Source organism: Aplidium turbinatum, chromosome 3, assembly GCF_918807975.1.
Source record: "Aplidium turbinatum chromosome 3, kaAplTurb1.1, whole genome shotgun sequence".
Lineage (NCBI taxonomy): Eukaryota > Metazoa > Chordata > Ascidiacea > Aplousobranchia > Polyclinidae > Aplidium > Aplidium turbinatum.
In genome coordinates, this window is record NC_137474.1 from 13044584 (window position 1) to 13188762 (window position 144179).

Below are 144179 nucleotides of genomic sequence, written 5' to 3' on the forward strand. Positions count from 1 at the left end.
AGGATTGTTTTCACAAAAATAGCAAGAAAACTCTTTTGTTAAATGAAAATTAAAACCAAGATTTTGAGTGCTTTAAGTTTGTCAATCCTGTTCTGCTTCTATTAATAGCATTGTAGTTGTAAAACGGATGCCATGTCAAGTGGATTGTTTGCAAAACAAAGGGTCACCAAACACTTCTTTCATTCAGCACTGGTTTTATGCAACAAGCAAATTTCGTCGTAAAATATAAATCAGACTTGTTCGACTGATAGGGCCTATACCTTACATTTTTAAAGTTTGCAGAAACCGTTGTGTCTCATGTTTTTCTTTGAAGCTTTGGCGTTGGAAGGCTTAATTCAGAATTCAGGCATCCCTTTTTGTTTTTCAACCTGCAAATCTTGAGGCTTGTGTAGAGCAGCGACATTTCTTTAGCTTTTATCGGAAATAGAAGAAGTCATATTTACCATATGGCTGTTACAAAATTGTGAGGTAAAAGCGTAATTTTACTCAACTACCAAGATATTCGTATCAGCCAAAGTTCACATGCCAGCAAATTATTCCCTTTCACCTGTGAGTTGTGTTACGAACAAAGCCAGATCTTGCTATGCAATGCTTAGAAACGGCTGAAATAACCGTAATAACTACAGTTTACCCACAATCAAACCCTTTGTTAATTTTTTTGCCCACCGAACCGAAACCACTGATTGCCCTTACTTCATCCTCAAGGAATGGTGGAAGAATGGTTTCTAACAAAACAAGTATACTGTGCTTATTTTGAAAAGAAAAACAAAATAAGTCGACTGGAAATAGTTCTTTTTTTATTTGTTTGTAAACTTCTGGCCGTGACTCTTTTGATATTTTTCAAATTAAAGTTACTGGAGAGAATTTCTTTTGCATAAATCATTATGGTGTGGGCAGACGCTCTCCATTTAACTACTTTTACCCATCTGGAGGCTGAGTTTAACTTTTTACTTCTACAGGTAATATAAGGGTGTGCTGCGATTGTGTTGTTTAGCTGACGTTTATAGTTGTCATATGTCTGGATTAAGCATGATATTTGAAGCGGATTTCATGGACCCGTTACGCTAAACAACGCCTTTTTATTGACGTTTAGTAGCCACTCCCGAATTGTCTAGATGTTCGATTATTATTACATCAACAAGATAAAGTTTGGGGGTAAAATTCTTCCAAGTTTTGTTTTTAGAAAGCACAAAACTGTAAGCGGAATTTTTACTTTGGAACAATTTCTATTATAAGATCAATGAGAAATAGGTTACTAACGCAAAGAATGACTCTTTGTGTTAGTAAGCTCTCGCTGATATGGCAAAATGTACACAATTTTCTTTCCAAACAGTCTGACGTCTGTGACAAACAAGGTCTAAATAAAACTTTCCTGTAGGTTTTAGTTGATTCAAAGTTTTTTTCAAAGGGAATTCATGTTTTTAAGAAATAGGAAATTTCGGCTCAAATTGCATTTAATACCGACGAATGTTGTTTGGTTTTTAAATACACGTGCTTCAAACAGCTTTGCTGCTGGTTTATATAGGCTACACTCAGTAGCGTTAAAAAGGGGTCCAGGAGGTATCTTTGGACCCGGTCAAGAATAATGAAGTGTCTTAATTTGGGCCCTCGAGGTTCTCATTGGTACTCAACGTTCCCGGCTACACTTATGTTTCGAAGTGTATAAATTTGTGAAGCGTTGTGTTGTCTGTAGAATCAAAAAAATTACGAAAAAGGGAGGCACCTCTATTTTAAAGTGTGACTCGAAAGCGTATTAAAGTCACAAAAGTAATTTAGCTTTTAAGTAAAGTTATTAATGAAAAAAAAAGCATCTGTGCTGTAAAATGTAGGCTAGTAAGGCTATTTGACACCGAGTTTCATAATGGTAAAAGTTCTAGTAGACTTTTCTGAAAGAAATGCTCTTTGGTATCTGTCAGAGAAGTTTTTTTCATAGCTTACATTATGTATTTTGTATGCATTTAACCAAAACTTTTTCTCCATATTCAATATCTGCCCACGTTGAATAAACTTTGATTACCGGTTTCAATCGGCGTGACGTCACATGTGCGTACGTTCAATACCACAGGAGTAAATCAGAAGCCCGATATAGACTAGGTTGCTTCTTTTTTTATCCAAGTGTGATATTTTTCAAACAAATATATATAGACACAACGTTTAAAACAATTATATTTTCGGCTTATGTCATTACAAGGGAGAAACATGTCGATTTTCGAAGAAAGTATGACTTTGTTTCAGATCAATTTGAAAGCCTGTTCTTCTTAATCGTGATAATACTTTCTGTTATCGCCGGATTTAGGGTAAAATAAATCTTTCATCCATGACTATGAAATAACCTTAACGCAAAATGATCACACTTGAAAGTTGTTACAACATTTTTTTATGATGTTTATTTTCATAACTACCTCACAGATGTACTCACAATTTGTCTATCATCAAGATATTGTATAACTATATACATCTAATTTATCGTTACATTTTATTCCAGTCAATCCAGTGTAAAAACAAAACTTAAGCCTACAGGTAAAATCAGTCTTAAAACCAACAGCACAGATTCGCAAAATCTATGTCTTCACTAAGCGAAGTTAGTCAAATTGTGGTTTTTCTTACGGTGTCGATAATCCTTATTAATATTATGAAAAGGAAGATTGCTGTTGATCAAAATTATCTTTGACTTTGAACTGGTGTTTATTTACAGCGGAAGTTGATATCAATGTGGTTTAATTCGTCATTGAACAACCGTATTTCGACAACACTGTAGTTTATTTTACGCAATGACACATTGGCAATTACGGCGCAAGATTAGTTTACGATTACATACAGTTATTAGTCTTGCCCTGCAGATGCTGCACAATAAGTCATCGTTTCATTGGAAATAAGATCAAACCAACTTGTATCTTTAAAATTTGTATCCCATTGAGTGATTAGCCTACTGATGACAAACTTATGTTGTTCAAGCTTTTTTTTAAATGTAAATTTGTAAAGCAAAATCACTCTAATCACTCCAGATACGTGCTCATAAGCAGACGTTCTGTCTGATGTAGCAGGGTGTTTTATTCTTTTCTTGCTTGTCAATATCTGAACTTAATACTTAATCAATCATGAAATGTTACATGGTTAATTAAGCAAAAAAACAAGCTTCTTCATGTAAACTGTCAATGTGCGTTTTTGACATATGAATTTTACGTCAGAAAATGTCAAAACTAAAAAAGAATGCTCCCATGTGTATCAGTGAAAGTCGCTAAGGTAATAATTTAATTAAATAAGCAGCCGTATTTTTGATGTTGTTTTGTGCAGGAATTTGTGGCTTGCTTCTCTAACCGCACGCTTCAACAAAAGCGTCGAGTTCTGCTGGGCTGCGAAATTACCTTTTTGATTAATATCTTAATCAGAAAATGAGCTTGCTTCTTGAGGAGGCTGAGGTCACGAACTGTCCTTGTCAATTTAGTCAGGCAATCATTCAATAAACCTCTTCAACTATCAATCAACAGCAGTTTTTGAAGAGCTGACTGTCCCCTGTGACCTGAAGCGTAACACAAATCAACTCGGAGCAAAGAGTTGCCATTGTCATAAACTGGTTTGAGTTGAGTAGGCTATGCCAAAGATATGCATTTCAAAGCGCCGTTTAACTAACGGTTTAACCCCTCAATATTTTGTTGTTATGTAACTGGTGAAACGATGCAGCATGAAATCACAAATATGTCTGCTTTAAAATGTTACTATTTTTACTTGCTTATTCTTCAATATAATTATAGGAAATGAGTTTATTGGAGGGTAATGCGCTTGTCATTTAAACTGAAGGTGTAGGGTGTATCAAAATCAAATTAATATAAATTGGCCATTCTGCTTGGTTTTCTATTGACGTGACGTGGGTGCAAATTACACCATGCAAAAATTAACATGTTATCTTTTGTTTGTCTTAAACTTGTTTTGCAATGAGAGTGTGACAAAGTGTCTGGTCAAAGGCAACTATGCTAATTTTTCATTTAATTTTCGTGGTTTTGAAGAATGCATAAGTTTTCCAAACCAGTCCGCAAAGCTTTTCATACGCTTTTTAACACAGGCGTAGAGAGCACAATTTTTTTGTGAGAAGGGCAAATAAGTATTTTTGCCGGTATATGTGAGTCCGACGACGAGTAATCGAAGGCGAAGCACCCACAGGGAGGGTCTGGGGGCCTCACTCAGAAAGTTGAAAAAAAAAACGCTAAAAATTGCGCATTTTGAGATTAATTTCAGCCTAAATCAATAATAAAACTTTGTCAAACGATGCTGTCAAAGAGTGTGAAAATTTTATTTAAAATATTTTGGAGAAAGGGCAATTTCCCCTCTTTGCTCCCCTGGATACACCCCTGTTTGTGACTATATTGGTCCTACAAGGCAAGAATCGTTATTGTTGAAAGCAACCTTGGCTTACAACTCGCCGCTTACAACTTGCAGACGAGCTGGTCTAAAAAAGCAACATGTCACGTTGAATAAGGAGTGAGCTGTGTTTTGATGTGCTTGACAATGTTTATCTTTTTAACGGCGCTCACTTTATTTTGTCAACACGTAATTTAAGCAAGTCCATCTGTGCTGCTTCAATGTTGCAGCCATCACCCAAACAAAAAAAATGAAGAGGAGCTGATATTTTCTACGTAAAAATCGGCTAGATCAAAAAAACACGTGCAATTTTGAAGATTTCTTCAACCAGGCTAAGTTTAATCAGTAATCGCCTCAAATCTATTTCTGAAAAGTGGTTCTTGGCTGTGAATCATTGCATGCATTTTGACGAAATGTTTTGATATACTTGATCATTAATGTAAGTTACACTTTACAGTGGATACGAAAATAGATTTTCTGTTTAATTAGTTTTTGTAGTCGTCATAGCCGCTATGTTGTTGCACTTCAAACTTAAACTGTCTTTACTTGAAGTCGCCTGCATATTAGAGCAGTTGGAAACCTATGTTCTGATCTTCAATCAAAAGGTTCTTTTAAAAATGGAAATGTACGTCAAAATATTTTTGTGTTAACTACCCGTAACCTCGATCACTGAAAAATTATCAAACCAATTTGTGGGGAATTCACAACCAAGCAAAATAACATTTTTACAAATAAGACAATACAAAGACAAACAATTTGGCATCGTAACAAAAGACAGTATTTCGACAAAGTCGTGTTTCCCTCCGTATCCCTGCTTCGAGCAAGCCTGCTCATCATGAATTCATAGCTGCAACCCAGTAAGCAAAATTGGTTATTTTTACATTGATTCAACGTCTGCAACTGCAACAATGTATGCTGATGTAGGCTACGTTTTTCGCAAAAATAACTACAAATCCGGAATGATTTAGTTTGTTGGGCTAGTTTGTTTCGGCATCAAAGGCAGAGAACTATTTTTTCTCGTTCTCTGAATGGAAAAAAAAATTTTTCGTTGCAACACAAAACATTTGGTCTTACGGAAAAAAAGTTTCACATTTCTTTATGACGTATCGATCAACATATACTAGCGCATACAACTCCACAATGTAGGCTACTTCGTTTGGAGTAGTTCATACGGTTGGCTGCACTTACAACGTCATGGTCTATCAAATCATATTTTATAACACTATCGTGGATTTTGTTTACGTATCTTACACAATTTCAAAACGTTAGGTACCACCAGAAAACCGCAGTTATGAAGAACAAAAGAGAAACCTCGTTGCAGCTGCTTTCAAACTTGTTACGTCATAGGTATTGACCCGTGCTCTGGAGAAATGATTAGAGCTGAAATCCGGTTTAATTAGTTTGGTCTTCATGGTTCATTGGCAAAGTCCATTTTTTGCTTTTACATAAACTATTGGATTGTTTAAGATTGTTGCTATGGGTTTATATCTCTTCTTATAGGATAACTCATTTGCTTCTGTACAATGAAATGAACAGAATTAGTTGTTAAGTATTCCTCTTCTTTCAAAATGGAAGCTATTTTTCTGTTGAATTGTGTACATTTACAAATGAGGGGCAAGGTAACCTAAACAATTAATTGTTATTTTACGACTTGACGTCTTGCTGTGTCAGTGCATAGAAACTACTTGAACTATGTTTAATGGAATTTTCGGACTTTAATGTGAAGTAGGCTACAAAGTAGTATCCGTTGACCAGCACATTCTGTGTCTCCGTTGGTTCTTAGGGCAATATTGCCATTTCCGTCGTTTATTGAGCTTTTGCTTTAACCATAATCGCACCACTTTTGTATTGAAGCAATGGGAGCTGATTTTGCGTAATTGATCGTTATTTAAAAAAAATTGAAATAAATTAGTGAGTGTTCAGCAGAAATTGATTTTGAAACTAAACTAATTTTGCTTCGAGTAAGAGATCGCTCGTTAGCTTGATCATCTTGATGAATAGACAAACCTTTTGATGTGCCTTTCGTTTCGAGATTCCAACGAAACCTAAACAAAAATTTGCGTGAAAACAAAGTAATTTTGATTTGAATAGTTTTCCACATGGGATCATGAAGTCCATTTATTTTTCTTTGAAGTGACAAAGGGAACCCAAGTAGACGTTTGAAGTTTAGGTGAATGAAAGCTTCAAGGTGAGTAGTAGCATTATGCCAAAACTGTTACGTGATTAACTGTCTAATACTCTCATGATTAAATATCAGTGATGAATTACTGCCGTAATGATTAAATGCCACCAACTACCGTCTACACCTGTTCGGCAGGGGCGCCGTAAGCGGGGGGGGGGGGGGCAATGGTGCCCCCTTATAAGGTCATGTAAGACTGCAGCTTTCTTTAACTTATGTTAACTGGCCAAATAAATGTGACACAAGCAACAGTGTTGCTTGAACAGCCAGATACAAGCAAGATCAGTCAATTCACATAAATACCGCAAGCCAAAATTGTCCTTTTGTTATCTATTGGTATTACCCTGCAACACGTGTTTCTAATTTACGCTGAGAGATTTAGTACGGACCTCTTTAGTGGAAATCTGAAACTTATTCGTTTGAACATCAGAGGTCGAGAATTTATCCTTTCCTTTTATCGATCCATGTTAATGATGTTTCTTGGACTCAAGGGCAGATTCAGCCTTAGGAGGGAGGGCACGATTTCAACAAAATACAATAGGCTAATATGTATGTTTGTAGCCTACATTAATCCGACCTTGTAAATACACCCCAAATAAAGTTATTTCTCTGTGTTTTAGGTGGGGGGCGATCGACCTACATAAATCTGCCACTCCTTGGACTTTGCTTAAGGTTACCAGAGAGCTGCCAGTCTTTGGTTCCATTGTCCAAGACCTTCCGCTCTGTTGGTGGGTTGAAGATTATGCTTCTGAAACTTTTCGTTTTTGCATCAGTCTGTTTGTAGGCTATATTGTAACCTACTTTGTGTTATTGTAGATTTCTCCTAAATGTTTGTTATCACCATTCATTGAAGAACTTCGACCTAAGATATGATTTAACCAATCCTTCTTACACATTGGTCTGACTCACAAAATGATCAAGCCTAGTCATTGTAGATCATCTTTGTACTTTGCATGAGTTAGATTGGAGTTCAGCCTCCGAAAACAACAGGACATCACGGATTTACAAAAAAAGTGCTTGTCTGATAACCCTGAAAGTCATCAGTCTCAAAATTTCCCTCAGTTCGGTCAGGGTTACTCTGTCTGGACCATTTTTTTTCTTCGCTACGCATGATTGCATTTTACGTCATTTGGATGGTCACCGGCCGGATCGCCGCTTGTGCAATAATAATAGCACATTACGTAATGGTTTGATAAGGGTAACACAAAAGCTAAGTTGCTCACTATTTCTTTGATAAAACAGATAAAGCCGTGTAAATAAATAAACAAGACTTTGCCTATGGAAGAATTGTTGTTTTCATGTGAATCATAGCCATGTATTTTGCAATTGGCTGTTAAAGTAAGTCAATTGTTCTTTGAGTTATACCAAACTAGTCATTATTAAACAAAAGAAATGACTAATGTCCGTGACACCTGTTAAAATAACATTAGAATCATTTTCTAACCGTTTGATTAGAAGATGCCAAATGTCAACAATGTTCAGGTGATATAAGTATGACTGTCAAGCTCGGTCAACGGGTGACGGACCTAATAAAAATAGCTAACTTAGACTACATGGTTTTGCATTTTAAAAAAACGGTGCGTTAATCTGATCAAACGCAACGACAGCTATTAACAATGCCCGCAGCAAACCGTCACCTCCGAGATAACAAGCAAACTTACTTTTTATCAAACGGCTACCGAGTAGGCTACGGCATGAACATTGAACAAGCCTGCAACAACCACCAATTGAATAAAATACTGAAGAAGCTGTCTTTACGGTGGTGAAAACTTCATCAATAAATCATGCAAATTTCCAAACCTGGCTGATTTTATTTACTTGATATGTTTCATCATTCGGTTGCATCCTGAATGTAGAATCCTTATGTACAGTGGCGCCGTCAGACCTTCAACAATGGGGGGGGGGAAAATATTGACAGTGCAAGGCAGTAGCGTAGCCAGGAATGTTGAAAGGGGGGGTGTTGACGGCCGGCGGGCGAAGCCCGATGGCGTGTTTGCCGAAAGCGACACTTAGCGGCGGGGGGTCTGGGGGGCCTCCCTCAGAAAATTTTGAAAAATTACTTTCAGTTTGGTGCATTCGGAGAGTATTTTCAATAAAATTATGGGTATGAATATTCCTGTAAAATGGTGCTGTCCGGTGGCATAGCAAAAGGATAAGATCATGTTTTCTTCGGCATTTTTCGGAAATAAAGTCTCTATGTTTTCTTGTTGCTAATTCCAGGCTGAGATATTTGAATGTTTGGTATTGGCAAAACTCGCTCTTTTAATGCAATTTCGTTTAAAATTAGGCAAAGTTTGTTTTAGAGACATAGTTTGATTGCTTTTTTTTGCGAGATTATTACAGTTTTATTATCTATCAATTTTCTCCTTGGTTGATCCAAAAAGCGATCTTATTCCGGTAAGTCACTAACTTTTATGCTTTAAAGTCAACCCAAAGTTTAGAAAATGTAACGTCATAGACGTCATACATCTTGATGAGTGTCAAACAAAAAGCTTTGAGACAAAGAAGTTACTTTATTTCTGATATAGGCTATTCAAGTTTTGTATAACGAATAGCTGTTTAGACGTTAATCTATTCTAGATCGAACAAGCGATCTCAGCAGTTACAGATGGCTTGCATCCTTGCACAGTTTGACGTGAAATTACATCATAGGCTAAAGCTTTTCTTGCAAACAATGTATTAACATTCGCAAATTTAATTTGAAAGGTTGTAACCCCCAAACCCCCTCCCTTGGCTACGCCACTGGTGCAAGACAGTGATATATTATTTAATTTATCTTGTTTTCTACTGCTATTGTCTACTCTACTGCAATATAGCCTACCAAAAGTCCCACATTTTTTACATGTCTGATCTGTTGAAAAAAATAGAATTCAAAATAAATCACAGTTTGATTCCGTATGGGACTCGCAACTGCCATGGCTAGCGAAATTCTGCGTAGCTTTTTTCCAGATTGAAAAACCATTTTTTACAAATGCACTTTCTGATTATCCAACAGTCTGTTAGTTAAATATGCCTCATGATTTTGACTAGTCTGTTAGTTGACAGAGAAATTATCAAATACTGTACTGAAACGTTGTGAAAACGTTTTTCCATATTTGGAAAATACAGATGTCAAAACATAGTAGATGTATCAAACGTAGAGCCGGTCACATGCGTATTGCGTAGCCTATGACATTGTGAGAATTGAGGCTAATAAAAGTTAATGGAATAAATATACTGTGACGGCCACCGGGCGTAGTTCAACCGCAATAAATACTCAGCCGGTGTTAAATGATTTTTTATTCTTAATATTTCTTCTTCCTATCCACGAAGATTTCATCCGAAAAATGTACAATATCAAATGATAAGTTTAAAACACCACAATAGAGAACAGTTTTCATATATTTTACTAAGATGCCAAAAATGCAGTATGACGGAACTATACAGTTAAAGTCAACATGTTTCTACGTTTATTAGACGTAAAAACAAGCTTCACTGAAAGTAAAAATTTTTCAATCAATTAAAACGCCAACCCCAGCCAGCTAACTCTGCTAATTTTACATCGATTCAACGTTACAGGGCGTTGAATCGATGTATAAACTGCATAATCTTGCTCGCGGGGGCGCAAGTCTTCCAATTTAAAGGCAATAAGCAACGCAATATCCTCAGAAATAAAGGAATGAGAAAAGAATTTTACTACAAGTGAAACGTATTTTAACGTCTAATAAACGTAGGAACATGTTGACTTTAGTTGCATTATTTCGTCATACTGCAGTTTTTGCATCTTAATATGTATATAATATAATTGTTCGCTCATTTTGTGTTTTAAACTTTATCGTCATTATATTGCGCATGAAATCTTCATGGATAGGAAGAAGAAACATTAAGAATAAAAAATCAGTTAACACCGGTGGAGCATAATTGCGGTTTAATAGAATAAACTTTAACTAATATTAACAGGACTATAACATACCAAGCTGTTGAAAACTCGACAGGGAAAGCAAAATGCGGCATCCTTAGCTTCTGAATACTACAGCCAGAGATAGTCATCAAACCACTGGTTAGTTATTGTATTACTTTAGTAGACTTCGTTGAGTTAACTTTACATTCCCTTGAAACATTGAATGACCCACTGCAGTACGCACTGCCACCACTCAAGAACCAAGCAAGAGCCAATCTGCTGAACAGCCGGTAACAATTGTTACGTGACAGGCAGCACAGGGGCGGATCCAGAGGGGGGCGATTGGGGCGATCGCCCCCCCTAAAACCAAGGAAAGTAACTTTATTCTTCATTTATATGCGTACGATTAGAATCTTGTCACCTAACATCACTGCTACCACGAAATTGCTCAAGTATCGATCCGATAGCATTGACAAAAGTCATTTGCAATGCCTACAACGGTTTGTTACGTCATATAGATAGTGTGGAATCAGTGGAATCTGCTCTATGTTCAGAGATCCAACAATGGAAGGAGAAGTCGTCGTCGTCGTCTGAGCTTCTGGGGCCGAGGGTCTATCCTTTTACCACCCCAGATTCACGATGTTCCCGGACTACACTGGAAGGCTGCTAGAGAGCAGCCAGTCTTTAGTTTCATCATCCATGACGCGCAGACCTTCCACTCCGTTAGGTGGCTTGAAGATGGTACAGTCATTGATGATGTGGTCTGCGGTCTGTTTCTCGGCATCACATTCACAGGAGGAGGAAGAAGCCATTCCCCATTGGTGCATGGTTGAGCGGAAAACCCCGACGCCCGTACGGAGACGGTTGAGGCGCACCCATGCCTGTCTCTGTAGTGTCAGGCCGATGGGGCGTGTGTCGGCGTCAGGGATGAATGAATGGAGTCTGGTGGTGCTTGACCTCCATTCAGAATTCCATTTATGGTCCGCCCAAGCAGCCGCAAAGATGTCTTGTTCATCAGCTTCGTTGATCAGAAGCCGAGCGGCTGGCACGAATGGGTGTCTTGATTTTAGTCGGCGGGGGTGCCCGTTTGGGAAGGCAGAGATCTTGTGGTGGAGAAGATGGTTAGGCTCCAGTGCCCGTCGACCGAGGGACAGAGTGGCTTCTTCGCGACGAAGCTCAGCAGGTTGGATGCCAGCGAGAATGGGAAGATTGTCCAATGGTGTGGGACGCAGGCATCCGGTTACTTTGCGCAGGGCGCTGTTTATGGCAGTGTCGATGTTGTGGCAGTGAGCACTGCGGCACCAGACAGCTGCACAGTACTCTGCAGAAGAGTAGACAAGGGCTAAGGCTGCTATTCGCAAAGTGTCAGTCCTCGCCCCCCAGCTAGAGCCTGCCAGGCGCTTCAGTAGTGCAGCGCGGGATGTCAGTTTCTTGCGCAGTGACACCAAATAGTGGCGGTATGTGAGCGATCTGTCTAGTGTCACCCCAAGATACCTTGGCTCGGGGCAGAAGGACAGAGGTTTTCCGTTGTTCTGGACATGTAGCTCACGATCAGCTTCCCGATTGTGTAGGTGGAAAGCTGCCGCCACAGTTTTGGTTTCGCTGAGTTTCAGTCGCCAGTTCTGGAGATAAGCTGAGATGGTTTGCATGTCCTGGCTCAAGGTGTCTTCTAGATTTTCCCACGACTTTGTGGAGTGGAGAATTGCCAGATCGTCCGCATAAGCGTATTTTGCGGAGACCGTGGTTGGCAGGTCGTGGGTGTAGATGTTGAAAAAAAGTGGAGCCAGGACCGATCCCTGTGGGGCGCCGTTTTTTAGGCGTCTCAGTCTGCTTCGCCGTGGATTGCCGGTGGTGAGGATGAAGCTTCGATTCCTGACAAGTTCCATAATCATTTGGACCATATGTCGGTCAGGAAGCAGGCGAAGCAGCTTGTAAGTTAGGCCGCGATGCCATACAGTATCGTAGGCAGCTGTGAGATCTAGAAAGACAGCGCCGGCCTTCTTTTTTGCCTCAAAGCAGTCCTCGCTGTCTTGGGTCAACAGTGGGCAAATATAACTGTTCCGGCGACTGCTGCAGTCTTACCGATGACTGCGGAAGAAGCTTTACAACAGTGTGATGAAGATGTGTACACAATTATCGTACACTCTCTTCTAAAAATACTATTAACCTTGCCAGTCAGCGTAGCATCAGCCGAAAGAAGCTTTTCATCTCTTCGGTCGCTGAAAACCTGGCTGAAGAACAACATCGGCGAGGAAAGACTGAATGGATTGGCCTTACCAGCATCGGGACATTTTAATTGACAGACTTCGTGATAAATCGATTTGCCAACAGTAGAAATCGCAAACTTGACTTTGTGTTGTAGTCAAAGGTACGACACCTGATAGTATTACCCGTACCGGCAAAGTAGTTTTTTTATTTTCGTTTTATTTGTGAAGTCCACAGAAATAATTGTTTCTGTTAGTTTCTTTCTTTGTCTGGTGCAGCATAGTTAATAAATATACCTTCTGTAACTTATATTTATTAACTGTGGGTGCAGCGACCGTACATGTCATGCACTGCATGACACGTTTCAAGGAAGACTATATCCTTTGGTCGTCATTTAACTATGTTTAACTGCCATTCTACAGTTTTAATGTACAAATTGTAGTGTTTCGCTGGTCCAAAATAAAAATTCACAATCGAAAGCTAGCCTATAGTGGCGATTCTACGGGGAGTGGAGCATGACCCAGTGTTTTGACCTGGCCCCCACTTTTGTTGCTCATTATGTTGAATGTATTCATAACCTTTCCTCATTGCTCTTTACAGTATAACAATTCAAAACTTGTCAGAGGAATAAAACCTCGAAGTTATACAGTAAGTCTATAAAAACCTCAATGTCTGTATCAATATTATGCTGTGACATTGGGAAAACAGAATTAGGCTACGCGTTATTATCTTTCCGTGGTCAATTTTTAAATTGCTTTGAAACAATCAAGAGTGAAATCTTCAGTCTCAACTATAAATGCGGCTAGGTTGTTCAGGCTTCAACTTGACATGGCAAGGGCACATCAGCTCTTCATCCCTCCCTTTGTTAAACAACAGCATTGTTGAGGGTTTTTCAAGTACGCACCAAATTCAATCTAATTGTTCTAGGGAAGACCCCCCGTCGTAGTTTGTGCCAGGCTGCTCACTTGCCTGAATGTCAATGGCATCCCCCCCCCCTAACGTTAATACCTGGATCCGCCCCTGAGGCAGCAGGCGAAGTACGTGAATAGAATCACAAAATCGTAATAATAACAGCAGCAAAAAGAGCAAGTTTAAAAGAAAAGAGAAAGCTTTTACCTCTCCCCCCCCCCTGCAACTTGAGTTGACTTCAGGTTGGGATCCAAATACTAAAAAAATAATCACAATATGTAATAATATAAAAAATTAAAAAGATGATGCCCAAAACATTGGGGGGGGGGCAGCTGCCCCGCCTGCCCCCCCTCTGCCGGCGCCACTGCTTGTGTAGCGTTTAGTTCTCAATGGAAACACCATCAACGTCTAATTTATTACTTAGTCTACTCAAAGTAGCCTACCTGCACGCTTGTATTTTTTAAGAGATCACTGAGAATATTAAAGTAGGATTTACTATCTCAAAGGTCAAATTTTCAAAATACTTAAGAAATTGAAGATTGAGACGCGTCACTCACTCAACAGCTTCAAAGAGTGTGTGTGTGCAACTGTGCATTGTTAGATTGTTAGCTGCAGCGAATTCAAAAAGTTCGGAGGACTTAGTCCAGAGCTATAAAAATTGAGAAAAAATGTAACAATAAGAGTAAATGGTCTATCGCTGTCAATTCTTGCGACAAATCGGCTGCCGAGAAACAACTTTGATTAAATTGTAACATTAAAAAAAACACGCCCGATAAGGGACTTGAACCCTTGACCGTTGGATTAAAAGTCCAACGCTCTACCGTCTGAGCTAACCGGGCTGACAACAACGCGATGTATAACTAAGTACTTATCATGTGTAGAGAGCTAAATTATAAGTCTATTTATGATGTCACATGTCAATTCACGTTTTTACATTGTTTCGACATTGCAGTATGCTGACCGTTTTGCTAACTGAGAGTCAAATTATCTCTAGGCTTGTTTTTGATTTATTTTCCAAGCTGAAAATTAAAAAAAAGTGTTCTTTTCATACATATTATAGCCTATTACGGTGAAAGATTTCAATAATAAAGTCATTTTTCAAAGTGAACAAGTTGTAAGTATCAAAATAGTCAGCCACCCAGCAAACATTGATTGCTGGGCCAGCGTCGGCTATATGCTGGGTATGTTGGCACAAGGCTGGCAATTTTGTCCAACATTTTGCCAACATTGCCAACATTACGCCAACAATTTCAATACTTCTTATTATGCGTTCAAAAAGGTCTTAAAGATTTTGTTTCAGGTTTATTTGTTTTAAACTGTAAAAATACTAACACAAACCTCTTTTCATGTGGTATTGCTTCAAAACACAGTTGTGTGATTGGCTGACATCGGTCAGAAGCATTGCCAGCGTTGTGCCAATTCATAACAATTTCGGGGTTTTCTTCAAAATTATGCAAATGTATACCATCATTTTGCTACAATTTTACATTTTAATAATAGGCTATCAATGCTGTTATTATTTTCTGATACCGTACAAGTATACTATGAATATTTAAGACCAGCGTTGGTCAGAAGGGTAGCCAACAGTTTGCCAACAAAGTAGTTTCATTTTAGTTTGTTTATGCCAAATTGAGCAGAGGTCTAGAAAAAGGCTGGAGCAACAAAACGCGAACGCGATAACGTGCTTGATACCCAAACAGTTTAAACTTTCCATTAGCCCTACACGTTTCCACAAAATAAACAATTGCAACGTCGGCTATATGCTGGATGTGAGGGCACAAGATTGGCAATTATGTCCAACATGTTGCCAACAATACGCCATCAATTTCAATAACTTATTTCTTATCATGCGTTCAAAAAGGTCTCAAAGATTTTATTTCAGGTTTATTTGTTTTAATCTTTAAAATTACTAACACAAACCTCTTTTCATGTGGTATTGCTTCAAAACACAGTTGTGTGGTTGGCTAACATCGGTCAGAAGCATTGCCAGCGTTGTGCCAATTCATAACAATTTCGGTGTTTTCTTTAAAATTATGCAAATGTATACCATGATTTTGCTACAATTTTACATTATAATAATAGGCTATCAATGCTGTTATTATTTTCTGATACCGTACAAGTATACTATGAATATTTAAGACCAGCGTTGGTCAGAAGTGTAGCCAACAGTTTGCCAAGTTTGTTTATGCCAAATTGAGCAGAGGTCTAGAAAAAGGTAGGAGCAACAGAAACGCGAACGTGATTCCGTGCTTGATACTGAAACAGTTTAAGTTTCCATTTGCCCTACACGTTTCCACAAAATAAACAATTGCAATGTCGGCTATATGCTGGATGTGAGGGCACAAGATTGGCAATTATGTCCAACATGTTGCCAACAATACGCCATCAATTTCAATAACTTATTTCTTATCATGCGTTCAAAAAGGTCTCAAAGATTTTATTTCAGGTTTATTTGTTTTAATCTTTAAAATTACTAACACAAACCTCTTTTCATGTGGTATTGCTTCAAAACACAGTTGTGTGGTTGGCTAACATCGGTCAGAAGCATTGCCAGCGTTGTGCCAATTCATAACAATTTCGGTGTTTTCTTTAAAATTATGCAAATGTATACCATGATTTTGCTACAATTTTACATTTTTATAATATGCTATCAATGCTGTTATTATTTTTTGATACCGTACAAGTATACTATGAATATTTAAGACCAGCGTTGGTCAGAAGGGTAGCCAACAGTTTGCCAAGTTTGTTTATGCCAAACGGAGCAGAGGTCTAGAAAAAGGCTGGAGCAACAAAACGCGAACGCGATAACGTGCTTGATACCGAACCAGTTTAAAGTTTCCATTCGCCCTACGCGTTTCTACAAAATAAACAATTGCAACGTTGGCTACTTTATTTCAGCTTCACTGGATTTATTCTTTGAAAATATTAATAGCCAACAATAAAATGACTCTTTAACTAAATGACTCATGTGGTTTAGTGGAAAAACACAGTTTCTTTCGCATACCGTATTCTTGTACCAACAACGCCATGATAAAAATCGTTTGTTCATATTCAATTGCTTCAGATAATTTAGTGCAATAAATGTATTGTGATTCAGAGAACACTTCCAGAAAGTTTAGGCTTTGGCGCCTGCAATACCCAACTAGCATAATCCGTTCTTTTTACATTGATTCAACGTCTGCAGACGTTGGTAAGGTAACTAACAAGCGATAAACTTAAAAACGTGGTTGCTAATTCAAGTTGCCAGGTCTTCATTTTTTTCTTGTGTTTAACAAAAGCTTTTTTAATTTTCAAGTTTAACTATACTAAAATGTTTTGTAATATTTTTGAAAACATTTTTTCAGGACTAACCTCAAAATTTGCGTGCAGTTCAAGAAAATTTAAAACAACTTGTAAGCTTAATCGAATTCACTTGTTGATGTTTAGTAGCGCTCGACACAGCAGCATGATTGTGGTGATCATGTAATCATTGAGTTGCGGCTGCACTGCCGCCGCGCTGCTGACCTGTCTGCAGACGCTGAATCAATGTAATAAAATCGATTGATGCAGTATCACTTGTTGATTTTGTTCTGCGAGCAGTCTCGCTCACTGTCTGATTTTGACCACGTGGGTGAGATTCTCGTGTCGCCAACAAAGGGGCGTCTTTACTTTAAATGTAGCAAAGCTTGCACAATAGGCCTGCTTCAGGAGCAGTCATGTTGCGTCGAAATCTCTCCTCAATTTCTTGAAGCGAGATTTCACAAAACGATCGCTACTTTTACTTTCAACGATGCGGCGAATCGTTTTTTCTCCTCTCGCGGTGCATAAAACAATACTACAGGCACAATAATTGTTGTGAAAACTCCATTATGACGTCACTACTTAAACTTTGACTGGGCAAGATGACGCGTTGAAGTGAAATAGGCAACAAAGCTTTAGAATGCGGCGATGTGTTATATCAACGTGAGGAGATGCAATTTAGCAGAAGAACTTGGTTTTTTTATGAAGGAAGACAAAGGCCATGACGTAATCCTTTGCTAAAGGGATTATGACGTCACTCGATTCACTTCGACTGTTCAATCATGGCGGTTGTGCTCAATACACAATTACGTGGAGAGCCGAAAGCACAATGCTTATGTGAACAGCGCTAAGAGGAATTTTCGCTTCTTGCATCGAAAATATAAAAAATCGAATTCAATTGAGATAGGCCTATTACGGCCGAAAGAAGTTTTAGAAATGATCAAAATGAAACTATAGGAATGACTTACGACAATGTTTATGAAAACCTGGTAAGTGAATGTCTTTTATTCATTGAACCTGAAATAATTGTGTAAAGTCGTTTTTGTCACTAGGCTACGTTTACACAATTTAGAGAAAGTTATAAAACTCAATGACCAATGGAAAACTTTCATATGAAATATTCTCGTGACAAATTTAGTGCCAGTGCTTCTAGATGAGTGCTAAGAAGATATCAGCAAAGTAGCAGAGCTTGTGATGTCCCACAACATGTGTAGGGTTCTGCTCAATCTTTGATTTTGCTGCTCCGGCAGTGTTTGCCTGACTGCTTGAATGTGTTTGTATTTTTATGTCGTGTGGATAGGTCTGTGATGGTTGTAGAGTATTTGCAAATGTAGCTTTCATTGCCGTCAACTGAATAATAATAATAATAACATGTTTTATTTTGCGCCCATTTCGACAACATAGCCTACAGTAGCCTACACTGCGACCTACATACGCAACAAAACAGACGACTGGAATCCCGAAATAAACTTTAAACGTTGGCTGTCATTTGTAACAGTCGAAAATGTCTGTAACAAGTGCTGAAGCTTTTTAATATGATGGATGAAACCCCTGTCATTACATTCGATTTACATTTTTCAGATAGCAAATTTAAGTCAAGCTGTTGGCAAAAATGCAAGCGATTGTATCAGTGGACTTATTACCAACTATTATTATCGAACACAACACAGTTCAAAGCATGTCGAGAAAAAAGAAAGGAAAAAAAAAACGTCGTGAAGTCTAAGCACTCGTTTGATTGTTTAAAAAAGAATCTGAAAAAGATTGTTCTTGGTGAGTACGGATAAATGTTTTTACTACGACTAAATGATTATGTCATAACTATGCCATTTTGTTCTTTTGATTAATGTATGATGTAATTGTGAAGAGTATTGAGTAATGTATGAAAATGTTTTAGTGGTGTATTCGCATTGATATGAACAACGAACATGGTGGTTAGTAGGCTATGTCGGCATTTATATACTGATTTAACACTTCTTTTTTTACTTTCATGATTAGACATGGTGATGGCGCACGACAAAGCTGCTGCCGTGCAGCAAATTGATGAAGAGTTTCAGAGTGATTTCGAAATTGGAAGGACAGGCAAGGTGGCTGAAAACGGCAAAAACTAACTTTTGGTGAGCTTGTTATATGTTTGAAAGACAACAGCGCATGTGTTGCTTTAGTTGTTGAATAACTACTGTACACGCAATTAGAATGTATTGGAACTTGATTATTGCTCTGCGTGGCGCAGAATCGAATGATAAGTTTTTTGTCACGCACGTTGGAGAGAGGGATATTACATTGATATTGCAGATTGTCAATTAACTTTGTAGTATCCTGAACGACAACTGATCAAAATCCTACACAGTGGCGTAGCCAGAAAAATGTTTTGGGGGGGACCAAATATTTGATGAATTGAAGAGAACAACAAAGTGTTTGATTTAAAGCCATCGCCACTTGATGTGCAGTGGCGTATCCTGGTGGGTTGAAGCAATAAAACTGGTAGCGGGGTTAGAGCGTGCCGAAGGCACGCGTATTCTAAGGGGGTCCGGGGGCATGCTCCCCCGAACAATTTTTGAAAAATTACACTCAAATAATGGATTATAGCGCTTTCTGAAAACACTTTTAGGGTAATATTTGTATGGAATTTATTAGCAGATAAACAGCTATTAACTTATTAAAGATAGCTCTTACACACGAACTGGCAAAAACTGCGGCTAAATTAGAGAACACCAAAAACACAGCTAAACAAAAACTCAATAACTACACAAAAGCCGAACAGAGTAAGCCATTCTGAAATTGCTTCCACAAATTAGTTCAAAGAAATGTAAATCGCGTAAATTTTGGGCGATTTACGATTTGGAAAATTTATTGGTGTCTTTCTGTGTGTCTTTCTGTAATTTCTGTTTCTTGTGTTTTTCTGTCTTTCTGTAAAACAAGTCCTTGGGGGTGTTAATAGCCAGATGTCTTGGAAAACGATATAAATTTCTACAAACTTTATTGCATTTTCAACAAAGGGCTCAACTTCGGAATCCAAAGTTTGAAAATTTGGGGGGGCATGGCCCCTTTTGCCCCCCTGGCTACGCCTATGATTCCTACACTGTTGCCAAACAGCCCTCTTGAATTAAATATTTTTGTTTCATTCGCAGGAATTCACAATGATAAAGATACACAAGAAAAAGCTGCTGATGTGCAATGAATCTCCATCTATCAATACGATTTGATGTGGCTTGTTTCTAATAAATGTGAAAATATACGAAGCTCGGCTGTTACTTTGCTTTGTCACAAAGGGAGAAGTGTTGCTTATAAATTCGTGTTGCTGCTGTTCTTTCGCCCAAGGATTAGCTAGGTTCAACAATAAACTTTTGGTGATGAGCGAGGTTTAAGTACAGAAACGTTTGGCAAATGTAGATGCCAATGCTGTTCAGATGTTTTATGCACCAGCTTGCTTCGCATGGCCAACCTTGGTCAAAGCGCGGGCATCACAATAGTCAATAGATCAGATGAAGCAGCATCATGGTGCATAAAAGTCAACCAGAATTTAGGCGCCAGATGAAGCAAAATGGTGCACAAGCCATCTTGCCAACGTTGGCCAGATACAGATGCCAACGTTGGCAAGATGAAGCAAAATGGTGCATAAAACATTTTGCCAACGTTGGCAAGATACAGAAGCCAACGTTGGCTAGATGCAGAAGTCGTCGTTGGTTAGATGCAAACGCCAACGGTGGCAAGATACATACGCCAACGCTGGCCAGATGCATCCAAATGGTGCATAAAACATTTTGCCAACGTTGGTAAGATGCAGAAGCCAATGTTGGCTAGATGCAGAAGCCAACGTTGGCAAGATGCAGAAGCCAGCGTTGGCAAGATGCAGACGCCAACGCTGGCCAGATGCATCCAAATGGTGCATAAAACATTTTGCCACCGTTGGCAAGATGCAGAAGCCAATGTTGGCAAGATGCAGAAGCCAGCGTTGGCAAGATGCATAATCTAATGTTGGCAAGATGCAGAAGCCAACGGTGGCAAGATGCAGACGCCAACGCTGGCCAGATGCATCCAAATGGTGCATAAAACATCTTGCCAATGTTGGCGTCTGCATCTTGCCAATGTTGCGGCCAACTTCTTGCCAATGTTGCCCCAACAATCAATGTTTACTGGGCACCACCCCTTAATAGTAATTAGTAAATCTAATCACTGGTTCATGAACACAAGCAGGGCCGTGTTCACCCCCACCCCGTAGGCTACCCCGCGGAGCTCCACGGCGGTTTGGGGGCCAATTTAATATTTCAGTTTGTTTATCTTCATGCTTTTTGTCTATTTGAAAAAAAAAAAAAATGATGTAGCCTAAATACTGCTACGTATGTAGCCTACTACTGGATACTACTGGATATCAAACCTCAATCGTCTTAGGCTACTGTGTGATGTGCAGTCTAACCATAGAAAGAGCTCAACACCTGCTCTCCTGGGCCACATTGAAACGGGCTTTTGCCTGAGGATGGGTTTCTTTTATGTCCGGTTTTCTTTCTCCATCCTATTATTATTATTATTATGACTGCTCATCCACATCAATATTGGAACTGGCAAATTCAATCCACAACACTTTTCATTAGGCTGTCATTCGTTACTACATGTGTGCTTCTCTCTGTTTTTGTTTTATTTTTTGCTATTTATTTTTTGGGTTTTGTGGCCGTGCTAACTACTGATATATAGCCTACTACATAATTTTTCATTCAGGCACGTTTTAACCTTTCAAGGTTTTGCCACCTTTTCCCGTTCGTTAACGTGCTGGTAGGTTTATATCGATTTTTGTAGTTAGTATCTTTTTCGTCCCGGACGCGTTAATGACGAAAAATAAAATGATTGATTGATTGATTGTATTCAATAGCTTAAATTGCGCAAAGCCGTATTTTCCGCTTAAAACCCGGTTTGAATGCCCACTCATATTTTGTTGATCTAGCGTTCTTTGAGAAAATTTTATTCGCCCCCCCAAAATGTTTTAGCCTACTCTCCTACGGCTATGAAAAGGCAAGTTGGGGAGAAAAGCAGAAAGGTGGGCTTGACAAGAGAAGACGCAACGCGTTGGGCAGATCGATGTGGACTGTGGAGGCAGGGTGTGAAGGCGATTGCTGCACTTAGAGGTGGATCCGGCCACCTTCGGTAACATTACCGGATTAAAACGGGACTACTGCTACTTGGCAAACGCTGTATTTTAGCAGTAGCCTACACAATTACATATTGATTATTGGGCTTGGTCGCTGCATGGTTTGAATATTTATCTTAGGCTTTCTCAGCTTGAGGAGATTCAAACCAACACCAGTTGTTTCTCAATGTCAGCAGCTGCACCCTTTTTATTCATTGAAGTAATATGCCTGCTTCTGCACACCTGCTGTCAGGGGCGGATCCAGGTATTCACGTTAGGGGGGGCGATGTCATTGACTTTCAGGCAAGTGATCAGCCAGGCACAAATAACGACGGGGGTCTCCCCTAGAAAATTTAGATCGAGTTTGATGCGTTGAGAGCATTTCGAACACAATATAATGAGAAATTGACATTCTATAACTTAAAAAACCTTCAACAATGCTGTTGTTTAACAAAGGGAGGGAAGAAGAGCTGATATGCCCTTGCCATGTCAAGTTGAAGCCTGAGCAACCTAGCCGCATTTATAGTTGAGACTGAAGGTTTCACTCTTGATTGTTTCACGGCAATTTAAAAATTGACCTCGGAAAGATAATAACAGGTAATTTTGTCTTCCCAATATTGATGCAAACATTGAGGTTATAGACTTTCTGTATAACTTCGAGGTTTTATTCCTCTGACAAGTTTTGAATTGTTACAAAGAGCAATGAGGAAAGGTTATGCATACATTCAACATAATGAGCAACAAAAGTGGAAGCCAGGTCAAAACATTGGGTTATGCTCCACCCCCCGTAAAATCGCCACTATAGGCTAAGTATAGATTGTAAATTTTTATTTTGGACGAGCGAAACACTACAATTTGTGCAATAGAATGGCAGTTAAACATAATTAAATGACGACCAAAAGATATAGTCCTCCTTAAAACGTGTCATGCACTGTCGCTGCACCAGACAAAAAAAGAAACTAACAATAACAGAAACAACTATTTCTGTGGACTTCACAAATAAAACGAAAATAAAAAGCTACTTTGCCGGTAGGCCTACGGGTAATACTAACAGGTGTCGTACCTTTGACTACAACACTAAGTTAAGTTTACGGTTTCTACTGTTGGCAAATCGATTTATCACGGAGTCTGTGTCAATTAAAATGTCCCGATGCTGGTATCGTAAGGCCAATCCATTCAGTCTTTCCTCGCCGATGCTGTTCCTCAGCCAGGTTTTCAACGACCGAAGAAATGAAAAGCTTCTTTCGACTGATGCTACGCTGACTGGCAAGGTTAATAGTGTTTTTAGAAGAGAGTCTACGATCGTGTACACATTTTCATCACACGGTTGTAAAGCTTCTTCGGTAAGACTGCAGCAGTCGTCATCGGTAAGACTGCAGCAGTCGCCGGAACAGTTTTATTTTCCTACTTCTCCTTCCATAGTTGGATCTCTGAACGTAGAGCAGATTCCACACTATATACATGACGTAACAAGCCGTTGTAGGCATTGCAAATGACTTTTGTCAATGCTATCGGGTCGGTACTTGAGCAATTTCGTGGTAGCAATGATGTTAGGTGTCAAGATGTTAAAGTCTCATTGAAAAAAATTGAGCTTTGCTGTTTCTAGATGCAATTTCAAGGTAGAATTTCAATGGTTTCAGTTCCACGTCTGACCGTCAAAGTTGCCAATAACCTGCTCTGTCCAACCAACTTGTCTAGGCTAAGGGATTTATCGCCGGCAAAAAGTTTAGAAACTTTTTAAATTTTAGTAATTTTGTTCGGTAATTAGACTCTGCGACAAAATAATAGCCTTATAGGCCTACTATGTTATTGTTATAGCCTAGCCTAACCTAATCTTTAAACATGGCGAAAGACTTATTCAGCATTGCTTTCGATATGTTGTTTTCCAAATCGTATACATATAAATGAAGAATAAAGCTACTTTCTTGGGTTTTAGGGGGGGCGATCGCCCCAATCGCCCCCCTCTGGATCCGCCCCTGCCTGCTGTAGGCTATAAGATGGCTTCTAGAAATAATATTTACAGAAACTCGGAAACTCTGATTGGGGTGCCCTCCCTGATAGCATACAATACGGTCAACTGCTTTAGCCTTACCTATGCTATTCGGTTGCAGAATATGCTTGCCCAATGCCCATTGCCCAGTGTGGGAACGCTCAGCACATGCCAAAAAAATTGATCCCATATTGAACCAAATCTGCCGTTTGATTACAGGTTGTCTCAAACCAACCAACATAACGTCGCTGCACATTCTGTATGGAATTTCCCCACTAACATTAGAAGAAGCGTGACCAGCAGAAAAGAAAGATCTTGCCAGGATATAGATTTGAGACACCCACTGTATGGCCATACTCCAGCACACAGTCGTCTGAAGTCAAGAAAAAGTTTCCTTGCCTCAGTTGTCCCACTAGGACTAGGTCAAGACGATGTCGCCGCCAATGTGCGGGTTCAACTATGGCAAGTGGGACTGGCAGCCGGACCGATATTGGCCAATATGGAGCTCTCACCCGTAGAGGACCTTCCTCCCGGAAAGCGTGAACCGTGGAAGTATTGGCGATGCCTCAAACGCTTAAGAACTGGCATTGGCAGCCGGCAGGGGTAAAACTTTGATGAGACACTGGAGGTATTCCATGGGGGAGCACAAGTTGCAAATGCGGACAGGAGCAAACGATGCAACACCTACTCGAATGCCCTGACCTAAAAGCAAGGTGCTCTGCACAGGATTTGGCCGAGTTCAACGATAGAGCAAGAGCTTGTGTGATGCTCTGGGCTATACGACCGTGTGACACACGATGAAGAAGATGTAAGTTTAGGCTATGAATATATAGAATATAGATACAATAGATCTATTGTTGAGGTGGTGACTGACTTCTAGTCACTAGACGACCGCTTGGTAGTCTTTCGCTACCATCCTGACTGCGCCATAAGCTAAACAACAGTTGAACAATGCATAGTTTTGACAATTCCATTTACTCTGTTTGTTTGTTCTTGACTTGACTGGTTCTTATCTTGCCATATCCGAAAGAAAACTGGCAAATTGTAGTTTGATATCATTAAAATTTTGTATTTTTATTTCAGTTAAATTTACTGCTACTGTGTCTATCCACATACATGTACAAAATTGCATCTGGAATAACGCCTGGTGGCTGCAGATTTAGATTAAGTGGACTGGAGAGCAATCTTTATGCATTATGGCCACTTTGAAGTAATCTACTACATTGTAAAAGTTTACAATAAACAAAAAACAGAAATATATCTTTTTTTTTAATTGTAATTCGTATCTGACTTTTTTTTGGATTTGATTGCAACTCGATTCCTGGCAAGTATAAACTTTCACTCACACATGCAAACTTTTATTGTTGCTTGGTATATACAAACATAGGCTAGTATGCATAGAAAAGATAGCACAAGGCATCTTTGATGTCTACCCTGCTATGCATTGTTACGGACACAATCGGATACTTTTGAGATCACTGATTCTTTAATTTACCGAAATCAAATATAAGAGCTAACATGCGCACGATGTTAACGTCACTTTAAGGTTATTAGTAACGTTAAATTGACGCAAACAAGATGTTTATTTAATCTAAAACTACCTCTAAGAGGCACCAACCATATGACGAAGCAAAAAATCCAACATCATTGAGAAAAATAAAACACAGTACGAAAAGTCAAAGAGAGGAGCACAAAAACGTCATCAAAACAATTCGATTAATAATAATATGATGATGACCAGCTTTAAAATTCCGCCATTTTGATCACAGCATTGAATTGCGATCAATCGTAGGAAATTTCAAAGCTGGAAAGAGAGAGACCGAGCACGACTGACGCTGAAGCACGCAAGACTTGTTGAAGATGGAACGACAATGACGTCACAACAACGTCATACGACGTGACGTCATAAAAAAGTACCTGATCGAGAAATATCGACAGAATCGTAAAAATGAACATAAAAAGTTATGATATATTTGTAGAGACGTCGAAAAAGCGTTTTTTTTACATTAGTTATGCGTTAAATCGGCTGTTTCTTAACTGAAGTAAATGCCAAAAAAGTTTGTTTAAACGTGAAAACGCGACATACAAAACCTTTGCATAAATTTAAATAAATACAGGGAGTTATAATTGAGATAATTGAAAAAACGGGGCAAGAAATTAACAGAATTAGTAAAATACTCACAGTATAAAGTATATTATGCTGCAATCCTGAGTATATAATATACTTTTAAACTTTTCAAATTTAAATGATTAAATTGCTGAAAGGGTACAGAGAAATTCTCACAAATATGCATTTAGAAGATCAACTTTTCTTAAGAAAAGATAAAATCCTGCAAACGGTAAGAGGTGTGGTAGTACGTAACCGTGGTGACAACTTATTAAAAACTTTGAAAACTACAAGAGACATCAAGTACGTTTAACATAATAAATAAGTGAGTAAAAATGTATGTTCGTTTCTATCTTTCAAATAACACCGTATCTAAAATGATACGATTTACGCAAACCCAGCTGTATAATCAGTTCTTTTTTACATCAATTCATCGTCTGCAGACGTAAAATTGATGTAAAAAAGTACTTTGCTGGGTGGTAAGATGTTTGAGGCTTTCAGTTAATATTTAATTCAGTTTGTCTTCATTTCTGACAAGAAAAAACAAACACGCCAGAATTCGTTAATTCAGCTGATATTTCTTCAAGAACGTTGCATTTCTGCAAGTTATTAATGGTTTTAACGATGTAGAAAATTATTACGAAGCAATACACAGTTCCAACGTTGACGATTACAGACAATTCAATTACAGAAAGAAAAAATTACAGAAAATTTTTTCAGGTTTTTGGGACTCGCTCCAGAAAAATGAAACAAGGCTACTTCAGCAATCGCGCAAACATACAAAGATTACAGGATTATGGAGAAAAATTATCTAATAAAATAGAAAAAAGCAAAGAAACTGTTTATGAACGCATGGCTCAATCAAAAACAAAAAGTATAGCATTAGTACCAAAGACGAAAATCAAATAACTTCACACAAAAAAAGCTAACAAACACCACTATAACTGACGTCATCAAGTAAAGCATAAACCACAAGGGGCTGTCAGCTACTAACGTCATTCTCACGTTAATACAACGCGTTTTGCGGTCTATGTTCAGCTTAAATTTTAAACTAAAACTTGAATGAAGAACAGTAATTCTCACACAACAAAAGCAAACAGCTGCTTATGTATAAATAAAACAAAGTATTATTTTGAATCTTACACAATTTCATGTATTTCAATCTTTTTACGCTCAGTCAGCCAATAGTTTAGCTGTCATCTCATCCAACAAGTGAGAACAAGATAGAGATATACAACTTCCAAAAACTTCCTTTCAGCAGTTTCCTCCAAAAACAATGGCAACCTCTCAACCACAACTGATGAAGACCGATTCATGATCACTTCCTGCCAAAGTTTACCACCAGAACAAGCCTTGAGATATTGTACTTTGATTCAAAGTAATATAAGGACTCAGTGTTTGTGAAAAGCGTTTTTTTTCGTCGCTAATTATAAAGTCTGTCAGATGTCTGGGATCTTCGTTCTTTTCATAAGTTCAACGTTGACCGTGGATTATTCCATCGGAAATTTGGCGAGCTGCTAGGTGTGGAGTTAGGAGCTAACCCCAGCTTGTAAGCCTGTCAAACCCGAGACAGAGAGATCGTGATTAACTGATAGGTCCCTCGGGCTGGTTAGGTCCATCGACGTTTGTTGTTGTTTGTTCTGGATTAAACCGGAATCCACAAATTGCGAATTTACAATTGATGTGGTAAAGGAAGGAGACGCGCTTGATTCTGCAACTGGACTCAAAGCTTCGCTACAGCGAACAGAACCAGCTGTGGTGCTTGCAAGAGCACTGATAGGGACATGATATGGACCAATGGACACGCTTGGCCGCTCGTCCGTGATTGGACTCAAAGCTTCGCTACAGCGGACGGAACCAGCTGTTGTGCTTGCAAGAGCAGTGAATGGAACGCTATACGGACCAATGGAAACGTTTGGCCGGTCATCCGTGACAGGACTCAAAGCTTCGCTACAGCGAATAGAACCCGCTGCGGTGCTTGCAATAGCGGTGATGGGGACGCTATACGGACCAATTGATACGCTTGGTCGCTCATCCATGACCGGACTCGGACCTTCGCTAGAGCGAACAGAAGCAGCTGGAGTGCTTGTGAGAGCGCTGAAAGGGACGCTATATGGACCAATATGTGCTGAGTTGTTCAAAGACAAATCAGTAAAATTAGTCGTAGATGAGTCAGCTTGGCTGATTAATTTCTTGGCAAAAATGCTGAAGTTGACTTGGGCGCTGCAATAACAAAATTTCAATGTTAATTTCAGTCAAGATTTCAACCAATTGTTTCATTTTATTTTTGAAATTGCTTTAAATGTTTTCTCGCTCAAAATGCTGCTAGCCCACAACGAAATTGGTCCTTAGTTCGGAGAACAAGAGAAGTTAAATCCAACATGCACAATACGATCACAGCTAATAAATGCAAAATGGCCGTGTTTTTTTTTTTTTTTGTAGGAGACAATCAATGATAAGTTGAGAAATAAGAAACGTGAAAACTGAATATGCAAAATTGCAAAAAAATAGAGAAAACACGATGAATTCGCTGAAGACAACTTGTCCCAGGTGATTCGTGGGGAAGGTCCAGGCTTCTTGGAAGTAAAATATGGAAAAGGCAGTAACTTCACCTATTAACTTATAACATTTGACTTACTTTTGCTGACCATTGGTATTATTCTGATGCTTCTTGTAATGTTGCTCTATGCTCGACAGCCCAACTACGGCGTAGGAGCAGCCCCCTTGTAGGCAGTGGAAGTGAGACGTGTTGCGGTCTCTGAAATTGAAAGTGGGTGAGTGAAACGAACGAGAAGAGTTTTCGGAAACTTGTTTTTTGTGTTGAAAAATATATTGGATTTCTGGTAGAGAATTTTGTTTTCTATTTCGCTCTAGATTTTGTCGAACTAAGACGCATTTACATTAGTTTTTTGGACACAACTGCGGTGGACTTTTAGAGTTGAGCATTGAGAAAGTACCATACCAAAAAGCTTTGTGATAATAGAGAATGAATTAAGATGAAGATTCACTACAAAGTTGCTTTTTAAAGAAAAATTATAACATCAGCTGTTCAGAGAAAGTGAAATCGTTTTGCAAACCATTTGCTGCAAAACTAGGACAATCGCTAGGACTATTGCGATCTCAGACATTTGAAGCAATGCATTCTTTAAGCCAATATATTGTAAAAAGTAAACTTGGTATAATCTTCAACAACGAAACTAACCTATACTTGCAGTTCTCCCTGCGACAATCTTCCTTGCCGCGAAATCTCTCGAAGCCTGATTGCTCAAGCGTGTCGGCTTTGATGTGCTGTCTTCTGTGGACGCCAACTTTCGCGCTGTCTGTACACCTGAGGTGAACAAAATAGCTCCTTAATTCAGGGGTGGCCACTCGTATTTGGTTATTATTCCAAGGACAGCCATTAGTACATATTATAAATCAATAGTTGGCCAATCATGGTCATTACGTGCACCAGTTTAAATTCAGACAGTGAAGTTAGGCTACTAAAAATTGCAAGCAGATTTTGCAAGTAATTGTCTCATCTTACATTCAAATGAGCCAACCACAGCGCGATTTAACTTCGCTTTAGAACGTGAGAAAACATTGAAGAATTTATTCTCAAAGAAAAGAATGTCAAAAGCATTGAGCACAAAAGCTCCGGTCGGTGGGGGTAACTTTCAAATGAGCATCTAATCTAACAACACCCAAACTAATTCGATGAAGTGACCAATCGGACGCTGTTACGCTTCAGTGAATCACAAAAAAAAATTCTTACTTGAAGTCGCATCGGAGGCAGTGAAAGTGGGTGGCACTCCCATTGTAAGTGCAGGCTGGTTGCTCACAGTCCTGAGTCGGTTTAAAGCGCTTGAAGTCGTCTCTGACCAGCCCAGCTACTCTCTCATGGTGTTGCTGGTGCTTGAACATATGGGTGCGTCCGGTGAAGCGGTAGCTGCAGTTATCTTGCAGGCAGTGGTAGTGGGTCACCTGAGAACGAGCACAGTTTTAATTTATGTTTTAACTACGTTTCTTGTGATTAAAATCAATCACCGTTTTAAAAGATATTTTCAAATATGGTATATTTTGACTGGTGATAGTTTCGTGAAAGGGTATTCAGGTTCTTCAAAACGCTAAAAATGGAGAACACAGCTTGTATACAATAGTTTTCTTGTACCCTTGTGCTAAGAATCGGCGGCCAAGACAGCAAATCAATCTTTTTTACATCGATTTAACGTCTGCACACTGAGGAAGTGGTATTGCTTCGAGTATGTTTCAATGAAGTATGAACCTTCGCATTCATCTTCTCCAACCAATCGTCGCAAGAGTTTTTTTTCAAACCGTTTTTGCAATTCATCAGTCTCCTCATGCAATGCCTTTACAATATGCGATATACCAGCGCGTGAACGATCGGAAAAAGCAGCAAAACCTTGAACGGCTTAACAACGAGCATAACTGCTTGTTCAGTTGGGCAATATGTCTGTAGCTTGCACGAGCACATAATCCAAACTAACCTTGAAGGCGAAGTTGCATTGCATGTCGCCGCAATTCTCAGATATCTCGAACCTCTTGAAGCCAGCCATGACGTCATTATTCAGACGGAACTTGCTGAACATGGCCCCATTCTCGGGAAGACGCTCGCTCGATTTTGAAGAATTGTATCTGATTGGAGGAAGAAAACTTATTTTCAAAATCCAGCAACCAATGTTAAATTTAGATTTTCATCACTGAAGCATGTTAACTACGTTGCTAAGACGTTTCTTTAACTGTATTCCAACCAGCCAATCATTCCTTTTTTAACATCAATTCAACGACTGCAGACGTTGAATCAATGTATAAAAGCAATGATTTATGACTGAAAAAAGCTTTTTCTTGCTTACCCGGACATGTCAGCTTCTTCTGGCACTATAGCTTGGGACACGTCATCACTTTCCATCTTCCCGTTATCCAACGTCATCAAGTGTTGTGTGGTGGTGGGTTCTGTACAAGAACACTGAATGAAACCTCTTAGTTAGAGTTATGACCTGGGGGTGTATAACCCTGATTTCTACATAATCTTCATCCGGAGCAGTAAACCGAACAGGAGTACATGGCAGTCAAGTCGTCGATCAGGCAGCAAGCCTTCTGGTTATTCGAATCACATAGTTAGTTAAGGACAGACAATAGTTGGAAAAGGCATTAACAAAGCTTATATTTTACTGAAATATACTCAAGTCTCGAAGAAAACGCAGCAGAGCATTAGTCAGACTATATCGTATATCGACGTAGATTGAGAAGATGAAAACATGTATAAAGAACAAATAAAAGTGACCAAACCTACCCATGACACTGGAGCTGGCACTGGAGTCGGAATCTTGTGGGTTTCCTGCCCGCAAATCCAATATCTCATCATGCGATGTGTCATCTGAGAAGGAAAACAACTTGGAGTAAAATAGAAATATAATACTTCAAACAACATTTTCATCTATTGCAGGTTCACTAACCCTAACAGGTTGTTTTAACAGCAATATCCTTCTAAACCTACCTCCAATGTCATCCACGATATCCTCCTGCATCAATTCATTTTCCGACAAGGAACGATTCATGTCCTCAGCTCTGGTCATTTGCTCTCTAGGTGTAGTAGATAGTTTCCCTACAGAAACACATGCATGAAGACGTTGTAGTGAAAGCATTGCTGCAGGGGTAGGCTTATGTGGGGTAGAAGTTGTCAGGCAACATTGGTTTGTTTCGGCAGATTTTAAGAAAAGTTGCTTTTGTGAATCAGCAAAAAAAACTTAAAACAGAGAAGTACTGGCAGTTTTCTTGTTGGTGCATTCCGTTTTTGACCTATAAATTTTGTTTTTGACAAAAACATACGCATGCAAGTTTTTGGAGATGATTACCCATAACAGAAATAATATGCTAAGTTACTGGCAAAGTCCTTTTTGCTCCTCAGAGTTTGCGTCGCTATTTGTCATATGTCAATTTTCTTCTAAATATCAAGTAACACTCAGAAGTATCAAAAATCAATATAACGTATAAATTGTTGAGCACTCGAAAGCGTTAATCTAATAACTGCTCTCCATCAAGCAATTATCATCAGAACAAAGCCAAGCATCGGGCACAAGTACCTCGAGATATTTGCTCAAGCACCGCCAGTTGCTGCCGACTCAGTCCGTTGGTAAGATTGCTGCCTGGCTGAGGTTGAAACCGAGATGGCTGAAATACATGGAGCTGTTAAAATGGTGAACTTTGATCAGTCTTCTTGCGGAAAAGCAAGAAAAGAAAAACCCTGGTAGCCATTGAAAAAACGAAGAAGTTCTGCATCAATGTAGGATACAACTACCGTCATGATAACGGCTCGTTTATCACTAATCTGTCGGCTTCATATTCGAGTAGTGAGAGCCTTAGTGTGACATCACTTCCCTAGTAATGTTCGTTTGAACTCAATGATACGACCATCCAGTCAGGATCAAAAGTTGTTTCTCTGCGACATGCAAAGAACACTCACCAGCATGGTTTCCATGGAAGCGCCGGGGCGCTGTTCCAATTCATCAGCTTCGTCCACTATGAGCGGCAAAGAGTCGTCTCCCGAATCGACATTGGAATGATCAATGCCACCACCGGGCTCTGCAGCCATATCTATGTAAACACAATGTAATCAGAGTGGAATACAAAGCTTGTTCCACAATGAAAAAACTTTTTGTTTGATGTGTACAAACATCGGGTTACTTTGGGCAAACGTAGTTTATCCTAAACCTAAAATTTACCAATTCTAAAGTAAAACAACACCAGTTTTATGCTTAAACTCACTTTGTAAACATGGTTTTGGATAATAATGCATGCAGCTGCGCGTTTATACGGCTAAGCTGAAACTGTCTGTTTTGCAAAGCGCTGACAGCAACGTACCTTTACGATGGATACAGGGCTTACCGGTGTATAAAACACACACATTATTATTATTATATAAAATCACATGCACATAATAATTACTACCATCATTTGGCAAACCAAGTATTTCCAAAACTAGTAACTTACAACAGTATTATGTAAAAAGTGTTTTAAATTAAAATATGAGGAGCTTGTATGTACCTGGTCCACTGTATGACCGACCAAGCATGCGGCGTAGGTGCTTACGAACGTGAGTGGACATTTGGTGTTTGTATTGAAAGGCAAATGCGCAACCGGCCCTTATGCAATGGTAATGACTGAATCTGTCGCTGTACTTGCAATCTAGGAAACAAAAATATAATGATAAAACCTTCTTTTAACGCGCTTACAATCATTTTAACTAATAAACTACAGTGACTGCACTATGAGTGTGATGGCGTGGGTACTTTAAAAAATACACATTGTGGATGATAGAATTTGAAAAAAGTAGCTTAACCGAGTGTCGAACCCCCAAACTTTGACACTTACCCGGCTTCCCACACTGTTCCTTTTTCGTGTAATATTTGAAGCCTTTGGCCTCTCTTCTGGCTATTTTCTCATGCTTTTTCATGTGCCAAGGAAGCTTTGAAGTTCCAATAGTCACAAACTGACAGCCTGGTTTCAAGCAGTGGTAGTGACCACGAAGACGAAACTCGCAGTTCTAAAAGAAAAGAAATTACGTTGATTTTAAATTGCACAGCAATGTCGTTTTCTTTCGCGATGGCTTCGTTAAAGGAACGCGTTTTTTGCAAAATTTGCTTCAGCCACTCACCGGGTTGGGGCAATTCTTCTTCACCGTGTAGCTTCGAAAGCATTCCTTGGCTGCTCTGGCATAGGCTTCAAGGCTGTCATGAGCTTCACGGTGGGACTGCGCCTTTGCCAGGGACTTGCAAACATAGCGACATCTGTTGAGGGTGCAGTGCCAATGATTCTGAAGTACGTATTTGCAGTCCGCTCGCAGGCAGGCCATGCTGTGGGAGACATAAAACAATAAGGAGCAAAAAAAACTATAAGTTTTTTGGATGCATTTAGTCTACAAGGCGAGCAATAACAGTTCATGACGCAAAGCTTTTGACGGATCAGTTTGGAAATCTTACCCAGCTCGCACATGGATGTAGCCGTCGACCGCTTGAGTTCCTCCGCTGCTGTTGTATCTCTTCATCGAGGGATTTTGCTCGCTGGTGATGCTGCTTTGAGGTTGAGGTGAATTTTCACGATGGTTTCCGACAATTGAAGCAATGATCGATGGATTTTGAAGCATCACGTAAGCACTGTTGCTGATTGGAGTGGTGGGATGTTGGCTAGGGTACGTTGTTGCAGTCCTGTTCTCTGCAACCTTCCGGGAGATATAATCATAAATTGAGGTGTTTCTTGCGTCTTGGAAGTCAATTGCTAGTTTCTCTTTTAGCTTTTCTGGATTAAAGATGTTTTTTGGCTCTGCTTGACTGGTTTCGCGAGCTTCTTGGCGAAAGTTATCTCGGCCTTCGGACATCGGCTCGCCATCGATATTTGGCCGGCTGAAGAACGCGTTTCGCCGGTCCAATTCGTAAGTGCGCTCGAGGTAGCCATCCTTGGGTCGGTTTGACACTGGAAGGGCTATATATCCTGGAGGAGGAGAATTGGGGTCACGTGAAGAATCACTCTTGGGTGCAGGAAGCATATGAAGAGGAAATTGTTTGGAATTATTCTGGGGAAACCCCATTTTTTCTAGCTTGTCATGGAAACTGCAAAAAAAATGGAAGTTGAAAAACAGATTCAAATCGAAAAGTATAAACAAATATTTGCTAAAATTTATGTAAAAATTAAGACAAATTTTAGAATTTCGTAAACAGATCATAAAACACATTTTTACGCTTAAACGATCACTTTCTGTTGAAAGATCATCTTTTCTGCTAACTTACGCAGTATGGTTGAGAACCAGCATTTTGTCATCGAACACAGCACAACAATTCTGCACCACACAATGGAAGTGGTGACGGGAGAGAAAGATACAGTTTGCCACCACGCACTCATCCGGAACAAACCTGTAACAAAACACAAAAACGCAATCGTTCAGGAGTGCGAAGATGCTACCAGCTGAAAGCAACACAAACATAAAATTAAACGTTTTCCCGACCTCTCTATGAACTGTGTTAACAAGAATGATAAAAGTGACATTTACAAGCAAAAAGTGAATACCGTGACGGCTCGAGTGCATTTCTAAAGCATAAAAATGTGTAAAATATTTTATTGGATAACGTCACATAAAAAAATAATGAGCCCAAAATGTAGATACTAAACTCGTGTTCAGCAAACGTTTCGAAAGCAAAACTGTTTTTATCTTCAGTGCTACTGCATATAATATTCAGTGCCATTGATTAGCACTGAAGATGAATACCGCTTAGTTTTCGAAACGATTGCTGAGCATGAGTAATATCTATAGTTTGGGCTTTTTATTTTTAATTAGGTGGATCAGACGTTCCAAAGATTTTGCTTCGATGTCGTCTTAGTTCTTAAGCTGAGCACCAAAACAAAGGCAAGAAAACAAGAAAACTCGACTCACCCGCGGAAAAACCTGCGGACAGATGAAGACGGATTTGCGTCAGATTCAGGCGCCTGGAAATGAAAGTGTTTTGAAAAGGAAGTCGGTTAAAAACTATCGGTTGTGCAATGTTGAAGAACATTTCAGATTCAATTCACAACTTACTGAGGTTGACCTATTCAGCGCGCTCAGTTCTGTCTTTGTGTTCTTTCCCGAGAGATTAAGAGCTTGTGACTCTCCTGAAAGGTTTGAACAAGATTATAAGAAATTCAAAAATAACGAGAACGTTTAATATCTCTTCTTATGCGAACATGACGAAGCGTTAACAACCATTGTACAACAGAAACTCTTTATCATGCCAAACTAAACAAAAAACATTACATGAAACTACACGAAATTTAATCATTGACAAATATTGAGCCACGCATTGATGCACAGTACCAGCTAACAGCTCAGCCCTTTTCAGATTGATTCAAGGTCTGTTGCAGACGTTGTCAATGCAAAAAGAGCTGATTTTGCTAACTGAGGAAGATCTACAGTAGTAACACTAACCTGCATTGCTGTCGTCTCGTCGGTCATTGTAGACCTGCATGCTCTCTGTAATACCAAGCAATGTAATTGAGAACTCACACGGAAATTATGCAAAGAACTTTCTCAGTATTCGGTTGTAGCAGACCTCGTGGGGCAATGTAAACGAATGCAGAGTAGTTTAAGCTTAAAACGTTACATTATAATATAAGCATAACTTCTCTTTGCTTACTTGCATCTGGAGAAACACGTGACTGTTGACTCGTCACGCCCCATCGCTCTGGTTCTGACGCACCACCATCACCATGGTAACGCTCGTTTTCGAAACGGGGTGAATTTCGATTGGACTGCATCAAACACAGGAAATTTAGCAGTTTGTAGAAGTGGTTTAAATTCAAAAACATTTCAATGTAAAACAGGTTAACAATTGGATAAAATGTTTTATAAGAAAAAAAACAAAAACAGTTTTTAAAGTTAAACAATCGCCTATTGGTGTCAAGTAGGCTACAATGAATGAAGCCCACTTCAACAGTCGTGTTGAATGACGTTTACAGCCAGGTACCTTACAGTTTTCTGTGATGTAGCCAGGCTATTAGTCTAGTTGACCTGGTCTACATGAGTTGTTCAAGAATTAAGCCTCTGAAGAAATGTTCTTACTGCGAGAATAAGCACTCCCTTAAATTATAATCAACAAAAATTGATTCAAAATTCCTTCTTACCATGTTTTCTGGGACTTCCATGTACGGTGGGGGCGGGCGTTCGTACTCACTGGAAACGTCCGCAGGGTTTTCGCCACTAAGCGCAAATAAAACATTATATTACAGCAAGACAGTGTTTTTGTTTAACTTTCTGTACACACATTCAAAAACACACAACAACATGGTTACAGGTAACTTAAATCAATGCATGTTTAGCAATTAGGATGAAATTATATGTTGCAAATACGTTAACAAATTACCGAGAGCGATAGCTGGTGTCAGCACCACCAGTCGTCGTCAGAGATGACGTAGAAACCGGATTGAATGCGGCTGCTTGGAGGCTAGAATGCTCAAAGTTCGGAGAGTAGTTACTCATGGATCGTGGGAGGGCAGCTGAAAGAACATCACTTTTGAATTGACGAAGAATGTGTTTTATTAACAATTTAAGTTCATGTTGACATTACAACGTTAAGATTTCCTGCGTTTTATTGCTTCCATTAATTAGCTTGTTAACTTTGCTAAGAAATGTTCGACACGACACAATCGTCTCGGGTGGAAGTTTAACTTTAGGAAGCAGAATAAGTTTCACGGAGCTATTACGTGATTATACTATTTCTTCATCGACCATCAATATGTATTTTGATAGTGTGAAAAGTACTGTACATTACTAGCGGACTATACCCTATTGGCCTATTCCCAAAGTACAAATGTGCGGCTCTACCCACTGGTGTTGAAGCGTACAAAACAAATAATCTTAAAATTTAAGTAAATGGAATCACTGTTATCAATGAAACGTAGATATCCTGTGGAACCTTTAGTATGTTTCTATTCAACAAAAACGTCTCAAAGCACTCTGTGCTCTGGTCAAGCACCTACAACAAACTTCATACATATCTCGTTGCCTTACCTGCTGCAACAGTTGCTGGGATACCAGCCAAGACTTTCTTGGCCGCTTCATTGAATACAAAGGAGTCATACTTTCCAGGACCAGCCGACCTGGGTTCGGAACCACTGCTGGTCACTGGACCTAGATAACAAGGTAAAAAAACAAGTTTTTTCTTTACTGTGAAGTGTTTGATAACGAAGTATCAAAATTCTTTCAAAACTTGAAGATGGTGCTTTATTAAAGTGACACTAGAGAAGATGACAACAGAAACAACAATTTTTGCTGTACTGGGATGATTTTTTACGGATGAATTTAAAAGAAAACACAAGAAGAAGTATCTTACGTCTAAGTAAGTTAGCAGTGACAAAAGGAGAGAAGAAGGAAAGCGACGGCACAAGAGGAGGATGCTGCCCTCTTATGCCCATATATGGAGCTATGGGGGGACGGACAAAGGGAGCGGCCAGTTGCCGTGGTAACCCAGTCAAAGTGGGAACAGAAGGAATCGTCTGAGGCAACGCAGTCTTGCTGGAAGATGGCTGTACGCTTTGAGGAAGAGTTGGAGGAGCTACAGAAAAAAAGAAGAAAAGATTGAGAGCAACAAAATATAAAAAGACGAGAAATGAAGAAGAAAACCAATTCAAAAAGTCTTGCACAAAACACATACTGAGGTTTGTACGTTCAGCGCCAATCAAGTCTTGTCTATCGTGTTTGCGCTTGTGCGACACCATCTGGCTGGTTGAAGTGAAGGAAAAATCACAGTTTCTTCGCAGACAGTGAAAATGGTTGGCAGTTCTGTTCCAGGCGCAAGAGTGGAATCTGTGAATTGTGTTCGCGCAAATTTTTAAATTACAAAATCTTGATGTCTTTGCAAATAACATGTTAAGAAAATCGAAAATTTTACGCGTAAAAACGTTGAAACATTTATAGCAAATTTCAAATATCGAAAATTTGTTCAAAATTTCCATGATTTTACTGCTTCTTGCAAATAGCTTCAAATTAATTGTCACTACTTTCTCAATGGCTACTAATTTTTAGTCTGTTTTTTATTAAACATTATTCCTATAACAGATAACTGTCCTTTAACATCGTCCATACTTTCGAATCACAACGAAAGAATGATGTTCAACGTTTCAGCTAAGACTTAACTATAAACAATTATCTAAATACAGAACATGTTACCCACTGGCAAGGTTCGTTCTTGTAAAACTTCTTGAACCCCTGTCTGGCGTAGGCGTCGTCGCGCATGTGGTATGACTTGTGCTTCTCAATGTCGCACTTGTTCTTGAAGGTGAAATTGCAGTCATTTCGCCTGGGGTAAGACGGTACACTTTGAAACAAAGGATATCGGTTTTGCTTTGCAGAACGTTGTTTGAGCAGCTTGGGTGACCCGAGCAAAAGGGGTAGAGTCGACGATTTTGGTCGAAATCACTATCCAGAAAATATTTTGAAAACTAAACAAGTTTCAACTTTAGTGGTAAAATATATTTCACAGCCAGTAAATCGGTTTGTTTTTACATTTTCAACGTCTGCAGACGTTGAGTCAATATATGCAAAAATGTTTTCTAGGCTGCAGTAAAAACAAAACAATGATAGCTATTATCATTGATATTACTATTACTGACGTGCAGTGGAAATGAGTTGTCCGTTGATCTTTGAAAGGGCAATGGTCAGTCGCGCACGTCTCAGTGGCCTTGTAGCGCTGGAACCCATTTGTGACAAAACGTTGGTTCTTTTTGTGAAAGTTCTCGTGGGTCATCACATCAGATGTGCTGGTGTACACTTTTGTACAGTTAGGCTGAAGGATATAGAAGTTTGTCTTGAATATTTAAGAATACCGACGATTAAGACATTATGTAAAAAAAGTGGAGGCTGAGGTCATGCAGAGAAAGGCGTGGAAAATAAAATTTTCTAACTGTTCGGGGAATTTTGCAACTTGACAAGCTTATGTTATTTTGTAAAACTTTTACGAAGTATTTTTTTACATGTTAGTCAGTTAATCACTTCCTGTTAATATGATGCCATAAAAGGCTGTTAATAATGGTGACGACCTCTAGTACCAAACAAAACGGTAAAAAAGAAACTACTTTCTGTTCAACTCAACATTAAATGTGTAATGTGAAAGTGCTTTTAGTGAGAAAACAAAAGGGTAAACGCAACAGCAAGAATGTCAGCTACTTACAAGTGAAACAACAGCAAGCACACCAGAACACAACAATCAAACTTACATGCAAACAATGATAGTGGGTGCTTTTTCCGTTCAAATGACAAGCCCCAAACTGATTGACGCAGCTATCCGTGGGCGCAAAACGCATGAAACCATGAGCCAGGGAATTGTCTCTTTTCTTATGCATGTTGTAATGGCGAATGACGTCCGATTTGTTTGTGAAGCGCTAAAAATAAAAACATCTTAATTCAAGCTGTTCTTAGAAGAAGAAAAAAAATAAGGGGAGCGACTTCAAGTTATTTGACTTGAAAAACTTACTTGAAAATTGCAATCGCTATCGGTGCAGTGAAAATGATCTCTGTTGATATGCGGGCAAGAAGGTTGCATGCAGGAGTTCTTTGAGCTGAATCTAAAATGATATTCACAATGTCAGCGGCTTTTTTTTTAACGAGAAAAAAAACAAAAAAGTTCTAAGTGTCGGCTTAATGGCTTACTTGGAAATGTACTTGTCAAAAACATCCTCATCAAAATTGGTTGGATCTAAAGTGCCTTTTTTAATCGAGCTGCAAGAAAAACAGAAAAAAAAACACAATTTAACAAAGTTTAACGATAACTACAGTAAGCAGTGCCAAACAAAGTTGAAGAAACAGATTCTTTTAAAATATCTAACTCATGAATCAAACGTAAACACAATCATCGTTTTTCTTGTTACAGACAAGCTTACGCCCTGTGGTTGAAAAGTGAACATAATTGGAAGCAAAGGCAAATAAGCCAACCTTCGTGTCCACCTTCAAACATGTATTTCAAGTGACCTGCCTAACACACACACATGCTCTTGAGCGGTGTCGAACCGGCACCCCCTTGAGCGTCATACCAAGGCTCTCACTATTCGGCTATGTAGCCGACATCTGTTTTTCAGTATTTTAAGGAAACTCACCCAACGCCGCTGGACACAGTTCCAGCAGTGATGGTGTCCATGGCATCCGCACTCGTTGAATACTTTACAGCAGTTGGAGATTTTGGTGGCATGTTCATTGACTACAACAAAAAAAAATCAACAAACTGATAAAGCATTATTTCTTTTCTCACTTACCAGCTAATATGATAAAGTTAAACATTTATTTGACTGTGCTGCCGAGTGCATGTCTTAAACAATTCTCTTAAACAGACTTACGTCTGTAAAGGTGCAGTAACTTCACTAATTTCGCCTGCTTGAAGTATTTCAAATATTAAATGGCAAAATTCGTCATAGATTTTGTAAATTTAAAACAATTAGCTTAACACAGCTTTTCAAGCGAATTGTACAAGAGTGACGAGTCAAAGAATAGACATTTTTCTTGCTATGCAAAAATCCCCAAAGAAAATGACTAAAATTTGTACAATTACACGTAAAGACGTGTCCGTCCTTGCAAGACATTAACATTTATTACGTAAGCTGCATAGAAAAGGCGAATTTTAACTGACCTTTTTACTGTAAATCATATTTTTGATTAGGGTACAAACTTTTTGTTCACTACCTGGTCAAAATGCCACATATTACAACAAAGCATTGTAAAGTAGACAGCAATCTTTGTGATTGTTTTGCGCGCAATAGGGTAATTAATTAATTGAAGAAAGCATAAAGAACTTTAATATATAAATTTTGAATATTTTTGTCATTAGTCTGACTAGGCAAAAAAACGTGAAACCTTTTGCGCAAGATTTCTGTTTTTATTTCATCAGAAATAATGAATGCTTCAAGTAAATAATCTTAATATTGGCTATTCAAAACATATTGAAAACCTTTAAAGTTGATAATAAATAACAAGGGAAACACTAAACTGAAGTAGTAGACCTGATAAAATGCAAATTATGCTTCGGGCTAAGCATTACCCAGATCAGAGAAATTGCCCTTTTAAATGGTTTCAAAATCGATCGCAGAGCGTTAGAACGATGTAAAGAGTAACTTTTGCTATTTGAGAACGAACCACTTTACTCGGTGACAGCAAAAATTAAGTTAAAAAGCGGCGTTACCTGTGAAAACATCTGGCTTTTTTTGAGCAGGTTTTGAAACATTTCGCTCTTCGACGGGCTCTCATCGCTGCGGCCTGCTGAAAATAGAAAAAAAAACCTGTAAAATTACATTTAATCGCTTCAAGGTTGATTTGGTTGTCTGTTTCATGTAAGGCTAGCTTGGAAAAGGTTACACTTCATATTTCAGAAAAGCATATGTCAAAACCAGTTTTGGTGAGTTTTAGATAATTGGTTCATTCCTCTCAACAAGCCGTAATAAGCGAAGGTTTGAGTTCTAATAAGGTAAAATTTGAGACTTAAAATTAGACACAAAACATGCAAAAAATTATATCACATCACTTTTCCATTCACAAACAGCTAAAGCCGCAAGCCATATGGGAGAGAACTTCATTTCTCTTCATGGAGTTGGCAAAATATAGTAATCGGGCTTCTTTTTCGGACAAGGAAAATACGGCATTTGCAGAAACACTCTTTCCATGATATTGATAGCAAATTTTACCTATCTTGGCATAAGCTCCAGTTAAACCAGTGAGAACAGCTGCCGGGTTTTAAAGTTTAAAACAACTGAGCGGGTAAACAGAAATATTACCGGACTAAACAAAGCAAAACAATGTCTTCTCAGCCAGCAAATCAGTTCTTTTTTACATCGAATCAACGTGTTGAATCGAGTCTTAGTCGTAAAAAAAAGACTAATTTGCTAGCTGGGTTGTTTATAGCAACTCAACGACATGTGGAACAGTAGAAAAAAAAACTATCTGGCTTTGTATTTATAAAAGACCGTGCTGCAGAGTGTGCGCTTGCTTGCCTGTTGATAGTTTTCGCTTAAAACGCTTTTTCAGCAGAAAATAACCTACATTTTTAAATTGATACTTCCTTTACAATCTGCTGAGCAAAGCCGAAATTGCATCAGCGCTTAGGAAAAGACGAGCTGGCTGGCTCACTAATATCTCGATTGCACTGAACTGCTTTGGGAGGACAAACGTTCCTCGTGTGTTGCAACTGTGACTGGGATTTTTTGCTGAACTAAAATTAAAAACGCAAAAAAAAATAATCAATTCTATTAAAGGAAACTGCGATCATAAAACATCGTCACGCGTGACTGCAATTTAGACGTTTTTTGGCAAAAAGTACCTCACATTCAGATGAAGCACGGTTGTTAGTAAGTGAAAAAAAACAAACAACCGAAAACAAAGACAAAAACGCACCATTGTTAGACACAAGAGAGGCCATCATGGCTGCAACGACCGCTGATGTGGCTGGAAGGCTGCTTGAACTGTATTGTGTCATTTGTCCATTTCGTCCAGAGTCTTCGTCCTGGTAAGTATTTTTGAACGTTAAATATCGGTTACCAACGTTGTTTTCCAATATTTGCCCAAACTGGACTTAGTCAGTTTAATCCGGTTTCATGCTTTTAAAGCAGTAAACAGATTTTTTTCGAGCAACAAATTCTGGTAAACGGCGATTTGTTCATAAGTTAGTTATTTGTACCAAGAAATTAATTAATCGTTGTATTAACGTACTGGGACGCTTTTCCAACAATTAAAAAATAATAAATCTTAAAATTGCTTCTTTTGAGAAACGTATGAGGAGGCAGCACTAGAAAAACAATTGAATGCAGGCTTAAAACATATGTTGTGCATTCAGCAGGAAAACTAGAAGATTGATAGATTGCATTTCCAAAAACCTAATAAAGGATCATTCTGGAGTGCTGTGCTGTATTTCACGTCGTATTGAACTCACAGAAGAACCACTTGAGTTTTAGACACGTTTTTTTCAAGCTTTGTAATTACTGTGATTAACAATACTGTGAAGACATGCGTCAAAACGGAATCCAATTTTTTACGCTTTTTTAACGTCGTAAGACGCTGCTCCACTCCGAGGACGCAGTTTAAAATTTGGTTGGCAGCAGAGCACATTTTTGACTTTAAACGAAGCCGGAGCATATGTTGTGGAAAATAGGATAACAAGCGACTCCGTGTGGTTCAGGATGATATTTGAGCCTGGAATTTTCGTTTAACAGCAGTTTTGCACAATAACGCAAAAACAAGATCTATCAATTTACCGAGGAAACAAACCAGAACCTACTTCCTTGGTTACAAATTACATTGTGTAGACAAAAAATATATCAATAGATGTTGAAGAAACGCAATGCATCTGGAAGCTGTGCTTTGCTCAAAAAAAAAAAAATTATGACAGCCGAGCGCTCTAATTTTAGTCACTGCTCTCTTTTCGACCTTAGATTTATGACTTCTGGTGTTGGCTGTAGCCTAAATACTGCTACGTATGTAGCCTACTACTGGATACTACTGGATATCAAACCTCAATCGTCTTAGGCTACTGTGTGATGTGCAGTCTAACCATAGAAAGAGCTCAACACCTGCTCTCCTGGGCCACATTGAAACGGGCTTTTGCCTGAGGATGGGTTTCTTTTATGTCCGGTTTTCTTTCTCCATCCTATTATTATTATTATTATGACTGCTCATCCACATCAATATTGGAACTGGCAAATTCAATCCACAACACTTTTCATTAGGCTGTCATTCGTTACTACATGTGTGCTTCTCTCTGTTTTTGTTTTATTTTTTGCTATTTATTTTTTGGGTTTTGTGGCCGTGCTAACTACTGATATATAGCCTACTACATAATTTTTCATTCAGGCACGTTTTAACCTTTCAAGGTTTTGCCACCTTTTCCCGTTCGTTAACGTGCTGGTAGGTTTATATCGATTTTTGTAGTTAGTATCTTTTTCGTCCCGGACGCGTTAATGACGAAAAATAAAATGATTGATTGATTGATTGTATTCAATAGCTTAAATTGCGCAAAGCCGTATTTTCCGCTTAAAACCCGGTTTGAATGCCCACTCATATTTTGTTGATCTAGCGTTCTTTGAGAAAATTTTATTCGCCCCCCCAAAATGTTTTAGCCTACTCTCCTACGGCTATGAAAAGGCAAGTTGGGGAGAAAAGCAGAAAGGTGGGCTTGACAAGAGAAGACGCAACGCGTTGGGCAGATCGATGTGGACTGTGGAGGCAGGGTGTGAAGGCGATTGCTGCACTTAGAGGTGGATCCGGCCACCTTCGGTAACATTACCGGATTAAAACGGGACTACTGCTACTTGGCAAACGCTGTATTTTAGCAGTAGCCTACACAATTACATATTGATTATTGGGCTTGGTCGCTGCATGGTTTGAATATTTATCTTAGGCTTTCTCAGCTTGAGGAGATTCAAACCAACACCAGTTGTTTCTCAATGTCAGCAGCTGCACCCTTTTTATTCATTGAAGTAATATGCCTGCTTCTGCACACCTGCTGTCAGGGGCGGATCCAGGTATTCACGTTAGGGGGGGCGATGTCATTGACTTTCAGGCAAGTGATCAGCCAGGCACAAATAACGACGGGGGTCTCCCCTAGAAAATTTAGATCGAGTTTGATGCGTTGAGAGCATTTCGAACACAATATAATGAGAAATTGACATTCTATAACTTAAAAAACCTTCAACAATGCTGTTGTTTAACAAAGGGAGGGAAGAAGAGCTGATATGCCCTTGCCATGTCAAGTTGAAGCCTGAGCAACCTAGCCGCATTTATAGTTGAGACTGAAGGTTTCACTCTTGATTGTTTCACGGCAATTTAAAAATTGACCTCGGAAAGATAATAACAGGTAATTTTGTCTTCCCAATATTGATGCAAACATTGAGGTTATAGACTTTCTGTATAACTTCGAGGTTTTATTCCTCTGACAAGTTTTGAATTGTTACAAAGAGCAATGAGGAAAGGTTATGCATACATTCAACATAATGAGCAACAAAAGTGGAAGCCAGGTCAAAACATTGGGTTATGCTCCACCCCCCGTAAAATCGCCACTATAGGCTAAGTATAGATTGTAAATTTTTATTTTGGACGAGCGAAACACTACAATTTGTGCAATAGAATGGCAGTTAAACATAATTAAATGACGACCAAAAGATATAGTCCTCCTTAAAACGTGTCATGCACTGTCGCTGCACCAGACAAAAAAAGAAACTAACAATAACAGAAACAACTATTTCTGTGGACTTCACAAATAAAACGAAAATAAAAAGCTACTTTGCCGGTAGGCCTACGGGTAATACTAACAGGTGTCGTACCTTTGACTACAACACTAAGTTAAGTTTACGGTTTCTACTGTTGGCAAATCGATTTATCACGGAGTCTGTGTCAATTAAAATGTCCCGATGCTGGTATCGTAAGGCCAATCCATTCAGTCTTTCCTCGCCGATGCTGTTCCTCAGCCAGGTTTTCAACGACCGAAGAAATGAAAAGCTTCTTTCGACTGATGCTACGCTGACTGGCAAGGTTAATAGTGTTTTTAGAAGAGAGTCTACGATCGTGTACACATTTTCATCACACGGTTGTAAAGCTTCTTCGGTAAGACTGCAGCAGTCGTCATCGGTAAGACTGCAGCAGTCGCCGGAACAGTTTTATTTTCCTACTTCTCCTTCCATAGTTGGATCTCTGAACGTAGAGCAGATTCCACACTATATACATGACGTAACAAGCCGTTGTAGGCATTGCAAATGACTTTTGTCAATGCTATCGGGTCGGTACTTGAGCAATTTCGTGGTAGCAATGATGTTAGGTGTCAAGATGTTAAAGTCTCATTGAAAAAAATTGAGCTTTGCTGTTTCTAGATGCAATTTCAAGGTAGAATTTCAATGGTTTCAGTTCCACGTCTGACCGTCAAAGTTGCCAATAACCTGCTCTGTCCAACCAACTTGTCTAGGCTAAGGGATTTATCGCCGGCAAAAAGTTTAGAAACTTTTTAAATTTTAGTAATTTTGTTCGGTAATTAGACTCTGCGACAAAATAATAGCCTTATAGGCCTACTATGTTATTGTTATAGCCTAGCCTAACCTAATCTTTAAACATGGCGAAAGACTTATTCAGCATTGCTTTCGATATGTTGTTTTCCAAATCGTATACATATAAATGAAGAATAAAGCTACTTTCTTGGGTTTTAGGGGGGGCGATCGCCCCAATCGCCCCCCTCTGGATCCGCCCCTGCCTGCTGTAGGCTATAAGATGGCTTCTAGAAATAATATTTACAGAAACTCGGAAACTCTGATTGGGGTGCCCTCCCTGATAGCATACAATACGGTCAACTGCTTTAGCCTTACCTATGCTATTCGGTTGCAGAATATGCTTGCCCAATGCCCATTGCCCAGTGTGGGAACGCTCAGCACATGCCAAAAAAATTGATCCCATATTGAACCAAATCTGCCGTTTGATTACAGGTTGTCTCAAACCAACCAACATAACGTCGCTGCACATTCTGTATGGAATTTCCCCACTAACATTAGAAGAAGCGTGACCAGCAGAAAAGAAAGATCTTGCCAGGATATAGATTTGAGACACCCACTGTATGGCCATACTCCAGCACACAGTCGTCTGAAGTCAAGAAAAAGTTTCCTTGCCTCAGTTGTCCCACTAGGACTAGGTCAAGACGATGTCGCCGCCAATGTGCGGGTTCAACTATGGCAAGTGGGACTGGCAGCCGGACCGATATTGGCCAATATGGAGCTCTCACCCGTAGAGGACCTTCCTCCCGGAAAGCGTGAACCGTGGAAGTATTGGCGATGCCTCAAACGCTTAAGAACTGGCATTGGCAGCCGGCAGGGGTAAAACTTTGATGAGACACTGGAGGTATTCCATGGGGGAGCACAAGTTGCAAATGCGGACAGGAGCAAACGATGCAACACCTACTCGAATGCCCTGACCTAAAAGCAAGGTGCTCTGCACAGGATTTGGCCGAGTTCAACGATAGAGCAAGAGCTTGTGTGATGCTCTGGGCTATACGACCGTGTGACACACGATGAAGAAGATGTAAGTTTAGGCTATGAATATATAGAATATAGATACAATAGATCTATTGTTGAGGTGGTGACTGACTTCTAGTCACTAGACGACCGCTTGGTAGTCTTTCGCTACCATCCTGACTGCGCCATAAGCTAAACAACAGTTGAACAATGCATAGTTTTGACAATTCCATTTACTCTGTTTGTTTGTTCTTGACTTGACTGGTTCTTATCTTGCCATATCCGAAAGAAAACTGGCAAATTGTAGTTTGATATCATTAAAATTTTGTATTTTTATTTCAGTTAAATTTACTGCTACTGTGTCTATCCACATACATGTACAAAATTGCATCTGGAATAACGCCTGGTGGCTGCAGATTTAGATTAAGTGGACTGGAGAGCAATCTTTATGCATTATGGCCACTTTGAAGTAATCTACTACATTGTAAAAGTTTACAATAAACAAAAAACAGAAATATATCTTTTTTTTTAATTGTAATTCGTATCTGACTTTTTTTTGGATTTGATTGCAACTCGATTCCTGGCAAGTATAAACTTTCACTCACACATGCAAACTTTTATTGTTGCTTGGTATATACAAACATAGGCTAGTATGCATAGAAAAGATAGCACAAGGCATCTTTGATGTCTACCCTGCTATGCATTGTTACGGACACAATCGGATACTTTTGAGATCACTGATTCTTTAATTTACCGAAATCAAATATAAGAGCTAACATGCGCACGATGTTAACGTCACTTTAAGGTTATTAGTAACGTTAAATTGACGCAAACAAGATGTTTATTTAATCTAAAACTACCTCTAAGAGGCACCAACCATATGACGAAGCAAAAAATCCAACATCATTGAGAAAAATAAAACACAGTACGAAAAGTCAAAGAGAGGAGCACAAAAACGTCATCAAAACAATTCGATTAATAATAATATGATGATGACCAGCTTTAAAATTCCGCCATTTTGATCACAGCATTGAATTGCGATCAATCGTAGGAAATTTCAAAGCTGGAAAGAGAGAGACCGAGCACGACTGACGCTGAAGCACGCAAGACTTGTTGAAGATGGAACGACAATGACGTCACAACAACGTCATACGACGTGACGTCATAAAAAAGTACCTGATCGAGAAATATCGACAGAATCGTAAAAATGAACATAAAAAGTTATGATATATTTGTAGAGACGTCGAAAAAGCGTTTTTTTTACATTAGTTATGCGTTAAATCGGCTGTTTCTTAACTGAAGTAAATGCCAAAAAAGTTTGTTTAAACGTGAAAACGCGACATACAAAACCTTTGCATAAATTTAAATAAATACAGGGAGTTATAATTGAGATAATTGAAAAAACGGGGCAAGAAATTAACAGAATTAGTAAAATACTCACAGTATAAAGTATATTATGCTGCAATCCTGAGTATATAATATACTTTTAAACTTTTCAAATTTAAATGATTAAATTGCTGAAAGGGTACAGAGAAATTCTCACAAATATGCATTTAGAAGATCAACTTTTCTTAAGAAAAGATAAAATCCTGCAAACGGTAAGAGGTGTGGTAGTACGTAACCGTGGTGACAACTTATTAAAAACTTTGAAAACTACAAGAGACATCAAGTACGTTTAACATAATAAATAAGTGAGTAAAAATGTATGTTCGTTTCTATCTTTCAAATAACACCGTATCTAAAATGATACGATTTACGCAAACCCAGCTGTATAATCAGTTCTTTTTTACATCAATTCATCGTCTGCAGACGTAAAATTGATGTAAAAAAGTACTTTGCTGGGTGGTAAGATGTTTGAGGCTTTCAGTTAATATTTAATTCAGTTTGTCTTCATTTCTGACAAGAAAAAACAAACACGCCAGAATTCGTTAATTCAGCTGATATTTCTTCAAGAACGTTGCATTTCTGCAAGTTATTAATGGTTTTAACGATGTAGAAAATTATTACGAAGCAATACACAGTTCCAACGTTGACGATTACAGACAATTCAATTACAGAAAGAAAAAATTACAGAAAATTTTTTCAGGTTTTTGGGACTCGCTCCAGAAAAATGAAACAAGGCTACTTCAGCAATCGCGCAAACATACAAAGATTACAGGATTATGGAGAAAAATTATCTAATAAAATAGAAAAAAGCAAAGAAACTGTTTATGAACGCATGGCTCAATCAAAAACAAAAAGTATAGCATTAGTACCAAAGACGAAAATCAAATAACTTCACACAAAAAAAGCTAACAAACACCACTATAACTGACGTCATCAAGTAAAGCATAAACCACAAGGGGCTGTCAGCTACTAACGTCATTCTCACGTTAATACAACGCGTTTTGCGGTCTATGTTCAGCTTAAATTTTAAACTAAAACTTGAATGAAGAACAGTAATTCTCACACAACAAAAGCAAACAGCTGCTTATGTATAAATAAAACAAAGTATTATTTTGAATCTTACACAATTTCATGTATTTCAATCTTTTTACGCTCAGTCAGCCAATAGTTTAGCTGTCATCTCATCCAACAAGTGAGAACAAGATAGAGATATACAACTTCCAAAAACTTCCTTTCAGCAGTTTCCTCCAAAAACAATGGCAACCTCTCAACCACAACTGATGAAGACCGATTCATGATCACTTCCTGCCAAAGTTTACCACCAGAACAAGCCTTGAGATATTGTACTTTGATTCAAAGTAATATAAGGACTCAGTGTTTGTGAAAAGCGTTTTTTTTCGTCGCTAATTATAAAGTCTGTCAGATGTCTGGGATCTTCGTTCTTTTCATAAGTTCAACGTTGACCGTGGATTATTCCATCGGAAATTTGGCGAGCTGCTAGGTGTGGAGTTAGGAGCTAACCCCAGCTTGTAAGCCTGTCAAACCCGAGACAGAGAGATCGTGATTAACTGATAGGTCCCTCGGGCTGGTTAGGTCCATCGACGTTTGTTGTTGTTTGTTCTGGATTAAACCGGAATCCACAAATTGCGAATTTACAATTGATGTGGTAAAGGAAGGAGACGCGCTTGATTCTGCAACTGGACTCAAAGCTTCGCTACAGCGAACAGAACCAGCTGTGGTGCTTGCAAGAGCACTGATAGGGACATGATATGGACCAATGGACACGCTTGGCCGCTCGTCCGTGATTGGACTCAAAGCTTCGCTACAGCGGACGGAACCAGCTGTTGTGCTTGCAAGAGCAGTGAATGGAACGCTATACGGACCAATGGAAACGTTTGGCCGGTCATCCGTGACAGGACTCAAAGCTTCGCTACAGCGAATAGAACCCGCTGCGGTGCTTGCAATAGCGGTGATGGGGACGCTATACGGACCAATTGATACGCTTGGTCGCTCATCCATGACCGGACTCGGACCTTCGCTAGAGCGAACAGAAGCAGCTGGAGTGCTTGTGAGAGCGCTGAAAGGGACGCTATATGGACCAATATGTGCTGAGTTGTTCAAAGACAAATCAGTAAAATTAGTCGTAGATGAGTCAGCTTGGCTGATTAATTTCTTGGCAAAAATGCTGAAGTTGACTTGGGCGCTGCAATAACAAAATTTCAATGTTAATTTCAGTCAAGATTTCAACCAATTGTTTCATTTTATTTTTGAAATTGCTTTAAATGTTTTCTCGCTCAAAATGCTGCTAGCCCACAACGAAATTGGTCCTTAGTTCGGAGAACAAGAGAAGTTAAATCCAACATGCACAATACGATCACAGCTAATAAATGCAAAATGGCCGTGTTTTTTTTTTTTTTTGTAGGAGACAATCAATGATAAGTTGAGAAATAAGAAACGTGAAAACTGAATATGCAAAATTGCAAAAAAATAGAGAAAACACGATGAATTCGCTGAAGACAACTTGTCCCAGGTGATTCGTGGGGAAGGTCCAGGCTTCTTGGAAGTAAAATATGGAAAAGGCAGTAACTTCACCTATTAACTTATAACATTTGACTTACTTTTGCTGACCATTGGTATTATTCTGATGCTTCTTGTAATGTTGCTCTATGCTCGACAGCCCAACTACGGCGTAGGAGCAGCCCCCTTGTAGGCAGTGGAAGTGAGACGTGTTGCGGTCTCTGAAATTGAAAGTGGGTGAGTGAAACGAACGAGAAGAGTTTTCGGAAACTTGTTTTTTGTGTTGAAAAATATATTGGATTTCTGGTAGAGAATTTTGTTTTCTATTTCGCTCTAGATTTTGTCGAACTAAGACGCATTTACATTAGTTTTTTGGACACAACTGCGGTGGACTTTTAGAGTTGAGCATTGAGAAAGTACCATACCAAAAAGCTTTGTGATAATAGAGAATGAATTAAGATGAAGATTCACTACAAAGTTGCTTTTTAAAGAAAAATTATAACATCAGCTGTTCAGAGAAAGTGAAATCGTTTTGCAAACCATTTGCTGCAAAACTAGGACAATCGCTAGGACTATTGCGATCTCAGACATTTGAAGCAATGCATTCTTTAAGCCAATATATTGTAAAAAGTAAACTTGGTATAATCTTCAACAACGAAACTAACCTATACTTGCAGTTCTCCCTGCGACAATCTTCCTTGCCGCGAAATCTCTCGAAGCCTGATTGCTCAAGCGTGTCGGCTTTGATGTGCTGTCTTCTGTGGACGCCAACTTTCGCGCTGTCTGTACACCTGAGGTGAACAAAATAGCTCCTTAATTCAGGGGTGGCCACTCGTATTTGGTTATTATTCCAAGGACAGCCATTAGTACATATTATAAATCAATAGTTGGCCAATCATGGTCATTACGTGCACCAGTTTAAATTCAGACAGTGAAGTTAGGCTACTAAAAATTGCAAGCAGATTTTGCAAGTAATTGTCTCATCTTACATTCAAATGAGCCAACCACAGCGCGATTTAACTTCGCTTTAGAACGTGAGAAAACATTGAAGAATTTATTCTCAAAGAAAAGAATGTCAAAAGCATTGAGCACAAAAGCTCCGGTCGGTGGGGGTAACTTTCAAATGAGCATCTAATCTAACAACACCCAAACTAATTCGATGAAGTGACCAATCGGACGCTGTTACGCTTCAGTGAATCACAAAAAAAAATTCTTACTTGAAGTCGCATCGGAGGCAGTGAAAGTGGGTGGCACTCCCATTGTAAGTGCAGGCTGGTTGCTCACAGTCCTGAGTCGGTTTAAAGCGCTTGAAGTCGTCTCTGACCAGCCCAGCTACTCTCTCATGGTGTTGCTGGTGCTTGAACATATGGGTGCGTCCGGTGAAGCGGTAGCTGCAGTTATCTTGCAGGCAGTGGTAGTGGGTCACCTGAGAACGAGCACAGTTTTAATTTATGTTTTAACTACGTTTCTTGTGATTAAAATCAATCACCGTTTTAAAAGATATTTTCAAATATGGTATATTTTGACTGGTGATAGTTTCGTGAAAGGGTATTCAGGTTCTTCAAAACGCTAAAAATGGAGAACACAGCTTGTATACAATAGTTTTCTTGTACCCTTGTGCTAAGAATCGGCGGCCAAGACAGCAAATCAATCTTTTTTACATCGATTTAACGTCTGCACACTGAGGAAGTGGTATTGCTTCGAGTATGTTTCAATGAAGTATGAACCTTCGCATTCATCTTCTCCAACCAATCGTCGCAAGAGTTTTTTTTCAAACCGTTTTTGCAATTCATCAGTCTCCTCATGCAATGCCTTTACAATATGCGATATACCAGCGCGTGAACGATCGGAAAAAGCAGCAAAACCTTGAACGGCTTAACAACGAGCATAACTGCTTGTTCAGTTGGGCAATATGTCTGTAGCTTGCACGAGCACATAATCCAAACTAACCTTGAAGGCGAAGTTGCATTGCATGTCGCCGCAATTCTCAGATATCTCGAACCTCTTGAAGCCAGCCATGACGTCATTATTCAGACGGAACTTGCTGAACATGGCCCCATTCTCGGGAAGACGCTCGCTCGATTTTGAAGAATTGTATCTGATTGGAGGAAGAAAACTTATTTTCAAAATCCAGCAACCAATGTTAAATTTAGATTTTCATCACTGAAGCATGTTAACTACGTTGCTAAGACGTTTCTTTAACTGTATTCCAACCAGCCAATCATTCCTTTTTTAACATCAATTCAACGACTGCAGACGTTGAATCAATGTATAAAAGCAATGATTTATGACTGAAAAAAGCTTTTTCTTGCTTACCCGGACATGTCAGCTTCTTCTGGCACTATAGCTTGGGACACGTCATCACTTTCCATCTTCCCGTTATCCAACGTCATCAAGTGTTGTGTGGTGGTGGGTTCTGTACAAGAACACTGAATGAAACCTCTTAGTTAGAGTTATGACCTGGGGGTGTATAACCCTGATTTCTACATAATCTTCATCCGGAGCAGTAAACCGAACAGGAGTACATGGCAGTCAAGTCGTCGATCAGGCAGCAAGCCTTCTGGTTATTCGAATCACATAGTTAGTTAAGGACAGACAATAGTTGGAAAAGGCATTAACAAAGCTTATATTTTACTGAAATATACTCAAGTCTCGAAGAAAACGCAGCAGAGCATTAGTCAGACTATATCGTATATCGACGTAGATTGAGAAGATGAAAACATGTATAAAGAACAAATAAAAGTGACCAAACCTACCCATGACACTGGAGCTGGCACTGGAGTCGGAATCTTGTGGGTTTCCTGCCCGCAAATCCAATATCTCATCATGCGATGTGTCATCTGAGAAGGAAAACAACTTGGAGTAAAATAGAAATATAATACTTCAAACAACATTTTCATCTATTGCAGGTTCACTAACCCTAACAGGTTGTTTTAACAGCAATATCCTTCTAAACCTACCTCCAATGTCATCCACGATATCCTCCTGCATCAATTCATTTTCCGACAAGGAACGATTCATGTCCTCAGCTCTGGTCATTTGCTCTCTAGGTGTAGTAGATAGTTTCCCTACAGAAACACATGCATGAAGACGTTGTAGTGAAAGCATTGCTGCAGGGGTAGGCTTATGTGGGGTAGAAGTTGTCAGGCAACATTGGTTTGTTTCGGCAGATTTTAAGAAAAGTTGCTTTTGTGAATCAGCAAAAAAAACTTAAAACAGAGAAGTACTGGCAGTTTTCTTGTTGGTGCATTCCGTTTTTGACCTATAAATTTTGTTTTTGACAAAAACATACGCATGCAAGTTTTTGGAGATGATTACCCATAACAGAAATAATATGCTAAGTTACTGGCAAAGTCCTTTTTGCTCCTCAGAGTTTGCGTCGCTATTTGTCATATGTCAATTTTCTTCTAAATATCAAGTAACACTCAGAAGTATCAAAAATCAATATAACGTATAAATTGTTGAGCACTCGAAAGCGTTAATCTAATAACTGCTCTCCATCAAGCAATTATCATCAGAACAAAGCCAAGCATCGGGCACAAGTACCTCGAGATATTTGCTCAAGCACCGCCAGTTGCTGCCGACTCAGTCCGTTGGTAAGATTGCTGCCTGGCTGAGGTTGAAACCGAGATGGCTGAAATACATGGAGCTGTTAAAATGGTGAACTTTGATCAGTCTTCTTGCGGAAAAGCAAGAAAAGAAAAACCCTGGTAGCCATTGAAAAAACGAAGAAGTTCTGCATCAATGTAGGATACAACTACCGTCATGATAACGGCTCGTTTATCACTAATCTGTCGGCTTCATATTCGAGTAGTGAGAGCCTTAGTGTGACATCACTTCCCTAGTAATGTTCGTTTGAACTCAATGATACGACCATCCAGTCAGGATCAAAAGTTGTTTCTCTGCGACATGCAAAGAACACTCACCAGCATGGTTTCCATGGAAGCGCCGGGGCGCTGTTCCAATTCATCAGCTTCGTCCACTATGAGCGGCAAAGAGTCGTCTCCCGAATCGACATTGGAATGATCAATGCCACCACCGGGCTCTGCAGCCATATCTATGTAAACACAATGTAATCAGAGTGGAATACAAAGCTTGTTCCACAATGAAAAAACTTTTTGTTTGATGTGTACAAACATCGGGTTACTTTGGGCAAACGTAGTTTATCCTAAACCTAAAATTTACCAATTCTAAAGTAAAACAACACCAGTTTTATGCTTAAACTCACTTTGTAAATATGGTTTTGGATAATAATGCATGCAGCTGCGCGTTTATACGGCTAAGCTGAAACTGTCTGTTTTGCAAAGCGCTGACAGCAACGTACCTTTACGATGGATACAGGGCTTACCGGTGTATAAAACACACACATTATTATTATTATATAAAATCACATGCACATAATAATTACTACCATCATTTGGCAAACCAAGTATTTCCAAAACTAGTAACTTACAACAGTATTATGTAAAAAGTGTTTTAAATTAAAATATGAGGAGCTTGTATGTACCTGGTCCACTGTATGACCGACCAAGCATGCGGCGTAGGTGCTTACGAACGTGAGTGGACATTTGGTGTTTGTATTGAAAGGCAAATGCGCAACCGGCCCTTATGCAATGGTAATGACTGAATCTGTCGCTGTACTTGCAATCTAGGAAACAAAAATATAATGATAAAACCTTCTTTTAACGCGCTTACAATCATTTTAACTAATAAACTACAGTGACTGCACTATGAGTGTGATGGCGTGGGTACTTTAAAAAATACACATTGTGGATGATAGAATTTGAAAAAAGTAGCTTAACCGAGTGTCGAACCCCCAAACTTTGACACTTACCCGGCTTCCCACACTGTTCCTTTTTCGTGTAATATTTGAAGCCTTTGGCCTCTCTTCTGGCTATTTTCTCATGCTTTTTCATGTGCCAAGGAAGCTTTGAAGTTCCAATAGTCACAAACTGACAGCCTGGTTTCAAGCAGTGGTAGTGACCACGAAGACGAAACTCGCAGTTCTAAAAGAAAAGAAATTACGTTGATTTTAAATTGCACAGCAATGTCGTTTTCTTTCGCGATGGCTTCGTTAAAGGAACGCGTTTTTTGCAAAATTTGCTTCAGCCACTCACCGGGTTGGGGCAATTCTTCTTCACCGTGTAGCTTCGAAAGCATTCCTTGGCTGCTCTGGCATAGGCTTCAAGGCTGTCATGAGCTTCACGGTGGGACTGCGCCTTTGCCAGGGACTTGCAAACATAGCGACATCTGTTGAGGGTGCAGTGCCAATGATTCTGAAGTACGTATTTGCAGTCCGCTCGCAGGCAGGCCATGCTGTGGGAGACATAAAACAATAAGGAGCAAAAAAAACTATAAGTTTTTTGGATGCATTTAGTCTACAAGGCGAGCAATAACAGTTCATGACGCAAAGCTTTTGACGGATCAGTTTGGAAATCTTACCCAGCTCGCACATGGATGTAGCCGTCGACCGCTTGAGTTCCTCCGCTGCTGTTGTATCTCTTCATCGAGGGATTTTGCTCGCTGGTGATGCTGCTTTGAGGTTGAGGTGAATTTTCACGATGGTTTCCGACAATTGAAGCAATGATCGATGGATTTTGAAGCATCACGTAAGCACTGTTGCTGATTGGAGTGGTGGGATGTTGGCTAGGGTACGTTGTTGCAGTCCTGTTCTCTGCAACCTTCCGGGAGATATAATCATAAATTGAGGTGTTTCTTGCGTCTTGGAAGTCAATTGCTAGTTTCTCTTTTAGCTTTTCTGGATTAAAGATGTTTTTTGGCTCTGCTTGACTGGTTTCGCGAGCTTCTTGGCGAAAGTTATCTCGGCCTTCGGACATCGGCTCGCCATCGATATTTGGCCGGCTGAAGAACGCGTTTCGCCGGTCCAATTCGTAAGTGCGCTCGAGGTAGCCATCCTTGGGTCGGTTTGACACTGGAAGGGCTATATATCCTGGAGGAGGAGAATTGGGGTCACGTGAAGAATCACTCTTGGGTGCAGGAAGCATATGAAGAGGAAATTGTTTGGAATTATTCTGGGGAAACCCCATTTTTTCTAGCTTGTCATGGAAACTGCAAAAAAAATGGAAGTTGAAAAACAGATTCAAATCGAAAAGTATAAACAAATATTTGCTAAAATTTATGTAAAAATTAAGACAAATTTTAGAATTTCGTAAACAGATCATAAAACACATTTTTACGCTTAAACGATCACTTTCTGTTGAAAGATCATCTTTTCTGCTAACTTACGCAGTATGGTTGAGAACCAGCATTTTGTCATCGAACACAGCACAACAATTCTGCACCACACAATGGAAGTGGTGACGGGAGAGAAAGATACAGTTTGCCACCACGCACTCATCCGGAACAAACCTGTAACAAAACACAAAAACGCAATCGTTCAGGAGTGCGAAGATGCTACCAGCTGAAAGCAACACAAACATAAAATTAAACGTTTTCCCGACCTCTCTATGAACTGTGTTAACAAGAATGATAAAAGTGACATTTACAAGCAAAAAGTGAATACCGTGACGGCTCGAGTGCATTTCTAAAGCATAAAAATGTGTAAAATATTTTATTGGATAACGTCACATAAAAAAATAATGAGCCCAAAATGTAGATACTAAACTCGTGTTCAGCAAACGTTTCGAAAGCAAAACTGTTTTTATCTTCAGTGCTACTGCATATAATATTCAGTGCCATTGATTAGCACTGAAGATGAATACCGCTTAGTTTTCGAAACGATTGCTGAGCATGAGTAATATCTATAGTTTGGGCTTTTTATTTTTAATTAGGTGGATCAGACGTTCCAAAGATTTTGCTTCGATGTCGTCTTAGTTCTTAAGCTGAGCACCAAAACAAAGGCAAGAAAACAAGAAAACTCGACTCACCCGCGGAAAAACCTGCGGACAGATGAAGACGGATTTGCGTCAGATTCAGGCGCCTGGAAATGAAAGTGTTTTGAAAAGGAAGTCGGTTAAAAACTATCGGTTGTGCAATGTTGAAGAACATTTCAGATTCAATTCACAACTTACTGAGGTTGACCTATTCAGCGCGCTCAGTTCTGTCTTTGTGTTCTTTCCCGAGAGATTAAGAGCTTGTGACTCTCCTGAAAGGTTTGAACAAGATTATAAGAAATTCAAAAATAACGAGAACGTTTAATATCTCTTCTTATGCGAACATGACGAAGCGTTAACAACCATTGTACAACAGAAACTCTTTATCATGCCAAACTAAACAAAAAACATTACATGAAACTACACGAAATTTAATCATTGACAAATATTGAGCCACGCATTGATGCACAGTACCAGCTAACAGCTCAGCCCTTTTCAGATTGATTCAAGGTCTGTTGCAGACGTTGTCAATGCAAAAAGAGCTGATTTTGCTAACTGAGGAAGATCTACAGTAGTAACACTAACCTGCATTGCTGTCGTCTCGTCGGTCATTGTAGACCTGCATGCTCTCTGTAATACCAAGCAATGTAATTGAGAACTCACACGGAAATTATGCAAAGAACTTTCTCAGTATTCGGTTGTAGCAGACCTCGTGGGGCAATGTAAACGAATGCAGAGTAGTTTAAGCTTAAAACGTTACATTATAATATAAGCATAACTTCTCTTTGCTTACTTGCATCTGGAGAAACACGTGACTGTTGACTCGTCACGCCCCATCGCTCTGGTTCTGACGCACCACCATCACCATGGTAACGCTCGTTTTCGAAACGGGGTGAATTTCGATTGGACTGCATCAAACACAGGAAATTTAGCAGTTTGTAGAAGTGGTTTAAATTCAAAAACATTTCAATGTAAAACAGGTTAACAATTGGATAAAATGTTTTATAAGAAAAAAAACAAAAACAGTTTTTAAAGTTAAACAATCGCCTATTGGTGTCAAGTAGGCTACAATGAATGAAGCCCACTTCAACAGTCGTGTTGAATGACGTTTACAGCCAGGTACCTTACAGTTTTCTGTGATGTAGCCAGGCTATTAGTCTAGTTGACCTGGTCTACATGAGTTGTTCAAGAATTAAGCCTCTGAAGAAATGTTCTTACTGCGAGAATAAGCACTCCCTTAAATTATAATCAACAAAAATTGATTCAAAATTCCTTCTTACCATGTTTTCTGGGACTTCCATGTACGGTGGGGGCGGGCGTTCGTACTCACTGGAAACGTCCGCAGGGTTTTCGCCACTAAGCGCAAATAAAACATTATATTACAGCAAGACAGTGTTTTTGTTTAACTTTCTGTACACACATTCAAAAACACACAACAACATGGTTACAGGTAACTTAAATCAATGCATGTTTAGCAATTAGGATGAAATTATATGTTGCAAATACGTTAACAAATTACCGAGAGCGATAGCTGGTGTCAGCACCACCAGTCGTCGTCAGAGATGACGTAGAAACCGGATTGAATGCGGCTGCTTGGAGGCTAGAATGCTCAAAGTTCGGAGAGTAGTTACTCATGGATCGTGGGAGGGCAGCTGAAAGAACATCACTTTTGAATTGACGAAGAATGTGTTTTATTAACAATTTAAGTTCATGTTGACATTACAACGTTAAGATTTCCTGCGTTTTATTGCTTCCATTAATTAGCTTGTTAACTTTGCTAAGAAATGTTCGACACGACACAATCGTCTCGGGTGGAAGTTTAACTTTAGGAAGCAGAATAAGTTTCACGGAGCTATTACGTGATTATACTATTTCTTCATCGACCATCAATATGTATTTTGATAGTGTGAAAAGTACTGTACATTACTAGCGGACTATACCCTATTGGCCTATTCCCAAAGTACAAATGTGCGGCTCTACCCACTGGTGTTGAAGCGTACAAAACAAATAATCTTAAAATTTAAGTAAATGGAATCACTGTTATCAATGAAACGTAGATATCCTGTGGAACCTTTAGTATGTTTCTATTCAACAAAAACGTCTCAAAGCACTCTGTGCTCTGGTCAAGCACCTACAACAAACTTCATACATATCTCGTTGCCTTACCTGCTGCAACAGTTGCTGGGATACCAGCCAAGACTTTCTTGGCCGCTTCATTGAATACAAAGGAGTCATACTTTCCAGGACCAGCCGACCTGGGTTCGGAACCACTGCTGGTCACTGGACCTAGATAACAAGGTAAAAAAACAAGTTTTTTCTTTACTGTGAAGTGTTTGATAACGAAGTATCAAAATTCTTTCAAAACTTGAAGATGGTGCTTTATTAAAGTGACACTAGAGAAGATGACAACAGAAACAACAATTTTTGCTGTACTGGGATGATTTTTTACGGATGAATTTAAAAGAAAACACAAGAAGAAGTATCTTACGTCTAAGTAAGTTAGCAGTGACAAAAGGAGAGAAGAAGGAAAGCGACGGCACAAGAGGAGGATGCTGCCCTCTTATGCCCATATATGGAGCTATGGGGGGACGGACAAAGGGAGCGGCCAGTTGCCGTGGTAACCCAGTCAAAGTGGGAACAGAAGGAATCGTCTGAGGCAACGCAGTCTTGCTGGAAGATGGCTGTACGCTTTGAGGAAGAGTTGGAGGAGCTACAGAAAAAAAGAAGAAAAGATTGAGAGCAACAAAATATAAAAAGACGAGAAATGAAGAAGAAAACCAATTCAAAAAGTCTTGCACAAAACACATACTGAGGTTTGTACGTTCAGCGCCAATCAAGTCTTGTCTATCGTGTTTGCGCTTGTGCGACACCATCTGGCTGGTTGAAGTGAAGGAAAAATCACAGTTTCTTCGCAGACAGTGAAAATGGTTGGCAGTTCTGTTCCAGGCGCAAGAGTGGAATCTGTGAATTGTGTTCGCGCAAATTTTTAAATTACAAAATCTTGATGTCTTTGCAAATAACATGTTAAGAAAATCGAAAATTTTACGCGTAAAAACGTTGAAACATTTATAGCAAATTTCAAATATCGAAAATTTGTTCAAAATTTCCATGATTTTACTGCTTCTTGCAAATAGCTTCAAATTAATTGTCACTACTTTCTCAATGGCTACTAATTTTTAGTCTGTTTTTTATTAAACATTATTCCTATAACAGATAACTGTCCTTTAACATCGTCCATACTTTCGAATCACAACGAAAGAATGATGTTCAACGTTTCAGCTAAGACTTAACTATAAACAATTATCTAAATACAGAACATGTTACCCACTGGCAAGGTTCGTTCTTGTAAAACTTCTTGAACCCCTGTCTGGCGTAGGCGTCGTCGCGCATGTGGTATGACTTGTGCTTCTCAATGTCGCACTTGTTCTTGAAGGTGAAATTGCAGTCATTTCGCCTGGGGTAAGACGGTACACTTTGAAACAAAGGATATCGGTTTTGCTTTGCAGAACGTTGTTTGAGCAGCTTGGGTGACCCGAGCAAAAGGGGTAGAGTCGACGATTTTGGTCGAAATCACTATCCAGAAAATATTTTGAAAACTAAACAAGTTTCAACTTTAGTGGTAAAATATATTTCACAGCCAGTAAATCGGTTTGTTTTTACATTTTCAACGTCTGCAGACGTTGAGTCAATATATGCAAAAATGTTTTCTAGGCTGCAGTAAAAACAAAACAATGATAGCTATTATCATTGATATTACTATTACTGACGTGCAGTGGAAATGAGTTGTCCGTTGATCTTTGAAAGGGCAATGGTCAGTCGCGCACGTCTCAGTGGCCTTGTAGCGCTGGAACCCATTTGTGACAAAACGTTGGTTCTTTTTGTGAAAGTTCTCGTGGGTCATCACATCAGATGTGCTGGTGTACACTTTTGTACAGTTAGGCTGAAGGATATAGAAGTTTGTCTTGAATATTTAAGAATACCGACGATTAAGACATTATGTAAAAAAAGTGGAGGCTGAGGTCATGCAGAGAAAGGCGTGGAAAATAAAATTTTCTAACTGTTCGGGGAATTTTGCAACTTGACAAGCTTATGTTATTTTGTAAAACTTTTACGAAGTATTTTTTTACATGTTAGTCAGTTAATCACTTCCTGTTAATATGATGCCATAAAAGGCTGTTAATAATGGTGACGACCTCTAGTACCAAACAAAACGGTAAAAAAGAAACTACTTTCTGTTCAACTCAACATTAAATGTGTAATGTGAAAGTGCTTTTAGTGAGAAAACAAAAGGGTAAACGCAACAGCAAGAATGTCAGCTACTTACAAGTGAAACAACAGCAAGCACACCAGAACACAACAATCAAACTTACATGCAAACAATGATAGTGGGTGCTTTTTCCGTTCAAATGACAAGCCCCAAACTGATTGACGCAGCTATCCGTGGGCGCAAAACGCATGAAACCATGAGCCAGGGAATTGTCTCTTTTCTTATGCATGTTGTAATGGCGAATGACGTCCGATTTGTTTGTGAAGCGCTAAAAATAAAAACATCTTAATTCAAGCTGTTCTTAGAAGAAGAAAAAAAATAAGGGGAGCGACTTCAAGTTATTTGACTTGAAAAACTTACTTGAAAATTGCAATCGCTATCGGTGCAGTGAAAATGATCTCTGTTGATATGCGGGCAAGAAGGTTGCATGCAGGAGTTCTTTGAGCTGAATCTAAAATGATATTCACAATGTCAGCGGCTTTTTTTTTAACGAGAAAAAAAACAAAAAAGTTCTAAGTGTCGGCTTAATGGCTTACTTGGAAATGTACTTGTCAAAAACATCCTCATCAAAATTGGTTGGATCTAAAGTGCCTTTTTTAATCGAGCTGCAAGAAAAACAGAAAAAAAAACACAATTTAACAAAGTTTAACGATAACTACAGTAAGCAGTGCCAAACAAAGTTGAAGAAACAGATTCTTTTAAAATATCTAACTCATGAATCAAACGTAAACACAATCATCGTTTTTCTTGTTACAGACAAGCTTACGCCCTGTGGTTGAAAAGTGAACATAATTGGAAGCAAAGGCAAATAAGCCAACCTTCGTGTCCACCTTCAAACATGTATTTCAAGTGACCTGCCTAACACACACACATGCTCTTGAGCGGTGTCGAACCGGCACCCCCTTGAGCGTCATACCAAGGCTCTCACTATTCGGCTATGTAGCCGACATCTGTTTTTCAGTATTTTAAGGAAACTCACCCAACGCCGCTGGACACAGTTCCAGCAGTGATGGTGTCCATGGCATCCGCACTCGTTGAATACTTTACAGCAGTTGGAGATTTTGGTGGCATGTTCATTGACTACAACAAAAAAAAATCAACAAACTGATAAAGCATTATTTCTTTTCTCACTTACCAGCTAATATGATAAAGTTAAACATTTATTTGACTGTGCTGCCGAGTGCATGTCTTAAACAATTCTCTTAAACAGACTTACGTCTGTAAAGGTGCAGTAACTTCACTAATTTCGCCTGCTTGAAGTATTTCAAATATTAAATGGCAAAATTCGTCATAGATTTTGTAAATTTAAAACAATTAGCTTAACACAGCTTTTCAAGCGAATTGTACAAGAGTGACGAGTCAAAGAATAGACATTTTTCTTGCTATGCAAAAATCCCCAAAGAAAATGACTAAAATTTGTACAATTACACGTAAAGACGTGTCCGTCCTTGCAAGACATTAACATTTATTACGTAAGCTGCATAGAAAAGGCGAATTTTAACTGACCTTTTTACTGTAAATCATATTTTTGATTAGGGTACAAACTTTTTGTTCACTACCTGGTCAAAATGCCACATATTACAACAAAGCATTGTAAAGTAGACAGCAATCTTTGTGATTGTTTTGCGCGCAATAGGGTAATTAATTAATTGAAGAAAGCATAAAGAACTTTAATATATAAATTTTGAATATTTTTGTCATTAGTCTGACTAGGCAAAAAAACGTGAAACCTTTTGCGCAAGATTTCTGTTTTTATTTCATCAGAAATAATGAATGCTTCAAGTAAATAATCTTAATATTGGCTATTCAAAACATATTGAAAACCTTTAAAGTTGATAATAAATAACAAGGGAAACACTAAACTGAAGTAGTAGACCTGATAAAATGCAAATTATGCTTCGGGCTAAGCATTACCCAGATCAGAGAAATTGCCCTTTTAAATGGTTTCAAAATCGATCGCAGAGCGTTAGAACGATGTAAAGAGTAACTTTTGCTATTTGAGAACGAACCACTTTACTCGGTGACAGCAAAAATTAAGTTAAAAAGCGGCGTTACCTGTGAAAACATCTGGCTTTTTTTGAGCAGGTTTTGAAACATTTCGCTCTTCGACGGGCTCTCATCGCTGCGGCCTGCTGAAAATAGAAAAAAAAACCTGTAAAATTACATTTAATCGCTTCAAGGTTGATTTGGTTGTCTGTTTCATGTAAGGCTAGCTTGGAAAAGGTTACACTTCATATTTCAGAAAAGCATATGTCAAAACCAGTTTTGGTGAGTTTTAGATAATTGGTTCATTCCTCTCAACAAGCCGTAATAAGCGAAGGTTTGAGTTCTAATAAGGTAAAATTTGAGACTTAAAATTAGACACAAAACATGCAAAAAATTATATCACATCACTTTTCCATTCACAAACAGCTAAAGCCGCAAGCCATATGGGAGAGAACTTCATTTCTCTTCATGGAGTTGGCAAAATATAGTAATCGGGCTTCTTTTTCGGACAAGGAAAATACGGCATTTGCAGAAACACTCTTTCCATGATATTGATAGCAAATTTTACCTATCTTGGCATAAGCTCCAGTTAAACCAGTGAGAACAGCTGCCGGGTTTTAAAGTTTAAAACAACTGAGCGGGTAAACAGAAATATTACCGGACTAAACAAAGCAAAACAATGTCTTCTCAGCCAGCAAATCAGTTCTTTTTTACATCGAATCAACGTGTTGAATCGAGTCTTAGTCGTAAAAAAAAGACTAATTTGCTAGCTGGGTTGTTTATAGCAACTCAACGACATGTGGAACAGTAGAAAAAAAAACTATCTGGCTTTGTATTTATAAAAGACCGTGCTGCAGAGTGTGCGCTTGCTTGCCTGTTGATAGTTTTCGCTTAAAACGCTTTTTCAGCAGAAAATAACCTACATTTTTAAATTGATACTTCCTTTACAATCTGCTGAGCAAAGCCGAAATTGCATCAGCGCTTAGGAAAAGACGAGCTGGCTGGCTCACTAATATCTCGATTGCACTGAACTGCTTTGGGAGGACAAACGTTCCTCGTGTGTTGCAACTGTGACTGGGATTTTTTGCTGAACTAAAATTAAAAACGCAAAAAAAAATAATCAATTCTATTAAAGGAAACTGCGATCATAAAACATCGTCACGCGTGACTGCAATTTAGACGTTTTTTGGCAAAAAGTACCTCACATTCAGATGAAGCACGGTTGTTAGTAAGTGAAAAAAAACAAACAACCGAAAACAAAGACAAAAACGCACCATTGTTAGACACAAGAGAGGCCATCATGGCTGCAACGACCGCTGATGTGGCTGGAAGGCTGCTTGAACTGTATTGTGTCATTTGTCCATTTCGTCCAGAGTCTTCGTCCTGGTAAGTATTTTTGAACGTTAAATATCGGTTACCAACGTTGTTTTCCAATATTTGCCCAAACTGGACTTAGTCAGTTTAATCCGGTTTCATGCTTTTAAAGCAGTAAACAGATTTTTTTCGAGCAACAAATTCTGGTAAACGGCGATTTGTTCATAAGTTAGTTATTTGTACCAAGAAATTAATTAATCGTTGTATTAACGTACTGGGACGCTTTTCCAACAATTAAAAAATAATAAATCTTAAAATTGCTTCTTTTGAGAAACGTATGAGGAGGCAGCACTAGAAAAACAATTGAATGCAGGCTTAAAACATATGTTGTGCATTCAGCAGGAAAACTAGAAGATTGATAGATTGCATTTCCAAAAACCTAATAAAGGATCATTCTGGAGTGCTGTGCTGTATTTCACGTCGTATTGAACTCACAGAAGAACCACTTGAGTTTTAGACACGTTTTTTTCAAGCTTTGTAATTACTGTGATTAACAATACTGTGAAGACATGCGTCAAAACGGAATCCAATTTTTTACGCTTTTTTAACGTCGTAAGACGCTGCTCCACTCCGAGGACGCAGTTTAAAATTTGGTTGGCAGCAGAGCACATTTTTGACTTTAAACGAAGCCGGAGCATATGTTGTGGAAAATAGGATAACAAGCGACTCCGTGTGGTTCAGGATGATATTTGAGCCTGGAATTTTCGTTTAACAGCAGTTTTGCACAATAACGCAAAAACAAGATCTATCAATTTACCGAGGAAACAAACCAGAACCTACTTCCTTGGTTACAAATTACATTGTGTAGACAAAAAATATATCAATAGATGTTGAAGAAACGCAATGCATCTGGAAGCTGTGCTTTGCTCAAAAAAAAAAAAATTATGACAGCCGAGCGCTCTAATTTTAGTCACTGCTCTCTTTTCGACCTTAGATTTATGACTTCTGGTGTTGGCTGGATCAAACAGCCTATTGTAACATTGAAGTGAAATGTTTATCACGCTATTCATCGAAACGAAGGACAGAATACAAAGATATTGTGAAGTTTTATTAATAAGAAAATGCGTTTGCTGACATTTATATAAACAAGTTTTGCTGTTGAGACGAAAGTCATCAATAACATGAATACGCGCAAATTAACTTTTGGTGAACGGATTCTGGAAAGTGAAATGTCATTTGAAAATAGATTGACAACAGTAAATAGTTTCGAAAATGACATTAATTTGTCTTCTCAGATAAAGAAACTAAATTTTCACAAACTTGTGTCGAATGGTCACAATTTTTGTTGTGCCTAGAGGGTGTACCGGCAACCTAACATGGATGAAAGCTCTTCCGATTAAAACTACGTAAAAAAAAACGCCAACAAAAATGTCATCACACACTTATGAAGTTGATGGCCCACTTACATCGTAATCTTGTTCTTCATGCCAGTTGTCAGAGGCGTCATTTTGAGGAGGCCTGACTGAATAAGAACTGAAACAAAAATGAAAGCTTTAGCTTCTACAGAATAAAAATGGGAAAAATTGGTCCTTTTTATGTAAAAAGGACCAATTTTTCTAGCTTGGTCTATGCACCGGGTGGACATGAGCAAATTAAAGTAGTGGAAATGCAGCGTTGTGCCGAACTAACAGTGATAATGTTTTATCTCGTATTTACAGCGAGAGCTAAACGCACCTCGATTCTGTCGGATCCTGCTTTGTTTGGTAGTCGTCTTCTGCTTGGTCGACCTAAAACAATTCTATTAGTACGCCGCTTTAACTCATGATTCTGGACGCTAATTTGAACTTTGAAGTGACTAAGAATTGCTTACGTTAGTTTCATGCAAACCAAAAATAATAAAAGCTGAGGTTTTAACAACGTTTTATGGAACAACGATTGTTTTCCAACCGCTTTGCAAAAGACTCTAAATATCAGATTTCCGCGTTCACATAGTTCCTTACTTGGGGATTCCCCATCATTTGCATTCGGAATCGTTGATACGTGGCGAGGTCCTTCTGGGTTAAACCGACTTCTTGCAACGAATCGACGAGCGCATGACCTTGGGAAAGCAGCCGGACAAGCTTTTCGTACCTGCGAGAGTGTTAAAAAAATTTGCGATTTTTTGCTTTTTGCTTCTTTTAGGCATAAACACAGTTTCGCCAGCAAATGAGGCAGAGCAGTTTAGAGCAAAATTGGTCTTTTTTACATCGCCGCAACGTTACCACACGTAAAAAGGTAAACTTTTGTTAGCTGACTATTAACCTTGGCACGATCTCTTGAAGATCTAACGGTGGCAGTTTTTCGTTCGCTTCACGTTCCCGGTCCATTGATGACGTCACTTCTTCCGGGTTTTCGTGGGAATCTGTGGTCATTTTTGTTAAAATTGCAAAGTGGATGAATACATATGGTTAACGTTACAAAATGGCTGTCGGTTGAGTGCTCAAAATCTAGAAAAGCCTTTTACGATTGCAACTGTCTCCAAAAGATAAAACTCTGTTATTGAATTAGTGAAAGGGTGTCAACAAGGCTTCTGACAACATTGCGCACATGCAGAAGCTTTAAAGCACTGACGCAGGTCAGACCACTGGGGTTGGTGCTGCAAATCGTTTGCTGGTAGTTTCAACTTTTTTTAAATGAACGTTGATAGAACAAAATTTACCATTGTCGTATTTCATCTTCTTGACGCTTAGATCTAATCCGTCCCTTTTCCGTTCTTCATGGAGGTCCGTTTGGAATGTCCCATCTCCATCCAACTGCCGTTTCTTGTTCCCGGAATCCACATTGCTGTTCCCTAATAGTAAAATTTTCCAGTAAAAGTAATGATTTTTGACCTTTCGGCATCCTCATTTAATTGTTTTAAGTATTGCAATAATAACAGTATTTTTTCCTTGAAATTTTTCAAATAAATGTGCTGAGCTGGGGTGGAGTAGGCTATGGTTGTTTTTGCCTGCTTGAAGGGACATAAACAGTTCAGGCTCTCATTGCGAAAATGGTTCATATTACGTGCACTGCAAATTGAAGATGTTCGCTTTGAATTGCATAATCACCTAACATTCAAAAATTGTGTTATCAACGCCAAAAAGCAACATTACTCAGCTGCGTTATTTTCTCTTCTACAGCAGTGCTAAGTTTCCAGCAAGTGTAGTTTTGTAACTAAGTGGGGTAATGAAGGTGGTTAAAGGGATAAATGAGTAATAAACAGTTAATGTGCAGTATTTGTCGCTGTTATAAATGACAATATTGCAGCAACACGTTTTGATCACAGGCTTAAAAACATATTTGAAAGTTGATTGTACGCAGGGTGACCTTAACAAAAACGAACAAATTGAACAATAATTTTCCAGCTCTGTTTGCTTCTCTGGTTCACCTTGTATCTTTTAAAACAGATAAAACAAATTTCTTGTCATCATTTATTGTTTGTGAAGTAACTATCAATTTTTTGAAGTTTGTTGGTTAAATATCTAAAATTTAAAGTCTACAATCGGCGCCAAAAATCGGCTTATCGGAGCCGCCTTTTTAAAACGATGAAACCGTTGAATAGAACTGTTGCGTCTCCAAAGCTGCGCTCACAAACAGGACACTATCGTTTGTTATTTTAATTTAAATTTCCCAAAATACTCCCAACCACATACACGGAAAGTATTGTTTTAAACCGTGCTTCAGTAGATTATTCACAGAATAAATATGCACTGCTGATTAAAGCCACACAGCAGGCAAAAACAATAACCCAGAAAAGACAAAGAGAACATCTAAAACTCAAACACAACCATCAAACTAGGCCTAAAAAGTTTCCCACCATAAAAGCGCGCAAGTAATGCATATTATTACTCTATCATATGTGAGAAGCTCCTATCACTTAACTAATCCGACTCCGACGTGTTATATTTCCAGCTTGCTCAATTGCAAAAAACAACATTTCAGAGACAAAAGAAGGTTGAAAACTTCATGAAACTATAATCTTAGAACAGCGCATAACAAAAATTGCATCGAAAAACAATGAAAACGTGGGGAAAGGTTTGAATGGAAAAAAATAACGTGACATGATACATTGATCAAAAATAACAAGATGAAGTAAAAAGCACCTCTCTTCCACCACTGGCATAATAATTTTTGTTCGAGTGTTATAAAGTCAGAATAACAATAAATATGTTTTTAATGTTTGTTGTTTTTTAATCATGATTCATCATTTTATGATTTAAAATGGAATTAATTGCGTAACGTCCTATCCACAAAAAGCCTGAAATATGACAAACGTTTCCTTCGCGATTGCTGTTATAAGACAGGACAGAGAATGCGTGGAAAAAGATGATTCCATTTCGGAATTTTATGCTCCATGTTGATGTAACGAACTATAACGTTACATCAGTGTGTTTCTAACTTATTTCTAGCAGTGCAACAACAGTTCCTTAACTGGGACAAAGAGAAATGCACAATCTAACTACAAGTTAGTCAGAGAAGCTAAGAATTGCTTTGTAAGGAGTAGATCTGTTGTATCTACTGTGTTTACTGCATGTCAATGGCACATGCATGTGCCCATGGGAATAAGAAAATATGTCTATGTTTTCAATAAATTACCACTTCAAGTTGCTGAACAAGGACGTTAGATTAGCGTAGTTTGAAGTCAATTTGATAAAAACTTTTATAACTCTCGCGATCGCTTAGGAAACCAAACGATTGAATTTATCATCGCATACAATTGCAAAGGTTATGTGTCAAAGGGCGGTTATTTTCGCGTTTGTTCTTGAAAACTTAAACTTTAGGATGATGTCACCGCTTGTCCTTTTGCAAAAACAGTCACGAAATTTAATTAGTGTAAAAAAAGTAAATCAATGCAAGGATCTCTAAAAACATGACTATTTTTTGGTCAATGAGAGCTCACAATCAATACTTCCACAAGAAAGTCCTGGCCAACAGCCACGCTCAATTTCAAGGGCGGTTTGTTTTTTGAGGAATGAACAAGGAAATCGAAAATAAATCTTTCAGTTCAATAACTTTTCTCGTAAAAGTAACAAATAACCTCAGGCAGCAAATCAGACTTTTTTCATTGATTCTACGTCTGCAGACGTTGAATCAATGTAAGAAGGTGTGATTTGTTGGCTGGCAACGTGGTGGGTCTGCACGTGCCCAAGTTTTTTAGCTAAAACAAATGCGGCTACTAACCTTCGGTGACGAAACACTGCGGTTTGGTTGCCATGGTCATGACCTCTTGACCTCCCTCATCGTCACTGACACCTTGTGGTTGAACGATATAAACACCTGGAAGTATTTTTGGTCTTGTTTAATAATCTAGTCTAGGATTCACAATAGATGGTAAAACCACAGCTTATTTGTGCAAAACTGCAGATTAGAGGTGTAAGCTGAAAGACATCATCGTATGTTTTCTCTACAATCAACCCTAAGACAAAAATCAAAAGTGATATATTACCATAATTATTAGTATAAATGCTTTTCTTCAATGCACATTTCATTCATTTTGCAAAATCGACCTTACTAGTTTTTATAGAAAAAGAACAATGCATCCAATTGTAGTAAAATAACTCGGAAAATCTCCAGTCACTTTTTTTCTACGTGACTAATCTGATGTACTTGTTCGGAAAAATAGAGAAAAATGGCCTTATTCTCTGTTCAATGAAGTCCACACACAAAAAAAACAACTTCAAAATCTGGCCACAGAACAGAATAGCTTTAACGTCAAACAACAGCATAGTACAAGATGTGACATTAAACTTTTATTCTTATCAAGAAAACTGATTAAAATTCTCTTGGGCTCCAACCTTCCGGTGGCTTTTCAAGTCTCTTCTTGGTTTCTTCTATTTTGGCACCGGTGGCATTGTCTCGTTCTTCTGAATATAAATTTGAGGATATTGATGTTTAATTACGAGAATAATAATTCTTATTCAAGTCAGTTTTTTCAATAAAGACTATGCAAATGTTGCTAAAACGGAAAAAAATTTATATATTTATGCACAATTATGAGTACCAAGCTTATTATCCACTTAGTTCAACACTTGCCTTCTGAATGGGTATCTCTTTCTTCGCTGTTTATAAATACGTTATTATCTTGGGGAGATTCTAAAAAAATGTATAGTTCAGAATTAAAGTTTACAATAGGTGTTTGTTTCATCTTATAAAAAAAAATAATAATAACAGGGCGGTAGGCTATATCTCTTGCTGCTACAAATTTATGGAGTTACTGAAAACAAAGAAGGTATTTTTTCGTTTTACTTCTTCCTTTTAGTAATTACAGTACCCAAATTATTAGAGACAGGCAGGCGAGCGGTAATTTTCACAGCTCCAATTTGTGCAGTATCGAATCAGGGTGGAGTGAACTACATACACTCCACCAGCTCGCAACATGCGGGCAGGTTTTCAAGCTGTTTTGAAAATGGAAATTTTGCAGCTTTAAGCCTAGAATGGTGCAATAAGGTTGTTGGGTCTGTATTTCAAATTAACGTTTATCTGAAATTGTTTCTGGCTCAAACATGCAACGTCAGCCTTTTAAAGATGGGAATATTTGTCAAATTGCAGAATCAGGCATTGAATCAAAAAGTTGCAACAAGCTAAATTCTACACAACAACAAAATCATCACTTTTTAACTTTTGGTGATTAGTCATTTGCCCTAAATTACTGGCATGGACTCTTTTTCATCAACGCATCGTATTTTAAAGTCGGCATGTTGCAAAATGTCGATTTTCTCAAAGAGAACAAAAAGGTTGACAAATAAGCGTTTGAGAAACAAAGGCAGTTGCAAAGTGCAAGAAAATAAGAAAAACAAAACCAACTTCTTCTACTGTTTCCTTCAATGCAAACACAACATATGAAAACATACGTAAATGCGAATAGAGCAAATTTTATTTGGCTGTCGTTATTTTAAACAGAACTATGTTTGCATTTCACAAAAATAAACAAAACAGGGAAATATTAGCCAACCAGAAGCACGAAACAAAGCACCGGTAGCTGTTTTACTGAAAATAAATTGCAAAACTTTGACAAAACAAACTAACGCATGTTTTTGTTTTAATGTGTGCACAATGAGAATGCAAAAATCTAAAAAGATATTCATGCTTTCATGAATATACAAAGCTTCATTAACGTTCATAGAATCTGAGGTCTGTTTAACGAAGTGAATACCAATGTAAAGGCTGAAACGATCATTTGTACTCAAAGCTTAGTTTTTCAACCTATAAAGTTTTGGCCAAGGTTAATTTAGTCACAGATTACTTGATAATGAAAAACTGAAGAGAAAACCCTTACAGTGCAACAGAACATAACTGATTGATTAAAGCTTAAATCCAAATAGCACAATTGCAGAACCTGAAAATATCTTTTAAACACAGGTCGACTAGGACATGTCCCTTCAATTTATGAAAAAAAAAAAGATGCTGGCAGCCATTATCAAGTGCGACCATGCAACTGTCACAACATGCACACCACACAAGCTTTGTCTCCAGTAAAGTCTTATTACCGATGCGGTCCACAGACCAGGTGACAGCAGGTACCCAAACAGCAAATCAATTACTTTTTATATTGATTCAGCGTCTGTAGACGTTGAAAATCAATGTAAAATTTGGTTAGTTTGCTTGCTGGACAATTCGAGACTTAGGAACACAACGCATTTAAAGCTACAGTGGTTTTGAAGAAAAAAGTACAAGTCCACTCACCACACGGTGGAGACAGGGATTGGTCACTTTGGTGATCTTCGAATGCGGTTGGTGGTAAATCGACACCACCTGGAAGGTCTCCAGGCCCAGCTGCTGGTAAGATATCCAAACGTCGAACTGGTCGACTCTTGCGACGCGACGACATTGTTTTAAAAATTTTATCAAAACATTTCAGAAAATTTGAACTAGTTTCAACTTATCACCTATAACTGCAAAAAAAAGCACAAGAGGATCAGTGCTAATTTGTATCCAAAGAAATTCACAATCACATCTTGCTAAAGCGCCTTTCCAGGTGCGAGAAACCTATTCGACAAGAGATAGTGGGTATTTGAAATGTGCAAATATGATGAAAACTTAAATCTGCCTCAGCATCTCAACTAAGAATAACCCAAAGGAATCTATTTCGGGCTTGGAAAATCTAATCTTCGATTCCAGTTCAAATACTGTAAATCGAAGATTAAACGTTGATTAACCAAATAACCATCCTATGGTCACTGAAGCTCAAATTAAAACAAATCTGCATCTGGCTGAACGGTATTCTTCAAGCCTAACAAATTATCTGAAAACCTCAAAAATTAAAATAAAAAAAAAAGCTTTTTGTTTCTTCGTTTTTCCCAGATGTGTTGTGTGAAGAGGGCAGCCAAAGAAGTTTCGAAATTATTTTCTGAAATAAATCACTTCGTGGCAAGCAGAATTTCCTAGGGAGATGACTTTACATTTCTTACCAAAAATATGAAATTTTCATACAGAACGTGTTTTGCCAAGACAAAAAGCCATAAACTATCCAGTCAGTAAGGTATTTGCATGTCCTCATAATTACTTGATCATTAAAATAAACATTTTCTCAGAAAACCCTGCGGCCTGCGTCAGCGATGTAAACCATGCTGAAGTTGATGGCGAAATAAATTGAACCAGGGGCGACCGTGGGGTCAACATGATGGACCTTGTGAAAGACTAATAGATTAACTCCTACAATTACAAATCGCATTACCTGCCCTTAATAACACAAACAGCATATCTTTATAGAAAATATATAGAAATACGCATTTTGGATAGTGCATAGTTGTTTCTGTCTGCAGTAGCCTGTCATTAAATAAAACGCAACCCCTCGATCAAGCAAAAGTGATATGCTGAAGCTCTAAATTAAGAAAAACGAATAAAAATGACTTAGCCTTGAATAGCATTTGTGTACCAACTCAATTGCTTGGTATAGAAAAGAGTCTAATTAAGTCTATAGATTACATATCTATTCAATAGTCCATACATCTGAGAAAACATCCTATCCGCTTTCAACTATTTCTATTGCCAGCGTTTTATACGAAATGAAAAAGTGATTCTCCCTAAAATTCACTGGATAAGAGAAAATAGAAGGCGTAGTGACGTAGTCATGGAACGGAACTAAGACAACACAATTTTTTAGAAAGAATTTCGTGCGAAAATTATAACATTCAGTTTAGACACGATTTTTCACGAAAGAGCAGTAAGTTCCGCCTTTGAGAGCGTAAAATATGTTGATTCCAATACTTGTTAACAACCTGCAACCTGTTTCTGTTGATGTAATGTCTGGTGTTACATAATTAACGTAAAAACATGTTTTTTTCCACCAACGAGCTCACCATGTGAAAAAAACATGACACGACTTTCTCAAAATTTGCCACAATCCCAAAAGATTGGCAGATACAGTGAAAAAAAGAAGGGTCAAAAGGATAAACTATCATCAGAACCTTTCTGCTGAAGCAATAGTGGCCCTCTATTTTGAGACTCAAAACACGCATCTTTTAGCCTGGTGTACATTTCCGAAATCCTAATTCGGAGAGCCTAAACTTGCATTTTCGACAAGCTAAACCATTAATCATCACAGCAATCTGCTTCCTGACTTCGCTACAAATTTCCTCAGTAAAAAATAATAAGAAAATTTATGAGCCCTTCAACATCATCCTGTTGTTGATGACTTCAGAAGCAAATCTTGGTATTTTAAGCTGATACAACGCAAACTGACTGTAAATTGATACAAAAAAATGAAACATTTGAACCTCTTTTTTTCCTGGTTTAGTGCATACCTTTCTTGATGCTATATAGGTATCCTAAACGTTTTAAGTCTACTTTTATAACTGCACTTTTTTTTCGGTAGGTCAGTGATAAGGACAACTTTTTAAATTGGCCATAAAATGTTCCCTTGCTTGACACCATGATCTTGACAATGCTATTAAAATGAGGCTGTAAACTATTACCTTGAGAGGAAGAAATAGAAAATCTTTCTGACAAAAAACTTCCCTTTTTAAAATTGAAACAAGTTTTCTTGTAAGTGATATGAAATTACATTACATCAGCACTGCAAAGAGTTAAAGCTTTAAAAGTCAGCTTTTGCATGAAGTCATTTGAACCTAAACTTCGCTGAACTGTTTTCTACTAGGCACTGAAAAACGTTAAGCAATTATTTTATTGCCTTCCGCCGGCTAGCATTTTGTCTAAACTGGTAATATCTTCTGTGTGTATAAGGATATGTTTTCTAAGCGGATATGACGTAAGAGAAATATTTGTCATCCAGGAGTAACAATAATAAGCCAAAGAACGGGCTAATAGACGACCAAACCTTGTATTATTATCACGTTAATCTATGGTATCTAAGCATTTGAAATACGCAAAAAAGGGCAAGAAGTATTGTTGGCAAATAAAACTCACCTAATTGGAGTAGTGCCACAACATATTGCATATGTACTGCACGTTCAGAAATAGGAAGTTTATCAATCCCACAATTGCCCGCCTGGCGTACTTATCGTGATCCATTTCGCGTGAAATCTTCAAAATCCATTCAATTTCTGACGAGTACGTCTTCTTAAATCCATCACAGGAAAACGTAATGGGATACAAATTGCCATAAGTTGGATTGAAAATAAAGCCGCCTGCTCTGGGTGCAATAAGGAAATCGTTTCGTTTTATGTCATTTCGACGTTCTGGTTACATAAAATCGACGTCTAACCAAGAAGCCTTGTTTTCATGGAAAATAGCGCTGCGAAAAGTGGAATTGAATGGAAAATAATTTTGCATGAGGATGTCAAAAATCGTGCGAGTCACAGTGAGGAAACGTGAAAATAGAATGCAAAGAAAATGCTAATGTATGATCAATGGTTGTCAAATAACTTATTCTCAAAACTAGTCACCCTTCTAAAATAACCGAGTCAGCAAAGACTTCCTTTTTAACAAAAGCTTCCCATGCAAAGATGGCAAGTTTTGCTGTCTGAAAAATGATTTGTTTATGGCGCTTTTTGCCTACGCCATATAACTTATAAATATTTTCAAAAAGTAAATTGGAAACTTTTTATAAAAATTTTATAAAAACTTGCACAAAGAAAAAAAGGTTTCGGGGGTCTTTCGAAAGGTTTTGTTCCTTTTCGTGTAAAATAACATCAAATATGACAGAACAAGTTTCATCCCTACGGATCAAGTTTTAAACCTTAAATTCCTGTGTATTCCAGTGCTTGATGGGCATCATTTCTCAGGACGCTTGTCGATATCAAAGCATCGCATCAATGATTAAAATCTCAACAACAAAAACAATTTGAATGTCACAATTTCCACTCAGACGTATTTCACATTTTTTGTGTGTTTTCTGTTTTTGTGCAGGCTGCAAACCTAAAAAGTTGTTTGAATCGAAGATGAACCAGGCTTGCCCACTCTATATTATACTTTTATTCCAGTTTTTTTCAGAAACCATAACGCTTCAGCTGGCGTTATTTGTGCTGTGATGAAAATTTGCGTATATTCCACAGCACCACCGCCTGTTTCCTGCTATGACCTGTGATTAATAACAGTCCTGCAAATGATAAAAATCTAAGTCCAATTTACGCCTTTTTCGCATCAAATTCACGTAAAGATAACCAGACCTGTATTTAGCGACTTCCCAATAGAGAATCTTGCTTCCAGTTTTAGTTGTGCATAATCAAAAGAACAAAGTCACTATAATAATCTATTGAGAGATACTGTATAACACAAGCTAGATAAATTTGAAAAAAGTAAGTACTGCACTAGTGACAACAAATCACACCCAAAGCTTGTGTTACGCAGTCCAACAAAACACTAACAATAATATTTCACTGAAACGTCGAGGGGTGAGCTGCAAACCCTGCGTGACAAAAAAAAAGAAAAGTTTTTCAGTTCTGACCTGATCAAAACCTAATGCAGAACAAAAAAACAATAAAACGGTGCAAAGATGCTTCTTAGGGCTACCACGGTGAGAGGTTTAAATCCAGGAAGAAAATATGTCTTCGATAAAACATTGAAAATCTGTGCTTTCTGTTGTTGATTAAATGCTGTCCAAGGTGTTTAAAGGTTAAACGAAGATAGCTACCAGTATTTTAGGAATCATTATCTTTGCAGCAGCGAAGATCAAGATTAACAAAATTGTCGCGCAGGAAGATTTAAAAGTCAAGGACATTGTACAATTTAACCTCAATAAACTTATATCAACACATTCCTCACAAACTGAAAGTCGTTGTCGAACAACAGAAGTCACTAGTACATTTCCTAACCATTCAAAGGCGTACAACTGAAATCCTGTTCTGAGCAGAAAGAAAAATCAACAGCAGAAAAAAAAACTGTTTCTGAATCGACTCTGTTGGTTTTTTTGATAAGAAACCTTTGGGCAGAGGCTATTTAGTCAAATTAATGGAAAAATCAGCCCACATATTTAAGAAAACAAGCAAATCTCATGTAAAACATGAAGTGGAATTTATCCTGAGTTTGTTAACAGCGTCGCAGCGCGTGATTTATCAAGTGTGACGTCACGGAAATAGGTTTTTATCTCTTTACGTTGGTTATGAAGCGATTTTCGGATTATTTTTCCTGAAATTAAGATGCGTCACAAAAACTCAGGTTAACCTTTTGCATATTTTTACGTCTGTTCAACAACGCCAGTCTGAAACTTTTGACAAAATCGACTAAATAGACTTCTATTCAACAAGGCAAACTGCTCAAAACTAAATAAAAAATTGGTTAAGTCGTAAAATGAGATCCGAAATCTTTAGGTTCTATTTCACAAAATAATACGCCTTTCTAAAATCGTATCAGTATACAGTACAAGACGCAAAGCGATTTAAAACAAATATATGTTGACAAACAAAAGCCGTCATTTTTTCATTGATTCAACGTCTGCCGATGTTGAATCAATGTAAAAATGACGGGTTTTGCTGTCTGGCTGTTTACAATCAAATCTTTATTGAAGTCTTGCAAATAAAGTTGGATTTACGCTGACTTGAAATTAATGCTTATAAAGACAAATTTCGCCAGAGTTTTATTTAACGTTGCAATGGAATTGTCACTGATGTTGCTAATCTCTTCAGAAACTGCTGTTTTTTTTGTATTGTTTCAGTTTTGACACAAAAGCAGTGCTTAATTTGTCAAGAAAGGTCATTCAAGCAAGCAAGAAGGTTATTGAGGAAGTGAATAAACTACACGTTGATTGATTGAATCCTGACTACCTGAAGATGCGGCCTGATTTGTCAAATTTTGCGGATTTTTACGACTGTTGGTGTCTGATTGAAATTTTCAAAAGTTTATATGTTTTCATGGTTTAATGAAGTAAACTTTTGAATGATTAACAACTAATTTTGCTTTAGTTAAGTACATTCAACCAGACTGTGAGCAAGCGTCTAACAGTCTGACCGAAATTTTGTAAATCAAATTTTTCTTTATTTTCAAAAGTCTGGTGATGTGAAACCAATTGAGTTACCTGGAAAAAACAGTAAAATGATGTAAAAATAAGATGTTTAGACAACTGTTTTCAGACAGTAAATAAAAGTTGGCAAAACTTGCAGAATGTAGCAAATCATGCAGTATGTCTTGGTGGGCGTGATTAAATGTAAAAATAATTCATATCTTTGGCAGTAGCAAAATATGCCAGGTCGTGCTCATGACAAAATACCCAGCAAAGGTGCCGTACTGCTCAATGTTCCGAAGGAAGAGGGTTTGTCTTGGTCGCTTCTCGGTTGAGACAAAATGATTTGAATTTTCTTAAAACAAATTAGGTTTATTGTATTGAGTATGGTACCACTTTACGCAAAAGTGCAAACTTGACTCAATAACAGGCCTGAAAAAGTCAATTCGATTAGAAACAGTCTTTTTAGGTGTAGCATTAACCTTACAGAAACACGGCTGCTATGTGAGCTGTGAAACTCAGGATTACAGGGAAATGGTGATTTCACGGAAAAAGCACTGTACATAATGTTTTCAGTGCAAAGCAGGAACTTAACATTCTAAAAGAGGAAATTAACAATTTTGTTCAGCTGCCGTGGTAACTCCCTGAGGAAACCTAATCCAGATCGTGAAACTATATATTTTTCACATCGTTTCAACATTTCGCTTAACCACAACAAAAAATGGCAAACTTTTCCAGATAGCACCTTTTGTTAAACTAACGCATCGTTAGTATTCTGTGTCCAGCCCTTGCAGCAAGTAAATCAGTCAAACTATGAATTCAAGTGAGTTTCTGACTTTTTTAATAAAATTCTCCTTTTTTTGTAGCCAAAAGTCTGAGAATATCGTAATGAAACTGCCATCAAAAATTTCTCATCATTAAAACTCGTCTAACTCACTTTTGGCAACGCCCACTAGCAAATAATATATTGCAACACATTGTGGACTGTCCATAAAACTAGATAATACCTCACCAGGCGACGAATAAGTCGCAACAAAGCAAAAACACTTTTTTCTCTCAATCCGAGTTTTTCATTGTCGCAGAATTTAGTGATTTTACTGGTTTACGGCTTTTTGAGTAACTGAAGAAAAAAGGCTAATGTGTGCTGTACAAAGAAAACACACCCTGCTAAACTAAGAAATCGCTGCTAGAAACGAGAATAATAAGTTTGGCAAAAACTCGTCATTCGCCAAGTCAAATAAGAAATCGATAAATTAGAATTACAGCAAAAGGCAAATGAATATGCACCGCACAGAAAATTTCTGACAAAAGAGCCACTTGTGATACCAAGAGCGCCTGAGTACAAAACTGAGTTTTGAGCGGACAAAAGTGTTCATCTTTTTATCGATTAAAAATAGTTGGACGCAGAAAGAACGTAAAAATACAAAAGGTTCTGTGTCGAGTTTTACGACAGCTCATTTTTTTTCCGCACGAAGGACCGAAAATTCGCATCAACTCGTCAATTTTGAAGAAAAAAGAAAACAAAGAAATTCTCATTTCTCTCCAAAACCAATTATATGTTCAAAATTAAACCGTAAAAGAAACAACGGCATTGTACGAAAAGTCTCATGCCTCGTATTAATCACACTGGTCCGATTACAAAAGTAAAAAGCACAGTGGTGAAATTGCTTTGAACGTTTATTCTTTCTGTAAAGTTTCAATAATTGGATGAAATGCTTGCTGTTTTATCCGATTTGAAATAGATGAAAATATTAGCCTTTGCCTGCTTTCCACATCAACAAAGTTTGCCCTTATCCATAGAATACGGTGCAACCAATATCAGACATTGGAAAATAATACCTAGCCAAAGAAATTGATCTGCAGCTGGAAATGCATTTATGTACTTGTAAACAAAATATAAAAATGGCATTTCAGCTATATCATGCAGCACTAAAGGCATAATCGGTTTGTTAGCGTAATGCAATTCGTTACTTTTCACACTACACATCAGCGTTTTTGTGACAAAGATAAAATTTATCAAAAACGTGGTTAGATGGAAGTGTGAAAATAATTTTTTATTTGTTTTTACGAAATAATTTCTCCATTCTTAAAATTTTAGTTATTTAGGATACTTTGTTTTTTCTGGATAATAATGCGGCGGCTAAAAAACGTGGTTATAGCTATAGAGACAACAGCCAGATTATCACGTTTGTTAGCACACTAGTAGAAGTAATTCCACATTTTTGCGCTTTGAAATTTTTTTGTTTTGGTTGAGGAAAGTATAGAACTTTCACTGAAGTGGGCACACTCACTTAAAACTAAAGCAGGCTACCTCACAACTAAATATATACAAGAATTTTCAGCTTCATCAGCCAAAGTATGCCCTTTACAACGCAAACTTACCCTTGCCGTAATATGCACTTAAATTTTCTCTAACCTCACGATGTTTTTTATCGCTGTGAGACAACAAAAAACTCTAAACTGAAAAATTCTCGTCTGACGCATCAATAAAAATGGGCTTGTCTAAACTTTTTTTGGAGAAAATCTTCTCAATTGTCCATAATGTACGGTTTCCGCAAGACTTGCTATTTTAAGAATAAAAGAACCTGAGATTTTAAAATATGACTTTTTTAACCGCGGTCAAAATGATTTGAAGAAAATGAATGGTAGCCTACGTGTCTCTTTGATTTCCAATTTCAAAAATCTTTCAACTTCAACTAAACTAGATGACTAAATTTGCTGCTACTTTAAAAACATACCTACATCTAATTTTCCATACTTACTAAACCTTAGATTAAACGAGTTATTTTTTCATTCGAAGAATTTCCCTTCGTTACAAATAGGCTACTTTGTTTAAAGTCGACAAACAGCAGTTGGTAGCTAACAGCTGAAAATTCTCTACAAGCACTTAAACACAAATGTTGCTTTCTCAAGTCAAAGAGAAAACAGTCATATTTCAGTTAGCAATATTGAAAAACTTGCGTAATTGCTCAGAACGCTTTGGGAGTTTAAACCTTTTTCCTTCATGTGACAGAAAACAGCAACAGCTGCTAGTAATTCTAAGCTAAAATTAGCCTCACTCTTAGATAAAGAGACGGCAAATAAAACGGTGCATGCTCAATAAACAGCTGAATAAGTCTGAACACTTATCTGCGAACATGCAAGGGCTAATAGCTCGTCTTTTTTGAGTTATCATCGCTTCTTGTATTTGCCATTAACTTGGGCTTCTGCTTGTACTCACTGTAAGTTGCTGGTCATATGAAGTTTCAGTGACATTTTCTGTGTGCGCGAAAGATCTTCACTGATTATTCCAAGTACTTTTTCCATTATTTTGTCTTTTAATCGCGACAAACACTTTAGAATGTCCGACAAATTCCTGCCTTCGATAACGCCATGACTTAACAAATTGCCGTTTTGTGTTTTAAAAGATAAAACGGAAATGATTTCGTTTGACATAGAGAAAAATACGACAGTATTTTCATTGATACAACGTCGTCATATTTACTGCCTGGGTGGCATCAGTATTCCACTAATGAGATAAGAAAACTGATAGACATAAAAATCACAAAACTGGTCATGGAACGTGTGATTTTTATCACTTCACTTCATTTTTATCATATTCCAGGTTTCATCGTTACTACAGGTTCCATACTTCTGGTTGCAGTTTACCTTTCTCCGTTGTCATTAATAAGTTGTTCATCTCACCAAAATCAGTCGATTTGATAACAAGCTTACACTAGGACTGGAATCAGTAACTAATGAGGAAACCTTGCGGTGTTTGAAGCGAAAAGTAAACTTTTGCAGCTCAAACAGTCACGTGAAAAAAATCCCTGCTTATTCGGCAGTAAAATTATATCCTTGTTTTATACGTTATCGACTCAATTGACACCATTCGATATCTATGCTTTCCTTCCTAAAAAAGAGTTGATCGTTTTGAAAGCAATGCACTTCTGGGAAAGTTTCAACACGAAAAATTGGTCAAAAATCCAACTCCCAGTTAGTTAGATAAGATAGTTTTCTCACGAGGAATACATTTGTCAACGCCTTAACCGATCATATTTTGCCAAATAAAGTTGCACTTTAATCATGAGAACAAGAATATTGAAAGAGAAATCACACATTTACACACACACAGATAACGTCTTTGGTTTCATTTTCAAATGATGCTTCCATAAAATGCTAAATCGAGTCTTTTACAGATAGTAGCCCAATTGTACTCCAACCAGCGGAGTGTGTGAAATTTACTGTTGCTTTGACCAAATGGAGCGAGCACTCAGCAAAAACAAACCAGGCTGGAGAAGCATCTCGGTCAACTCAGAGAAAACAAGTTTGGTAATAAAAAACACTAAAATTTTGATAACTCTGTCGTATTTTATCATCTTATCTGATTTATAACTTCTGAAGGTATCATATAACCATAAAAATCGTCTAAAAAATTTAGTTTTTCTATTATGTTTTTTCTTTTCTGTTTGAAAAATTACCTTAGGGTATTTCTGATGCAGTAAACGGCAGAAACAAATGCACTTGAAAACTTCAACCTACCTTCCCTGCTTTTTTTAGATGTTCCTTTCGAAAACTAACTGGTTTAGAAGCTCATAAAAATATGAAAAAGATCTTAACTAATTCAACAGCACTAAAAACTGGTAGCGTTTTGCGGTTAGCGGCATAAATTATGAAAATGAACTTACAAAAACAACAGAAAAAAAAAGTAATTTACTTTTGGTGCTATTCCATGGGTTATCATTGATGAATTGTCTTTTATCCGTGAATTAACGTAAAAATACCAAACTTTCTTTTTTGAAACTACACCATTATTTTGACTTTTCGAATGTCCTGAGAAATCGATACCAACCGTTTAAAATAAACTGCTTCTGTGAAGAAAGAATGAAAAACCTGAGTCTGTCGGTTTTTTTTCTATAGATCGAGATCAAATTTCACCGTTTTTCGTCCTGTGGCTTTATTGAATAAAACTGTCCTGAAAAGCATTTAAAGAAAAGCCCATTATCGTGAAGCCTTTTGGGAAAATTCAACGATTTCGTCATAAACGTACAATGTGACCTCACAATCAATAGAGCAACTGGAAACGCTTCACTCATTTCAAATCATTGAAAAAAAAAAAAAAAAAAAAAAAAAAACAATCATATTTTGACGAGCAAAATAGTCAAAAGATAACTGCTTAAATTCGCTTTCTGGAATCCTGACTGACAAAAAGCTATTCAGTTCTATGAAAGAGCACTGTTGTTGCTAAATAGCTTTGTGCACGCTTTACTGGAAGTTACTAAATGTTAGGCTTTAAAAATCTCAACATCCAAGACTTTAGGCAGTAGCAAACCTTCCATTTGTGTTTTTCTTTATTTTGTAAATTTTCAGCTTGCTGGATACGAGACTTCAAAAGCAGCGTTTGAGACAAACAAACAAAATATCTTTCAAGATCGTGAAAAGCAGTGAAATATTTGTTACAAAATCAATTTTCTCTATTGTTTTGGCCCTAAAACCTTTGGCTTCTCTCAAAAAAACATTTACTGCATTTTTTAGGTCAAACAAGATAAGAGCAGTCGGCTGTACGAAAATGTTTTTTTCTATTGAGCTTTTCTTATAAAAGCCGATTGAAGACAAAAGTTGCTTTAACTTCTTGCCCTGAATAGCAACAAAAGTCTCTCATTAAAATTTCAGTTAAATTTTCTGCACCCTTTTTACAATCGGCTTAAATAATGTCCATAAAATTCACATTGACGTTACTTAACACAGATGCAACATCAAAGTTTTTTAACCTTTAGTTTTCAACTGCGAGACAAAAACCATTTTGCCAGCGAAAAAGGTCGCAAAAATTTCGAAAAACTCGTGGATGCTCATTAAAATTTCAATTTACAAACGAGGTTTCTTCGTTTTTGGATAACCTTCATTTCCACATCTCAATTTTCTTTCTCTTTTATTTTCCCAAACCTGTCCTAACCGTTCCCAGCAATTGATTAATATTGAAAGAAAAGAGATGAAAATTTTGCTCTTGAAACTTCTTAAGCAAACCGGATTACGAGAAACGCAATTTATAAAAAAGACTTAACATAATCCGCACAATATTGTTTAAAGTCTTTTTTATTTTATCGCAGAGCTAAAATTCCTATTCCAGAAGCGGATGAATACTTCGCAGCAACTCTGGCTTTAGATTCATATTTTGCAAATGTCTTGATGAAATGATAAAAAGTGTATTGTAATTATTCAAATAAAAACATAAACATATCCAATGGTTTAATCTGGTTGAAGATTGCATTCATTCAGAGCAAAACTGCAACCCTGCAGAGTATGAACGAAAAGTTGGTTGAAACATTTCACGCAACAATAAAAAGAAATAGGTTAAAATAAGGTAAGAATGCCGAAAGAGCGTCTAGGTTCAGAACAATTAGAAAAAGTTGTAAAACCACGGTTACATAATCACTTTTCTCGCAGGTTTCGCTTTGATTCCTCGAGAGGAATAGTATATATAATCAAGGTGTGTAATCGATATACAGCAAAACCGCGTCACCTTCTTAAAAGTAGAATACTGTATTCTTTGTTGACATACAACTAAACTACCACTTTGCATGAATAAAAACTAGCTTCCAAATTCCGGTAAACATTCAAGAGGAACCATCACGATGTTTCATTTATTTTTAACTTGATTATCAACTGATGGCAACACTTTTTATTAAAATGTTTCAAAATTGAAAATATAATTTGTGTAAAGTTAACAATTCATCTTGGCAAAACATTCTCGCTATGGCTTTTCCCCAGAAAATGAAGTTGACCTTCAATTTAAAGGAGACAAGTTTTGGATAAAACCTTGAAGTTGTGCAAAAGCTTTTCCCAAAGAACTAATTGCCATGAGACTGACCCATACGTGGGTTGCTCTGTGAAACTGCTTTCACAAACTCATAAAACGGAAGAATGACTAAAAACCAAACTTTACATAAACTGTTAATACACTGAATCCTTCCCAACAACAACAGTTTGGTGTGTAAATGTTTTTGGATGTTGAAACAATGCAAAGTAAACTGTCCCATCATCGAGATCAACAGTGATCGATTTATGGAAACTGGATTAACTAAACTGTCCGACTGCAACAAAGCAAGCAGTTTACAGGAAAAATTAAAACCAACCTATTGATTGCAATGCTTTTGCCATATTATACTGTCAAGCAGTCAAACACGCACAATCTTGTAGATCGATATGAAAAGGATTTTTTTTTCATAAAAACATATAAAAAGTTGAAATGGAGATTAGAATGCTAAACTGAATATCAAATTACAATCTGAGTGAAAATCTGACAGAAAATGTGAGAGATTCCGCTGCGCCGGCCACAAAAACATTTTAATGGAATTTTTTCGATATATTCGATTGGCAACAGGCAAGATTTTCTTGATTTCTATCAGTTCGTCAACGCGACAGAAAAAAAATGGGAGAACTTGAAGTGGCAAAGAGGTTTTGAATTCTCTTGGTCGTAATTTGTCCATAAATCGTAATTTGGTTAAAAACAAAGCTTTCTTTCAAAGAAAAAAAAATCGATTTCAAATGCCGGGACTCCGAACACGGCCCAACTCAAAACAAGGTTGACTTGCGACGAAGAAGATGTGCCTTGCTGCTTTTCACTGATGACTTTTTCGGCAAAAATCGATTTTAAGCCGTTTGTCAGTAGGCTCTTCAAGTAAAGTGGTGATGATTTCCAGTTCTGTTGCGGTCCAAATATGGTCAGTTCATGATGTTACCTTGACGCATATTGAACGTCAACAAAATCTAAATGCACATTGGACGAATGGTGTGAAAGGAAAAGAAAGATCTAAGACCTTCAACTGTAAAAATCTGTTAATCACCAAAACCATTAGCAGTATTGCAGATGTTAAAAAAAAACAGCTTTAACAAATTAGATTTCGGTGAAACCTTTAAAGTTTGAACAAATCCAAGAAAACGCACAATAAGATAAAAAAAAAAACATGCAAATATTTTCAGCTATGGGTCTATCCCTTGTCAAGCATCTACAAGCTGATTTAGGCCTACATTGCGCAACTCTTTATAATTTTCCCAACACGTCCTTGAAAACTGAAAAGCTAAATAAGAAAGCCAAAAACTATTATTCAACATCAAAGTAATGTAATACAACACAAATTGTAGGATCAAGCTGTCATCAAGCATCAATCTTTTGTCTTTTTTCGCCCATCGAACCTCTGACTAGTACGTCTCTTTAGGACTGGCTATGTGGTGTGTGTGAATGGCTTTTTTTCAGACGTCAAATAAAATGCAGAAACAAAGACACGATTTTGTGTGATATCAACTCAAAATTTTTCTATTGCCAAAATGTAAAAGTCAAATCACTTGGACGACGCACTAGGTTTTGACGCATATAAAATTTTGCTTTATTTGAATTAAACAAAAAATTCTGTTTCAACCACCTCGTTAGCTGACAGTTGGCACAACCGAAACATACTGTTGTGTACTAATGACAAAAATGACACATTTTCTAGTAATTCGTTTAAACAAACAGACCATGGCGCACGCAAACTAAAGTTAACGGAATAACACCAAAAAAGCTGGCTTATTGTAAATACTTAAAAGTTTGATGTTTAAATAAGTGGAAATATTACTTCCCAAGCAGAGGGAACGACAAAACATTGGCAAATATTTGTAAAAGGCCCAATTTGAACAACGGTGTGCTGACAATATTTTTAGACTGAGGCTTAAAAAACTTGCAACAGCTGGTGCTGCCATAAAAAAGCAATCATACTAATTTGAAGTAACCTCGTTTGCACCTCAAGCTGCATGACTGTTAATGACAAAACCAAAAACACGTACTTTGACGACAAATCAATGTCCCATCAACGTCAAATTTCTATCGTAAAAAAACTTTTACCAGCTGTTAATGACAATAACAAAACAGTAAAGATGTGTTGGTGGCGAGAAGCTAAATCAATTACAACGAAATTGGTCGTCATAACCTATTCTATTTGAATAAGACCAATGAAGAAGCCACATTTGAAATAGCAAAGGATTTAATAGCAGTACATTATGTTAGTGAAGCTGACTGTTTTCATTTATTTTCCAACCTACTACTGAGTAAATAAATTTCTAGATAAAATAGAAAAGTAACTATCTCAGGAGACTCTGAGATTGCATCGTGTGCACTGTGCAGTTTATTAGGTGCTAGTAAAAGGTTCCTTTGTACATCGGCCTACCTTACAACTTATTCATTTCTTTGCAGAAAGTGGCAACTCTTAAGTGTTTCGTTTTTAGGTACTTCTTCATACCTTGTAGATTGATGCTGATCCAGAAGATTTCCAACTGTCTTCTAACAAAAGGTTATTGCGGCAAAAAAGTTTGAACGTCATACCTGTCAACTCCTCAAGTAAGGGGTGGTACAGATTTAGTTTAGCACGTGGCTCTGCAGAAGACATCTATGTCCAAGCAGTCGTTTAGATCATAAACCTCCATTTGAACTGAACTTCCCGCATAAACATGACTTTCAATTTGGTGTAACACAGCAAAAGTATACGCCTAAGCCTAAAAAACATACCAGGAAGTCCCAGGGGAAACTTGGCATAATAGCAAGCAACCACAATTTTGAAAAATCCTGTAGCATGGTTTGAAAGCCATGAATCTCAATGCTACACTGCTTGCTTTAAAAGGATAAGCTGCATAAAACTGTAGGTAATTTCGTTTCCGCTTGAAGCAGATTACTGCAGTGTAATATCGGGCGCAACTGGCACATAACTGCGTTGTCAATTACCCACGCAATATGAGAAACGCATTAGTTAACATAAAAAAAAACGTTTAGATCATGCAAAGCCTCTTATCTATTCAATATTTGTAAACGGAGATTCAACGGACAGGTTTTCATCTAGTAGGTACAGTAGATATCTAAATTTACATCGGTTTTGAATACTTGTGTTTTGAAATCTGACTTCAATTAAATTTGTAATATCCGCTTTTCATGCTCATACAATATAAAAAATCGGACTGCCGCTAACAGAAAATGTTGAATGGCTAGTGTACCACACCGCTATGATTTCCTGGTGTTAAAATATAATAATCCTTTGGTTCCATCAGGCAAATGCGTTGCTACTTACTCATTTTTGTGGGCAAGTCATCCGCAAGTCCACATAACAGTTTCGGTTTTTGTTTGTCTGCTGGAGCTTGTTCTTATGAAAACATAAAGAAACAGATGTTACAAATGACGCTTTCAAGGCTGAAAAAAGTCAAATCGTGCAATTGGAATGCAATAGATGATTTCGAAATCATTGCAATTTTACTTTGCAACCTTTGATAGCACAAAATATTCAAGTTTTATCACACAAGACGGCAATGCATCATCATAGAACAAATTTCTTCAAACAGGAAAAGTATTTTATAAGTCGATAGTTTCTCAGGCTTTTAAAGATTTTAAGCCATTGATGTAACCCTGTCATTGAGACTGATTTTGTGAAGTTTGTTCTTGTAGTTAGGAGTGACCTACTTTACTGACTACGTTGAGTTCAATGAAATGCTTATTCTTGAAGTGCGTTGTTCAAACGCACACAGCCAGGTATTCTTGCATTAGCGGACTGGATGTAAAGCTGTTGGATCTTTCCTACTGATGCAATCAACGGCACAGACAGATTTTCCAGGAGCCGTAGCACCAGAATCTCGATCCATTCTTCTTCTCGCGTATTGTCGCGAAATATCAGGGCACCCGTCCGTTAGTCACTGCTGGGTGTCATCGTCAATGGAAAGTAGGCCTTTCGTATCATGAGGAGGTCTGTATAGCTCTTTTGATCGATACAGTAACAGAGTACAATTCACCTGTTTTTATAGCGCAGTACTCACTGCCACAACATCGACACTACCATAAACAACACCCTGCGCACAATTGACCGGATCCCAGCGTCCCACATCATTGGACAATATCCCCATTCTTGCTGGCATCCAACCTGCTGAGCTTCGTCGCGAAGAAGCCTCTCTGTCTCTTAGAGCCCAACCAGCTTCTTTACTCCAAGGTCTCTGCTCCTCCAAACGAGCACCCCCGTCGACTGAAATCAAGACACCCATTCGTGCTAGCCGCTCAACTTCTGATCAACGAAGCTGATGAATAAGACATCTCTGCGGATAATTGGGCGAACCATAAATGGAACTCTCAATGGAAGTCAAGTACCACCAGATTCCATTCTTTATCATCAAAACCGACACACGCCCCATCGGCCTGACATTTCAGACAGGCGTGGGTGCGCCTCAACCATCTTCGCACGGGCGTCGGATTTTCCGCTCAATCATGCATTAATGGGGAACGACCTTATCCTCCTCCCCCTGTGATTGTGGTGCTGAAAAGCAGTTCGCAGGTCACATCATCAACGACTGTACCATCTTCAAGCCACCTAATGGAGTGGAAGGTCTGTGCGTCCTGGGTGATAAAACCAAACACTGGTTGCTCTCTAGTAGTCTTCCAGTGAGTCCGGGAACATCGTGAATCTGGGGTGGTAAAAGGATAGAGCCTCGGCCCAAGAGGCTCACACGATGAAGAAGAAGATGTCTTTGCAATCGAAATTTAGTAAAAGTTGTTGGTAGTTTAGTGTTTTATGTGAGGTCACAGAACCAGCCGAAAAAAGCATCTCAGAGGTAAACCATTAAGCTTACAGTACATAATATATCATAGCACTGAAAGGAGCTTAGAAATGCAACAATATGCTAAAGCTTTTTTTCCAATAAAAACGGATTAAAATCCTTCCAAATTTCCTTATGTATTTATGTCCCTGATATATGCACTCCTACATGACGGTGACAAAATGTGTTCGTAGGTCAGCCAGCTACAGTTCTTCTACGTGAACTTTTGCTGGGTGAAAACATTTGACAATTTGCAGCATCTCAGTGTCTGAAAATGACCACACGAAGGTTGTATCACACAATGTTCAAGGCAAAAATGCAGTAATGAGTTATACACACATGAGAGCAATAAACAAAATGGATTAAATTGTCACATTTGTATTTTACGTTACAGGTCTAACACTGTACATGGAATTTCATATTCAAGCTGTTGGTTGTATTTTACAAGACTAATACAAAAACTAAAACACGTAGAATTGATGTTGACGAACCTTGAGCAACGCGACCTGGAGTTTGTTTGATCGAGTAATGTCGCGAACTATACGAAAATATGTTTTCTTATGAGACCTGGGCAAAGAATTTCGAAAATTTTAGTCACTGGTTGCTTACTTGTGGCTGACTAAACAAAGTTGTAATGAGGCCGACGATTGCAACATTCTCTTGGGAATGTTCAACTTCATTTTTGCACAAGATTGAAAAAAAAACAATTTGCTTTCTCAGCAGAAAAAAAAAGGTCAATATTTGACAGTTTGCATTTGCACACCGATTTAATGAAAGTATGACAAAATTTGTTTATTCTTTTGTGGCTTCAAACTACACTTTGAGCAATTTTTGGATTTAAAACGAATGAGTAGCAGTGACACCGAATCATTGTTATACTTGCATGGTATAAATTTTGGAGCTCAACCTCACTTTTCTGTCGCTGAGCGTGACGTCATAGCGCATTTTCAACTTCTAATTTCTGTTCAAACCTTTCCAAACTTTTATCCATTGCTTTGAACTAAAGTACAATTTATACATCGCTTTTCCCTGATCTAAAGTATAGGTGATCCTTTACCAAATGATTTGCTGTAAACTTTAGTGTAGCCGTTCCTTTTACCTATGCTGTGAAATATTTAAGGTGTACAAACCTCCAGCTTTGTCGAAAGAAACAGCTGTACAAGCTAATGATATGGGTATCACTGGTTGAGCTATCATCTGAATTATCTTAGTTCTCCCTACAGAAAGGCGTTGATAGATTTCGTCATAGAAAAAAAATAATTGGTTAGAATAGCACGTCATGAAAGAGACTCCAATTTAGTAAAAAGCATCACTGTGATATTTTGTGGTAAACGGTGCCTGTTCCAGTGGCGAATTAATTAATAATGGTCACGATATAATTGAAAATTTTAAGTTTTCAAGCGGTGATTAGAGAAAAATTCGTGTTGATTTTTATCACAAAAAATCATGTTTTTTACTGAAAAGTCATACAAGAAAAGTCTATCATCCAAACACGAAATCCCTGATTTCCTGCTATTACGTTTTAGCGTCTAATAGAAAATTGACACAAGCTTACTTGATAAATTTCTGACCAGACAGAAACGATCAAACTTGACAAAACAAACTGAGAAAATTACGACACGCCCTAAAAAGCTGCTCAGAAAATAACTTGTTGGTTACCTTTGCTATAATTGAATGAAAGAGCAAATATTATAGCACGAAAGACACTCAACGAGTCCAAAGTTTTTGTGTCGTAAAAAAATTTACAAAATTGTGAGATAAGTACGTTGGACCGTGGACTGGCTAATAATTTATGACGGGCAAACACGACGAAAAACGAGAAACTAAAAAAGAGAGAGAACAAAAATTAAATCGCAAGGGACTGAAAGTTAATTTTTTTTCTTTAAATTGCGCAAAAGAGCATGAATTTTTGTCACGTGACCGTCACATTTTAATGATTGACCAAAAGCAAAGAACATAACGGAAAAAACTCGAACAAGAACAGTTGGCATAGTTGGCCGTAAAATAACAAAAAGTCAAATTCTGAGAGATAATTTAAAGGAAAAACAAGCCCTTTTAATATTTATAGCCGTTGAAATGGAACCGCCATAAAAACACAGACTTAAAACTTTTCCGAATGAATAGAAGTAAAATGAAGAACAGTGCAACTGAACAGGAAAACTATGTAGTTTATTATCCAGCACTTAAAGGACAAAGGTTTACGAAGGTCGTAAACCACAAATTTGAAAAAAATTCTACAGGCAAAAAATATGCTGGTTTTGGATGCCTGTGCAAGTGTGTATGTCAAAGGCTAAAATGTACGTATTTGACGCATCAAAAAACTTTTCTGGTTGGTGGCTGTAGGCTTGATGGACGACAATAAAAGACTGAAAAAAAATTCAGAAAAACATTTGGGCGATTCATAAATTCCACATATTCTTAGTTTATAACAAACTTCGTATCTTAAAGCAAAAGCCACTTGGATCGTCGGATCGTCCCAACATATCTTGTAGAGTAAAAGTGTCAAAAATTAAAAAATGCACCACCATTTTGAACACATGGAGCTTTAAGGCTATTCAGACCTCAACATACGTGTTACCAACAAACAACCATCTCTTACGGTCTTATTGCTGGCAACAACCAAACAAGCATGTTTAGAAAATGCATAGAAAGCAAAGGTCATCAAAACATTATTTGTGAAGATTCTTTTTTAACGTCATGAAATCAAAGGAATAGGACGCACGGTCTTTTGTATGTTTCACCTATGGCATGCTTCAGTTGCTTCACCTATCAAAATAGTGCCAGTCATTAGAAGGAAACAAGTGACAAACCAAAGCATAGAAAGTACTTAGACTGCCTACTATGAAAAGCCCAGATTTATTATGAGATATTAGTTTGTGTTTCCTCAATTGAACTTTCTCATGAAAACAATAAATGAGAGATTATTTGCTGTTCTACTGATAAAGATCCCGATCACAAGTAAATCCCAGTAAGCAAAAAATTTACATTTCTTCGTCGTTTCGATGTCTCGCGACGTTAAAACAATGTAAAAAAATGACTAATTTTCCTAGCTCAATTTAAGCAGCCCAAGATTAGATTATTACAGAAACGAAGAAACAGGCAAAATACAAAAAAATCAACGCATTTCATATCGTTGGCAACTGCAGCGTTTGAGTTGTCAGGACTTGTGTAGTCTCAAAGCAGCAGACACCCAGAAACGAGGTGACGCAGCGGTTTCCAAGTTTCGTTTCATGGCGTGGTCGAATGTATTCTAATTTTAAACACAAACTTTTACATGGTAACCGATTAGATCAGTGGTTCCCAAAGTGGGCGCCAGCGCCCCCCTGGGGGCGTTTGCAACCATGAAGAGGGCGCTGGCTATAAAGTGGGCGATTGGGGGGCGCTGAGAGTAAATCGGGGCATTTACAAGAGGATCGCAAAGCATTTTGTTATCATGCAATTATGTTGGCAACGTCGCTTCGCAGTACCTTACAAGTTTGTTGGGTCGTAACGCATGACTTACTTTGAAGGACTGCGATTACGCAAATCCAATCTTTTGAGTGCTTACTACTTCACACCGAAGTAGACTACGATGGCTTTTCAAGGAAAATTGCCTTGCACGATTTCATTCGCTGTTTGAAACTCTCGTGGAATTTCTACAGAGTTGTCACCCTGATCTTGCTAATCGCCTTCTGGTTGTGATAAATGATATCGCCTGCTTGTCAGACATATTTACGGGAGAGGGTGACTATTGTCCTCACGACCTTTGGTCGACTTTGCCTTACATGCGAGAGTGGGAGCTCCTTATATGTTGGGTTTCTCAGCGAAGGCAAGTCGACCCTTGTGTTCTACCAGAAACAACTTAGGTTTGTGGTACCGAAATAGAGCTAAATCCCGAAAGCGGATTAAGCTGATTCATAACATCCCACTAGTGTCTGAGGGCTGGGTTTGCCCGAGACACGCAAAGGTAGAGTGTCTTGCGTTGTTCTGAACGTCGGGGGTTACCAGTGCGGGGGAGGGTGACTAGTCCTCACGCCCTTTAGTCGACGTTGAAGGCAACATGCGAGAGTGAGAGCTCCCGATGTTTGGTTGCTCAGCGAAGGAAAGTCGACCATTGTGTTCTACCAGAAACAACTTAGGTTTGTGGTACCGAAATAGAGCAAAATCCTGAAAGCGTATTAAGCTGTTTCGTGCCACATATTTTCCAAATTTCATGAATTAAATGTATCCCTTCTGGGTAACGAAGTAAATCTAATCAAAGTAAAATCGGCACTGTCTGGTTTCAGTAATTAGCTCGTGTTGTATCAGAGAAATTTAGATAGACGAAACTTTTTCCAAATCTCAAGCTTGCATCAACTTGATACCAGTGACAAAGGCATATCTGATGTTGATGTAGAGACGTAAAGCAATCATCTTCAAGAAGTACACAAAGACATGGGAGTTCGATTCCAGGATGTATTCCATTTAGAAATCCCTGACTGGATAATCGACCCATTCTGTGATATTTCTGAACATGGAATTCTTGAGAAGGAACTGATAACACTGCAAAGCGATTTTGCACTCAAACCGAAGTTTAATATCTCGCATCAATCGTTATGGCTGCAGAACCAAATCAAAGAGAAATACCCTCACGTGTGGAATCGGGTCAAAGTGTTTATCATAGCCTTTCTCAGCCTATACTTGGTGGAGCGTGCTTGCAGTGCCATGACAATGCTTCTGGATAACAAAAGAAACCGTCTTGACAAAGTTAGACGGGGAGACTTAAGATTGCTCCTATCCAAACTGGAACCCGATATCAAGAGGCTGATGACATTGCACCAACCTCATCTGTCTCATTAGAGTTGGACTTTAAGTTGTAATGAATGGAAAACAACTTTGGTTTTACTTTTTTTTTGTCGAGGGGGCGTTTGATACTCTGTTCGTTGTCCAGGGGGGCGCTATTAAAAAAAGTTTGGGAAACACTGGATTAGATAAACACATTTCAATACTTTTACGCAGAAAACGTAAGAAAAACACAAGCGGCATGGAACTTTAAGATTTTAGTTGAAAATGGAACTATTTTTTTTGCGAAATGGTCCTAAGTTACGTTTTCTCAATCTTGATTATAGATTGAAACACATTTTAAATAAGTTAAGGTTTTTGTTTCGAAAACCATGCCTTCAGAGAAGAGATTTTTTTGTGGTAAATTTAAAAAAAATAAAAACTTTGCTATGCTCTCTGCTTGAGGAATATATTTAAAAAAATCAAAGTGTTAAGCCCCTTTACCACAAATCAATCCGGCTATGAATTTCAATTGACTTCAATCTCTGTGACAGCAGCGTAACCTTCACATATGTTTCAGGGGGATGAGCCAAACATATCTGAAAAAAAGTTCTCCTGACAACATCTTGATACAAGTGTAGTTACTTGACGCACAAGAGGCTACGTTACACTATTTTCCTTTTCAGGGGGTGAAGCGGATTGCCCTCGGTACAGTTACGCCCTCATGTTCTTTATTGGTCATTGATCCTTTATATGTCAGTGTTTTGATGATCTGAATTATGTCAGAAAGCTTTCAACAATCTTTCTATAAAAAAAAAAAAACTTTCAAAACAGGTTTAATATCTAGCCTTGCTAATAGCTTGTGAAGAGCTTCTGTTCTTTCTTGATTTTGTCTTGATATTAAGCGGTAGAACCACGCAAATTCTTAGCACTTCCTCTCCACTCACGTCTGAAATATGACAAAAAAATCAATCTCTTCTAAATACAGACTTCTGTTGCAGTTTTTGTAGCTATCTTAACAAGTTGTAACAAGACCACGTTGCTTTTCTGCAGCTGTTGAAAAAGTTTTAAAATTTTTTCAAGTAGTGCGGCTACAAAGAACTCCAATACAGCAAAATCTAAAGCGTGCTTTACCGTTTTTAGACGAAGTAACAATGCAAAACAGTGTAGGTTAAATTAAAATGTTTAAAACGACAAACAGGGAAGAACTTCAACGTTTTCTTTCCACTCGAAAATGGAAAAATGTGACACGATACACGCTTTTTTGTCAAAACAACTCAAATCGCTGGAGAGGTACTTAAAATTGGCGTACATGATATTATACATAGGTAGCAATGTACAATTAAGGGCGATTTTGAGCACACGGCAATCCATATCCGGCAAAAATTGTGGTTAAGTTACATCAAAACAACATCTAGTAATGCAGTTTTGAGGAGAAACGTGAATAATATACAGAAAAGATAACTGTGGGGCGCTGTTTTTTTAGCAACATGTTTTCGCAATTTCTTGCAAGCATTAAAATAACAAAATCGCTGGAAAAAGGATTTGGGCGGTCTAAATTAAACCAGCTTGCCATATGCTTATACACGAACAGCTTTCGTGCATCGAATTTCTTGCATCGCCTGTTACGAGGAAACGAAAATTTGACGCCAATCAAAAAAATATTAGTTTAGGAAGCAACTTTGCAAAACCTGCTCCCGATATTGCGCTGCAGAAAACAAGCACATGGTGATGTAATCCAACGTTATTTATACGCTGCGGAAGGGTAACATGAATGAGCGTGCGTATCAAACTGTGGCGTTGCATGTTTCAACGTGTTTTACAGCAAGAACTAGATCTTTTACAAAAGCCATGAGCCCACGTTGTTTTTGCTCTGTTTCTAAACTGATAAATATAATAATTGCCTTGGACTGAGGAAATATGTTTGTTCTACTGCGACTAAAGGCGGCCAGGAATTGATAATTTATATTGGATATTACAAAATCACGAAAATCTGGCGCCACGCAACCAATCATTGATAGTTCAGAAAAAAAGGATTAACATTTGTTAGAAAACCAAGCAAAATGAATCATAAACAAAACGAAAGTTAAATACGGTACCAAACAATTATTATCGATTCAAATTTATCCAGAACAAAAAAAGCAAAGCCAAAATTTGAAAAAAGAGTTGCGTGGCGCAGAAGTAATGCAAATTACTCGAAATCGGCAGGACGGTGTTTAACACCCAGCTGGACTGCACTCATGATGTTCTAGAGATTGGATGCACAGAAAATCCCTGTCAGCAAGCCAGCCCTTTTTTACATGGATTCAACGTCTGTAGACGTTAAGTAAATGTAACCAGACTGATTTTCTGGTTAGAGTTAGCAATGCTGAAGCAAAATACCAAGCAATCTCTGAGAGACGCACGTCCTTAGCATGATAATAATAATAATAAACTCAATACATTTCCATTCCGATTACAAACCGCTGCCAACTCTTAAGTAAACATTGGCACCAAACAGCTAAAAGGTGTAATTATTGTCCCAATTTTACGACACGATTTTAAACACATGCAGAGCTGGCAAAAAGATGACTACGTATTCAAGTAAAAGCCTTTTTGTGTATATTCGAGTCAAAATGAACTCGTTTTTGTTTCAGCACTTGACAAACCTCTTATTTTTAGCTGTTTAGATAAAGTTTGCTGTTTCAACTATAAATACTTTATTCAAATATTAATCAAGAATTCTCTTCAACTAACAAGACGTAGAGCGAGGCAATGTAAATATGGCTTACCCTCAATTTCAGACTTTTTGGTGTCAGCTATAATGGGACGGTTGTCTTACAAGAAAATAATAACTTTTTGGTCTCAATTTCCAAAAAAGCAAAACAAGACACTTGAATTATTTTGAATTTTATTTTCTGAGAAGCTCTTCAGAATGCTGTCAACAAAGAACATTCTCATAACATTGCAATATCGCCTAGCGATGTTGTGAAAATGTAACACAAAACCCAAAACCTATTCTTCTAAATCGTTTATATTTCATACTGAAAACACTCCAGTCACAAATTCTCTTTTGTAACTTATGGTTATGAGAAGTATGGTTAATACAACGTAATAAATGCAGCAGTTTGTCAATTGAGATTTTACCAACACAGAAATTGGCCATATAGCTCATTGATCTTTGATTAGTGAAAAACATCAGGAAATAATGTCAACCTAAAATCACTATTTAACATTTGCAATCGATATTTCAGGACATTTTGACATGTAGATCTGCGTAATAACAAGTCGGTTCACAAATGTCGCTTGTAGATTTCGAAATGCGCCCAATTTCTGTCAACTATTTCGGATGAAATTTTTATTCTTGAAATTTGTTGCGATCCATCTATAAATATATTCCCCCCTGATTATATAGAACAACACGGTAGTCAGTAGTCAATAATTGAATTTAACCGTAAGTAGAAATGTAGATTGCTGCGGCATACCACAGTGTGTCATTGAGCAAGAAAATATGAAATCACCGAAACATCAGGAATTTGTGACACGGCATAAAAAGATGAAAAGCGAAGAAAGATGTAAAAAATCATTACAAAAGCCGAGTCAAGCCCAAGGGCGACCTTTCTCAACTGATTTCAGATCTGCAAACATCCATCATAGAAAACACACCACTTGTCTTCTTCGTTGTACACGAAAGTTAGAAATCTCCTTTGAAAAACTAATCTCAATGTGATTTTTTTTCCTCATTACTCTTTCCGTTCTCTGCCATTTCATCTTTATTGCAAGTTTAACAGACCAAAATATTTCAATTCTCTGTTACCTTGAGTTGAAAGCTTAACTTTTACTCTCTGGCTACGGAGCAAGAAGCATAAACAAAACTATTAAAAAACCTATGTTGTCGGAGAGTAGCTGATTCTTGTGACCAGACAGTTAGAAGGCAAATGCAGATTGTCCAAAGTAACCTTTCCTGCCAGTTAAGTTTTCTGGATACACTTTAGAGCAAATTGCAGGCAAATAAAAGAAAGCGACAATCACCTAATTATCGACGGCAGCAAATGAAGTTTAAATGATTTAAAAGTGGGCTTTTTCTTTTCTGTGTACAAGAAAGATGCATTAAAAGGCTTTTAAACTTAATTGCAAACAAACTCTTAACTTAATTGCAAAAATACATTAAAATATATCTGCAACCAGTAAATACGGAGCGGCACGTTGTTAAAATTTAAACAGTTTCTACTTTTCTTCTTGCATTTAAAATATTCTTTGCTAGCCATGCTTTCTGCAGGAAGCAACTCGGAAAACAACAAAAATCGAGTAAAGAAGCTAGACGGTATTACTAATCGATTTTCTGCTTTTGTGTTGCATTTCATAGAAATAACAAGTCATGAAAATTTTCTTCATAAGCCGAGAGGTAAATAATGCGTGGCGTTCTTTTTTCTGTATAAGTCTGTGTTTTCAGTTTCTTGCAAATTGTTATTTATGGAGAGTCATGCAACCTGTTTTCACATTGCAACTAGTGCAGCCAAAACTGACGCCATTAATCTGTTACGATTTGGTTTATGTCGAGGTGTGGCAACGATGTTAATTCTTTTAGCAGCAATTGTCGACAATGATAAAACAAGGTTTTACCACGTTTTCAAATAAAAGTAGCGTCCTGTACTTGAATCATGGAATGAAAAAGAAAAGTAAAAAGCAATGCTCTGTCTAGTTCAACCTTAGTAAATTTATTTTTGGTGTCCAGGCTGTGGTTGGAGTATTTCATTAAAAAGAACTGGAAGAAAAGGTAGCCAACCTCTGCTCCACCTTTGGTAATGGTAATGGTGAGAAGCCCTTACTTGATCCAAGCATCGGGGGATGAGAAGATAAGGTTCTCATTATACTAAGCCTTCGGCACTAATGAGTAGGGTGGCCAGTTCCTTTCTCTCGGCCGCCTTTCCTTCAGCAACTACGCCCCCCAATTTATTACACCCTGGGTAGAAGTGAGCGGTGTTTTTCAACAATCAGCTTAAGTTGGGAGTCGAACCAGGATTGCATGATTGCAAAGCAAGCGCCTTATCTGCTGCGCGATCCACCGCCATTCCACTTTTAAGCATATCATAAAGTATTTTACCAGGTGCTCTCCAGGAGTATCGAACCCAGGTTCTTTTGATCGACAGGCAGACGTTCTCACCACTCGGCCATGCAACGCAAACTTTGTAATGGATGCAAATAAATATATGAGCGAAATAACGCTGCTGGGAAAACTAGTATTCATGTGTTGAAATAGGTGTACAATGTCGTTCAATGGAACGAACTAGTTTGTATTCCGCGGCAGGTAATATCACCACACTCTCCACTGCATGGCAACATTTCAACCCATATTTCATCACCTATGAATAATTGAATATATTACAAGAGCAATGTTTATCATTGAAACAACATGATTAAACTGTTTACCAACAACTAAATGTCGCAACCAAAATATGAAATCAAGACTAGACCCAAAAGCATATTATTACATCCCAATATCACTCAAAAACAAAAATTCAGCAAGGTATGGCACTAGCACTACCACGCTTAGTTGAAGGGCAAAGCAAGCCAGGGGGAATTTACTGTTTTTTACGTCTAGCAACTTTGAAATGGTGTAAAATCTGCAAGCTTCTGCTGGCCGGAAATGTCTGCATACAGCCACGAGAGAACCACGTATTTTGACAGCTATTGGTTGCGCGGCCTAGTGGTAAGGGTGTGTGACCGACGATTGAAAGGGAGTCGGTTCCACACCCACCAAGAGTAGGCAAGTTTGTCTGGGCAAAAAGACTCAACACATGTTTGGAGATGGGAACGTAAATTGACTTCCTAGCTTTGGTAGGATCAAAGTTTAAAAATAAAAACCGACGCTCTTTGAATGGTGGTTGGCTGACAAGAGAATTTTACTGTAAACTTGAAAATACTGTCAAACCAAAAAAGTGAGGATGCTAGCTAGCCGCTTGCTACATCTAATTTCCAGTTATCAAAACGTCATTTTTACATCATATTACTGTCTGGCAACATTTAAAACGATGTAACAATAGCACATTTGCTGGCTGGAAATTAGCGGTCACATAACAACATTGCCTACTCTGACCTCCCACGATAATTGATGACGACACTGAGGATGGTGACCCATTTTTTATAAGGATCTAGTCTAGCAGAAACAAACGAGAATGTCTTACATGTTGCCACTGGCGAAAGATCGAGTTAATAGTGAAGACCATCCAGGTAGCAAAGCCGTCCTGTTGCCGCTGATTCAACGTCACAGGTGGATTTAGCTAGATGGGGTTCTTCAATCTTTGATCAAAAATGGGAAAACGACGCTTTCATCCACCAGTTTTGTCTAAAAATAAACTAAACCTTTATTTTAGTCGCATAAAACATTTCTGAACTATTTTAATGAAATGATTCTATGCTGACTCATTCACATGAAAACGTACTTGGATAACACCTGTAGAAAAGATGTTGCTATCAACAAAATACTTTAGCTGAGTTCTACTTGCAATCATGACTACAAGTAAGAAACCAACTTTATGTTTGCACGTGTTAGACTGTTTTTTTTTCTGACATGAAAAGGTACCTTTGGCGAACTCAGGCTAGCCAACTGGTCCCAAAACTCGGTGTTCTTAAAGTAAACGAAACAGAAAAGCGAGCTTCCATAAGCATTGTTTACACCACAGTGAATTTTTCTGATAACCCCTTGAAACGTATCAAACTTCTACTGAACTATCCTTTAGTTTCTTGGAAAAAAACGATCTTTTACACTGAAATAAACCAACATAGGAACTTGGGTAACACAATTTAGTGTCGTTGGTTCATACCTGAATTACGAACACACTTTAGCTAATTTTTTTCTTGTCGAATTCAGAAATGTTTTTGTTTTATATCATAGTTATTAGTTTTTAGAACATGAACATCAGTGGTTTATAAAAGGTCGATAGAACGGAACAAAGGCAGTTTTTCAAAGGTATCACCTGAAGTTTGAACATAAAAATTAAAAAAAAAATTGGCCAAACCTGTAGACATTAGTATGCGACTGATTGATACATCTGGTAAGCAGAACTTCAATAGCTATACAGTGCATCTGTACCTCATGGTAATCATGAGAGCCTGTACCATTGCATTTGCCACATCAACCTTCTGTACAAAATCACGGAAGTGAAAATGCAAGAAAAGTTGAAAAAATAATCTGAAAGTGCTAAGTGGTCCAGAGAAGCTGTTTTTTTTTCACTCTTCAGCTAAACAACATTGCAACAAATCTTTGCTGTTCTCTAAAATAACTCGTATGCAAAGCATACTTCACCAAAGCTCGCAGAAGTTGTTACAATGACAAATGTGAAAACAGCACAACCTGTAGTCTACTTGTTTTCCCGACTGAAAATTTAACACGAACATACAAGCACTAAGCAGAAAGCTTCAATAAAGACTACCTACCGATACTAAGAGGTTTTGCTTTAAACTAATAGACAGAAAAAGCGGCTCCATGAACTGGTCAGCAAACAATCGAGCTTGGTTATGTACTTTCCACGTCCATAAGCTGAATTAGAATGCATAATTTTTGCAAAATCATATTTTAGTAGGAAACGAAAAACACCCTTGCCTTAAAATAGTGCTGGTTAAAACAAAAGACAATTTTACCAGGAAGTAATGCAAATTAAATGAAAATGTGGAGAAAAAACGTGAAACAAAAGCTAAACAATAACAAGAGAAAAGGAGTGAATACACAATATGCTATGAGTTTTCTGTGACTAAAAATAAATCCACTTTAAATTTTAGGGCCCTCCAATTAGAAATAAAACGATTAAACGAACTGAAATGCCAGCAGAAAGATTAAATAAAGAGGAATTAAGAAAAATAATCTAGACTTTTCTGTAATTAAATTTTAAAATGCCATTTTATCAAACTAACATACGAATTCATTTTAAAGCCTCGTCTACACCAAATGGGCTTACAAGTGCAAACGTGATCTATTTCCATGCTTTGCTGGTTTAGAACGACGTAAAATAAACGTTAGTGCACTGCGTTCAACAGCATGCTCATACACAAACATTAATATTATTATATTTCACATTAAACTTATATTTCAGTACCAGTTGACAACTTAATACATGGAAAACTGCCAACAACATGTCGGCAAGGTCTATTAGTGACGCATCCATTGAAACATGAAGCTTGTAACATGAAACAAAATGCTGTTTAATTTTTTTGATTATGAAACAAACTTTTGCAATGACAGAAAGAGTTGTGACGAAGGCGCAACCGTGGCAAATTAATATATATTCTAATGTAAATTATGATGCATTTAATGTATAAATTAACCATATCAGAGGCTTGTTCTGAACGGACGGGATGCAATGTGAAATTTGTAACGCTTATAGTGTTTAGGTTTGGGGAAAGCTACACTTTTTCGAGGCTGGTTGATTGGGTAGTAAATAAAACTGAAACCATACATGGTTTTTGCGTATCTTGACCATATTCAAACAAAGTTAAACAAATTAAATACTGCATGAACCAATCTCACTTTTTTTAATTCGTTTTTGAAGTCTTATTCGTTAAAATATATCTTAGTGTAGTTCACTTATCTCATTTTTAAGCATTTTACCTACTTTCCTTAATAAAAAAAACGTCTAATTGTTACACGTCTAAACATGAAACGTTTAATTGTGCAGCATGCTTGGAAAATAACACTTTCCAAAAAGCGCAAATAAATTTTTCATAAGTAGAAAGAAAGCTGCACTCAGAAAATTAAAAAAAAAATCTTGAAACGAAAATCGTAGTTGGTGTAATGACCAAGACGACGAAACTTAAACTCCACTGCACCAAAGGCAAAACACAATGCTTTGAATGTCAAAGCCATGAGGTAGTAATTCTAAATCATGTTCGTTGCAATTATTCGTATGGATGGCGGATGCAATTAAAAAATGCATCAAAAAGCGACTTCTCCATAACCGTTCAAAAAACAAATTTAACTTTAACGAGAAAAACAAGCAACCACAAAACTGGACTATTAAGTCAACTCTCCTTTCCAGTAAGGAAGTAACTGCTTTTCTGAGCGAACATTATCAATAACTTTTATATAAGTTAAACTAAAAATAGTTTGCCTGGTTCTGAAAACACCAGATGATCATCTGCCTGAAACAGCAAAACGAAACTACTAAACATAGCCTATTGTTTTATCAGCGATTCGCAAAACCCTTTCTGCAATAACGCTTTTTGTGCACACAGGAAGCCATAGCAATTGACACCGAATTTTACATACCGTACATGCGACATATTCAAAAGTAGAGTCCACACAAAAGAGAAACTACACAACAGTATCAAATTTTCTTTCAAAGTTGCTACAGCTTTTACAGACTCGACAGGACTGGTACTAAGTGAAAAATAGGCAACAATCCAGACTGAACTGGAGATAATGATGTATATTACCATAAGCCATGTTTAACGGAACCACCTGAACTAATAACTAGCCTATCTCTGATTAAAATCGTGGACAATAAATCACAATAATTCAAAGTTGGCTGTCTGCTTCATGAAATATTGAAGCAACCCAAAATGGAATTCTAATACTTTAAGCAAACAAATTGAGTCAGACTGGTCTGAAGCAGAGGTGGATAAATATTTAGATAAAAGTTTAAAAAAGCATAGTGGTCGCCCAAAAAATAGCAAGCTCTTTCAGTAAGATTTTCCGTAGATTTTTGAAACCTTACAAAACGGTGAAAGAAGTTTAATACAAAGAAGAAAAAAAAACGCTTAAAAGCAACAATACAAGAATAGGTTTTTAGTTGAAAGGCGTTTTTGTCACAAATGAAAGACCAGCAAATTGCCTTTTCATATGAAAAACCACATTCTTAGTCCACAATATGTGTTAGCTTCATTAAATCAACTTTAACTGACGCTATAAAGACGAAATATACTGCAATAAATATTCCACTGAGAAATATTTCGTTTCAACCCTGATCGCAAAAGTCTCTCAAGCAAACGAAAACTTTTTGTCCTCTGAATGTGACGATTGAAAAAATTGTTGTTCAGGACAAGAAAACTGTTTCGATATTTCTTTGAAATAAAACGAGAGTAGGAAATTTGAGAAATGTTTGAGCTTAAAAAACAAGCGTTGTGGTTTCTCGGGTGACGATCGGGCGAGACCTATTGTTAAACTTTATTCGCTCATTAAGTGGGTTACAAAATACGAAAAAAACTTTGCCACTGTAGAAATACATCAACAACAAACAAAATGTTAACAAAAGCACAGAGAATATTCAATTGAGTTGAAATTAAAAACGAAAAGGTGTTATTTTCAGGTCTGCGTATCAAATAACTCAAAGACCTCATCAATAGCTTCAAAAAATACAGAAAATTTGGCACTGGGACCACGGCTAAGACCGGTGAATAAAAGTTCAGACAAATATGTCGCTTTTCGTCCGATGAACGTTAATTTAAAAGCAAACGTCCTTGAAGATTTGAAAACCAAATGTCTTTGTTATGGACCTTTCATCGGTTTCAATCATAAAGTTAGATTATTGTAAAGCGGTTATCTTGGCTGTTGTTTAGGAAAGCTTAAACTGGAACAGCTTAAATCAGTTTTAATTTCAGAAAGGAAACGAAATAGCGTGATGAATTTTTTTCAATTCACTGTGTATGGTTTACAACAGAACGATTCGATATTTTAACGAAGCAATTTGATGTTGTGTATTTTTGACTCCCATGAGAAAATCAAAACCGCCGTGGAAATATCTCCATGGTATCAAAATTAAATATTTTTAAAACAACGTTTTCGGCCTTGGTTGGTATTCCCGGGCGTATGCTGAAGCGATACATTACTTTAAGCGTTGTCAAAAAAAGTAAATAAAACAAACCAAACTGCTGATAATTTTCTTGAAAAACTTGACGGTTGTTTCTTGTTTTTTAAACTTGAAACCAATGAAAATTTTTTATTCGAAATAGAAGGTGTAAAAGAAATGCTTATGATGCTTCCTCAAAGTATAAGTCTATCGGAAACCACAGATTTTGTCACATGATGACTACATGTGGTCAAAAAGTTTACCTAAATTAGACGTTATCTAACGTTGGACGTAAAAAAATGAGACATAATTAGAAAGTTTGAAATCCTTGTCAATTTAAAAGCTTGGTTGGCAAATACTCAGTGTGTTTGTTTATGGACATTTTCGTGTGAAATTATCGCCGAAATAAGAAAAAGGACACACGGAAAAGTCGGAATTTCTTGTAACATGAATTCTGGAATGCGTCTGGGGAATCGACAAAAACAGCAACGACCTCCAGCTCGTTTATCGAAGGTCACATATCGGCTTTCAATCACTTAAAAAAAAAAAACGTAAAAAGCGTCGGATATTTCACAATTATTACGCCTTGTTAAGTTGAGTTGATGCAAATTTAACAGGTCGGAGTCGAGTATTTTAATCCATAAGATTTTCAGACGCAACATTGTGGAAAATCCTGTTCTACATGCAAATGCTTAACCACATTGCAATAAAACCAAACTAGTACGCATGTAGTGAGAAAACATGGCGACCAACAGGATTTGTTGTGTTTGCAGGGATCCAACATTTATCTGAGAAATTGAATCAATTAAAAAAATCAGAATTTGTAAGTTGGGATTGTGACAAAAAAATCTCAAAGGGAAAGTGGTGGCAAATGACTTTTTAGACAACATAATTCGTTGGCGCTGGTAAAAAGTAAGGGTAAGGATCTGTTGAACAGTTAAGCTTTGTGCATGAGAAATACTATTTTCCATATGAGCACCCCCCACACTCGACCAACCGACTTGTCTGCTACGTTTGATATACTCCCAAATTGCACGATGTTACCCCTTCGGGTTATTCAGTGAAAGTTTATGTATCAAAATTATTTATACATTGTTTGTTTATTGGTTACGTCCTGCACAACCCAACAAGCAAACGTTATAATTTTTTATATAGTTTCAACGTTCAACTTTTACTAGCTAGTGAAGAGCTTGCTCATAGCTGGGGCAGGCTTCAGACTGAAATAAATTTATTTCAAGTAAACATTCACCAAAGGAAAGCAGTTTCGAAAACTTGGCAACTGACCATCCAAAAATGTATCAACCTCCTTTGAAAAATCAGATTCCGTTGCATTTAGGGCACTGCAATAATTTTTGATTAGTTTAATGTCCATTTGAAATTAGCAATGGCGATGTACATAATATTCTATTGGAAGAAAACGGTAAATTAAAGTGTTGGACTGAAATGAAGGTCGGTATGTTTGTTTTCGAAATCTACTGTATTGTGGAATCTATGATTGTGTTTTATCATTTACTTTCAGCACTGAGCAACGCAATTATAAAGCAGGATAGGATACAATGTAAATATAAAAGAAAGTCATTTTCTGAGCAAATAGAAATAAATCTTCCAAGCAAAAAGTCCTTAGCAAAAATTTACTTTTGTAATTTGAAGTCAAACATCTATTTAGGCCATGGATGCGAGATGGAAGGTCTGCAGACGTTGAATTTAATATAAAAATGGCAGATTTTGCTGTCTTGGGGTAGACCTCACGCTATAGTAGCAACAAAACTGTTATCCTCGACAGCTGTCACAGTTTGTACCAAAATATTTGGTTACTTCAATAGGTTTACTTACATTGCTTGCAAATGAGGACGGTTTAAAAGAAAACATATTCTAAAATCAAGCCTAGTTCGTAAGACACGCCTCTGTAAAAAACGTTGTTGTTGCATAACTGCTTTGACCTTTTCGGTCCCTTCCGATTTACGAGCAAAACATTGGTGTTTCCAATTCAGTCCTTGAAATAAACATATTTTCTACAAATAGGAAAGTATTTCTGTCTGGAATAAATGGTCCTGAAAGCTATGGTAGCCTATGTTGGAAAGCATTTCAAGGCACGAACTAAAACATAAGCTGCTTTTCGTAAGAATAATGCAAAAATACCGCTTTCTATCCATTATTATAAATTTTTATATTTTTGAATCTAATCTGAATAATGGCACTATTTTGTACGATTGGATATGCAAATTGCAGGATAATTAGCAGCTGCTACAATTAAAGATTAAAAAACTTTTCGTGACTAAGAAGTAATTATTAAAACCGCTAGTGAAACCGATTGACATATCAGTAACAAGTCAAAAAGCATAGAATTTTTTAAATACACTACATGAAATAGTACGCGTGATGTCATATTACTGTGACGTCACTATAATTCCGTCATCACAGTGTTTATTACGTTTTGATAGATAAAACAAAAGCTTAAAAGTTGAAGAAAAACTTATCAATCGTTTCAACGGTTGCAGCCCTAACGTTTCGGCGTCCGAGTATCACTGACTTCTTCAGTCAGGCAGAATCCCAAGTCGGCCAGAGATGAGTAATTTATGGCCTGGGGTTTGAACTCGGGTATGAGTTCCAGTGTTTTCTGACAAAATAATCTAGCAGTAACCACGCGACAATTGTAACATTCTTCAAATTTAACATCTCATGGATAAGCACCACGGCCATCTTTACTGGTGAAACAAGACGAGCAGTTTTTAAACGTGTTTGGAAGAATGTTTTCGTTTTCTGAAGGAGGTAGAAATAAGGCACAACCAGGCTAACTTTTGTTGGAAGAAAATATTAACAAATTTGTAGAAATATGAAAACTTCAAAAAGCTTTTACATGGAATGGGAAACCTTTCTCTTTGATTTCAAAACGTTTTAATTTTTCTGTGCAAATTCCTAAAATACTTGATTTTTTTAAAGACATTTTGTAATTTGCAAAAATTGTATTCTCTGACCGCCGGCACAACTACAAGCGAGCGACAGTAGTTTTATCACCAATGGCATCGATATATTGAAGTTCGTTCCCTACTCATAAACAATATTGTGCTATCAGTGATTTTTTTGTGACCAAAGGCAATTAAATACCATCTAAATGATGTAACATTGCTACTGCTTACGAACTACCGATAGTGTCAGCTGTAAGCAGCAACTCGCCAGCCAACCCAAAAAAAACTTTAAAAACAAATATACACTTCAAACGGTAATGGCAAAAGCACTGATATTCTTAACATTTTTACCTTAAAATATCTTCTGCTCTTGTGAAACACCAAAGGGATCTTTTCTTCTAACAATACCGGTTACATAATTTACACTAGTTTCATTTGTGTAGCTTTACTCTGAAACCAAGGTGAAAGACATTTAGCGTGACGTAGTAAAAAGTTAAATGTCAATAGAAAGTCTCATTGGTAGTTGAGCATATGACGTCGGCCAACACTAGAAAGAGATTGATCGAGCTAAATTTCACTCTACCAGTCTAATATGCAAAATGCATCAACATATTGTACGTAATAGCTTAATTGAAGTAGCCGACTGTCAACAGAACTAGGTTCAAAGAAGTTCTGTGACAAAATTAGCTTTCAGGGATGCCATTTCTTTCATTGCTATTAAACTGGTATCTTTTGACGTTTTTAACACGACAAGGAATAAACAAAAAAGAAAATAACTTTTCAAAAAGCACAAAAAAGCACTTCAAAAGAAATTGATTGGCATCTCTCTTCGTTGTCATTTCTGTCAGTTCGTGACCTTTTGGTCGCAGACATCGTGTAAACATAATAAGCTATGACGTTTTCCTTTTATCCAACTTAAAATTAAACTATGATTCGTAAATGACGTCATCGATGACAAAAAACGCCTCTTAAGAGTACCAAATCAAAGATTACTGACCATGAAAACGAAAGAGTTAATGGATTAATGTCGGTTTTTGAACCAAGCACAAAATTCAACCCTGGTAAAAAGCATTTTTTCTTGCAACTCCTCAAAATCGATGCCAGATGGCGAGGTGTAGTTTTTTAAGACTCACCAGAAAGCAAATCAGACATTTTTTGCATTGATTCAAAGTTTGCAGACGCTGAATCAATGTAAAAAACGACAGATTTGCTGTCTTTGTGTTTATTACGTTGTATATATGTTTCATACAGTACGTTGTTGTTGCAGTGTATTTAGACATTTGACTTAGAGCATCTGCGTTGTTGTAAAAAAATGCAAAATTATATCGCTGCACACTTGCACCAGTGGCTAACGCACAACACAATCATTCCCAAACCCACGCTACGTCTTCACACCATCACGTTATTTTTCCGAAAGTGTGCGCGACGATTTCGTACAGAAGTCACATCAGCAAGCAACAGATTGGCGTTGATGAAGTTGCTTATGGAAAGCCCTGGTTCGATTCCAGGTCAGGTCATACTTGCATCGGCTGTATTTTTTTTAGGCAGTAAGGCGGAAATACAGAAATGAATTGTCCTGGAAGGCGTTTGCCAAACAATGGAAAATACAAAGCACTTCAACTAACAGAGTTCGGTTAAAAAGGCAATTAAAAAAACTATGTGCTGAATCCCAACAGCAAGCGTCACGACAAAAACACAATGGAAGGTTTGTGGAAACTCAACTCAGTGCTGAACAGTGAACATTCAGCATCCCAAATGATGGTGCAAGATGCTCCGCTGAGAAGACATAACAAGTTAAATAAAAACTATTTCCGAACATCAGAAAGGTTGTGAAGATTTGTGGTAAGGTACAAACATCGCGGAGCTAAGACAATGGCCCAGACAGCAAAATACGTCATTTTTACAATGCAAAAATGACGTATTTTGCTGTCTGGGGCACTGGTTCCAACAATTCTAGCGGGTCAACTAAATGGCTGCCTCAGACTCAGAGGGTTGCAGCTTACAGTGAAAAGGTTGACATCCTTCTCACATGATGTAATTTTACAAGTCACGTGACCTTGACGTTGTTGCATTAATGTGATGAAAACAAATTGTAAGATATTGCAAAGTTTCAAAAACTATAAATAGTTACGGTGCGTTCAAAGGATCACACTGAGTCTAAAGACTCTAAGTAAAATGAAACCAGTCGCAAGAAACGACTCTTTCATTTGTTGTTCTAGACTAGACTTGGAATTCAAGAGGTCCATCTTCTCAAAAGATAAACATAAAAGTATCTAGCACTTAGTCTGTATCTAAGAGACGACAATATGGTTCAAGCATTTATTTGCTTTTTCATGTAGACGCTGATTAAGATTGCAATTGCACATATTTTCTTTCAGCCTCCCTGTGGCAAAAAGCATAAAAAATATCTACCAGTACGGTGCTCACTACACAAGTAAAATTTAAACAAAACAAGGCCCTTGAAGGCCCAGAATTACATCACACCTTTTGAAATACGAAATTTCTCCACATTATTTGATTTTGATTTATTAAAAAAGAACAAATTAAAACATAACATTACATATTCTTATGTCAAGCAATGGATAGATATTTTTGGAGTCAGGTGATGTATCAACAACCACTTCCTTTGAATTTGAAACAACTTGCCTGACATATTTTATATAACATCACTGCGGTGTTATTGGAAGGAAGTGTCTAACTGGTAAATGAATGATATAATTCAATTACCTGTAGCTTTAATGCTCAATTTTCAAGCAGTTTGGCAAAACTACAATATGCACAAAATAACCACAAATCAACTCAACGAAGAAAGGTTTCAATTCTCTTAAGTGACCTAATTCAACATCACCCTTTTTATGGTCGCAGCTGTGCCACACACTTGCCCAAGTAGCGATCTCGCAACATCAACACTGTAACCTTGCCATTACTACAATACTGTCTTCACATCAAGCATTAAGATGAGCCTCTATTCGGCTCTTGCACATTACCTCCAGGATTAGAAACACATAAAAAGAGTGAAGGTGTTCAGTGGAATTTTATCAAAAAATGCCAACTATTTTTTGTTTGAAATCTGTTGATTTCGGTAAACTACTATAGGATGTAAAATGAATAACTATTTTGTTACATCTCTGGGGCAATTTGGCATACATGCATTAAGTGAAGAAATAACTTTGAGCTTTAAACTAGCATAATCATATAGCTGAATATCAACCGCATAAGAGTGATCTAACACACTGACATAAATTCATGGTTAAAGATTTGTCCATTTCAATGTTCAAAGAGTCTTGGATTTCGTCAGTATTCAATTTTTAATACTGTATAAACCTAGAGAATATTTACCTAAGCAGAACTTGCAAACACCACTAAGGTATGCGTAAATTCCATACATATTGATACAGAAGGATCAATATTCTTATGGCACTTTAGTTAATGCAAAGCATAAACTGTTATCATTTCACTTGGTTGCCTAAGTTGTTGAAAATTTTAAACAGAGCACGCAAGAAAGATAGTTGATTGGTGCATTACATTCATACAAATCAAGAACACTTTGTTTAGACAACAAAGAAACACAGAACTGTATAAGATCAAGCGACCACTGAGATACCAAGCTGAGCAGCATACTTTAATGACAGCTCTTCTCAAATGCATCTAGTGGAGAGCTGCAAAAAAACAGTTTTTAGCAAAAAACAATAATTACAAGAAGAAACTTAAAGCATCTTATTTCGATATCAAGATCAAGTTGTAGTTCAAAATCTGCAGATGCATAGAAGCCTGCAGGGTTAAGTTTCAGAAGAGCTTTTCCCATTCTGATGATAAATATTGATTCAATTAATAAACAAACACCAACAGGTTAATTTATTTGGTTTTGTAGGTGAAATGCAATCATCATAAACGCTATTGTACTTCAATTCTCGCAATAAGGATGGCATAAAAAATCAAAAAAAAGCATGCAAAATTTAGTAAGCATAAAATTGATAATAAACTAGCTCCCGGTATAGTGACAAAGTATTTAGTCTGCACATATATAATAATCCCTCAAAACAACTAGACTAACATGCTGTACGCTGATCTATCAGAAACATATTGCATTGAAGTTTTCTATTTCATTTATTTTAAAAGCTAACTATACCAGTATCGTTGAGAAGGAGCGATATTCAAGTACCGTTAAGGAACTATTCTTTTTGATTTATATATTTTCAAAAGAGTGTTGAAAAACCAACAAAACCAAACCAGCTTCCTTTAAAAACTCCTGATACAGATAAAACTGGATAATCATTTGCCAAGAGAATTTTTATCTATTTAACTGACACATGCAATTATTTTATTCAGGTGATTTAATTACTGTAGGGCAGGGCTACTCAACTAATGTTAGCAAAGGTCCATTTTGACAAGTTGAATATTTTTGCGGTCCGGTGAATACTTCATATGCAACCACGAAAATTAAACAACCAGTTGCCTACAAGCACCGAAACACTTTTCAGGTAGTATGTAACACAACTTGGATTTTTGTCTCACAAACAAAGAAATATAAAAGGAAAAAAATGTATTGTGTTTCTTTGTAGTGTAGCTGTGTGGATCGCACATCAGAAAAGACGGCAAAGCGTTGGGGGGGTCTAGGGGAGAAGCCCCCAGCTCCTTGGATAATCACAAAAAATTGCTTTTTCTAATGGAAATCTGTTTAAAGAGGTCCTAAAATGTGGCAATGAGGTTATTCTTCCAGAAGCCCGAGGTCCACCTTCAACACCCAGAAGGTCCGGATTCGAACCGCGTTTTGCCAGTTGAGTAGCCCTGCTGTAGGGTTTGGGATTTAGAAATCTTATGCTATAAAACAGTTTATGCATTTAACCGGTATGCGATTAATAAATTTTGTCCTTGTAAAGCAAGTAAATATTCCAGAGACTCACTGTTTAATGATTCATTTGATAATAGTTTGACTTTGAAAACAACAGCGTCAATGCTTCTTCTATTTTAGGGATAACATTGTTCACTTAACTGCAAAGAAGTCAAGCAAGAGTAGCAAACTAGTAGTCTTAGTTTCTGAAATTTAAAATCACAACCAATGACCTAACCTAACTTGTAAGGCACTTGAAAAAGATACAACGTTGAAAAACATTTTTGCAAGTTCTACAAGCAAACAACCTTTAGTGACCAGAGCTTCAGATGAAACTAAAAATTAAAAAAAGAAACTAAATGCAATTATCTGTGTGGTATGATTAAGGTTGAGAATAATAATTATGATATGTTTTATTTTGAACCTACTGAGATAACATACAGGACACTGCGATCACAGATGCAACAAGGCAACACACCAGACAATTGGAAGCAGCAAAAGGACATATATCAGCTGCTGCCAAGACACAACCACAATGCTCTGGAGCACTACTGAATCACGGAATGGCCCGTTTCGGTGAGTCCAATTCGGTGAGTCCGATCCCTTAACGGGGGATTTTTTTAATTTTTTTTTTAAATTATTGGGTACCGTAGCCTAATTATCATTGCCGTTTTAGGGTTAGGGGCTATTGGTTAGGGTTAGGAACTCACCGAATCGTACTCACCAAATCGAACTCACCGAATCGGACTCACCGAATAGTAGCAGACCAACTGAACCAACATCCTTCCAAATGTTAAAAACAGTCTTACCACTCAGCCACGCAACCACTCATTAAAAAGGCCAACCAGTTTTACACCAGCGTGTCACTTATAAAATGTTATTTTGAAGTACAAATCATTCAGTTTAGTTCAGGGTTACCAGAAACTCTCAAAGCATATGCATAACAGCTATTCCAATAGGCAATCACTGTGAAATTTTCAACGGATACCTCTAAATACGTATTGTCAGTGTTGCAGGATGTTTTCAACTTGAAATAGTATTCATTTTATTGAAGTTGATTCAAAATGAAAGAAAATCAAAAAAATCAACAATACCAGACCTCGCATAATTTCCCTGCAACTACGAAGCAAAACTAATCCAATTTTAAGGCAAAATCTGCTAAACTGGAAACCCTTAAAAACTGCTAAACTGGAAACCCCTAAAAACTGTCAAGCATTATCTGCACTTTTAGGGATTGGAAAAATTTTCAAAGGATCATAATGTTTACCCTTACCATAATCCAAACGTTTATCGGCAAAACTAGTCCAAATTGAACTGGCAACACTGACAATGCTTTGTAACACCCAACAAATGCCTGACAATGGGTATTTAGAGGTACCATTTGCAGCTTTTTATTTCTAGTACCTCAAAAATTGTGTGACTCACAATATCTAGAAGAAAAGGACAATGCTCCTACTATAGTAGGCTATCATAGTTAGAATCTTGTGATTGTTATACCATATATTATAATTGGTTTGTAACATTTGAATGCAATCAATGCAGGTTAGCCAATATGGTTTTCTATAAACTGAATTCTGACTCTTAGGTTAACTTAAGCTCTTACAAATACTATTGTCATTATCTAGTGTCCCATATGCACACCTAACAACTAGCTCTTTTGTAAAGAAGTACACCATTAACATGTAAAAAAAAAATTCTTGTACAGTACGGTAGTGATAAAGTTAATACAACGTCTGGTCAACTTTACATATCGCCGCTGAGAAAACTATCAAAAGTCTGGTGCAACTTAAGGCTATCTTTTCATTTTGCACAATAATTGGCAAATAGGACAAGCCTATTTAGTCATGATCATCACTTTTTGTTTGCAAAACCTGTGAATGAATGTTTGTTTTTATGACAAGTTTGCTGGTGGCCATAACAACCAATGAACATAATATAAACCTTCCAGATTTCAAAAACATTCGGTTATCATACACTACCGGTACAACTAGCCATAATTTAAAGAAACATTGATGAGATTGTTTTGGCAATTGGCATAGCCTACATGTATTAAAATGAGGAACTTTAGTTGTCTGCACAGTCCTCAGCCTGTACCAAAGACCAGGTACATCCAAGCTGAACACAATTTGGTCATTAGTCAATACCGAGACTACAAATACTATGTTTTGAGTTTCAGCTGAATAGTTAATGGTAGGCTATAATATACAACTACCAGCAAGTTAAGCATTCTTAGGTATACTATGTAACCATAACATCAAAGCGGTAATGTTTTTTTAAAGCAGCTTACACTGGATAAGGCATTAATATTTTGCATTCTTATGCAAAGATATGCTTAAGAAACAATAACTACCAGGAGCAACTTTGGCCTAATTTCACTCAAACAATTAAAAAAGGTGGGTGGTTCTTCTGATACTGCGGTAAACTTTATTTCAGCTAACACGCACAACTAAAATTACAAAATGCACAGCACATCACTTACCAATGAACCAAATTTCAGAGCTACAATTGAAAAATTCTCGCAGTCAGTCGACATACAGTAGGCTATATTATCCTGCCTGGCATTGAAGTTATCTACAACTCAGTGTTTCCGACAGCCAAAGAATCAAAGCGTACTGTGTATATTCTTCCTAAAACGCTTTAAACTTGAAAAATTACTTTTTATCTAAATAAAAACACAGAAAACATTTTCAAAACTGAATTATGCACAAACGTTTAGCCTTGAACTTAGCTTGGATTAAGATTACTCATGCGTGAACAACCCATGCGCGTTTGTTATTGTCGGTACTGCTGCTAGTGGGCATTCTATGCATTCAGGTTTTGACACTTGGTGAAGTGAGTATGCCATTATCATTTATTTGTATCATGCAAGGTTATCTATTTTAGCCTTGTTAGTTGTGAGGGCTGAACACGGACTAGCAGAAATATGCTCAGTACTTTATACAGATTTTTTTACTGTTACTCTTTTGCCATGCTATTTTGATTATTTGCACTGAAATTTATATCTCCAGAATTGCTTTTCTTTGTTGCTTAAGTGCCTGCTCATTCTAAATGCGATGCTGCAGTACGAAGTGTTTCAGACTAGATTTTTTTATTGAAGTCGGTTTGTTGCTTTATATCAGTAAAGTAGTGGTTGGGCAACAGGTATGTGAAAATCACAAAAAATTAGATTTATTGTGATTTTTCCCTAAAAATTTGCAATTACACCTGAATTTAATTTGTTAAATGTAAGGTCAATTAGACATCATATTTTTTTTATTTGCTTCAACTAAATAGTTTTTCAGTTTACTTCATTTCACTTTCAAGCTATAGGCCTACGGTTACGCACAATATTTGTGTAGCCTACTAAAACCAAATAGGACAAAACTGGTTCAAAAAATATTAGGGCAAAGTGGGGCGTGTTGTCACAATTTTTACAAATCAGCATATATCTCGTTCTGTACCAATGGTATCAAAATGCTAGATAGTGCAATTGAAAGAGGTATCATTCGACTTCTTTTAGCTATAGCTAAAGTTTTTCTGGTTTATTTCGTTTTTACACAAATGCATGTTTAATGCGAGTGAATGGACTGTGACAACACGCCCCACCCCGGGGCGTGTTGTCACAGAGCATGGGGCGTGTTGTCACAAAATTTCTGCACATGCTTTATGACTAAAATATGACAGAAACCAACAAAAATTGGTTGTAATACAGACTGAACGAATAAAAAAATATGCAAAATGCAAAAAAATTTAATTTACAACATATTGGTAAAAATTTTATGCCCATTATCAAAAACAATAAAAATGTCATCTTGAAAATTATGTGTCACTATCGAATATATGTGTGTATCATTAGCTAATATTAATTTCTATTTCCTAAAAACGCGTTGTATTTTAACAAATACGCATATTACCTCGTTGTATAAGCATAAATAATTTTTTATGTTTCTTAATATTAAAAATGCACACCACGGGGCGTGTAGTCACAGCTGTGACAACACGCCCCGTGGTATGAAATCAGGTGGTTTCAACAACCATGTGTACATCTCTACTTGCATGTCTTATCTGTTTGGTATGATGAAAAGAGCAGGCTTAAAGCTAACGAATGGTATCTTTCCTGATCAGTTATGATCATACCTTAGTTTGCCAGACTATTTTTTAGTTCAGTTAAAAAACCTGATTTTGCCCAAAATTCAATGGCACTTCTCATAATTTCTGCTGTGGTGACAAATTTATTAACATTCACTGCTTGTACGAAAGAGAACTGAAAACTATGCCTTCCATTGGAAACTCGTGGTTATACGCTTGGGTTATCACATAATAATCGTGCTGTGACAACACGCCCCTGTGACAACACGCCCCACTTTGCCCTACCATCTACCTTCTTGTGGAACATTACTGACTGGCCAATAGTCCACACCAATGGTAGATCAAGAAAAAAAAATGAAAGGGGTAGCCTACCTAAGTTGCAACAACAACAAAAAAATCAGAGAGAATAAGCAATGCAAAATTTTAGGCTCAAAACAACAAAGAGTTTATCAGGGTCTGGGTTCTCTTGACAAACTTTATCTCGTTTTGTTTCCATTTTGCGTGTCTTGTTGTGGTCAAAGTGATTTTGTTGACATGTGCTATTGTCACAACGCACGGTTTGTATTTTAGCAGGATCATCAAAACTAGCCGATATTTCTTTAGGCTGGAAGTTAATTGGCGTAAGGTTTGTGGTTCAACAGTAGCTTAAACTGAAAATCACCAAGATATCATTTTTGACGACAAAACAAAAATTAGGGCTGCGCTAATATATCTTAGTTTTAAAGAAGTTTTAAATAGCCTTTACTGTAATAGTCTTTGGTTCTGAACTTTTCAGGCAGTTTTGCATAGACCTACTTGCAGTGATGTACGCGCAAACAAAACATATTGACGCCGTCAGCGTAAACGCAAACGTTCGAAAAAACATACGCCGTTTGCATCAACGCAACTTGTAAAAAAAGTTGGCGGCGTCAACGTCAGCGCATACACTAGCGTAAACTCATTTTGTTTGCTAGGTGCCAAACATTCACACGGTATAAACCACTCGAAACAAACAAGTTTTATTTTGAATTTCCACGAAAAAACACAAGCATCTGAAAGTGTTCATCTGACATTTTGCTGTGTTTTAGTTTCAATATGTCTTTGCCCATTGAAAACATTCTTTCAACTGCAGCGCTGGAAGGTATTGGCGTGTTGTAGAGAAAAAAAGACATTAAAAAGTATGCGTTGACGCTATGCGCTAAAAAACCGCGAAAACTTTACGGCGTAGCCTCAAGCGCAAACTATCCAAAAAATAAGGCCGCAAGCGTTAGCGCAAACAAAAAGTTTACGCCGCAAGTATGCGGCGTATACGTACATCTCTGCCTACTTGTAGAGCAGTGCACGTGAGCAGTGGTTCTCAACATTTATTTTCTGATTCGCCTTCCTTTTTCCTTTAGCGATGATCAATTTTTTACGCCTCCCAATTTTGAACAACTAGGCTATACCAAAAACAATGTTGTAAGTATTTGTATACGGACGCTATTGATCACGGTGGGCTACATGCTAGTGAGATACTGTAGTTCAGTTCAGTTTATTTTTGTTTTGTTGGCGAAAAATAAAAAAAACAAAAATATACAAAAACACAAATAATTCGCACAACAAGGATGGCAGCGAAAGACCAAAAGGTCATTAAAGTCAGCTGCCACCCAAACATTTAAACAAAAGACCTAAAATTAAGAACATTAACACATATAGCACGATACCAACACTTTACAGAATACATTAACAGTGGAGTAACACTGGGCAACATAAAAAAAAAAAAAAAAAACTGTGCAGACTGCAGAGAACTAAGCAGATGATATGTTTCAGGAGTGATCATAGTACGAATTTAAACATTTATATTTAAATTTAAAAGCATTATAAGACTTTTCTTGTATTTCTTTTGGTATTTGATTCCATAGTTTCACTCCATTAAAACATAGCATCTTCTTACCAGAGTTTGATGTTGCAGAAGGAAAATATAAATCATTCTTTTGATTCTGACGGGATTTATGATGATGCTTGTTTTGTTTGTTTGTTTATCTTTATCCTGCATTGCGGGAAAGCGGACTTGAGCGCTATGCATCGATGTACGCCTTCCGACGTACACCTGACCCACGCTGCAGCCGACGGCAATGTCTGTTTCCGGTTGTCTAATGTTTACTCTACTTATGACTTAAATTTGGTACTACCCATTACTCGAAATCGATCACTAGGTAGAGGCAATTATCGTTAAGTTTCTTGCCCAGAGAAACAACAGCAAGTGCGGGTGGCTGGAGTCGAACATGCAGGCTCTCGACTGTGAGCCCAACGCGCTAACCACTCGGCCACGGCTGATGGTGAATTTCGTTTACAAAAATACAGCAGCCAGCAAAGGCCCGGGGCAGTATTTTGTGCACATATTTGTACATAAATTTTGCAGTCTGTAATTTAATGATATCGTCAATTCTGAGCACATTAAATTGGTGATAAAGAACAGTTGTATTTGTTGACCTCGGCAAAAGTAAGCAGGATCGGATGAACTTGTTTTGTAACACTTGAAGTAGAATAAGCAATGTAGAGTTTGCTCTTCCCCAATTTATAATCGAGTACTGGATTTTGGATTGAAACAAAGCAGGCTGCTTGAAATTACTTCTTCGCAAGTAGATTTTTAATGGGAGGTTTATCTCCAGAAATTTTGCAACGTAGCTTAAGTCCAACTCATAGCATGCCCTTGGTTTTGACAGCAACTAAATCTGCAAATGTAGCAAGGATATGTTGATTCGAGCACTGTTAGTAGGCTAACGGTATTTCAATCAGTTTGAGTTGAGACAAGTGAGCAAATAGAAAGATAATCTCGAGTTCCAATTCTTCAAATCCTTAGGCTACTTGACTGAGGTTAATCTTCAAAGTAAAAACACTTTTGGTGATTCTTTAAAAGTATTTTTGATGAATTTTCAGCGTTTATTTATTCACTCAAAATTACCATCTGCAAGTGCACCACCCAAGTTACTAAAGCTCACTGAATGTGGTCACAGCGGTAAACCATAATCTCTTCGTGGGAAAATTGTAACATAAGATTCCCGGATCCGTTCGTCTGTATGTAATGACCGAAAAAGAAACACTCCTTTGAAACGTCTATTCAAAAAGGGTATTTCTGTAAAATTAGCCCGCGGCTATCGAAAATGAGGTGCAACGCGATACACCACTAAAAACTTGTCACTACGATACAAACTACTTAGATAAAGACGGAACTTTTGTCCAGCTGGCAAGCACTAAGCAAACAGTTAAATATGCGACTAACTTTCAAGCAACCATTTTACAAATGACTAGAATACATTGCTATCAGGGATGCCAGCGACAAATTTCTAATAAACTTAGATTGTGTGCTAAAAAAAACTTAGATGAGTCAAAAAAATCCCAGGTCCAGAAAATATGTAGTAAAGCGGTTAAAAAAACCTGCGTGTGCTTTTAGCACCATTTTAAATCATTACACAGAAGCCTCAGAAAGCTGCAAATAGTAACACGTATAACTTATATAATTATACAACATACAAGCTTATGTTGGTATGGTAGTTAATATATATGGAATAAAACTATATACAAAAACAAGAGCTTGGTTGGCCTATAAGGGCTCACAGCAAAGATTTTGGCTCAAAATTGCCTTCATGGTAAAGCGTCTGGCTAGCAAGGTTCAGTGTGTGTTTGACCAAAATTTCTAAAATTGACTAGATGTATGAGTGTATAGGCTAGCCATTAAGGTTAGTTTTGACTTTTGAACTAAACTTTTGCTGTGTGAGTTGTAGACTGTGGCTGAGGAGAATCATCATGCCTGCTTACAGTTTGGTGTACAGCTAAATTGGTTCTTAGCAATAAACCCTGCTTAGCCTTTTTGATTTGAACATAACGTTGAAAAAGAATAACTCAAATTCACAATAAATAAATGTTCAGTAACACAAATAGCTGTACTACTCCAATTTTTAGTCATCCACATTTTCATAAAATTGGATCATTTCTTCAGCATCCTGTACCTCACTGACTGCAGTAGCTGCTGCAAAAAACATTACCTTATTATTTTTGTGTTGCAGTGTGGACCATTTATCGAGGATCCCAGTGCCTTAATACCGTGCAAGCTCTGTACAAAATTAAAAACCAAAAAACTTAGATTTACCTAAATTTGAAAAACAAAACTTAAAACCCAGATGTAGTCAAAAAAACCCAGATCTAGGTGGAAAAACCAAGCTCTGGCATCCTTGATTGCTATATCTCAAACTCACTTACGCAGTTACTGTGACGTCATAGTGAAACATTGTAAAGCAATTCTCAACAGGTGTGATACAAGTCTTACGAACGATGGTGCAATCTTGGTTAATTTTTTAGGAAAAATTCCATGACGTAATACGCTAAGATTCAGTAGACCTGAACGGTTTTATATGAGGTTTGATTTGGTGAACCATTGTCGGAAACAGAATGTCCTTGTTCAACTCAACTCCTCCAGAGGTAGAGTTTGAATGTCAACGTCTCAATTAGCGTGTTTTTTTGGACAACAAACAAACATTCGTGTAGAAAAGCCAGGCTTTTTGATTAAATTGCATGCCTTACTTACACAGGTAGCTAAAACAACGATAGCATATGGCTCCATCTTATAAACCTTCAGCTTTGTAAAGTAGAACATTTTGAGAACTAAGTTCAAGAGACTGAGAGCCTAGCCTTTGTTGGTTTACTACAGGAAAAGTATTGGATTCTAAGACTTCGCAAAACGCAATGGATAATAGCATTCAATTAAAAAAATTTCACCTGTAACCAAGCCAGATTGGTGAGCAAGCGCAACAAACACCCTGTTTGCATAGCTTATGTAGCCTTACTGTACCAGTGATTCGCAGTTACCAAAAATGTAAGCGGCCAAAAATAGTAGGCTACCGGACTGAAATAATGAACACTGCAAAAACTAAATAGCTTACCGTTGTAGAGCTCTCGCCCCTCATACTAAATTGGTGCCCCTATAAGGAGACGTGCCGACCTCTCCCCGTAGAGAACCATCTGTTTAAAGCTTTAGAACCACTGACATACCCTCATAGCCGTAGGAACAAAAAAGAGGGGGTGAACAAAACTTGCCCAAATTTTATCTTTGTAAATATACTATCAAAAATTCAGCATTACTTACAATCTTTGAGGGGGTGCATAGTCTAATCTAATGCATGGGTTGGGAACCTATTTAGATAAGAGAACCTTGAAAGCTGCATTTTTTGGAAATGTATTTCCGTGTATATAAGCCTAACAAATGAATCTAAAATGTACCCCATAAGCAAGGAGGACCAACAATAGCCTAAACCAGTGGTTCCCAAAGTGGGCTCCAGCGCCCCCTGGGGGCGTTTGCAACCATAAATGGGACGCTGGCTATAAAGTGAGCGATTGAGGGGCGCTGAGAGTAAATCGGGGCAGTTACAAGAAGAGGATTGCAAAGCATTTTTGTCATGTTTCGCTTAAAACAAATATAAAAGAAGACGATGACTATAAGAGCTCTGTGGCAGATATTGTGGCAATTATGTTGGCAACGTCGCTTTGCAGTGCCTTATTAAGTTTGTTGAAGTCGTAACGCTTGAAGCAATGCGATTACACAAATCCTATTTTACAATCCGAGAGTATTAGGCTACTATTTTGATCGAACGAGTTTGAGTTTACCTACTGTTTCAGGAATGCGAATTCCATTCTTCTAACTTTGTGACGTCATAATTAGGTTTCTTTAATTTTTGGTTTTACTTTTTTGTCGAAAGGGGCTTTTGATACTCTGTTTGTTGTCCAGGGGGGCGCTATTAAAAAAAAGTTTGGGAAACACTGGCCTAAACTTTCATAAGTCATCATCATCATTTTGTTCCTTCTTCGTATGGAGGGTTGGATACAATGCGCCATTGTTCTCGACCATGAGCTGTGCGTACTGCACATTCATAAGTTAATTTTGTCCATTTTGTGATGTTTGTTGTCCAAATCATTCTTGGTCTGCCTTTATTTCTTTTACCGTTTATCTTCCCTTCTATTAATGATCTTTGTAATGAATTTTGCCTTATTGTGTGTCCGAAATACTTCAATTTTCTTCTTTTGACTGTTTGTAAAAGCATTGGGCTTGAATTGAATTTGGAGAATACTTCATCGTTAGTGATCTTTTGTTTCCATGAAATTTTTAACATTTGCCTGTATGTCCAGAGCTCGAAGGCATCGATCCGTTTCTCCATTTTTTGTGACATTGTCCAAGTTTCAGAATTGTATAATAGAGTCGACCAGATATAGGACGAATTGATAAATTTAAACGTTGATTGGTTAAAATATTTTTCATTTTTTCAAATGTAGTTCTTGCAATTTCTAAGTATTTACTTACAATTCATAAGTATTTATTTACAATTTGTAAGTAAAATTACAATAAGTTGTTACCGTACATTTATTGTACTGCGCATGTTTTCTATCATACGACTTTACACGTGAATCTTTGAGTTTTCGCTCTGCAAAGTTACCATATGCCATCACAAGGAGTTCGAAAAAGACAATTTATATCAAAACGATATTTTTGCTTTGTTTAACCATATTTTCTTTACATCACACTAAAAATAAGGATTGCTCATTGCTTTATGTGAGACAAAGTATCTACTGGAATAACATTACGCAACAACTTACTTCGGATAATGTTTCATAAAAACTACATCGCAAAAACTGCACTCATTTGCAAGTTTGTTGCGTCACCTACTAATTACTAAGGACACAATTTGTGCTTATAAAGCACGCTACACCAAAAGTGGCAACACTGTTTAAAAGTTACCAGCCTATGGATAGTTCATACTAGGCGACAACAATCAGTGCCGGATTAAGGGTCTGCAGGCCTGTAGGCACATTTTATAAGTGGCCCAAAAATCAGGGTTACCAACTAAAAAATTAGAATTGTCAGTGTTGCCAAAGCATTGTCACAAAGATCGTTGTTGCAACTATAATAATAATCTTGTTTTTATTTGCGCCCATTGCCGCAACATACAGTACACTGCGACCACAGATGCGGTACAACAGACGACAGGAAGCAGCGAAGTGACATATAGTCTTCGAGTCAGCTGCTCCCCTTATTTTGGCTTGCCATTAAGTGTCTTTGTCGAGACACAGCCGCGTACTCTAGAGCGGTTTTGAACCCACGTCCTTTCGAACGTCGCGCAGACGTTCTCACCACTCTGCTACGCAGCCGACATATAACATAGGGTACCGTGTAAAAACTTGGCCACATGCCTAACTAAATAACAACTTTGCGCGTTTTTGCGATTGAAAACGCGTTAACTAGTTTTTGGAGGTCAATCTTACGGAGTAGATCGCTTTCAATACACAAAAGTGCCAGTGCACCAAGACGTTGTTGACACATTGTTGATGTTTCAGTTCGTCTTTATTTAACGATTTTTGCAACCTTTAATTCATCTGGAAAAACAGAGCTATTAAGATAAATACTTATTAATTTAGAAAATAATAATTTTGAAAACATGACTAAATTTCTACTGATTTTAAAATGGCCTGGATTTTTGACTGGCCTGTAGGCACGTACCTACTTTGCCTAATGGTTAATCCGGCACTGACAACAATCTTTCTTTTTACACTGCTTCGACATCTGCAGACGGATTTTCACAGTTGGCTTGATGTCTGCAAAGTGACCGTTTCACTGTATGTTTCAAAATAGGTTTCTTTAATTTGTTGTCCATCGAAACACAGGTGTATGGTTACATATTTTTTACAAACAAAGGGGCTGAACACTTGGCTTTTCAAGTCCTATCTCGACCACGGTTATAGGCGAATTCTTCGTAAACAATTCTTCGTAAAGCAATTCTTCGTAAGCAATTCTTCGTAAAACAATTGTTCGTAAACAGTTGTTGGTGAAATGAAATCCGTGAAAGAATTTTTCGTAAAGCATTTCTTCGTATACATCAAATCTCCATTGCATGCACGAATAAATGCTTTGGGAAGAATTGTGTTACAAAGAATTAACTTTACGAAGAATTGTTTTACGAAAAATTGCTTACGAAGAATTGCTTTACGAAGAACTGTTTACGAAGAAAACGTCGGACACCCTCGACCACCACCCTGCTTTCTGGATCTTAAACCAAAACTTTGTTATGGCAGTTTTTCACACCACAGTTGTGTATTTCAATTATGAAAAGAAGCCAATTTTTTGCCATTGCTGGTCTTGGTGCTTTGCTGCTCAGTGAATTTGTTCGCATGATCTTTTATGTCTCCTGACAGTTCATCGATTATGATACATTCACCGCTTGGTGTCGCAGTGGAATTAACTCCAAAGTATTTCTATGAGTGGTTTTGTTCTGTTAACAATTCTATAAAAGTAGGTGAGGTGTGGTTGTTGATCCATTTTAATTTTTAATTAAACAAGTTGAAACGAGATACACTGTACACTTTGTTGTACCATTACACCGATCCGATATATTGAAGATTTGCCATTATCAAGGTATTTTTTCTTCTTTATCTCAAAAGTAGCATACTTTTTCCACATCCAGGACCGTTTTGACACAGTGTTCCTTTGCTTAGTGATTGAAAATGTCGATTAAATTACCACGATGTAAAATTTCTCTCTAGTACTTTCATGATATAACCCAACATCAATAACAGTAGAGATTTAGACAAAACAGACGCCCTCATTCGTAAGCGGTCCAGTCAAGTCCCAATGATATTTTGTATTGATCTAAATACCCTACCATTGGGGAAAAGTTTAAATGTGGAAAATCACCATACAAAAAGCGAAGGAATTTCGTTGTCTTCACTGCAGAAACTCAGTAGTAATATCAAACCACAAACTCAACGTCAAAGATTAAATCTAGTTTTGAAATAAATTATGAAAAAAATATCTGTTAAAGGTAAAGCCTCATTCACGTTTGTACAAAATTGTGCCATTAAATGCATTAAACTTTTTGCATTTTGCAACGGAATCCGCTGGATTGAATATATAGTCTACGCCAAGCCCGCAACCAGGGGGGGGGGGGCATTTGGGGCATTTGCCCCCCCCGAAATTTTTTGAAAATTTTTTAAGCGTTTTATGGAGTATGAAATGTAGGCCCTACTATACGTCGTACACGTAGTACAGCGTAGGGTACCCGGACATTTTGTCGAAAGGACATTTTGCCGAAAGGACATTTTGCCGAAAGACATTTAGCAGAATAGACATTTTTTCGAAACTCATTTTGCCGAAAGACTAATTGCCGAAAGGACTAGGCTAAATGCCGATTAGACAAATTGGCGAAATTATAGAATTCGGTAATTAGTCCTGTCGGCAAAATGAGTTTCGGCAAAATGTCCTTTCGGCAAAATGTCCGTGCACGTACTGTAGAGTGTAGACTATCGAAACCGAAAGTAGGCTACGCTGGTTGGAAGCTATGCTAACAATTTTGTTCGATAAATTAGGCTGGCTTCCTCATTATCTGTTTCGTTAGCGTATACATAATGTCAGCATCCATCATCACCATAAAAAGCGTTTAAAAACAACTAAATAATTCGAGATCAAAAGCAGCTGCGATAGCGTGGTGAATAAACTACTCAGTTGGGCTTAGGCATTTGTAAATCTGATTTTAAATGAATTCTTGAAAGTGAAAGGCCAGCAAGTGCGATTGATGCGTTGTTAGCAATAGAATCCCAAAAAGAGTTTTATCCAAACATTTACAAACTCTTGATAATTTTGGCTACACTTCCAGTCACAATTGCTTCTGCAGAAAGAACATTTAGCTGTTTACGACGCTGGAAAAGTTACCTTAGAAGCACTATGGGGCAGGACAGGCTTTCTGAACTAGCTCTCATTCAAATCCATCGTACTCAAATTCCAAGCGCGGAATTGGTGTTAAACGAACTTGCCAAATCAAGTAGAAAGTTAGACATTATGCTCTAAATTAAAATGTCATTTTGCATTTGCAAAGTCAACTTCTTTGGGCCTACAAACATAAAAACTTGTTGAGCCAACAAAATGTTTCAGGATTGTAATTTGTAATTACCGTGTTGAGTTTATTCATATGTATCTGTTTGTTTATGTTGATGTAAATATATGTTATTGATTAATTTATGACTCCAGTCGTGCCAATGCAGTTCGTAGCCTACAGATGTTGTATTTTATTTGTAACCGACTGAACACATTACTGTGATATCGTAATTTTCTTCCTTGGGTAGTCATAGCTAAATGAGAAAAGGTTACAAAGGCTAGTTTCCTTTAATGCTGTACTAAACAAAAACGTGATTGACATAAGTTATGACCACTGAACCGTAACATGGTAGTGCCACACACTCTATCAATGGGCGTGGTCATTAACATAAAAATGTAACAATGCATCATTGTTTGTTCTTTGATAAAAATTAAATGCCCCCCCTCGAAAATATTTGCTGGTTGCGGGCCTGGCCTACGCCCTACTTGCCTTGAATGCACGTTGTTTGCGGCAAAACTATTATGATCGTCGCTTGTGTACGCATTTTGGTCACGTAAGATGATTCAGAATATTATTTTGAAGATCGCATATACAAAATTGACAAAATACGCCAAAAAAGTTAACTCGCAGTCAATATTTAGTGCTGTCATTTCAAACTCGTCACTGAATGCATGAGCTATACATAGCAGTGGCGTACCGTGACCACTTTGACAGGGTGTTCAGTGACGGCAAAGCAACGGCGATCGAAGGGTCTGGGGGGCCTCCCCCAGAACTTTTTTAAAATTAACATTGAATTTGGTGCGTTCAGAGAGCATTTTCAGCACAAATTCTGAACATGAACAGAACTGACAAAAATAATGTTGTCGGAATGGAGAAGAATACAAAATAGATATTTATTGACAGCGCCTATTGAATGAAAGACTTAATAATATCAAACATTAAGTTGCATTTCTAAAGTCACATACTTTAGTTCAGTTTTTATTTCCGACCATCAAAACGAACAATATTACTTGCCATAACACAGCAGGAGTCTGAAAAACGCGAAAGTTAAAGCGTGCTCGAGATGGAAATGATTTACTTCATGCAAGGATTAGGCACGGTCGCAACACCTTGAGAAATGTACAAGCGAATTAAAAACAAACAGGTGAAAGTTAAAACAAAAAACAATAGCAAAGCAACTCGATAATAAACAAGAAAAAAAAGTCGATTGCTATGTTGGTCGGCTGTACGTTTATCCGCCGTACAACTTAGTAAAAACGAAAATGTTTAACACCTCGACTACAGAAGAAAAATTCATCTATAGCATAATAATTATAACGAATTATTCGATTCTTCTTGTTTGTGCAATAAATTTTTGAATTACATCGTCGTAGAAAGCTTGCTTTTGCTTCAGTTCTAGCAAAAGTTGTTTCCAACACTGATCAGTGATCACCTCAAACTCTAATCCAACAAGCTAAAACCATAGGCTAAAACTTACTATTGCCTGGGATTCCCCCAATGACGCGCCAAGGTGTGCAGATCAGCGAGTGCACAGCCTGGCTGACCTAAAACCATTGCTGTTTTCGCTGCTTTGTGACGTCATTTTTCTTAATTGTTTATTTTAAATAGCACTCGCCAAGGTGTTAGTGCACACCCAGCTTAAAGGTAATGACCGAAAAAAATTAAAGGCAATGACCTCAAACGTTGGAGTATGAAAATTAGAAGGGGACGAGTTTTGCAATTGAAAAGAAAGCAATCAGCATGCAGCAAGATGTTAGAATATCATGAAACTAAAGAACATCGACAACCGATGGAAATTTTCTTTTTTTCTGGATTTCTTGGGGTGTGCAGTGCACACCTTGAACACCCTGAATATACGCCACTGATACATAGTAGACTGTCGGACTTAACAAGACAGCGATAGCTTAATTAGCTTTATCAAAACTCATTCTGCCTCTCATCCAGTTTGCATAAAAATCTTTACTGTTGTTCCAAATAGAACATTCCAATCGTAATATTGGAAACGTGCCTTTAAGCTTTTAATTTTTGTGAGAACTTGCCCTTTAAGTTTGTATCTTATGTTTCGTATTTTTTGCCTTGTTACGCCTTTTCCATGGCTTCTTCCTTGTTAATGCGCTTTCTTGACAGCTTTGTGGTATTCCAACTCGAGTTTCAATAATAAGTTTAATCTTTTTAGTGCCGCAGCTATGCGGGCGTTTACGTTGCTAGTTTATGTAGAAGTCTGATTACACGTTCAGACTCAAATAAAGCTATCTGTTTGCGTATGACAGTTCGTCAGAGATAGTTAAACGTCAAGGATTTAGTGTAACAATACACTAATGTCACCAAGAAAGAACTTGCTGTAATTTAATTAAGTTAAAAAAATTGTCAACTCTTGTAAATGAATCCATAACTAGCAACAACAATATCCATATTGATACTTGCTCAGAAGACGGAGGTTTACGACGTGGACTTGAAGGGATATCGGACATCTGGATGTTTTTGTTTGTAAAAAGTTATTTCAGAGCTGAAAAGGGCAATACAATCGCATTACGCTGGATTGACAAATACACATTATGTATTATAGTGTTCACACTGCTAACCAGGGCGACTGGACCTGCATCAGTTATCCAAACATTTTACAAGCACGCGCAACTTCATGAATTGAGCTTCAAAAAGAATTTTCACAGTCCGAAGACAAATACTTCATCAAAAGTTTTTTATTTTGGTCATCTTGAAAATAGGAAAATATCTGTGATCCTCAAATTTGTTGCAATTTGCAGGCTAATTGAATTAACTATATATTTTTTGTATTTATTTACTTACATTTCCAAATGTGTGGTTTTTGATATTTTTACAAAAATTGACGCACACTCTTGGATCCTAAAAACAAATATTGTTCATCATTTCAGATTTCAGAAGAATCCACAACCTAAGGTACAAAATTTCAAACAAATGTTTTTATTGACTTCAATTAATCTCTTGAAAATTGTAATTATTTTATCGTTTCGTATGTTTTAAATTCTTTTTTTTACACCAATTAATTGAGCCTTTGCTCCAGATTTTATATAATTTTTGTCTCCCACGAGTATTCAAATCGTCCTTGTAGCTAAGCTTCTCTTTCTCGTGGGAGACCCCAAAGTTTATCCGCTCTGCCTACGGGCAGACCGGGTATAGGAGTCAAACGTACCTGTGTTACGGTCACGTGATGGAGACGTGGGCGCTGCCTGGCTTTATAGAACTTCTGTCGCCCGTCGTGAGCTGACCTTTTTGCGTTTGCAGAAAGCTAAGCCCGTCTCCCTGGCCCGTTCCGCCATTCTAACTTTTGCGGACGAGTCGCACAAAATTCTCGATCCCCACTTTCCTTCCACAGGTACCTAGACTTCCCAGCCTGGCCCCCGCGACCTAAGCTGGTGGACTTCCCTTCCAGGTGCATCGCCACCCCATAATCACGCCGCTCCCCGCCTCCACGGGGCGTGGCAGGCCGGTTCTTTAAAGTCTCTGACCTGGCTATGTTTATTGTGTTCTTTTCGCCGTGTCAATTATTTTGTACTCGTGCGTCGTTGATCAAAATAAAACAGTTCATCATCATTTAGTCAGAAGATATGAAAGCAGTGGAAGGGAAACAAAAAAATGCTGTGGACAGACTGATGTGGAGGGCTGCAACCTGCACCGTCGACCCCACTTCAAGTCGGAATAAAGCCAATTAAAGAAAAAGAAAGCTTCTTTGCTAGAAAGAATGCGAACATTTTATGCTTTTATTATTTTGTTTACATTTATTCAATACAAAAACTAGTAACTTCATCGTCCACATGGCTACAAAAAAATTATCTTTTTTTAACGCAAAATAAGGCTTTAAAAGCAATCGTTCTTTGGCCAATAAAGTCAGGTCTGATAAGATCTCTGTCCCAGACAATCAAGATGGCAAAAACTAATTCAGGACGAAGCAAAAAAAAAGTCATAAATTTCATCCAAAATTGGATTGAAGCCTCGAAAGAAAAAAGCTAAAGATAGCAGTTAAATAGATCTGGATCATTTTCAGAGTTTTAAGATGAGCTGTTTGTGTATTTGCGTCAACGTCTGCATGCCAGTGAAGCAGTATGTTTATTGATGCCGTTTTTGGTTTAAAAACTATTTTAAACTGAACGCTTTTTTATAAAAAGAAAAACGTCACAATGTTACTTTGAATTGGCAGAGCATCTTTGCTGGCAGACAATGTAAAGATTTCAGTGCTGCAATAGGCTATTTGCCGAGTAAAATAAATCAATTTGCAGCAATTGTTTTAGTCATGTACAACTACAAAGAGCATTTGAAGGAGAGAAAAGTGTGCTGTATACAAAACGGTATCGTAGCCAACATAAATTAGGGCTGCCATGAGTCCCAATTTTTCAGAAAAAAAAATGAAAAACTGACGAAAATCCCGAATTTAGTTGTAGAAATAGTGGTTAGTTTTTGTTGTATTTTTCTGACGCAATCGCACATGGGCGGCGAGCCGATGGTCAGTTTTATGATGAACAGAAAATAAACAAATACTGTAGACACCTGTGTTAAAAACCTTATTGTCGCTTTGCTGCCATTCCTGACACATAGTAATACTGCTTCATTATCGTATCGTGTTTGTTTTCTAGTTATTACTAGTTTAATAATCGTTGAACGAGTTTTTTCGTTGATATAAAGTCAATAATCAAAAGAACAAAAAAGTTATGTGGTAAAACAATAAAAGATATTTTAATGCTTCAACTTCAAAGGTTTGAGCTATGGTATTTTTTTATGTATTTGAGGGCAAGCAATACCTTGTTAAGATGCGATCTTTAGAAAAATATGCATAAGATCAAATATTTCGTTGTTTTTATGTTTCTTCTTGTACATAGTATTTGTAATTTCTTAACCAGGTACCAGGATCTGTTTTTAGGAGTTGCATGATCTCACTCTATAACGTAAGCTACACCAGTGAGCTTACATTAGATACTGTATAAGCAAGATAGATGATCTATTTTTTAATTTCATCTTTTCAAGCATAAAAAATGCTTAAATGTCACAATGAAGCTCAGATAATAATGATTACTTGTTTTATTATGACGTAAATAGATGACGTCAACTCCTCACGCAGCTTTTCCTACAGGCTTATTGCCAATCAATGCGTAAATTATAAGGAGCGTGCTTTTGTTTGCGTGTTAATTTTAGAGAGTTATTTATGCAAAAAAAAGAAATAAATACCTCAATATAGAATGACCGGCAGGATAAATACAATACTGTATAATAATATAACTTTTCCTTTCCGAAAAGCATCAACATTGGCTATCTATATATAGCAAGCTATATGCAAAGTATTACTGGCAAAAGCAATACAACCAAGCTAAACAATACAGTAATTAAACAACACTTTGTTTTGGCTTCTGTTGAGATGAAAATATTTCTTGGCAAAGACTTACCGTTAACTAATAATATAAGTAACCAAATTAGCATATCAATTGGAGATCATTTAACATGTTTATTGGCTCAAGATAGAGATAAATCTTATCATTAGGCGTATGTGCATTAGTGTAGGTTAACTGACTATAGTGGCTAGATAGTATTAGTCCAAGGCTTCTCAAACTTTTTCTTATTGTGCGACTTAGTTTCAGAAAATAATTTCCCATGCGATCTCTTGGTGGGCAGTTTACAATGCAAACTATCTATTGTATGCCCACTTTTAGTTTGTTTGACGAACCTAAAATTAAGACTATTTGGTTGGAGTCTCGACCTATAGTTAAGGAAGTCCTGGTTTAGCAGCCAGAATGCTCGCCTCTGAGTTGGTGGTTTTACACCGGATCGCATCCTGCCAAAGACCTTTCAAAAATGACACTGAATTTTGTTCGTGGATAGCACTCAGTACTGAAGGAATCAAGCCCCCCCCCCCCCCCCCGTGGCTACTTTCCTGGTTGAAAGTTGAAAGTGTCTGCTTTGTTAAAAACTGACTGCGATAGATGTTTGTGAGGAATGCAGAGGTATGAACAAACAAATATTATCATTAATTTTGAAGTAAATGGAAAGTATAAATTGAAAATGGAATGGAAGCATTTTGATAATTTGATAGTGTCAGCAATGAAATTCGGGTGTTTGATTCTCTTACCATTGTCTTGTAGCCTACTACAAAAGTTTCTCCTTTTGACGAATCGGAAGCCGCCCCAATAATTTCAACTTCCACATAAGGATCAATTATCTGAAAAGATATTCATAATTTGTTTGAGGTTCTTCAGATGAAAGCTTGTTTGTAGTTATTTTGACTATGATGCTGACAATTGTATCATTCTTTCACACAAGAATCAAATTTAATATATTTTCTTAACTTATAGAACCACAGGCCATTTTTGCCTATTAAAAACATAGCCTATACCTATCAACATAGTTTCATTAAATTGTTTACATTCAAAAATGTTTGAGTCCACTATGGACCTCGCTATTTGCCTCGCTGTTGTTGAAAAAATGTTATTGAAGTTAAATGGTATTAAAGGTAGCATATATTGCTGTAGTAGGTCTACAAGTTTTTAAGCAATTTCCCATTCGATTTATCAATTTTCAAGTAATGCTGGGTGGTCATTAACTCTTAACATACGCCTAGCTTACATAGCCTATAATCAATATTTCTGGAATCTGTCAACTAAGAGTCAATTTTAAAATCTCTAGTGTAAGATTTTTTTTCGGGGCTCACTGTTACATGAGAAAAAAATGTTAAGAAGCAAAACATTCGTCTCTATCACCAAGTTGGAACAGCACCAAGAAAGTCAAGTCAACAAGTCACCTACAGAAAATGCTTTCATATGATGTGTATACAGAGATGGGCGTGATCTTGATCTTGATCTTCAAGATCACTTTTTTTGTGTGATCTTGATCTTAAAGAACAATAAGATTAAGATCACTTTAAAATTTAAGTTTACTTACTAGATAGAGGCATTTTTTTAGAATTCGTACTGTACAAAGTAGTTAGTGGCAACCAGGGCCTCCAAGAGCCCTGCCGGGCCCCGGTGCAGATGTTGCTGCCGGGCCCCCCAGCGCAACATGTCGCGTGATATCTCACCAGTCACAAGCAAAATTTGCGGTGCGCGTTCTTACAAAGGATAAATTAGGTTAAAGTAGTAACACTAACATTCCATTATTTCACAAACAATGCACTATTGTAAATATAACTTTAAATTCACAGATACACACTAGTTATACACAAAGATAAAATGCTAAAACACTACATAGTGTAAATAACTAAATATAGCCTCAATAGCGTTGTCAGATATGGAATTCTGCCTTAATTTGAGGAAAAGTTTATAGCTGTTGGAAACAAAAACTTGTATTTTGGATATTTTTTTTAGTCCTGGGCAAAGATCAAAACCCTAACCTTTCCTAACTCTAACCCTTTCTAACTCTGGCAACACCTGATTGTAACCATGGCAACAAGTGGGTAAAATCAGCCATTTCGAAGATAAAAATTGCAATAGGCTACTATCCGACATGGCTGACATAGCATTGCATATGTGTGCTTACAGCTTTACATTAATATGCAATACCATTTCTGACCTTGAAATCTGCTGCAGAGACTAGGGCAGCAAACTTAGGATGAATGCATTGCTATTGTTCATGACATTAAGAAATACCAACTTCAACATAGGAAATACCAACTTCATATAAGAAATACCAACTTCAAAATATTAAAAAAATTTTATGCAAAATTGACCTTAACACTCAAATTTAAACATTTTATTGGCCCCCTGAACGCAAAAAAATGAAAATATTGTTGTTCTAAAAAAGGGCATATACCCATGAGGGGGCCCATTCAAAATACAAAACTAATACTGTATTCATATAAAAAACAATATTTTATGCAAAATCGACCTGAGCACGCAAATTTAAACATTTTGTCGGGCCTCCCTTAACTCAAAAAATTGAAAATTCTGTAATTTAAAAAAAGGGCCTAGGCTACCCATAAGGGGGCCCCATTCGACATACGGTACTAACATAAAAACAATATTTTATGCAAAATTGTTGAAATCAATCTTTTTATCGCGTGAATTTAGACATTTTGTCGGGCCCCCTTGAACTCACCGGGCCCCGGTGCAATGCACCGGTTGTCCCCCCCTCTTGTGGGCCCTGGTGGCAACTACTAACATTAAGCCACTGTTAATATGATATGTGTCCAACAAAAGACGATTTAAAGTCTCCATCTAATCTGGTCAGTGTTGCCATTTCAAAATTGAAAAAGTTTTTTGTGTTGGTCATAATAAAGAAGTCAACTTCTGTGTACTTTATGTTGACGTATAATAAAAAATGATTTAACTTTGTTCACAATTTCCACGTGTAAATTTGAAAGAAATGTTTGCTTTCTTTTACCCAATTTTAGATGTTTCAAAAGTCTAGAATGTCGGTGTTAAAAAATCTGAACTCTAGCCGACTTTGGTCATGTAAAGTGGTTTATTGCAGCAAATCAACCAGACCAAGACTTGTTTAGGGTCTGAATATGGAGCGGTTTGTCTGACCGCAAAGCTCTAAACTTTTTTGATAGCAGACAACAATATCAAGGTTGCCAGATGGATAAATGGTGCAATAAACATTGACATAATACAGTGAAAGTTAAAACTACTTAGTAACACGAATAAAAACTCCCACATGAACCAGACAAAAATTTGGTAAAAAATGATGCAGTTCAAACTTTATTTTTATTTATTTATTATAAATAAAAAGGATAAAACTAATTGCAAATTTTGCAACTTTTTCAGAACTACTGTAACTAACCTCGGCCTTGGTTGTGACCAGGGGCGCCGGAAGCAGAGGGGCAGGGGGGGCGGCCGCCCCTCCTGCCCTCAATTTTTCTGCAGATGGAGGGGCAGGGGGGCAATGGTGCCCTTTTAAATTTATGTAAGCTACTGTTCATTTTGCAATATAACAATTTCTGCTATTCGCTTTTAGCCTAATTATAATCATTCATTTTTGCCTCAAAATAATATTCACGGCACAAAATTTTTCAACACAGTACAGGCCTTAAAACTCGTTTTTTTTTCGGCAGCCATCGTGGCCTACCAAATGCTCCTTCTCGGCGGCCGAATCTGCGTGCTTGAAGGCCAAAATACAAAATAACGATAGCACAAGTATATAGAATTAAACTTGAAACAATGCAAAAATGATCACTTAGCGTTGTTGAAGTCTGGGCCTGGGCGACGTCCTACAATAGAATCGTTGCACCACGCAATAACTGCTTTTTCGGGATTGTAATCCAGTACTGCAGGACCATCTAACGACACTCGCACGAGTGTCTCCAATGTGGCTGATTTTAAAGAAGTTCGCCACTCCCCTAAAATTCTCTTTAGCAACGAAAAATAACGTTCGACATGTGTTGACGATGACGGCAAGGTAATAAAATAAGTATTTCAATGATGTGAAGGACATTACTAAAAGAAGCATAATTTTTGCAAAATATGATCAAAAAATGTTTTCCCTTCAGATGTTAACTAACCTAGCTCTCCTTGCTAACTAACCTTGTTCTCCTTTCTAATGTCCGACAACATCGAATCGACATAAAAACGACAATATTGCCAGCCGATGTAAATTAACACTTCGGATTAAGACTTTGTTAAAATAAACGTCTGGAATTACAAGCAAGACTTACATCGCTGGTGATCGCAGATAGATATATTCCATCAATAACAAATATTTCTGCACAATGCAACAGTGGCGATTATGACGCGCTGACCTAATTCTGCGTCACTCTTTGATACCGTAGGCTACTACATATTTTCGACAGTTAATCCAAGATCATTCTATTGGGAAATTAAATAATTGGCTAGAAGAGACCGGCGGCCAAACTTGGCCGATTGAGGAGGTAGCACCAGCGGTCATTCAAGCACTACTTAGCGGCCATGGCCGCAGGCTGCTTTAAGACTTGACAGTAGGTTACATCATTATAACATAGCATGATGCCTTTCTTTGTATACCGGACACCTGTAGGCTATCATTACTCAATACATAGTGAGCTGATAGATTAGCATTATTGCTATATCTTATCTTACAACTTAAAACAAATTGGCCTTTTAGTAAACAAAAGTGCCCTTTTTTCGTAATTTTGCCCCCCCAGTCAAAAATCGTTCTGGCGCCCCTGGTTGTGACGTTGCGATTCTACGCAAACTACGTCAACAATTGATAGGCCTAATAGCAACGGTCACTAACTTATTACAGTTATTAGGCCAGCGATCAAGTAGTTAAAAGTAAATGGCAGCAATACCAACTATATACCTTTACCCGGGTAGCTTATAGGCTAGTAATTATTTTTTGCAACATCATTGATCAAAAACTTCATTTTTTTTCAAGTACACAAAAAGTGATCTTGAAAGTGATCTTAATCTTCAAGATCACGATCTTGATCTTCAAGATCACATAGTTTGGTGATCTTGATCTTCAAGATCACCTTTTCTTGGTGATCTTTATCTTGATCTGCAAGATCACCAATACTGGTGATCTTGCCCATCTCTGTGTGTATATAAATACACGTGGAACATGGACCTCATACAATCTTTGAGAAACATGGTGGTTTTATGTATATTGAAAAACACAAATAGCCCAGTTATTTTGTCTTTTTTTTATATCAAAAGTAATTATAATTAAATAAGGTTTATTTATTTGTCCGCGAGATGGCGTATCACACCAATGTTTTTTCAAACTGGAACCAAGAAATCAAGAATACCAACTACCTTTTCGTTTTTGCTGTTGCTTGAGTTGGATGTAAATCTGTGTATATCATGCCTCCCTTCGATCCGACTGCGTTTAGCTACGTTTACCTTCGGGTTACCGGTGGAGAAGTTGGAGCAACTGCATCTTTGGCCCCAAAAATTGGCCCATTAGGTCTCAGCCCAAAGAAGGTTGGAGATGACATTGCTAAGTCCACACAGGACTGGAAGGGTTTGAAAATAACAGTTCAGCTTAAAATCCAAAATAGGCAAGCTAGTGTAACTGTTGTAGCCTACCAACGGCAGCCTCTCTTATCATTCGTGCTTTGAAGGAGCCTTTAGGCATGCATGTATAATAATAATAATTTATTTGCATCAGACAAAGCTGTCCATATCCAAAACAAAACAACAAAATAATACACAAACTGCAAATGCACAAATAACGAACAACAACAACGAAATAACATCAAAAAATAACAAAATAATACACAAACTGCAAATGCACAAAATCTCAATAAATAGGCTAGGCCTATCTACTGTTACAAGTTTACAGACAATGGTACGGTAGCAGTGGCGCGGGAACTATTTTTCTCTAGGGGGGGCTGAAGCTGCCGTAGTGTTGTCAGCTTCTGGGGGGCTTCGCCCCCCAGACCCCCCTTGTGGGGAATACATTTATTATTATTGCCTTTTTTCTTTTATTTGCATCAGACCTATAAGTCCGTATTAATTACCATGCATGCAAAAAGACAACAACAAACAATAACTTACAAGAATAATCACAATAACCAGGTTAACAGATAATGCTGTTGGGTAGAAATGTTAACGAGCAAACTGCGAATGGCACATTTGAAATACGACGATTTGACAAGAGCGTCAGAATTGCAGAGAGCATTTATGCAACAATTTTTGGAAGATTGACATCTACATAAAAAGTTGTAAATAGATTTGCCAAGTAGGCTACTGCATCAAAGGTCAAATTATTTTGTTCAGTTTGAATAGTGCGGGCACTAGCGTAACGAGGTAATCCATGCAACATACGAAAGGCATCGTTGTATGCAACAAGCAAATGATTGATAGACGTACGAGAGAAATTACACCAAAGTTGACATGCATATAAAAAGAAACACAATGCGCCTGAAAGAGCAGGTTTTTGATAGAAATTGTGCAACTCAAGAAGTTAGCCCTTAACTTGTTTCCAACACAATAAAGATGTCTTGTTTGTCTGTTTATGTCATTGTCCTGTTTTAATGTCGAGTTGATATAAACACTCAGGTATTTAATATTATCTTTAAAAGCAACAAGTTGATTTGAAATCATGAGTTTAGGTGGAGATTAGGGTGCCACAGGCGCCCCTCAAAAATTAAAATTGCGTCCGATACACCTGAACTTTTTTTTATATGTGACACTTGGTAAAAAAAGCATATGTGAGAAATTTCAATAAGTTTTGATAAAATTTGGACGTGCAGATTAAGTTTAAAGTTTTTAAAGGTAAATTTTCACAATTTCAATAGTAAAATCCTCTCTAAATCATCAAAACTCAGACATTTCTTCTCAGTTACGGAGTATTTGAACTTCGAACACTTTCTGGTGAACTTACTTACTAATTTACAATCGTACAGACCATGTGTCAATATTGTATATGTTCAACAATTTATGAAAAATGCCTAAAAATATGAGGTTTCATGCATTATAAAAAAGGATCCACGTAAAGAAAATGCCTATTGAGATGAAATTACTACAGCATTTGAAGAATCAAAAGTAAAATCATTAACTAATCGTTTTTGTTTATTGAAAACTTTTTGGTCTTTGAAGATCAAAATCTCAGCTATGTTTGTAAGGAACTTGGACTCAAAAACAAAAATTTGGATCTTTACGCACTAGACTTTGGAGAGACGTCTTACTGGTAGGTGGCTCAATGTTCAAGTACAATTGACACAAATTCAAAAGTTCTAAGTAGTCGTTTCTTAAAAATTTGGATGATTCTGGATAGAGCTTCATCTGATTTATCAGCTCAGACAATTCTTCCCGCTTGCTGGCAAGCAAATCAATTTCCTCGTGCGATTTTGATGTATGAAAACAACCTGATGCGCTATCAGAAAGAGTTTGAAAATTGCTTTTAAAGCGTTGAAATATGGAAATGTTGGGTCCACTGCTGCTTTATATTTTGAGTTCTTCCCAAACATGGGTCAGTATTATCTCCCCAATATGATGCCTGCATGCTGCCCAAAGTAGGCCTTTTCCAACATGATCTTGTATTTGGATACAGGCCGCAGTTTTGTGGCCCGTATTGCTACTTGTGGTGTCAAACACCATTGCAGCAAGACATGCAGTACAGTTCCAATTGTTTAACAATTCCATGCTTGCATTGGCTATTTGCTTTCCTTTTGGATCGGATGTTTGTGCAGGCAAATAAGGAACACCAAGCAGTTTTGAGCCTCCAATACCTGATAGTGATATCGGAAGCCTATCAACTTGCTTATTAGGGTTTGTTAGTGACTCCATCATTTTACTATCCCAATGAATGGTTCCAACTTCAGGGGGTACCCAACCTTTTTTAACCGCTTCAGAAATATTGAAAATCGTTTCAACTCTATACCTTTGAGCCGTCACGTGGTTTAAGTTTACGCGAATAGTTTCACCAGAACAACTCTTGATTAACGAGTGTAGTGTTGCAGATAATGCAGTTGGTGTTATTCTGTTTCGTAAACTTGTGGCCACTAAACCAGGTAATCGTAAAATGTCGTGTGGTACAAATATTGTGGTACCGGTTTTTATAACTCGACGGTGACTCCTTTTACTTCCTGTGGATGTAGAAGGCTCGGCAGTGTTAACTGCAGTCACTTCATCACTGGTATCATCGCTAGAAGAAAGTGAAATGTTGCTTTTGCTGCTTGCTGCTGGATTCAACCTCTTGACGTTTTATTTCTTTTTCTTTCCTTTGCACTTCTGCTTCTTTTCTAGAATGTTTTCGTTTCAACGTCTTACGCAAAGCATTGTCTCTCCCTGCCATTGACCCCTCTCTGGTAGTTTGCATGCTCCACAAAAATTCTTTATCTTCCTCAATTGTCATCTTCTTCATTACATCGCGAGGCCAGAAAGGAAAGGTCAATTGAAGTTTCTTTTTAAATTCCTTAATCCTTTCCGATTGCTTTCCATCACTCCTATGGAAGTATTCGATCTGAATTTTGAAGATAAGACTCATTTCATCTCGAAAAGATTGAATTTTTTGAGCCATTTTTTTTGGATGAATTGTTGGAATATTAGCTTTGTAGTAAAACGTTAAGTTGTCCTTCACTGTCTCGTTTGCTGCATCTACTGATATTTGGATTTTCCTTTTCGTGGTATTTTGAGATTCAAGCTCCTGCTTAAAGGCAAGAAAGCTTGAAATCACTTGATTATAAGTTGGCAGTTTACTTCCATTGATTTTCTGATCATCTTACGTTGAAATAGTAGAAAGAAGAAGATACTGTTTCTAAGCATTCTGAGACTGGCTGTTCATTATTGTAATACTAACCAGACCGATTTGTAAAAGCACTACCGTATCAATTATCATTAGTAGAATAACCTAAAAAACAATACAACCATAGGTTTTGCAACATTATTAGCCTTTCCTGCAAGAAGCGAAGGTAACATAACCCTTTCTTACAGTAGGCTACCTGCCTTATCTTTGCTGTCTACTACTCTCCCAGATTAAGTCACAACTTGCATGGGTTTAATACTAAGCTTTCCTGGGCGCTGCAACACTGATTCAACAGAAGAAGAAATACTAAAGCCATTATTCCAAGACCCTGAGTGAGGTCAAGCCAGCTTTGTTGATTCAATGTTGCAAGATGGTGAATCAATGTAACAGGCGCGGAGCTGTCATGCTTGACCTCAATTGAGATCTTGACATACTGGCACTGGTCTCCTAATCTAATTCTTGAATTTACCTTGTTTCAATGTTGAGAAAAAGATGAGAAATAGCAAAAAAACTAATGTTAAAACTAGGGAAATCCCCTAATTTTACTGTATTTCAGTTTAGACTTTCGTTTTCAATCTGCACATCCAATTTTTGTCCAATCTCAATCAAACTTTGCAAAGTGTCTTAATATGTGAAATGTCACACCAGAAAAAAAGTTCAGGTGATTTCGGCCACATGAGGGCGCCTGTGGCACCCTAGTGGAGATGGTAATTTAAAATTGCGAGGAGAAAGAAGCATTCCAGCAGACTTTGAAGCACACCATTTTATGCTTGACAGCAAAATTTTCACACTCATTTATAAGGTCTTTCAGACTATCTAGGCTGGGGGAAAAGCAACACAGGTCTTCCGCAACTGGTATTCGGTCTCCTCCTGTGTAAAAAACGACGCTAAAACATACACATTGTAAATTGTAACAAATGAAAGAACGGCAGCAACAAAAGCAGCTGTTCAGGAAATTGAAATGAAAACAAACAATATGAAAACGACAGTTTGTGGAAATGAGTTCTCACACGCTTCCGAAGATTGCTTTTCGCTCAGATGTTTTTTCCATGAACTGTGTCATGAGTTCTTTGACATCGACAGTGTCCAAAATGTTTTGGTGGACATGCATCAGCGCAAGATGAGTAAGCCTTTTTTGTGTCATTGAGCTTCTCAACCACGTTTTCAGGCGTCTTAGAGCAGAAAAAGAACGTTCTGATGATGCAGCTGAAACCGGGAGGCAAAGGCAAAGCTCCACGAATTTTCGCGTTTCTTTGAAAAGATCTAGTGGTTGAGGGTTTAGTTGCGATAGTATCTCAGCAACCTTTTGAACGGAGTTTGCGGTTTTTCCACTTACACCATCGCTGAGCAAGGCAAGTTCCGTTTTTAAGCGATCTTTTCTGATGGCATCGGGTAAGCTGATCTCTGTACCGGCATCAGATCTTTCCTCACCGTTTGCACAGCTCAGAAGGGCCTTCTCTCTGTTGGCTGCTGTAAGCAGATCCGCCTGGTCAAATCTTCGATCAAGCTCAGCTTGAACCAAATCAAGGGCCTCGATGTATTGCCGTTTCCACGCTCCTTTTCCCGCAGACGCCAAAGCATCCGATTCCTTTGTGTGTCGAAATCTTGTTGGAGTTTTGCTCACTCGGGGATCCTTTGGCGTCTTTAGGCTATTGGCAGACGCAAAGACGTTCGCTGCTTCCATAAGCTTGGAAACGGATTCATCGTTTCTGAGATTTTTGATCCGTTCGCGGAGAATGGTGATAAATTCCAAAGCTGAAGAAGCAGATATCTTTTTGTTTTGGAGCTGCCTTGCAACGGCTTTTGCAGGCTGAAAAATTTCACAGCTGCAGGTAAGCGCAAAATAAAGCCGCATCGTGCGTGCTTGTTTCACCAAGCCGAATATCTTTGCACGTGCGTCTCCTCTCATTGCACGATCTTCTGTCATGTCGGTCAGACATTGCAACAGGGTAGGGTAGCACTTAACAACACGAGCGAGAGCGTAAGCACGAACGCACCAACGAGTAGGACACAAACCAAGCAAATTGCAGGCAACTTCATCGGAACCAAAAAGCGACATGAATAAAGATTTACGTTTAGACGATTCACGAATTACAACTGCAACACTTTGAACGAAGTTTAAGGCATCAGCAAT

General features: G+C 37.6%; 4 protein-coding genes, 3 long non-coding RNA genes and 1 other non-coding gene across 8 annotated transcripts in view; 2 read left to right on the plus strand and 6 right to left on the minus strand.

Moving 5' to 3' along the window:
• Positions 1–14295: 14295 nt before the first annotated feature.
• Positions 14296–14368, minus strand: Trnak-uuu (transfer RNA lysine (anticodon UUU)). The gene has a single exon. It is a non-coding gene; the product is annotated as a tRNA-Lys (tRNA).
• Positions 14369–18397: 4029 nt separating this feature from the next.
• Positions 18398–20053, plus strand: LOC145767591 (uncharacterized). The gene is made up of 3 exons (XR_014288816.1): positions 18398–18578; positions 18804–18922; positions 19937–20053. It is a non-coding gene; the product is annotated as an uncharacterized LOC145767591 (long non-coding RNA).
• A 5206-nt stretch (positions 20054–25259) lies between these two features.
• LOC145766488 (zinc finger protein castor homolog 1-like) lies at positions 25260–43011 on the minus strand. Its single transcript, XM_082578213.1, has 31 exons — positions 42922–43011; positions 41717–41790; positions 40641–40741; positions 40198–40266; positions 40022–40112; positions 39765–39929; positions 39162–39334; positions 38723–38848; positions 38204–38355; positions 37561–37680; positions 36914–37046; positions 36675–36750; positions 36188–36302; positions 35980–36024; positions 35593–35666; positions 35449–35501; positions 34808–34930; positions 34004–34630; positions 33679–33877; positions 33396–33567; positions 33069–33209; positions 32488–32618; positions 32108–32195; positions 31522–31629; positions 31318–31401; positions 30878–30977; positions 30512–30659; positions 29779–29987; positions 29227–29352; positions 28663–28782; positions 25260–28247 (listed from the first exon to the last, which is right to left on the minus strand). The coding sequence occupies exons 1-31, from the start codon at positions 43001–43003 to the stop codon at positions 27554–27556; spliced, it is 4719 nt and encodes a 1572-aa protein (XP_082434339.1). The 5' UTR covers positions 43004–43011; the 3' UTR covers positions 25260–27553.
• A 5100-nt stretch (positions 43012–48111) lies between these two features.
• LOC145766407 (zinc finger protein castor homolog 1-like) lies at positions 48112–71684 on the minus strand. Its single transcript, XM_082578114.1, has 38 exons — positions 71627–71684; positions 71013–71108; positions 68512–68643; positions 68115–68214; positions 67814–67943; positions 67548–67600; positions 67280–67346; positions 65774–65882; positions 64569–64645; positions 63493–63593; positions 63050–63118; positions 62874–62964; positions 62617–62781; positions 62014–62186; positions 61575–61700; positions 61056–61207; positions 60413–60532; positions 59766–59898; positions 59527–59602; positions 59040–59154; positions 58832–58876; positions 58445–58518; positions 58301–58353; positions 57660–57782; positions 56856–57482; positions 56531–56729; positions 56248–56419; positions 55921–56061; positions 55340–55470; positions 54960–55047; positions 54374–54481; positions 54170–54253; positions 53730–53829; positions 53364–53511; positions 52631–52839; positions 52079–52204; positions 51515–51634; positions 48112–51099 (listed from the first exon to the last, which is right to left on the minus strand). Exons 2-38 carry the CDS (start codon positions 71050–71052, stop codon positions 50406–50408), a joined length of 5271 nt encoding a protein of 1756 aa, XP_082434240.1. The 5' UTR covers positions 71053–71108; positions 71627–71684; the 3' UTR covers positions 48112–50405.
• On the minus strand, positions 71604–73688 carry LOC145766561 (uncharacterized). Its single transcript, XR_014288721.1, has 3 exons — positions 73515–73688; positions 71865–71924; positions 71604–71695 (listed from the first exon to the last, which is right to left on the minus strand). It is a non-coding gene; the product is annotated as an uncharacterized LOC145766561 (long non-coding RNA).
• Positions 73689–95157: 21469 nt separating this feature from the next.
• On the plus strand, positions 95158–95562 carry LOC145766562 (SCAN domain-containing protein 3-like). The gene has a single exon (XM_082578281.1). The coding sequence runs from the start codon at positions 95158–95160 to the stop codon at positions 95560–95562; it is 405 nt and encodes a 134-aa protein (XP_082434407.1).
• A 5132-nt stretch (positions 95563–100694) lies between these two features.
• Positions 100695–109602, minus strand: LOC145766268 (uncharacterized). The gene is made up of 3 exons (XR_014288697.1): positions 109502–109602; positions 101649–101809; positions 100695–100826 (listed from the first exon to the last, which is right to left on the minus strand). It is a non-coding gene; the product is annotated as an uncharacterized LOC145766268 (long non-coding RNA).
• Positions 109603–141445: 31843 nt separating this feature from the next.
• Positions 141446–144179, minus strand: part of LOC145766563 (zinc finger MYM-type protein 1-like) — a 3592-nt gene continuing 858 nt past the window's right edge. The window contains exon 2 of the mRNA XM_082578282.1: positions 141446–141946. Coding sequence (XP_082434408.1) covers positions 141446–141946 — 501 coding nt within the window. The remainder of the gene's footprint in view (positions 141947–144179) is intronic.

What these genes read in the sequence shown, in the direction of transcription:
- LOC145766488 (XM_082578213.1), bottom strand. Translation starts at nt 43,003, where the DNA reads ATGACACAATACAGTTCAAGCAGCCTTCCAGCCACATCAGCGGTCGTT. An exon ending in CGCTGAACGTACAAACCTCA is followed by an intron (nt 37,681 to 38,203) that starts GTATGTGTTTTG and finishes CTTGTTATCTAG; the next exon opens with GTCCAGTGACCAGCAGTGGT. An exon ending in TGCCTCCGATGCGACTTCAA is followed by an intron (nt 29,353 to 29,778) that starts GTAAGAATTTTT and finishes TGTTCACCTCAG; the next exon opens with GTGTACAGACAGCGCGAAAG.
- LOC145766407 (XM_082578114.1), bottom strand. Translation starts at nt 71,052, where the DNA reads ATGACCATGGCAACCAAACCGCAGTGTTTCGTCACCGAAG. An exon ending in AAAGCCAGATGTTTTCACAG is followed by an intron (nt 63,594 to 64,568) that starts GTAACGCCGCTT and finishes TTTTTGTTGTAG; the next exon opens with TCAATGAACATGCCACCAAA. An exon ending in TGGAAGTCCCAGAAAACATG is followed by an intron (nt 59,155 to 59,526) that starts GTAAGAAGGAAT and finishes TGTTTGATGCAG; the next exon opens with TCCAATCGAAATTCACCCCG.
- LOC145766562 (XM_082578281.1), top strand. Translation starts at nt 95,158, where the DNA reads ATGGGAGTTCGATTCCAGGATGTATTCCATTTAGAAATCCCTGACTGG.